Raw genomic sequence first — 130900 nt, forward strand, 5'->3', positions numbered from 1 at the left:
CTGAATTCTCTCCCTCTCTTGGTATACTGCCTGTTCTGTACCTACCTTTCAAAATATTTTTTCTTTTGCAATAAATACTCTATGCTGCACTTCTTTTGCTGTGTGTCTCGTGTTTAAATTCTTTTAAACTAAGAACTGAGGTTTCACACAGCCATCAACAGATATACACATTTTAAAATATCATTTATAATAGCATAAAAATGAGAGTGCCTGAATATAAATGCAGTAAAACTTCTGTGCAAGATCTTTGTGGATAAAATTATTTAAAGTTTTGTACAGGTATTAAGAAGATTTAAATAGATATGAGTCAACCTTGTCCACGGTTGGGAAGACTCAATCTCATAAAAATGTCAATCCTCCCAAGTAGATCTATAGATTCAATGCAATCCCCAACAGGGTGTGTGTGTGTGTGTGTGTGTGTGTGTGTGTGTGTGAAATTCAAAGAGCTGATTCTAAAATTTATATATATGAACAAGGATCCCAGAAAAGGAGCAATGGGCTCATACTCCCTAAATTAACTGGATCACCCACAGCAGGCTCAGTATAATACTAGCTGGGAGACAACACCCTATGAGGTTGGGGTGCTGTGCTATAGGATGTGGTACATGGCTTAATCCAGAGGTCACTGTGTGGGGCTGTCTTCCCCATAGGCAAGAAGCACAGGTCTGGGAATCAAGAGGTACAAATGAAAGTTTCCCTTCTTACTGGTAACCCTAATGCTCCCTGGAAGGAGTTTTACTTCAGGTCACCACAACCCGCCATGACACTCGGTAGGTTGGGAGATCCTAGTGCCTAAAGGATGAGTACTTCCACCAGCGAACTGGCAGTAAAGTGGAAGATTAAACTGTGTCGATTATTCTTTTTTTTTTTTTCTTTTTGAGACAGGGTCTTGCTCTGTCACCCAGGCTGGAGTGCAGTGGCGCAATCTTGGCTCACTGCAGCCTTGACCTCCTGGTCTCAATGCAATCCTCCCACCTTACTCTCCTGAGTAACTGGGACCACAGGAACACATCACTCTGCTCAGCTAATTTTTGTATTTTTTCATAGAGATGGGGTTTCACCAAGTTGCTCAGGCTGGTCATGAACTCCTGAGCTCAAGCAATCTGCCCACCTCGGCCTCCCAAAGCATTGGGATTACAGCTGGCCCCTGACTATTCTTGGCTCTCAAGTCATCAGTAAGCCAACAGGCAGAGGAAGTGGTCATTATATTGGACAGTGATTGGTCCTAGAAGCCAGCAAACAAAGGGCATAATCAGAGTAAGTGCTGGAAGTTAGAGGAAGGGTGGCAAGTTAGGGCAGAGGTCACAGAGGGTCAGTCCATCTTGACTAGGCTTGTCAGTCGAACTGAGGCATTACAGAGGCTCTCAGCAACATGAGGATCCTGAGAGGCTTTAATGGGAAGAGTTATCACACAGGAACTGCTGAAATATTTTCCAGAAATACCATCCTGCTCCTCTGCCAAGCTCAAGTAGAGGACTGGGAATACACTTTATTTGAGATCCTGTTGGGAGGGAGGAGCAAAAAAGAAGTCATGCCAGGCAAACTTTGGCCTGCTGGGACACACTGAGAAGTTGAGCCCTGCCCCATTCCTCTAGGCCAAATCAGTTCTTTCCCCTACCCACCTTCATGAAGAAGCTGACAAGCCAGAAGAAGAAGCAGTATGGCCGAGAGAAATGCCTCATAATCCCCATGTACAAAACACCGGGCTCCACAACATTCACAGTCATTCCTAAGAAGGTGAGACACAAGGAGAGCGTAAAGTGAAGAGAGAGGAGGATGACCGATAAAAGGGGTTAAGTAGGGCCGGGCGCAGTGGCTCAAGCCTGTAATCCCAGCACTTTGGGAGGCTGAGACGGGCGGATCACGAGGTCAGGAGATCGAGACCATCCTGGCTAACACGGTGAAACCCCGTCTCTACTAAAAATACAAAAAAAAAAAAAAAAATTAGCCGGGCATGGTGGTAGGCGTCTGTAGTTCCAGCTACTCGGGAGGCTGAGGCAGGAGAATGGTGCAAACCTGGAAGGCAGAGCTTGCAGTGAGCTGAGATCCGGCCACTGCACTCCAGCCTGGGCAACAGAGTGAGACTCCGTCTCAAAAAAAAAATAAAAAATAAAAAATAAAAAAAAGGGGTTAAGTGTAGTTCAGCAGCATGCAAATGAGGGAAGGGTCCTTCCAAGTCTGTTGGGTAGTGTTGATCAGCGACTTGAGGGTGGTGCAGGGGACACTGGTGCTCCATAGCTTACCTTAATGGTATCCAAGCCAGTAAGGAAGAATAGGTATTGGAAGTGTTGGGTGAACTGCAGGAGGAACACGATGGATGATGCTGGTATTGAAAACACCAGCAGGAAAGAAATACTGTGGGAGATGAAAGAATGGGAAAAGGTTGAAATGATGTGAATACAGGATTGAGAGAAATAGAGGGTACACAGATGATAGTTGGAGTGGAATAAAATCCTGGTTTGGGGGCACATTGGGAGTACTTTATGGCCAGGACATGTTGGAAGGAGATGCGAAAGGTTGGGAGGTGGTGCTGGGACTGGAGTAAGGGGTGTCAGAGGCAGTTACCTGTTCCTGGAAGTCTCTGGGCAAGCTCTCCAGTGAATGAAGTCAATAGCAGTTTGCTGCAGTCATAGTTTTGGTTAAAGGTCGAAGGGCCTCCAGCCTGTCAGGTGCCCCTCATCAATGTACCCATGTGCATACTGAACGGAAGACACATTCACCCCTGGGGCTGACTCTGCCAGTTGTAGGGCCCCTGGGTAGAGATGAGAGGGACCATACTCCTTCAATCCAAGTTCTAGAGTAAACTCCCATGCTCACTCCCCAACCTGCTTCTCCAGAAGATAGGAGAGCAGGGCTCTCTAAGAAGGGGCAGTGGGGCCCCTATCCAGAAATCTGGGCTAGGCATACGAGAGCTTAATATTAGCTGGGACCTCATTTTCATTATTAGCTGCCTTCCTAATGATCTTTTTCTTCTTTCATATTAGTGTTTAGAGTTTTGCCTTGCTTTTCTTGTACGTGCTAGTTGAAGCTAACTTAATTGATCCTCATTTATATGTTTTATTTCACTGATGGCTAAGAAGGGGAAGGAGAAGCTGGAAACACTGTGAAAGTTGCTTTCATGTATTTATACATTAATTCCTTCATTTAGCCATCCCACAAATGTTCATTAGGCACCTGGAATATGGCAGACACTAACCTAGGTGCTAAGGACATAAGGGTGCTAGGTTTGGGGGAAAAGAAATATGTGTGCAGAGATACTTGAGAAAATATTTTTAAAGAAACAAAGCTAGGGAAGGCCATCACTGGAAAACTATTGACAAGTTTAATATTAAAAAACAAAAACAAAAACAAAATTACAGTCTTAAAGTTAAATCTTAAAAAAATGTTTAAAATAGTACATAAGTTTTAGTCTGTTCTCACACCACTATTAAGATGCTACCTGAGACTGGGTAATTTATAAACAAAAAAAGTTTAATTGACTCACAACTCTGCATGGCTGGGGAGATCTCAGGAAACTTATAATCACGGCGGAAGACAAAGGGGAAGCAAGGCATGTCTTACATGGTCGCAGGTGAGACAGAGAGCAGGCAGGGGAAAATTGCCATTTTTAAAACCACCAGATCTTGTGAGATCTCTCTCAATATCACAAGAACAGCATGGGGGAAACTGCCCCCATGATCCAGTCACTTCCCACCAGGTCCCTCCCTCCACATGTGGGGATTACAGTTCAAGATGAGATTTGGGGGGGGACACAGAGCCAAACCATATCAGTAAGTATACAAAAAAATCTGGATTGGCCGGGTGTGGTGGCTCATGCCTGTAATCCCAGCACTTTGAGAGGCCAAGGCAGGTGGATCACCTGAGGTCAGCCTGCCCAACATGGTGAAACCCCGTCTCTAGCAAAAATACAAAAAATTAGCCGGGCGTGGTGTTGGGCGCCTATAATCCCAGGAGAGTGAGGCAGGAGAATCGCTTGAACCCAGGAGGTGGAGGTTGCAGTGAGCCAAAATCGCGTCATTGCACTCCAGCCTGGGAAACAAGAGCAAAACTCCGTCTCAAAAAAAAAAAAAAAAAAAAAGGCTGGATTATATTAAGTATAAAAAATAGTTGTCACATATCAGTTTACAGTATTGTTTTTAAAATGCTAAAACTATTTCAAGGCTTACACTGAAATTAAGAATCACTCAGCAGGAGGCCAGCCTGCTGCATGGGCTGCTTCCAACACCTGCGCCTTGTCTCCCCAGGAAAAAAAAAATTAATATAAAATAAAATTTAAAAATTACAAATTATAAATGAAAAACTGAGCAGGTGGTATTTAGCCAAAATTTGCTGGAAAGAAAATTATTCTTAAAGAAGACAATGGACTTTAAATTTGCAGACAGTGACATAGAGAGCAAAAGCACTCTCTGCTCAGTTGGAGAGACTGATCCTCACAGAGCAACATCAGTGCAGTCACAGAGATGTGTCCAAGGGGGCTAATGGAGCCCAGTAAATGGGGGTGACTGGGGGAGGTGAAGGTTGTGGAAAGATCCACAGCAGAGGTGATATCTGTGCTGCATCTTGGCAGGTGAACTAAAGTTAGCCAGGCCAACACAATGAGAAAGGATATCCCAGGTAGAAGGAACCATATGTGCAAAAACACAGCAAGAGGGTGAAAAAAAAACCAGACCATGGTCCAAGAGCTGCAGATTGCCTGGCTGGAGACTAGGAGGTGGGTTAAGGAAGGGCAAAAGGCAAGGCTCTCAGCCAGTGGAGGGTTTTTTTTTTTTTTTTTTTTTTTTGAGACAGAGTTTCACTCTTGTTGCCCAAGCTGGAGTGCAATGGCGCAGTCTCAGCTCACTGAAACCTCCACCTCTCAGGTTCAAGCAATTCTCCTGCCTCAGCCTCCCGAGTAGCTGGGATTACAGGCATGCACCACCATGCCCGGCTAATTTTGTATTTTCACTAGAGATGGGGTTTCTCCATGTTGGTCAGGCTGGTCTCGAACTCCCGACCTCAGGTGATTAGCCCACCTCAGCCTCTCAAAGTGCTGGGATTACAGGCATGAGCCACCACGCCCAGCCTAGCACAGGGCCTTCTAAGTGTAGAGAAGGGGCTTAGAGTTCATCCTACAAAGGAGAGGGGTACCTTCAAAGGATTTTAAGCAAGAAAGTGTCATGATGAAAAGTGATTACTAGATGTGGCAGTGGGGATAATAGATTAGAGAAGAGGAGACAGGAAAGAAGTTTAAGAAACTGTCACTAAGCAAGATGCAGATAATGTCATGACATGTTACAATTTGTGGAAAGGGACAAAAACAATCATACTTGCAGGTGCATAGAGTTTTGCCTTTGTTCACTTTCCAGTTCGGATTAATTTAGTTGACCACGAAAGGATACGTGAGACCCTGAGTTGCCTCTCGGCGGGGGAACAGGTGGTTGATGTACAAGAAGAGAAGAATAGTTTAAAAAAAAAACAAAACTCTCTATATCCTTTTGTACACTTTCAATTTTGTACTTTGGATATGTATTACCTGACCCCCCCAAAAAAAATTGCTTTTCTTTTAAAGAGGCTATCATTGCAAGGGGATGAGTAATTTTTTTTAAAAAAACAAACAAAAATAATAAAGGGGCTATTCTACAATCTAAGAGAAAGCATCCGGGAGAATGTGCCTGCCACCCACTCCCCGAACCTTTCCCCGGAGGAGCCAAACTTTCTCAATCAGAAAGGGCCTCTTCAAAGGACTTAGGCCCAAGGCAGTAATGCATCAACTGTATCACCTGTATGGCCTACACCTCTGGCCGACCCTGAGAAAATAAACTGGGTCTTCTTGCTTTCTCTGTTTCTGATGCCTAGTATCCCCCTCAAGAAGCCTTCGTTGCAAAAACTGACTGTACTGGTCTGGCTGGAACTAGGGGATGGGAGAAGGAGATCTGGGATCTCATATCCCCTTGCTGATTATATTTTGGGCTGAATGATTCTTCTACCAGCCTTCTAATACTGGCTTGTGCCAGCTGGGCCTCCCTGATGTGTAACACAAAAAGTGTGTTGGGTCACCACTCAGCAAGCAGTTGGGTGCCAAGAGGCAAGAGGTGGTCCTGGGAGACAGTCACTAGAATGCCAGGGGTACAGGGAAGAGGGGCAGCACAGAAGGTGCCCATCCTTCCTTACCTTGGAGTAGATTTGTGAGCAGAAAGGGCCCAACATAGTTAGTGACAAAGGTAAGATCCAGGCCCTCTGGGGTAAGTGTCTTGGGGAATCCTGGGAGGAAATGAAAACACTGGCATTGAGTGATAAAGGGACCACCTTGAGGGAGACAAGGTCTGGGAGGGACATATTACCTTCAGCAGAAATGCCACAGGGGCACGTACATGCAAAGATGGGGGCAATGAAGTTTAAGGCTATAACTCAATGTTGGCTTTTTAGGGGAGGGTATGGATTAGTGTGTTCTGGTAAGATTGCATACGTTAGGCTTTGAGGACACCTGTTTTAGGGTTCCTGAGCTAGAAAGGAGGCTGCAGAAAGGTGTTTGGAGAAGCAAGCCAAGGCACATACCAGCATTGTTTACCAGCAGATGTATCTCAGGATTCTCCTGTAGAAGCCTCCGGGCAAAGCTCCGAATAGAGGTCATGGAGCTAAGGTCCACCTCACCAAGCAGGAGGCCGTTACTGTTTGAGGCTGCTTGAATCTCAGCCAGGGCTTACTGTCCACATTCCCTGCTCTGACAGGTAAGGATCACTTGGGCCCCACACGGAGCTAGGTCCTGGCATACAACCTTCCTGATGCCTGTGGGAGGACAGCTTTGGCTGGGTGGTGACTACAGCGAATAAGGGACACTCTAGGGGAGGAACCAGGGTGTTGATAGTGGATGCTTCTCCCTGCCTTCCCTGTGAGAGTTGTTGTAGGCTGAGGACCACAGTGAGGATTCAGGGTGGCAGGAGCACTCATCACTGCTGGCCCCAGTCACTATGGCTGTTTTCCCAGTCAGATCTGTGGAGCAGCGCTGGAGGTCCCAGGGATGAGACTTCTGCCACAGCAGCACACATAGTTGAAGCAGGAGGACCAGAATAAGGAAGACAGAACCAGCGCCCCAGACTAGGATGCTGAGTGCAGCCCACAGCAACACAGCAGAAACTTCCTGGGCCTGCTGGGGAAATGCTGTAGGAGGAAGTGGGTGCAGGATAAATCTGGGCAGAGTGGAGACCAGCAACGAGGCAGGTGTGGAGCCTGAGATAAAATTTAAGGAGGCACTGACTCTGGAGTTTGTTCAATATACTGTTTGAATTTGAGAGTTCCTCCTTAACTCCAAAAGTGAAATTTGGATTTGCAGTCTAAGGTGAAGTGACCAAGCTCCAGGGACGGGGGAAGCAAGAAATCAAGTTCTTCATATCTCGAATCACTCTTTGCTTATGCAGGGCCATCTCCTTCCTCCCCTACTGAAAGGAGACTCCAAGTTCTCTCTACATAGCCAGACCTGCTGGCAGCCCTTCTTTGTACTCCTTTGGAGGACGGGGATTTCTCTATAATACCTCTGCGATGGGCCAGTTTTGGCCCTAAAGCAGGGTCTCCTAAGGGTGGCGAGAGGATTATTTCCTGAACCCTGGTTCTATCTTCTTCTAGGCCTGCAGGATAACTGCTCCCCTTGGAGTTCAGTGAGAGGGTAGACACCCTTGGAAGAAACTGACAAGAGACATCAGACTAGTTCCTAAGGCAACTCAGGTGTTTATTTCTGGCAAGCAGAGGGAGGGGCCTGTTACCACTGCCAGAGGCTAAGGGATCAGAGTGAGGCAGCGGGCTTAGAGGAGTGTGACCACACTTTGGGGGTTGAGTTCTTCATTAGCTGTGCTACGGTCACCTGGGGCTTTGGGGCACCTGTCTGGATGGGGTGTTGCTCAACAGGAGGAAAGGTGCTACCTTCTTTGTCCTCTTGTTCAGGCACAGCCGAGCTGAACAACATCTGGGTGCTCCGGTTCCACATGCTCACACCAGGGGCCAGCTTCAGTGCTTCTGGCAGCAACAGCGGCTTCCACATCACCTGGGAAGTGGCTTCAAGGACCGGGGGTGTGGTTCGAGGCCATCTGCCAGGATCCTGGCCCTCCCTGTCTGCCAGCTCCAGACCCTGTGGAGGCACACGGGTCCGGCCAGTCCACAGCTCGCCCAGCAGCTCGGCCTCCCCCTCCCAACCGCTGGGCCACCTGGCACTGGGCCACAGCTTGGGGCTAAGGCTGCGGGCCACATCAGGGAGCACCGAGTGTGTGGTGAGGAAGCGGATCCTGGAGTCGGGGAGTGACAGCTTTGACCTGAAGGATGGTGACGATAGGCCTAAATTTAAAGTGGGGAACTGGAGTGCGGGGCCCGAGTCCAAGGCACGGAAAGGAACGCCTGGCCGGAGAGGGAAGAACGCTGCCGGGGAGACACGGGTGCTGGGGCCGAGGGCTTGGAGTTCGGCCCGGGCCTTGGTCTTCTCGCCCCGCTGGCGTCCGCGGTAGGCTTCCAAGGGGCGTGTTTGAGAGTCTGGGACCAGGACCTCAGCCACAGGGCACACCCAGTGGCACGGGAGCCGCGCAGGGTCCAGGCGCTTCACGGCCGCCTTGCGGCGCATCCTGTGGTGCTGGGCGCTCAGCCGCACATCCGAGGATCCGGCCCGCTGCTGCTGGGAGGACGCCGAGGGGTCGGTGGCGCTGCCCACAGAGGGGCAGGACTCCGACACGCCCGAGGCAATGCGGGGCACCCCCTCCGACCTGGGTTCCAGCCGATCCCCAGCCGCGTCCAGTTGGGGCATGCAACAGTAGAGGTCCTCCAATGACAAATGGAAGTCTAGCGGCTGTCCCCTCTGGGTTAAGGCCTGGGAGCTGGCCACCAGGTACGGCTCCAGAGAAGGGTCGGCATCCTCCGCAGGCGCCTCCTCCACCGACAGTTGGAAGCTTGCGCTCAAGGACCCGGCCGAGGAGAGGCCTCTAGACTGGCCGTCCGTTTCCTCTACAGGACCGCCGGGCCCTGCCTCCTGAAACAGCTCTGACGTAGTAGGAGGGACAGAGGTGACTTTCAGCTCCGGAGAAGGCTCCCAAGATTCCATCTGCTCCTGGGAGCCTCGACCCATCCATGACCTTCCTAAAGGGATCTGGTCCACGCCCCCAGGGTCCTGGGGAAATGCACTCGGACAGTGAGATGTCGGAAAGGGGAGAGCAGGAGTAGGGGCAAAGGAGACCGGAGAGGTTCCTGAGGAGTGTACTTCACCTTGGAAGTTCTCCAGGCCCTCCGAGGTGGGCGCGTGCAGCACGGGCACTGAACCCTGAGCCCAGGAGTCTGTCGTGCATGCTGAAGGTTCCTCGTCCTCACCCCATGTAGGGTCCTCAGCCACTGCAGATTCTCCCTCGTCCCGGGCCAGGAAGCGCCACTCCGTGATCTGCAGCATGGCCTCTCGGGCCTGGCTGATGGTGAATGGAATGCACTGCGGAGGCGAGAGAGGGTCTCTCAGGTCGGCAGGGAGAGGCGGGAGAGGGAGGAAATGAGACTGAAGGACCCGAATCCCGGCCCACCTGCTGAGTCAGGTAGACTTTGAAAGCAGAGTCCATGACTCGAGCCAGCAAGTCGGCCAAGATGTCCCCTACCACGTCCTCGCCCTCCTCGAGGGCGGTAAGCGCCATCCACTCGGCCTCATTGAGCCGCCCAGGCACAATATCCACCTGCGGCACTGGCACAGTGGGCGGCCGTACTTTTTCCGCCTTGGACCGGGTCACCCCGCGGTCTCGGACCTGCCTCTCCTGCCTCTGTGAGAACAAAACAGGGCAGTCAGAGCAGGAAACCAAGAAGTGGAACGTAAGAGTAGCTGTAGGTTAGAAGGAAGCTTTCTCCAGTTGTCTAGTGGGAAGGAAAAGGGCGAATTGAGGAAGAGCCCATATGTGACTGATACTTAGTAGATGTTTCACCTAATAATTTTCATTAACAGCCCACTAACCACAATTGACAGATAAACTGAAGTGGGGAGGCTGAGGCAGGAGAATTGCTTGAACCCGGGAGATGGAGGTTGCAGTGAGCAGATTGCGCCACTGCACTCCAACCTGGCGACAGTGAGACTGCGTCTCAAAAAAAAAAAAGAAAAGAAAAAAAAAAGAAAAAGAAGAAAGAAACTGACAGAAGTTAACCATCCTTGCTTAGGAGCACACAGTGAGCAAACTCAGGCAATGTGAAGGTTTAACTTCATGGGCCTTATACCAGTGCAAAGTGTTCAAAATTCTTCAGTGTTCAAAGTACTTGAGAAAGACAATTCAGTAAACAGTCCTGGAATTATTGGTGCTATTTAGAGTCTTCTCCACATTTTGTTTTCCAGAAAAGGATTTTTTTTTTGTTTTTTTTTAAATTCAAGTAACTGCAAATAGGAAACCAGAGGGGGAGCCCCAGGCTGGGACAAATAATGGCTACCCCTCCCTGACAGACCAGGGGAAGGAGGTGGCCCCTACACCCTTTATGGTGGATTCGGGCCCCCTTGCTCTCTCTGGGGCAGCATCCTAGGGGCAGGACCCCGACTGGAGTAGTCGGTCACCCAGCCTGCCATGCCCCAGCCCCTCTTCCCCACGAAGAGTAACTTGGGGGAGGGGATCATGTGCAGAGCAGGAGGCAATGTGGATGAACAAATATTTAGCGCTGGTAGCAGCAGCAATGACGGATGTCAAAGAATGGAACGTTGTACCAAAAACAAAACAACTGTCTGGAGGTAGTTTGTGAACAAAGGAAAAATGGAACCAGAACCTTGGGGGGTGGCAGGAGCAGGAGGGTTGGGAGTGGGAAGGGTGGTTTCCTTGTTATTGGTGCCCCATCTGAGGAGGGGGAAATGGCCAAGTGGTAGAAGCAAAGTAGGGGTGGGGGAGCAGCCCCAGCCCATCTCAGGTGGCTGCCACAGGGCTCATGGGCCTCACCTGGACAATAGGTGACTGCATCTCCATCACTGCAATATGCACTCAGTACCCAGGCAGAGGGTAAGGGGGCTGGGGCCACTGCAAAGAGGGAGTAGGGGACTCACACCCCTCCTGCTTTCCTGTAGCCAATGGGGGCTGTCCAATCTAGTGCAGGGACTAGGGAAGGTGGTGAAGGATGAAAGGTGTGAGCCTCACATGGTGACAAAGACAGTTTGGCTGGGGGAATCCTGGGGGCCAGCACCCCCCTCCATTGGCCACACCTGCTGCTGCCAGGACAGTGGAGTGGGGTGTCCCAGAATGGGGGCTTGGGCCCCTTTTAAGGCCAGGGGAGCCCTCCTAGGCCCCTCTATGGGAAGCCAGAGGGAACAGTGGAGGAGCAGAGAGGTGGCCCCCAAACCAAAAGCGCAGAGAGCAATGTCCCCACCACCAAAGGAGTGGGGACGCAGCAGGTGCAGGGTGCGGCTAAGTGGGACATTAGCTTTGTCCAGGAGGGCACATATGTACGAGTGGGTGGGCGGGGGTTGGGGGTGGGAACAGGCCAGGGGAAAAGTCCTCCCCACTCAGCCCATAGGGACCCTGCAGCGGCTGGTGTGTTGTGTAGTGTGGTGGTGAGGGCCAGGTGGAAGATGGGGGTGGTGGCAGGAGGCAGTGGTGATGGTGGGTGTCGGGAGGGGGTGGAGGGTGTGGCGGGGTGGGAGTGGATCAAAGCTGTCCAGTCCCAGAAGGAAGCTGCTCCTTCGGTGAGGACTCCTGCGAGATGCCCTTCTCTTCCTCCTTCTCCAGTTTTTTTGGTCTTTCCCTTGGTTTCCTTCCTGGAGTTGTGGTGGTTTTCTGGGTCTTAGCAGCACCCTTGTTTTTGCTTCCCTTTGGTCGGCCCGAGGTCTCTTAGGTGTTGGCATTTCGCTGGGCTCCTTCTGACTCCATACCAGCGATGTCCCGGGACTCACCGGAGGCTGCTGGTGGGGCCTACCACGGCCCCGCTTCTCAGTGCCGTCCTTTTTCTGCTTGGAGGCCAAGGACTGGCTGGACTTTGAGCTTGACTTGCTCATCTTCCCTTCTCTAAGGAGCAGGTGTAAGAGTGATGGCTGGGATGGGCGAACTCGGCCGCCAGCCTGCGGTGCATGCTCCGGTTTGGCGGGAGCGGCGGTGCTGGGCGCTGAGGCCCGGCCAGGCTCCACCGCTGCCGCCGCTGGTCGCAAATGCGGATGCCTTCCTGGAGCCGCACCAGCGCCAGAAATAGCCCAGGCTCGGAGTCCCCCTTAGGACAGCGCAGCCCCGCCTCAGGGGAGCTAAAAAGTTCTCTACATTTTTTTTTTTTTTTTAAATCAACTATTCTTATCTCCATTTTATGGTAATTTACCCAGTATCACACAAGTAGGAGGTAGTGAAGTCAGAATGCATTCACATGCAAGTCTGACTCCAGAGCGTCTCAACCAAAGACATTTGCAACAAATATGAAAAAAAGATAAATATCCCGAGTAAATTAAAAGCTCATATTTAAAAAATGGCCGGGCACGGTGGTTCATGCCTGTAATCCCAGCACTTTGGGAGGCTGAGGTGGGTGGATCATTTGAGGTCAGCAGTTCGAGATCAGCCTAGCCAACATGGTGAAACCCCGTCTCTACTAATAATACAAAAATTAGCCAGGTATGGTGGTGGGCGCCTGTAATCTCAGCTACTAGGGAGGCCGAGGCATGAGAATTACTTGAACCCAGGAGGCAGAGTTTGCAGTGAGCTGAGATCATCCTGTCGAACTCCAGCCTGGGTGACAGAGCGAGACTCTGTCTCAAATAAATAAATAAATAAATACTAATAAAATAAAAAATAGAAGAAGAAAAATGGCCAGGCACAGTGGTGCACACCCATAGTACCAGCTGCTTGGGAGGCTGAGGCAGGGAGATTGCTTGAGCCCAGGAGTTCAAGTCCAGCTTGGGCTACATTGCAATAAAAATTTAAACTATAAGAAGAAAAACCATTTGAGATCCCAAAGATAAGCAAAGGACGTGACATTTCACAAAAGAGGGGCTGTAGATGACTAATAAATACAGTATTGAGATTCTGATTTCTAGTTCATCAAATTAGAAATTATTTTAAAAACAAGAATACTCAACATTGGCAAAGGTTTAGTGTGACATCATGCTGCAACAGTATGCATGAAGACATCAAAAAATGTTTTCACTTCTTCAACCCTGCAATTTCAGTTCTATAAATACAACCAAAAGGCATTTTCTGAAATGAATATAAAAATATATTCTCCAGGCCGGGCACGGTGGCTCAAGCCTGTAATCCCAGCACTTTGGGAGGCCAAGACGGGTGGATCACGAGGTCAGGAGATTGAGACCATCCTGGCTAACACGGTGAAACCCCGTCTCTACTAAAAAACACAAAAAACTAGCTGGGCGAGGTGGCGGGCGCCTGTAGTCCCAGGTACTGGGGAGGCTGAGGCAGGAGAATGGTGTAAACCTGGGAGGCAGAGCTTGCAGGGAGCTGAGATCCAGCCACTGCACTCCAGCCTGGGCAACAGAGCGAGACTCCATCTCAAAAAAATATATATATATTTTTTGGTTCTTAATATATATATATTCTCCAACAAATTCCCTGTGGTATTTTTATAATAGCAGAATATTGAAAATATGTCTTTAAAAAGAGAATAATTGACTATGCTATATATACTGAAATATTACGCAATGATTAAAGGTAATCTTTTCTGTTTGTTTTTGTTTTTGAGACGGAGTTTCGCTCTGTCACCCAGGCTGGAGTGCAGTGGCAAGATCTCAGCTCATTGTAACCTCTACCTCCCAGGTTCAAGCAATTCTCCTGCCTCAGCCTCCTGAGTAGCTGGGATTACAGTCGCCTGCCACAAGGCCCGGCTAATTTTTTTTCTATTTTTAGTAGAGATGGGGTTTCACCATGTTGGCCAGGCTTGTCTTGAACTGGCCTCAAGTGATCTGCTCACCTCGCAGGCGTGAGCCACTGACCCAGCCATTAAAGGTAATCTTTAGAAAGAATTTGCAATGGCATAAAGCAAATGTTTATGATGTAATATTAAGTGAAAGAAGCAGGATACAAAATTACATATCAATTATGATTTCGTATATGTAAACCACTATGTGTTCAACAAAAGGAAAACATCAAAATGATAACAGAGTACATTTCCTTCCTATGCTCTTTTCTATTTTGTAAGTTCTCTACAATGAGTTTGTTTCCTTTTGTAATCACTTAAAAAAAAAAAAAAAGACTAGTCCCCAAAACTCACTTTAGGGACATAAAAAGTTTACAAACAATCTCTTGGGAGCTCCCTCAATTCCCCACAACAGTCTCCCTGAACCTGGTTCCTTCCAAAATGCACCTCCAAATGTGATCTTCCCAAACCTTTGCTTATTGCCCTGTAAAACCTTGTCTCATATCTGTTTCCTAAAATTCATTATCTCCCCAAATCTGCTGTTTCCTAAGTCTTGCACTGAACTCAAAATCCCTTAAGTCTCATTACCCCATCCACCAGTGAGAAGAGCCCTGTGGCAAGCACCAGGAGTGGCCCACAGCCCAAGCCAAGCTTGACTAGAGCAGGGCTGACTGGACTGGGTAAAGAGAGTTGGTTCCTTAGACCTCCCCTCCCAGCTTCGCATCTGACACCCGTGATGGTGACCAGAGGGGACAGAGATATTTTTGCATAAAGGCTCTTCAAATCCGTTTTCTTTTTTCTTTTTCTTTTTTTTTTTTTTTTTTTTGGAGACAGTCTCTCTTTGTCACCCAGGCTACAGTGCAGCGGCGCCATCTCGGCTCACTGCAACCTCCGCCTCCCCGGTTCAAGCGATTCTCCTGCCTCAGCCTCCCCAGTAGCTGGGACTACAGGCACCGCGCCACCACACCCAGCTAATCTTTTGTATTTTAGTAGAGACGGGGTCTCACCATGTTGGCCTGGCTGGTTTTGAACTCCTGAGCTTAGGCAATCCGCCCGCCTCAGCCTCCCAAAGTGCTGGGATTACAGGCCTGAGCCATTGCAACCGGCCCCGTTTTCTTTATTTTAAAATTGATTGGTTCTTAAACAATTTAAAATTGATTGGTTCTTAAACAATTAAACAATTGATTGGTTCTTAAACAATTCAGAGGCTGACTTTCAAGTGCAGCCTCTGAATTATTTAATATATTTCTTCCTCTTGAAATTCTCGAGATAGATTTTTTGTTATCTTCTCTCTCTAAATGCTTATCCATTTAAATACGCACCACCATGTTAAGAGACTTACTACATTCATTAGCTGTTTCAAAATCCACTTCCCGTTCTCGGGCTCTACACCACCCACTGACCCTTTCCCTCATGGCCTGAGTGTGACAAAGCGTTTGAGTGGGCACCGTGCAGCTGTAGGTTTTCTGCCCGAGTACCGACGTGGCTTCCTAGGTCATCCAGAACTCCCGCGCGGTGGGCGGGGGCAAGTAGGCGCACTGGGCGGCCCAGAGCCAGCCCACTGTTCCCGACACCGTCCTTAACGGCCGACCCTGGCTCTGGTATATCCCCAGCTGAACTGAAGCTCACCGAGCCTTCGTGCGCCATAGCCAACGCGGTCGCAGCAACTCTGCCGTTTCTGCTGCGTCCCGGCCGCGCCGCGGCCCAACAGTCGCCTCGGCAACCACGCGCTCGGGGTCGCTCGCCCCGCCCACAGTTGCCCCGGCAACCGCGCCACGTTCCGGCCGCTCACCCCGCCCAAGGGCCGTGCGTACGTGCGTCGTCTCTATGGTGGCGGTGGATTTGGAGGGACCCTACGAACCAAGAGTCAGGCGAGCCGATCTGGGGGCTGCGGGTGTTACTTCTGACCTAGGCCGGGGGCTTCAGGGATCCGAGCCGAGGTAGAAAGCCTTGGGGTCTTCATCACACTTATTTGGCTCGCAGGCTTGGGGCCATCGGGTGGTCCTGTGTCATCACCATTCCTCCTCTGCGATTCCCCCGTCGCCCCAAAACAGCCCTGGGACTCCCCTGTCTTGCTCCTCGAGACCCTCCCCACGCCATGTGACCCTCCCCCATCACCGTCGTCAGGGCACCCCATCCTGTGACCCAGTATCAGGCATCTTCCGAAATGCTCGATGATAGCCTCCCTCGGACATCTCCGCTGCGTCTGTTTGTAGCGCGCCTGGTGATTCGGAGGCACCTCCCTACAGGATGTTCCGCTGGGAGCGCTCCATTCCCCTTCGAGGCTCGGCCGCCGCCCTGTGCAACAACCTCAGTGTGCTGCAGCTGCCGGCTCGCAACCTCACGTATTTTGGTGTGGTTCATGGACCAAGCGCCCAGCTTCTCAGCGCTGCTCCTGAGGGTGTGCCCTTGGCCCAGCGCCAGCTCCACGCTAAGGAGGGTGCTGGAGTGAGCCCACCACTTATCACTCAGGTGAGGCATGGAGTTAGCAGTGATGTTGCTGAACCCAGTCCTACCCCCAGCCTTTTCTCTCCAAACCTTCAGGAACAGGCATGTTCTAACCTCAGAATCTCCACCTTTCTGCCCGGCGCGGTGGCTCACGCCTGTAATCCCAACACTTTGGGAGGCTGAGACGGGCACTTGAGGCCAGGAGTTCGAGACCAGCCTGGCCAACATGGTGAAACCTCTTCTCTACTAAGAATACAAAAATATTAACGGGGTGTGGTGGTGTGCACCTGTAATCCCAGCTACTTGGGAGGCTGAGGCAGGAGAATCGCTTGAACCCAGGAGACTGAGGTTGCAGTGAGCCGAGATGGTGCCACTGCACTCCAGCCTGGGCAACACAGCAAGACTCCATTCCCCCCCACCCCCCGCCAAAAAAAAAGACTCATCTTCCCTGCTTTGATTTTCTCCCTACACTGATGCACCTCCCTCCAGGTCCACTGGTGTGTCCTCCCCTTTCGAGTGCTGCTGGTACTCACCTCACATCGAGGAATACAGGTAAGAAGAGGACTCTCCTGCTTGCCCCACCAGAGCCTTCTCAGCTCCCCTCCAGGCTTCCAGACTCTTCCCCACTTGCCTCTGAACACTTCCAAACTTTTCACATGCTTGGCCCACTCACTCTTTTTCTATTTCTTCAATCTTTCCATCTTTTCCAGTTCCCAAGTGTCACCTCCAGTATCTGCCCCTTTACTAGCTGTGTGTTCTTACACTATTAACTTCTCACTCTCACTGTTATCCTCTGAAAAAATTAGGATAAAAATAGTACCTACATCCCAGATTTGTTTTGAGGATTAAATGGGCTAAGGCTAACATGGATATGTGAAGTACTCAGCAGAGGTCAGTTGGGTTATGCCCCCTGGTTCTTGCCCTTGTCTTCCAGATGTACGAGTCCAATGGCTACACCATGGTCTACTGGCATGCACTGGACTCTGGAGATGCCTCCCCAGGTACCTGCAGGACCAAATGGGGTAGGGGCAGAGAGTGTTTGCTAGGGCTGCAGGAAGGGATATTTCTGATCATTCTTCCCTTTCATATTCAGTACAGGCTGTGTTTGCCCGGGGAATTGCTGCCAGTGGCCACTTCATCTGTGTGGGTGAGGGAGCCAAGGGTAGGGCATGGAGGGGTGCTGGAGCATGTGGGTTGTGGCCAGGAGGATAATGAGGGCCTGAGGAAACTGTGGAAAGTTAGAGGGAAGGGTGGAACTGGAGTGGAATCAGAGACTCCAGTAAACCATGGAAGGGTTCAGAGGATCAGGGTGGGATAGGATGAGGATGGTGAATGAAGGGGCATGGCTGTTGGAGCAGTGAGAGGGGGTTTTGTTACTATGGTTTCTGGGATGGAGTAAGTGTTGAGTATGGTGGCTGGAGACCCAGGTGGGTCAGGAAGTCATCACTGGGGTACTGGTTCTGGCTATAGGAACATGGTCAGGCCGGGTGCTGGTGTTTGACATCCCGGCCAAGGGTCCCAACATTGTACTGAGCGAGGAGCTGGCTGGGCACCAGACACCAATCACAGACATTGCCACTGAGCCTGCCCAGGGACAGGTGAGTGGAATTCCCCTACCCAGCTGGGAGCCTTCCCCAACCTGGGAGGGAGGGGACCTGGCTCTGAGTCTTGGCTCTGCCACTAAACAGGTGGATTGGCAAATCTGCATTTTCCTAGTCTTTAGCAATCAGGTTCGGTGATAAAGCCAGAGATACTTTACATTTATGTAGTATTTTATAGTTAACTAAGGCTTTATAATACTGATGTGAAATGAGGAGTTGGAACAAATGGTTTCTAAGATACTTTCCAGCTCTGAAATGTGCAGCCTCCTTCTCTAGGGCAAGTCCCACCTATTCAGGCCCAGCTCCAGTGCCATCCATCCTCTCCAGGAAGCCTTCCCCATATTCTAGCTCCCACTGATCTTAGCTGAAACCTGAATTGGCACTGCCCTCAAAAGACAACTCTTGTCTCCCCAATTAATTTGCAAACCTCTTGAGAGGAGGGTATTTTCTTATTCATATTCTCCATTGTACCTGGCATAGGGCTAGGCCCATGGGCTGTGTTGGCTGCCTGGTGTTGGGGGTGCAGGGGCCCAGGGTCTAGTCATGACTGTGACTGGTTCACTACAAGACCTCCAGAAGGTCATGACACTGTGGCCTCAGTTTTATCATCCATCCAGAGAGGCAATTATGCAGCCCCTCCTAACGTGTTACTGGGGGATGGGACTCCACGAAGAAATTCAAGGAAAGCAGTTCATGCTTCCTAAGGGAACGCTGGTGGTAGGGGTGGTTTCTGATGGGTCTAGCTAGTGAGACCCATCTTGCCCTTTGCCTGGAGAGGCAAAGATGCACACATTGCCTCCCTTCCCCTCCTGCCCTGTATACAGGACCATAGCAGGGGAGAAAGGGAAGGGCTGATCTTGCCTTTCCCTTCAGGATTGTGTGGCTGACATGGTGACGGCAGATGACTCAGGCTTGCTGTGTGTCTGGCGGTCAGGGCCAGAATTCACATTATTGACCCGCATTCCAGGATTTGGGTAGGTGAGGCAGAAGGGGTAGAGGGCTTCCTGAGGTAGCTTCAGGTTGGGGAGTACGATTTGATCTGGCAAAACAAAGTTGGGTGTCACCCTTGCAGAGTGCCGTGCCCCTCTGTGCAGTTGTGGCAGGGGATCATAGCAGCAGGCTATGGGAACGGACAAGTGCATCTGTATGAGGCCGCCACAGGAAATCTACATGTCCAGATCAATGCCCATGCCCGGGCCATCTGCGCCCTGGACCTGGCTCCTGAGGTGGGCAAGGTCAGTCTCCTCCTCTGTCCCTACATACCCTTTTTCCTGGCAGTGGAATGTTGAGAGAACACCACAGGCTTGTCTTCGCAACTCAGTATAGCCCCCTCCCCGGGGCACCTCGACTGCGGATTCCATCTTATACCTGTCCCCTGTCAGGGCATTCTGACTCCCCCCGCTTCCTCTTCCACAGCTACTCTCTGCAGGTGAGGACACCTTTGTGCATATCTGGAAGCTGAGCAGAAGCCCAGAGAGTGGCTACATTGAGGTATGTGTCATGGGGTGGGTGGAATGGGGGGGGGGCCCAAGCATGGGGCAGCAGGCCCTGACCAGCCCTCTGCTCTCCCAGGTGGAACACTGTCATGGTGAGTGTGTCTCTGACACCCAGCTGTGTGGTGCTCGATTTTGTGATTCCTCAGGCAGCTCCTTTGCCGTAACTGGCTATGACCTTGCGGAGATCCGGAGATTCAGCAGTGTGTGAGAAGAGCAGCCTTCCTTTGTCCCTGTGGTATTCATAAAGTACCCACTCCACCCAGCGTTAGTCTGATTACTCAGTATCACAGTCATATTTCACAGCTGGTAAACTACGCTCCAGGGATGAAGTGAGGCAGGTCTAGACCAGGCAGAGAGAGGCACCCTGTCCTCAGGAGCCAGGTGAAGGCTGCTGTTAAATAGCTTTAATGGTTGATGTGGGAGTCACAAGGGAGGTATGTTTCCTCCAAGGGTTCTTCAGTGCCATCCTCAAAGCTGGTTAGTGCAGGGAGGTAGGGCAGAGTTGGTTCCAGTTTTCTTCCAGGAAGGGTTTAGGGAGGTCCCAGCCAGCCCCAGGAATGAGTCCCTCAGTACCATGGCAACCACAATTTAAGAGGGGCTTCTGCCCACCCCTGCAGCCTACCCCAGGTCCAGCAGAGGAACAGGAGGCCAGACTGGCCAGCTTGCTATAGACAGCGCCGTATCCAGAGCCCGACTGTGCATGGGTCATTTTCTCTTCTGGGCAGATCCTATGCCAGCACCTTTCTCTCTCACACTGGTGACTGGAGCCAAGTGCGAGGTTGGCCTTTACTGCAGAGGCCTCTGGTCCGTGGGGATCGCTGAGGTGGGAGGGGGGCAACCGAGCGAGCCCTCGGGGAGTGGTCTGGGGGTACAGCATCCAGGGAAAAGGTTCGGGGTCTCCCCCAGGGCAGGGGGTGGGTCCAGGCTGGGGCTGGGGCCACTGAGGCAGGCGAGCAGGGGTTAGGCAGGGCAGGCTGGTCTGTAAACATTGCCAGCCAGGGTGGGGGTGTTTCCAGCCTTGCGCCCTCCCGCTGGGTCAGGATGTCTGTCACCGCTGCGATGTCATCCAGCGGCTCAATAGCTGTGGCACCAGGAAGGGATTGGGGGAGGGGTGGGCTAGTCAGAGCTCAGGCCCCAAGCCTACCCAGCCCTATCACCTGTCACTGTAATAGGAGGAAAGCAAAGCCCGGATCTCAGCCGAGATTGCGTTATCCTGCAGGAGCAGCCCCTCACCTAGGCCCCCTGGGGCTATAGGCTCTGATAAAACTGTGGGATGAGGGGCACAAGGTAGATGGGGATGGGAAGGGGACGGGTGGGGAGCAGAGGTGGGTGAAGAAACCAAGAAACAGGAGAAAACGAAAGCGGTGCCAGGCAAGTGAGGGGTCAGAGGAAGAGACAGGAATCCACATGCAGAAAGGGAAACAGAAAACAAGAAATTAGGAAAGAAATCAATGAAATGATCCTGGCTTATTGGGGTTTTGTTTTGAAATTTGATGGAGGTGGTTCTAAGAGTTGGAGAAGAGAAAAGAACACACAGGATTGGGTGAGAATTGGGTCCCCAGAGATCTGGTGTAGCCCAGAGTGTGCTTTCTCTGTTTCCATTATCTGGTTTCTCTTGAAGTCCCCAACCCTACTTCCCATTAGCTTCCTGGAGTGCACATTCCTCTCACTTACCCATCTCATGGTACAAGGACCCCTGCTTTGCCAGTGCTTGGGGTGGTTTCCGGGAAGCAGGAGTTTCAATTTTCATGATTTCATCACAACACTGCTTCCACTGGCCTGGAGGAAGAGCGCTGATTAGAAGAGAAGGCCAGGCTGCCCTTTATCCTGCTACATTCCCTTCCACACAATCTTGAAACAGAGACCTTTAGGAAAAATGACAAAACTCCAGTCCTTCCCAGAGGTTCAACCCAGCCCCCTTCTCTCTTACTCATGTCAAAGAAAAGCTGCCACAGAGCCTCCATCCAGCTCTGCAGGGCTTCCCGACTTTCTGTCTGAAGGGTGTGTGTCACCACATCATCCCCATACTGGTTACTGATGCTTAGCGTGAAGGGCCGTCCTAGAGCCTGGTCCAGCTCCCCTGCCCGGACTCGAGTCTCCTGCAGGAGAAAGAAGAGGTCTGCCTTGGTCACAGAAGTTGGCAGTGACAATCAGGCAGCCTTGATCACCCCTGCCTTAGAAGAATGAGCTTGCGGGGCTTTTCCTGAGCCCTCTCATTTGCCTCCTACTGACCAGAGTAGGAAGGAATGGCAAAAAAGGGCTGGAGATGAGACAGCCAGTCCTGAGTCAGGGGAGGAAGAGCAGCTTGAGACAGGGAAAGATGGATTGAGCAAGGCAGGGAAGACACAGAGGTAGGCAAGGATGCTCCAGCCAGAGGTCCCTCCGAATTGCCAAAAAGTAGGCAGGAAAGCCAATAAAAGGGATGGGGAGCAAAGAAGGGCAATTGGACCTGGAGAGAAAGGGGAAGTGGTAAAATAGATACAAGTTGGAATCTGAGGGAGAAGAGGGAGAGAGGATGAAAAGCCCTGAACTGGCAGGCGGGAAAACCCTCTCTGAGACTTGGCAGGGACTGAGGATGGCAAATGAATGGGACAGTCCTCTCCCAGTGATGCTGTGGTGGGGAGAATACGGGCCCCAGAAGCTGGATGTGGCACTGTCAGGAGCAGGAGGCCTGCTTCTATCTCTCTGAGGTACGTGCCCACCCTCCTGGGGCCTGAAGGAGAGGCTCCTGGGCCTGTGCCTTTGGTGGCCTTACCACAAGGGACCCATCACCTTGTTGATGGCAATAGTAAGCAGCGGCTCTTCCCCAGTGTCTGCATCCTCAGGTCGCCGGTAACAGAAGAGGTTTGTGCCTTTTAGAACTCCATGCACTTGTGCCCAGTTCTGCATCTCCCCAGCTGACTGCACAAATGACTCAACATTTTCTGGGGAAGTCACACCCCCCAGTATCCCTCTTCTCAGCCCCGCTTTTGTCCACCCTGCTGTCCATTCCTCCCCTCATCTGGTCATATCCCATTTCTTCCACCCAAATCTTGATTTTTCATTAGCTCTTCTATTCCTGGTTATCCTGCTCTCCTCTGCCTTCTCCCTGCTCCCTTCCACTCCTCAGGGCCCTCTCACCTCACCTGCACCCTGAGGGTACCACTTGCAGTAGGCTGAGTCATGCAGAGAGGCTGAGCTGCCAGACGGCAACACACACTACCATAAAGGGGTAGCCAGGCAGGGTTCTCCTCTGGGGGAGGAGGAAGTGCAGGGTGAGGTAGGGGAATGAGAAGGGGACCATCCCACAGCCCCTCTTCTCACCATCACATGTGTGTGTCCCCCATGCACATACATGCTTACCATGACTGGCAAGGGTGAGGTCATGTGTGCGGAATCCATCTTGCACTGCTGCCAGGGTGAGTGTGGTGTGAGCCAAGAGGTGGTAACGAGGACCACTAAGGGAGATAGGAGAGAGCATCAGCCGAGGGAGGGGCGTGTTGGCCAGCAGGAACTCTAAGGGCTGAGCAGATCTGCCCCATTGTTCAGGCTGCCCCACAGAAAACTCACTTGTCTCCCCAGAGGGTTAGGAATGAACATTTACTGAGCTCCAGCTAAGTGTCAGGACCTATGCTTTATATGTTTTATCCCACTGTATTCCTATGACAGCCCTGTGAGGTTGGTGGCATTCTTCAACTAGATGAGGCAACTTGAGGCTTAGAGAGGTTAAGAAACTTGCCCATAGTTTGTAACTGGAAAGTGGGGGAGTTTGAATTTGAACCCATATCTGTGTCCAAAATCAGTATTCTGTTGACTACCCAAAGGTTCTCAAACTGCTTCTCAGAGTCTCAGTGGTCCCATGAGGTGTCTCCGGGTGCATGTAGATACCACCACAGGTCCAGGGTACTCTGCTCCAACCAAGAAGCTCTGCTCTATCCACATAAAATGTATTTGCTAGGCTGAGTGCTGTGGCTCATGCCTGTAATCCTACCACTTTGGGAGGCTGAGGCGGGAGGATCACTTCAGCCCAGGAGTTTGAGACCCCATCTCTAAAAATAAAATGTATTTGCTGCTACTAAAAAGTTAAGACCCCAAGGCCTAAGTCTCCCTGCCTTCCTACTGGTATTCTGGACTGACTTCAGCCCAGCTCTGGGGCGTGGGCTAGAATGCCTCCCAGCTACGTGGCCACTGCTCATTCATGTCTGTCTGCACATCCTGGCAGCAATGCAAAATGGGTTCTGCACACTCAACACAGTTCAAAGGTCACCTGTGGGCCGAATATAGGCAGCTGAGGGTAGTGGCAGTGTGCAAGGCCTTACCCAACAGCTGGGGTGGGAAGCAAGATGGGACTGCTCCCTGAACCCCCAGCACTGTCCAGCGATGCCCGGACACGCCTCCCTGAGGAGCGGCCCAGGGAGCTGCTGAGTTTGGTGGCAAGCCTCTTGGGGGCACCAGTCAGGGCCCCCTCTTCTTCCACACAGGCCCCATACAGCTCTAACCGAAGTTCAAAGTCTGGCCCCGCCTCAGCGCTGGTGGGAGGAAGGAGGGTGATCACAGGAAAGTCCAGGGAGGCAGAGGGTGGGGGATGTGGGTGGGGCAAATGCAGGACAGCTCCACAGGGAAGGCCAGGTGCCCCCCACCCACAGCTTCCTCCCCTGGAACTTGCTCATCTAGAACTGGAGCAGAGTGGAGGAAGGGAGCCACAGTTTGAGGTACTCACAAGAGCACATTGCTCTGAAAGGAGATGTCTGTAAGGGTCCTGTCCACCAGGATCATCTCTGTGTCCTGGATGTGTTCCCCCAGCTGCAGTAGCAGGAACACAGCCCAGCGGTGCAAGTCTAGGAACAAAGAGGGCAAAACTCAAAAAACACGTCCCACAAGAGCCTCCTACTTCAGGGTCATTCCCCTGAATCTGTCCCAGGGTGTGTGGAACTCACCACCTTTGTTCTTGAAATATTCTGTGTCCTTCCACATGAGTGGAATCCGGAGGTCTAAGGGGCAGAGGGGTAGGAACAGATGTTGAGATGGGGCAAAAGGCCGTGTGCTTGGGCAAGGGGTGCCAGCAGCTGGGGTAGCTGTGCTTCTTACCGGAGATGCAGACCCGGCCGCGGCAGGGGGAGCGCTCAGCGGGCGGGCCACTGTCAGAAGGCCTGTGGATAAATCACAATGTCCTGGCCTGGCCTCTAGCCACTATTCCCCCTTGCTCTGGTCCCAAGGACTCTAGGATCCCCCTGGTCCCAGGGCTTCAGCCACCAGGTCCCCAGCCAGGCTGACAGGCAGGGCTGAGGGACTATAAAGGGAAAGTTGTCCATTGAACCCAGCAGTTTGCCAGGCTTGGGGACACCAGGGACACTCAAGCCACGTTAACTCACACATAAGGCACAAGCTCAGGGCTCCTCTCTCCAAGCACCCTCCCTGACCACCTCTCCAGACCCCTGCCAAGGACAGGTGTGGCCTTGAGGGGACAGGTGCCCACAGAGAGACTTCATTTCCAGGGCTCTCCATTAAACCCCTGCCTTAGAGGCATTTCCAGGCTTTTTTTTTTTTTCTTTCTGTTTTCTTTTTTTTTTAACAATAGGAAGGCTGCTTATTTCCCACTATCCCATCACTGCTTTGATATAGGAGGGTACTGGGTCAGAAAATAATTTGGCCAACGTTTGTTCAAAGGGAAATCACCAATAGGGAAGAGTTACATTCTATTCACTACAGACCCTTTTCCTTCCCTACCACTCCCCAACTTCGATTTCTCCTTTTTCCTCCTGGCCCTATATGCTGTACCCTACTAGTGCCCCAAGTTCTGCAGCCCCCTACCCACCCCACTGCAGGGCCCAACACCCCACCTTCCTTCCCTCCCCGCGCATCAGGACTCACCACATGTGTCTCTTTCCTGAAGCGACTGCCAGTTCATCTGTACTTATCCATAATGCCACTAAAGTAATTACTGACTTAGTAGAGCCTTAAGCTAAATGATGTGGCACTAATGGCAATGTGTTTAGCTGCCAGGCACTTGGGGTGTACCTCAAATCACCTGTGTGGGCTGTGTGAGGACTTAGGCAGGACAGAGTCTGTCCATGCTGCTTTTCAGGAGAGGCTGTCCCCCCGCCAGCTTGCCCTTCCTCTAGCTTCATGGGATAGCCATAGAGTGGGTTTTCTGCCTTCTGGTAGCTTCATGGGTGAGCTCCTGGCAACCTCCCCTTGTGTCAGCCTTCATGGGTGGAATGAGCACCACGCCTGTGAGGGGCTGGGACTAATTCCCCAAGCAGCCTCAGTGGAGTAAGTAGGCCACTTTCCTAAAAACCAGTTCTCCAAATGACCACTTTATCCAAATTGGCATATTCTTAGAATAATTTGCCAAATATTTTCCCCACTATTTTGGTTTTATCATGGCATCACTTAAGTCATTATAGACTTGTCAGATCAACAGTCTAATGTCAGTGTTGCTTACATTTTACGTCCAGAAGCTGCGCCCTTTTAGAATGCACAATCTAATTTGTTTGAATGGGTAGGCTTTCCTTAAGTGGTTTCTTTTTTTTCTTTTTTGAGACGGAGTCTCGCTGTGCTCCCAGGCTGGAGTGCAGTGGCGTGATCTCGGCTCACTGCAAGCTCCGCCTCCCGGGTTCACACCATTCTCCCGCCTCAGCCTCCCAAGTAGCTGAGACTACAGGCGCCCGCCACCACGCCCGGCTAGTTTTTTGTATTTTTAGTAGAGACGGGGTTTCACCATGTTAGCCAGGATAGTCTTGATCTCCTGACCTCGTGATCCACCCGCCTCGGCCTCCCAAAGTGCTGGGATTACAGGCTTGAGCCACCGTGCCCGGCCCTTAAGTGGTTTCTTATTTCCTTTCCCACTCCCTGCCTCTGATGGTGAACCCCGGAACAAACTATTGTCGGTATGTGGTAAATTGGCCATTTTGTGAACCAGCATTGAGGAAATTAATTTTCCAAAAGCCAGGTAGCCAGTCTTATTGGATCACAGACAGGGCTTAGCAAATTAGTGCTTTTGCATTACTTGCTACCCTTCAGATCAGCTACCTTTCACTAGACACACTGACTTTCCTAAGTCCTGCCCTGCCTACTCACAAATACGCCTCTGGGCAACACATAATGGTGGTAAAACACCAAGGTCTCTCCCAGGTCCCTGATAAGACTTCATGGGGAAGTCATCTTTAAGGTGGTCCACATGCCACACATGCACACACTGCACCATCACCACCCAGAAGGCCTCCTGCCTCCATCAAGGCCTCGCCTCCCCCTTGCTCACCGCCGGCCTGTCTTCCCCAGCACCTGCGCCTCCTTGCGCCGCTGCAGCTCGCCCATGTAGCTGAGGATGCGGCTGTTGCACACTAGCAGGCTCTTGGTGGCCTCCAGAGCCTGCTCTCGCTGGGAGCAGGCTGCCAGCAGCTTACAGGCCCCTTCCCTCATCCGGATCTCATGGTCTAGCTTCCTCTGCAACTCCGTGTCCTAGCCAGGGTTGGGGGAAGGGTGAGAAGGAAATGTCAGTCAGAGGACAGGCTAAAGCACTCCCCAGTCCCCAAGTGGGCTGTGGCCAGTAAAACTGACAAGAAACTAATGTTTTAGGCAGTTCAAGAGCAGGCATTGGGTGTCAATCTCAGCTGCCCACGAATATCCAGAGAAGCTTTGTAGCCAGGTGCAGTGGTGTGTGAGGGAGGCTGAGGCGGGAGGATCCCTTGAGCCTAGGAGATCAAAGGCCAGCCTGAGCAACATAGTGAGACCCCACCTCTAAAAAATATATATAACAAATAAGAAAAATAGAGATGCCCTCATGCATTTGATGGTTGGAAGTATAAATTCCTTCAGCCTCTTTTGAGTGCAATTTGGAAAAAAATCTATGAAAACTACAAATTCATATATCCTCTAATCCAGCTATCCAATATCTAGGAGTTTATCTTACACATATAGTTTCACATATAACTAGGTAAAGCCATACACACAAAAATATTCATTGCAGCATTGTTTTAAAAATCAAAATTAAGGCCGGGCGCGGTGGCTCAAGCCTGTAATCCCAGCACTTTGGGAGGCCGAGACGGGCGGATCACGAGGTCAGGAGATCGAGACCATCCTGGCTAACACGGTGAAACCCCGTCTCTACTAAAAAAAATACAAAAAACTAGCCGGACAAGGTGGCGGGCGCCTGTAGTCCCAGCTACTCGGGAGGCTGAGGCAGGAGAATGGCATAAACCCGGGAGGCGGAGCTTGTAGTGAGCCGAGATCCGGCCACTGCACTCCAGCCTGGGCGACAGAGTGAGACTCCGTCTCAAAAAAAAAAAAAAAATCAAAATTAAAACCCCCTCAGTAGGACATTGGTTAAGTAAGTAACAGCACATCTGTACCCTGTAGTATTGCAGACATTAAAGAGGTATGCATTTGTATACAGATATGAAACAATCTCCAAAATAAATTATGTGAGGAAAGAATGGTAGTATTACACATACATGTATGATATATATGTGTATGCATGCATATATATACATATATATAGATATGCATATTTATGCATAAAATATTAGTGATTGTAGGCCTGGGAGCCAGGAATGGAAAACATTTATACTTTTTTTTTTTTTGAGACTGAGTCTCACTCTGTCACCCAGGCTGGAGTGCAGTGGCGCGATCTCAACTCACTGCAACTTCTGCCTTCCAGGTTCAAGTGACTCTTGTGCCTCAGCCTCCTGAATAGCTGAGATTACAGGCATGCACCACCATGCCCAACTAAGTTTTGTATTTTTTTTTTTTTGAGACAGTCTCACTCTGTTGCCCAGGCTGGAGTGCAGTGGCATGATCTCGGCTCACTGAAACCTCCACCTCCCAGATTCAAGCAATTCTCCTGCCTCAGCCTCCGGAGTAGCTGGGATTACAGGTGTGAGCCATCACACCCAGATAATTTTTATATTTTTAGTAGAGACGGGGTTTCACCATGTTGGCCAGGCTGGTCTCGAAATCCTGACCTCAGGTGATCTACCCGCCTCAGCCTCCCAAAGTGCTGGGATTATAGGCATGAGACACCACGCCCGGCCGAACTTTTGTATTCTTAGTAAAGATGGGGTTTCCCCATGTTGGCCAGCCTACTCTCGAACTCCTGGCCTCAAGTGATCCTCCCGCCTCGGCCTCCCAGAGTGCTGGGATTACAGGCTTGAGTCACCGTACCCAGCCTAATGATACTTTATATATACTCTTTGTACTACTGGAAATTGTATTTCCTTTAAAAAATATTAGATCTTTGGAGTTTAAAAAAAAAAAGACCAGGCCCTACCTAAGATTTGCAGAATAAGAATCTCTAGGAGTAGGGCATATGTACTTTTGGAAAAGTCCCCAAGTGATTCTGAGGTACAGCCAGGTTGAGAACCACCAACTTATGGGAATGGATAGAAGGAAAGGCAAATGAGAGTTATCCCTCAGACTCAAGTGATGCTGGGGACATCTAGTTGGCAAGGGATCAGTGGACAAGGAGCATACCACCTACAGTGTTCATTGATGCTGCACAGAACCCTATACACCCCAAATTAGAAGACTAGAAGACCCAACACCTACTGGCCCTCTGAGCTTGGGAGATAAGGTCAGAGGCAAGGAATGGGGATGGGAAGGTAGGTGGTCCAGGAGTGAGAGACTGTGGATAAGGGCCAGCTGAGAGGCACTGGGAGAGACACCAGGATTCTCAGGAACATTCATTTAGAAAGGAGCCCTTCCTGCTTCTTAAAAAGCAATGGGCAGGCCGGGCGCGGTGGCTCAAGCCTGTAATCCCAGCACTTTGGGAGGCCGAGACGGGCGGATCACGAGGTCAGGAGATCGAGACCATCCTGGCTAACACGGTGAAACCCCGTCTCTACTAAAAAATACAAAAAACTAGCCGGGCGAAGTGGCGGGCGCCTGTAGTCCCAGCTACTCGGGAGGCTGAGGCAGGAGAATGGCGTGAACCCGGGAGGCGGAGCTTGCAGTGAGCTGAGATCCGGCCACCGCACTCCAGCCTGGGCGACAGAGCCAGACTCAGTCTCAAAAAAAAAAAAAAAAAAGCAATGGGCAATTAGCTCAACCTCCTTAAGCCTCAGTTTCCCCATCTGTAAAGCAGGAATGGAAATAGTCCCTAGATCCTAGGGCTGTGAGAATTCTGTGAGGCAGGAACTTAAAGCACTTAGCACAGTGCCCAGCATGCGGCATACATTAATGGCAGGGATGCTTATTTCATGATGCTATACTTTGGCAGTAGCAGCATTTACTCACTGGAGCATTCCTGTGCTCTGCAAGGCTGTACATTTAAAATCCAGCTGGGAGATGAGAGATGACAACTTTAATGGCTGCTCCATAAGTGCCATGTCATGGCACAATCATGCTCACAAGAAACAGACTCTGTTTGCTTCTGGCTGAGGTGATCAAGGAAAGCTTCAGAGAGGAGTTGGAAGACTAACTCCATCACAGTGTACAGATTGGTTCAGGAGACAAGTCGAGCCACCCATTTGAAACAGGGGAACTAATGTGACCACCCCAAACCTGTCTTTTTCCTCATACCAGCTCTCCTCCATACCCTGTGCCCTTGTATCTGTCCCTAGTGGCTCCAGCCTTCAAGTCTCTCAGACCTGAACACCCTAATTTCCCTCTCCTAAAACCCTTGTCCCGCCTGCCTACAGATGCTTCCTTGGCTATTTTCTGGGCCACCGTGCTAGGCCGGACTTTTATCACCTTCCCCCATCACCATCCACCTGTTTTCCTTCTGTAATAAGCCAACCCTTTCCCAAAGTCCCTCCACCAAGAAGCCCTTTCAGACTACATAGGTCCTCCCAGTCTAGTTTTGTCTGCACCAGGGTTCTACGCTGCCTGCCAACCCCCACCCTAGTCTGCACCCAGCTTCAGCCACAAACATCCCAAATGGGTGAGCCCGGCAGGAAGGGGACACAGAGGTGTCCTCAACCCCCATCTTGGCTAGTCTCATCCCAGTCCCAGCACTCACGGATCCTTCCCCAGCCCTGTCCATTGCGAGAGGCGCGCACAGGCGCGCGAAGTCCAGAGAGCTGCACTGGCCTGGGGAGCCCGCGGGGCCCGAGGGCCGCGGGAAATCGGAGGAGCCAGGGCGCCGGCGTAGCTGCACCGCCTCCAGCCACAGCGATCGGGGCGCCGGTGACATCAGCTCCCAATTGCCGCGAGAGCAACTGAAGGGTACCAGGGCGTTGGAGGTCCCTCCGGGCAACTGGTTGGGCTTGGCTCAAGGCGGTGCTTCCACCGAGACTCCGTCGCGGCAGGAAGGGACCTCCGGGAGTGCGCCCCACCGCCCTGGAAAAGCTCCTGGCCTTCACGACGTGCTCCAGCTCTGGGAGGCCCCTCCCGCGTAGCGTTTGCCCTCCAAGTTGACCCCTTGCCTGAGAGTATGGAGGGCGGATAGTGTATACATTAGGAGAGCTGGGGCCCTAGGGAGGTCGCTGGGCCTAGCATGGATGAGCGGGACCACAAGCCCAGACACCTCCTCTATTTCCTTACTGCTCTCCAGCCCCAAATCCACTCTCCCAAGGCCCAAGGCCGGGAGCGCCCTAGGAAACTGGCTCCCACCTTTTCACGCAGAGGAACTGGGAATCCTGGCTCAGGATCTGGACCCTTGTGCTTCCAGCGTTTCCCCACCCCAGGGATAGTTCTTTGTTGCCCCCTCCCCACCCAAACGCACCCTCTCCCCAAGTGGGCATCATTTGCCCCAGGCTCCCCTGGGAAAGAGCCCAGAGCTGGGTGTCAGCTGGACCTGGGTCAGATCCCAAGGGGCTAGAGAATGAGTCATGTGCCCCACACACATTAGGCCCCCTGTTGATATCCCTTCCACCCCTCCCACTCTCTTCTGTCTCTGACTTCCTGCTCTGCTTCTCACCACCCTCTGTTTCCTTCAGAATTTCCACCAGGGCTAAGTACAAATCCTGGCTTAGGGACTTGACAAGCCCAGAGAATTTGACCCCTGGAGCCTGAGTTTGTAAAATGGGGAGTATTCCACCTCCTTTGTAGCACTGTTTGAGAATTATATGGGAAAGTCTCATCTCTACCCGGGCCTAGCACATGTTTTAAAACAAGCTCCCTTTACTTGCAGCTTGAGTCACTTCCTCCAGAAAGTCTTCTGGGATTTACTCTTCCATGACTCTCTCTCTTAACATTCCCTGAAACATCAATGGGTCTCTCTTTTGAGGACCTGCTGAACTTGGTTGAGAAAGAACACAGCACCCTCAGCCACTCTCCTAAAGGAGAGTGACCAAAGTGAAACTGAGCCTCTCCTCTGCCCCAGAACTTGAACAGGCCTCCCACAGAGAAAAATTACATTTTTTGGAGGAGGGCAGGATGCAGAATTTAAATATTTACATACCTAGACCAGCTCTGTCCAATAAAACCTTCTGCGGTGATGGAAATGTTCAGTAACCATCTAGCACTTGAAATATGGCTACAGCAACTGTAACTGACATGGACACTGCAGAGGACTATGAATGGCAAATAGGTTTTATCTCATGTACTGATGGAGGATAATTAGGTAGAGTCCCAACGAGTTCACTGGACACCTTTCTACAAATTAGGAAAAGTTGACCCTCTCCAGGCAAAAAAAATAGATAAAGGTGCTCCCTCCTGATGCAGTTGAAACCAGACCAGGACTCTCACCTCTGGCTGGCACCTGTGTGAAGGACAGACACAACCTGCACAGTTTATGCCAAGATGGTCCTGAGAAAGATTCTGAGGCCAGGTCTGGGCTCATTGATAAAGAGTGCCAAAATTGACCAGTAACATGTACTATGATCCAGGGAGTAGGGGCAGGGCTTGAGCAGGGCAGCACATCCTGATCTAGACTCTTTGCAGTCCTGCCTCTGACCTCTCAGCAGCAGCCCCTGCCTGGTCCAGGCAGTCACTTCCACAGCTTCCTCCATCTTCCCCACCTCCGTAAACAGCCACACCACCCAGTTGCTTAGCCACATACCTGGGAATCATCCTGGAGTTCTCTTTCTTTGCCTTACCCCCCCCCCCCCAATTCAATCCATCAGCAAATCCTGTCAGACCTACCACTACCATTTTAAATCTACTCCCTTTCTCCACCATGAGCATTTTAATTCACACCACGAGGTTTACTACCCTATTACTGAAACAGCCTCCCACCTGGACATTTGCGACCTCTCTTGCCAACCCTCCACTCCCAACCCTACCATCAACTTCCCACCAGCCTATTCTCCATAGCAGCCATCATTTAAAAACATGACTCATGGGTCATTCCCTTGCTTAAAACCCTTCCATGGCCCAACATCACACTTAAGGTGAAATCCAGGTGCTTTATCATGGTCTTCAAGGCCCTGCATGATCTGGCCCCTGCCCATCAGCTCCACCCCAACTACTATATTCCAGCCACACTGGCTCTCTTTCCCACAAATATATTACCCTCATCCTCATCTCAGGGCCTTTGCCCTTCCTCCAATCTTCACGTATCTCCAAATCCTCCTGAGCTTAGCTCAAAGATCTCCCAACAGAGGCCTCCCCTGACCTCACATCTAACATTGCCTACCTCATCTGATTTTCATTACATCCCCATTTTCATCATAATTTCTTTACGTGATATTATTTATGTGTTTGTATGTATATTTCTGTTCTCCCACTACAATGGAACTTTCTTGTCTTGTTCACTGAGGTATCTTATGGTCTAGAAAGGAGCTTGGCACATAGTACATGTTCTATACATGTGTTTAAGAATACATAGGTAGGCCGGGCGCAGTGGCTCAAGCCTGTAATCCCAGCACTTTGGGAGGCCGAGACGGGCAGATCACGAGGTCAGGAGATCGAGACCATCCTGGCTAATCCGGTGAAACCCCGTCTCTACTAAAAAAATACAAAAAACTAGCCAGGCGAGGTGGCGAGCGCCTGTAGTCCCAGCTACTCCGGAGGCTGAGGCAGGAGAATGGCGTGAACCCGGGAGGCGGAGCTTGCAGTGAGCTGAGATCCGGGCACTGCACTCCAGCCTGGGCGACAGAGTGAGACTCCGTCTCAAAAAAAAAAAAAAAAGAATACATAGGGCAAGGTGCAGTGGCTCACACCTGTAATCTCGACATTTTGGGAGGTCGAGGTAGGGAGATCGCTTGAGCCAGGACCAGCCTGGGCAATATAGTGAGACCTCGTCTCTATAAATAATTGAAAAAAACAAATACATGAATAAACAGCACCTTGCCATCTCAAGGGCCAGCAGAATCCTTACTCATAGCCCAGAGTCCTTCTCTTCTCTAGTAAAGCTACATCCTTTCTGCAAACCTCGCTCACACTGAACTCCTCTCTTCTTCCCATACCTAAAAGGAACCCTTATCCCCAGAACAGACATCTACACTCACCCACAGAGCTTCCTCAAATAGGTGTAAAAACCCTGCTGCAAACATAAGACTACGATGGGCAGAACTGAGCCTGGGTCCACACACTGCACCCAACACAAGGCATAGGGAACCACCTGTCCCTCTCCCCACTTTAAGCAGGCCTGGCTCTCCCCACCATGCTCTAGCAGGAATGTGCAGGGCAGACATTGGGGCTGGGATACAAGTGAAGAAAGTGTATACTCCAAGGGTCGGGGGATTACCTCCAGGCTGAGTGCCATCTGCCGAATGTAGAGCATATTCAGGTCCTCCAGGATGTGCAATCTGTCCTGCATCTCTGTGCCCCCCGGTGCCCTTTCCTTTGTCAGCCCCTCCAGAGGGGGGACAGACAGGTACCACACTGTCCCACAGTTCCTCCTCCCACTGTTCCCTCAGTCTTTAAAGAGGTGGCCAGCTCTTGGGCAGAGGTCAGAGGCTGCCCTTATCCCTCTGCACTCCTGTTAAACCTCTCTGGCTGCTGTGACAAATTTTCCTTGCCCACTGCTGCTCCGGGGCCCTGCTGTGAGCCAGGCAGGGAAAAAAAGGAAAGCGAAGTGAGGATGAGTGGGGTCCCAGGAGGAAAGGCCAGCTGCAGAGGGGGCTCTAGGCACAGAGTGTCCAGTCTCGCTTTGGTGGCAGCTGTTCTCCCAGCTGTGGAAGAAAAAGGCCCTTTCATTCCGACTCTGGCCGCTCCCCAGCCCCCGCCCACATCCCTGGCCTGGTGGACAGAGAATCTATGTGTGGAGAGGGCAGTGAGGGGCAGGCACAACTGGAAGGGGGCAGGGAAACGACGCCTCATGCAGGTTCTAGAGCCATAGGGCTTGCAGGAGGTTGGAGCTTTCCGAGAGGGGTTCCGGCTTAGTTTGAGAAAGTTAGAAAAAAGAGCCACAGAGGTGAGGACCTCAGGGGAGAGTGAGCCCAGGGAGCCCAGGACAAAGGGGTGAGTTGGTAAAGCAGCCCAGCCCCAGGGCCACCCCTTCCAACTCAGGGCCCCCATCCAGCCCGCTCCACCCTGGACTCACAATTACCTCGCTTTTCCAGAGAAGGGAGGAGAGGGAGGGAGGAAAGCAGGGGTGTGCCTGTCTGCTGCTGTCCCGCTCCCTTCTGCAGGCCCCTTCCCTTCCAGACAGGAAACCAGCCCCGAATCCCAGCCAGCTGCAGCCTAGCGCCCCCGCCTCCACGCCAGGCCCACGGAGTCACACTCCACTCGGCGGCCGCCGGGCTCTGCGGCTCCGCCCCAGGTCCTCCGAGCTGTCCCCGAAGGCCAGGCTAATCCCAGGGGCGGCCCCAGCTCCCAGGCTCCTCCTCCTGGTCCCAGGCCGCGCCCCTTACTGCCCCACGCTGGCCCCACGCGGGTTCCTCGGGCCCAGTCGCTTGGGGGCAAGGGGACCCGACAAAGGCCCCCTCTCCGCAGGCCCACCAGCTTCTGAATCAGAGAAGGCACGGGACACCGGGACAAGGGTGTGAAAGAGCCTTTGTTCTGGGCAGGCTGGAGGGAAAGGGCAGAAGCCAGGCCTGGAATCCCAGCCGGGAGGGCGAGGGGGCGGGAGGAAGGCCCACCTCACTTAACCCTTTCCAGACCCGGAAGGGAAGGCTTGGAACTGGGCTCTCCTTGGGCGAGTGTGAGTCTGACCTTGGGGACAGAAGAGTCTTCGGGATAGCTATTCGCCCTGTTAGTCCCCGCTCAACCACACACCTTCAGCCCCGCCCTAGCCTCTAGGGCTTTACAGGTGGGGCTCCAACCGGTTAACGCGTGGACGGTGGACGGGGGAAACGCTCAGCCTAGGGGCTGGACTCCTCTTAGGCACCAGGAAAGGAGGCGGAAATTTTGCGTGTGGGAACTAACCCCAAAGAGTTAAAAGCCCTGCAGGGGCATAGAGGAGCCTTTGAATTGGGCTTCCGAGAAGCGAGCCACCCCGGCCTAAAGTCGGGATTGATGACAGGCTGGCCCAGATGGCTGCGACAGGTTGTGGGATGGGGCTGGCGGCAGGGGAACAAGCGGGAGCCCAGGCCAAGAGTCCGAGCGTTTGGGGCCCGCCTAGTTGCCCACTGCCCTTGGCCTGGGGATACCCAGGACATTTTGGGGTCCAGGCACATTTTGGGAGTCGAGCTGGGGCCCTACAAATGGAGACCAACCTGGCTTTTTCCAGGCTCAGGCAAATCATCCTAACCAGGCCGGGTAATGGGCAGCATGGATCCAATGAAAATGCAGACCGTCCACACCTTACTTTTCAAGTCAACAACTCCGTCGGGTTTGTACCCAGACAGTGCGCCCCCGTCCCTTGGCGTCCACGCGGGCGAGGGAAGGAGGCCGAGGTGGCTGGGGCTGCCCCCGGGATTCCGCGGAAGGGGAAGGCAGGGACGCGGGTCTCTCACCTCGGGCGGGTCGCTGAAGAGGCTGAGTCGGAAGCGGCCGCGTTTGAACTCCATCTCCAGGGCGGATCCCCTGGCCACGGTGACCCGGCTCCGGTGGTTTCGGGAGAACATGTTGGCGGCCCTGCGACTTCGCCTGCGCAGTGCGCTCCCCGCGCCGCTCGGCTTAGTCTCCTCTCCGCGGCTTCTGTCTCTCGACGCTCGCCCGCCAGTCCGGCCGGGAATCTCCCGCTGCGGGGCTCCAAACCCCGCCCCCGGAGACGACACCTGGGCCGGGCAGGGCGCGGCAACCTCCTCTTCCACCCCCGCCAAAGGCCCAGCCCGTCCGGCCAGTCCCTGGGCGCCAAGCCGACCTGGCCCGACGGCCCCGGAGCCAGAGGCGCCCTGCACCTCGCGAGCACTGCGGAGGCGCGTTCTCCCTGCCCGCGCGGGTCGCGAGCGCTTACCTGGACTTGGGGCAGGCTGAGAAGCCCTGCCCCGCCAGCCGCCCCCGCCTGGCAAGCCTGGCTTCACGGGCGCTGAAAACCCCGTGGCCAAGGGATCGCCGCGTAGCACGTTCCGGCTCTACTCGGGCCCTGGGACCTTGCCCAGTTTCAATCCCGGCAGCCTCTGAAGAGACCATTTCAACATCCCACAGTCCCGAATATTCCTTCTTCGTCCCCCTCCCCACTTAGGCTCCTCTGCGAGGCTATCCGCCCAAGCCTAGTGGCCACAACTGATGAGGCGGTGCTTAAACACGTCGTGAAACCCCAGCTCTGTCACTGACTCACCTTGCAGTCATTGACTTGGTCCAGTCATTGGCCTTTCTGAGCTTCAGTTTTCTCATCTGTTCAGTGGGAATACTGTAATTATCACCTCTCCTCAAGTTGCTATGAGGATTACCTAGAAGAATGAGGGTAAAATGCCCAGCATAGTGCCTGGCACAAGGCAAGTGCCCCATATTTGCAGCCATAAAGAGCAGCCGGGCGCGGTGCAATCCCAGCACTTTGGGAGGCTTAGGAGGGTGGATCACAGGTTCGAGACCAGCCTGACCAACATGGAGAAACCCCGTCTCTACTAAAAATACAAAATTTAGCCGGCCGTAGTGGCGCATGCCTGTAATCCCAGCTACTTGAGAGGCTGAGGCAGGAGAATTGCTTGAACCCGGGAAGCAGAGGTTGTGGTGAGCTGAGACTGTGCCACTGCACTCCAGTCTGGGAAACAAGAGCAAAACTACATCTCAAACAAACAAACAAACAAACAAACAAAAACAATGACTGGGCGCAGTGGCTCAAGTCTGTAATTCTAGCACTTTGGGAGGCCAAGGGGGACTGATTACTGGAGCTCAGGAGTTGGAGACCAGCCTGGGCAACATGGTGAAATCCTGTCTCAACAAAACACACACACACAGACACACACACAAATTAGCCTGGCCTGGTGGTGGTGCATACCTGTAGTCCCAGCTACTCGGGAGGCTAAGGTGGGAGGATGGCTTGAGCCCAAAAGCTCAAGTCCAGCCTGGGCAACATAGTGGGACCCCATCTCTTTTTTTTTTTTTTTTTTTTTTTTTTTTTTATGGAGTCTCGCTCTGTCGCCCAGGCTGGAGTGCAGTGGCCGGATCTCAGCTCACTGCAAGCTCCGCCTCCCGGGTTTACACCATTCTCCTGCCTCAGCCTCCCGAGTAGCTAGGACTACAGGTGCCCGCCACCTTGCCCGGCTAGTTTTTTGTATTTTTTTTTAGTAGAGACGGGGTTTCACTGTGTTAGCCAGGATGGTCTCGATCTCCTGACCTCGTGATCCGCCCGTCTCGGCCTCCCAAAGTGCTGGGATTACAGGCTTGAGCCACCGTGCCCGGCCAAGGACCCCATCTCTTAAAAAGCATTACAAATATATATTACTTTTTATTTTTTATTTTTTATTTTTTTGAGACAGAGTCTCACTCTGTCACCCAGGCTGGAGTGCAATGGCATGATCTTGGCTCACTGCAACCTCTGCCTCCTGGGTTCAATCGATTCTCCTGCCTCAGCCTCCCGAGTAGCTGGGATTACAGGTGTCTGCCACCACGTCTGGCTAATTTTTGTATTTTCAGTAGAGACGGGGTTACACCATGTTGGTAAGGCTGGTCTCCAACTCTTGACCTCAGGTGATACACCTGCCTCGGTCTCCCATAGTGCTGGGATTTCAGGCATGGCCCATGCCTGGCCAATATTATCTACCTATAGATATAGATATAGATACAGATATATCAGCTGCTTTGCTGGATGGCTGGACTTACCCAGCTGGACTTATCACTCCCTGCTTCCATAAAAACAGGGTTCCCTTCTTGCCCACTCCAGGGAAAGCCCAGTGGAAGAGAAGGAAATGGTAAAGAATTAGCTTGCTGACCACACATAAAGGGATCTCCTGAAGGTTTCAGAACACAGACAGAACTTGAGAAAGGGTGAGGCTCCTACATAGCAGGCTGGCTGGACCCAGAGACATACCAGTCTTGAGCTCTTAGAGAGTCCAGATTAGAAATTTCTGCTACAGCAAATCATTCAAGATTCTTTTGGAAAAGCTGACTGAAAACTACTAAAGCAAAAGGGGAAATGTATTGGCTCCTGGAACTGAGCCAATACAAACAAATGAGCCAGGGGTCAAGCTTTAGATGTGGCTTGACCCTCTCATTGAGTGTCAGGAAGATCCAGTCTCTTCCCAACACTTGGTTCTACTTTCCTCCATGTTGGCTTCACTCTCTACAGTGTAACGAAATTGCTGCCCAAAATTCTGGGTCTACATCTTTTCAGGCTTAAATTCATCTGAAAAGAGCATCTGTTTCCTGAGGCTCCTACACATGTCTGGGATTCACTGTGAGACATTTAGGATCATTCATCCATCCCAAACCAATCACTGGAGTCAGAGGGTGGCCAGATATGAACCAATTGCTGTGGCTAAGGAGGTTCTAGGTGCCAGCTGGCCAGGCCTGGGGTCACTTGCCCACTCCTGGAGACTAACCAGAACCCAGTGAACTGGGAGGGAGAAGGTGGGGGAGGGTTGTTTCCCAAAGAATGTTCCAACCACTACCACCAGAAGGTGAGAGAATGGAAAATGAACAGGAAAAACAACGAACATCCCCTACACACAAAATTTTATATGGAGAAGAGAGTTCTTCTGGTCAGTAGGAAAGGCAGATGAAAAGATTTATAAAGTCCATGGCATCTGAGATTAACCACAAAAGATGTGTGAGGGGAATGAAAGGGAAAGATATTGTTCCTTAATTTCTTCAAATATTCATCATCACTCATCTGAACTGTAAGCCTTCCAGGGAGGGGCAGTCTGTCTTGTCCCCAGTGCCTGGCACATAGCAAGTGATCAATTAACATCAGTTGAAGTAAATAAACAAAGGAGAAGCATGCAGATTTGCGAGTCCTTGATTGAGATGTGCCATCCTCTTGGACTAAGACAGTTCATTTCAAATGTTTGCTTTTAAGCAACAGAACCTTTTTTTTTTTTTTAATGAAATCTTACCTGAAATGTGTGAAATCAAATCAAAGCTGCTATGATGGGAATAGGTGCTGGAGCCTCATGCCTTGTCTACCCACAGGTGCTCAGCCACTCCCTGCTCCCCCAGTGAACACAAGCTCTATGGAAGAGTTTGAAAACCCCTGGCCTGGCCAGGTGCAGTGGCTCATGTCTGTAATCCCAGCACTTTGGGAGGCCGAGGCGGGCGGATCGCAAGGTCAGAAGATCAAGACCATCCTGGCTAACACGGTGAAACCCCGTCTCTACTAAAAATACAAAAAATTAGCCGGGCGTGGTGGCGGGCACCTGTAGTCCCAGCTACTTAAGAGGCTGAGGCAGGAGAATGGCATGAACCCGGGAGGCAGAGCTTGCAGTGAGCCGAGATTGCGCCACTGCATTCCAGCCTGGGTGACAGAGTGAGACTCTGTCTCAAGAAAAAAAAAAAGAAAAGAAAAAGAAAACCCCTGGCCTGAGACCCAGAAAGGAGGCAGAGGAATGGAGGATCTTCGAAAAGGAGGTTGAGCTCAAATCCTGCCTGAGAGTTTGTACTCAGTGTGGCTGAAGATTTTGGGGAAGGAGGGACATGATCAGGTTTATCTTATATTATATAATATATAATATAAGCTGCCTAGCTGGAGCAAAGTGATGCCATGATAATTCACTGCAGCCTCGAACTCCTGGGCTCAAGCAATCCTCCTGTCTCAGCCTCCTGAGTAGCTAGGACTAAAGGCATGCACCGCCATGCGAGGCTAATTTTTAAAATTTTTTTGTAGAGACAGTATTTTACAGGCTAGTCTTGAACTCCTGGCCTTAAGTGATCCTCCTGCCTCAGCCTCCCAAAGTTCTGGGATTACAGGCATGACCACTGTTCCTCAGCCCAGAATTAACTTTAGAGATTGTAATTTGGCAACCTTTTCCATAAATCAGTTGGAGGAGTTGTGACTGGAGTCAGGGAAGCCAACTAACACTGCACTCAACTGAGGGAGGAGAGATAAGGGTCAAAATTTCTATTTTTTTTTTTTTTTGAGATGGAGTCTTGCTCTGTCACCCAGGCTGGAGTGTAGTGGCGCGATCTTGGCTCACTGCCAGCTCCGCCTCCTGGGTTCATGCCATTCTCCTGCTTCAGCCTCCCGAGTAGCTGGGACTACAGGCGCCAGCCACCATGCCCGGCTCATTTTTTGCATTTTTAGTAGAGACGGGGTTTCACCGTGTTAGCTAGGATGGTCTCGATCTCCTAACCTTGTGATCCGCCAGCCTTGGCCTCCCAAAGCGCTGGGATTACAGGCGTGAGCCACTGCGCCTGGTTGGATTTATTTATTTATGTATTTATGTAGGTATGTATGTATGATTTTTATTTTTATTTTTGAGACGGAGTCTAGCTCTGTCCCCCAGGCTAGAGTGCAGTGGCGCAATCTCGGCTCACTGCAACCTCTGCCTCCCAGGTTCACACGAGTCTCCTGCCTCAGCCTCTTAAGTAGCTGGGATTACAGGCACGTACCACCACGCTCGGCTAATTTTTCTATTTTTAGTAGAGACGGGGTTTCACCTTGTTGGTCAGTCTGGTCTTGAACTCCTGACCTTGTGATCCACCCACCTCGGCCTCCCAAAGTGCTAGGATTACAGGCGTGAGCCACCGCGCTCGGCCAGATTTATTTTTTAAGTTAAATTTTCATTCGAAAAATATTTGAAAGTACATGTACAGTTTTTTAAACACTATAAATGCCACTGTTTTTTAAATAATGTAAATGATGAAAACAATGAATAAAAGTATGCCTTCCCCACCCTCAATTATTCCACTTCCAGAAGAAAACAGTGAGACAGTTTGGTGCATTCAAGTGCTGAAGCTCACACCAGCAGCTCGTGTTGCTGACTTTTCTGGAATTGGGCATGCCAGTTGCTAAACATTGCCTTAATTAAAAATTAAATTACCGGCTGGGCGCAGTGGCTCACGCCTGTAATTCCAGCACTTTGGGAGGCCAAGGCAGGCAGATCACAAGGTCAGGAGTTTGACACCAGCCTGACCAACAAAGTGAAACTCCATCTCTACTAAAAATACAAAAATTAGCTGGGCGCTACTTAGGAGGCTGAGGCAGGAGAATTGCTTGTACCTGGGAGGTGGAGGTTGCAGTAGGCTGAGATTGGGCCACTGCACTCCAGCCTGGGCAACAGAGCAAGGCTCTATCTCAAAAAAAAAAAAAAAAAAAAAAAATTAAATTAAATTACATTACATTACATAAACATATAGCTAAATAAATTTTATTAAAGCAAAGGTGATAAATATTCAAAATTCATCACTTCCTGAGTATTTTACTGCATTTCACTATGAGGTCTTGAGTAGTTTCCATCTGTAGTATCTGTATGGAGGGAATGCTATATATGCCAATGCACATCTCTTTCCAACTCTGTATTCAGTGATGTCTCATTTGAAATTGGCCATGGTGGGAGTACTTACACAACAGAAATAGGTGAACATAACAAATCCAGCTTGTTGTTTGTTTGTTTGTTTTCCCCAGGGAGCTTTTGTTGAACATTTACCAACATGCCACTGGTTTGGTGCACAGTCTTTCCAACTTTATCCTTTCGTTTATGTCTGTATCTGTATCTCCCCAGCTACGAAATAGATATGTGGGAAAGGGGCTGTGGGTCACCTAGGGTTCAAATCATCTTATATTTCTGCACAGTTCCCCACTGTGGACAGTATTGACAGAATGAGCTCTAGCCCCTTTATGGTAGTTGGAGAACATTTATTCTTCTTCCCACTTTTTCACAGCCTAAAGGTAGGTACTTGGCCTAACCCAACTAACTGGAATGTTTCCAACTGGACTTTGAATATTGAGGGAGTGCAGACAAGACCTAGCCAGAGTTCATGATATACACTCAGTGCACCTGCAGCACCTGAGAAGGGCGTAGCAATGCCAGTAGAAGATTCTCACAGCAAGTTCAAGTGGCCTGACTTCAGTGTGGCCTTGGCATAACCTTAGCCATAGGTTCGTGCTGCCTGGCCTCCTTTGAATCTTGCTTCTTATCCAGAGAAAGTATGAGACGAGCCCCAGAACATTTTATCCAGGGAAATTTGAGTCTCACTTCTTATCCAGGGAAAGTACGAGATTAGCCACCTGGCATGGTGGCTCATGCCTGTAATCCCAGCACTTTAGGAGGTTGAGGCAGGAGGATCACTTGAGCCTAGGAATTTGAGACCAGCCTGGGCAACATAGTGAGACTCTGTCTCTACAAAAAATAAAAAAGATTGGGCGTGGTGGCTCATGCCTGTAATCCCAGCACTTTGGGAAGCTGAGGCAGGTGGGTCACTTGAGGCCAGGAGTTCAAGACCAGCCTGGCCAACATGGTGAAACCCCATCCCTACTAACAACACAAAACAATTAGCCAGGTGTGGTGGCAGGCACCTGTAATCCCAGCTACTTGGGAGGCTGAAGCAGGAGAATTGCTTGAACCCAGGAGGCAGAGGTTGCAGTGAGCTGAGATCGCACCATTACACTCCAGCCTGAGCAACAGAATGAGACTGTGTTTCAAAAAAAATGAAAAAAAGGCTGGGAGCGGGACTCATGCCTGTAATCCCAGCACTTTGAGAGGCCGAGGCGGGCGGATCATGAGATCAAGATCACCTGGCCAACATGGTGAAACTCCATCTCTACTAAAAATATGACAATTAGCTGGGCATGGTGGTGCACACCTATAGTCTCAGCTACTCGGGAGGCTGATGCAGGACAATCGCTTGAACCCGGGAGGCAGAGGTTGCAGTGAACTGAGATCGCGCCACTGCACTCCAGTCTGGTGACAGAGCGAGACTCCGTCTAAAAAAAAAAAAAAATTAAATTAAAACAACAAAACAAAACAACAACAACAAAAAACTACAAATAAAAAAGTAGCCAGACATGATGGCACTAGCCAGTCATCCCAGCTACCTGGGAGGCTGACAAGGGAGGATCACTTGAGCTTGGGAGATTGAGGCTGCAATAAGCCAATAAGCCATGATCGTGCTACTGCACTCCAGCCTGGATGACAGAGCAAGACTTTTCCTTAAAAAAGAAAAAAAAAGGCCGGGTGCGGTGGCTCAAGCCTGTAATCCCAGCACTTTGGGAGGCCAAGACGGGCGGATCACGAGGTCAGGAGATCGAGACCATCCTGGCTAGCACGGTGAAACTCCGTTTCTACTAAAAAATACAAAAAACTAGCCAGGCAAGGTGGCGGGCGCCTGTAGTCCCAGCTACTCAGGAGGCTGAGGCAGGAGAATGGCGTGAACCCGGGAGGCGGAGCTTGCAGTGAGCTGAGATCTGGCCACTGCACTCCAGCCTGGGTGACAGAGCGAGACTCCGTCTCAAAAAAAAAAAAAAAAAGCTCAAAGAATGTTGGAGACATGTCAAAATGATACAGAAACCAGCTTAAAGGAATACTCACTGGCCAAACCTGTGAGAAATTTGAACATCAAGCCAGGCGTGGAGGCTCCTGCCTGTAATCCCAGCGCGTACGGAGGCCAAGGCAGGAGGACTGCTTTTGCCTAGGAGTTAGAGACCAGCCTGGGCAACATAACCTGAACCCTACAAGAAATTTAAAAAATTAGTTGGGCAGGGTGGCACATCCCTGTAATCGCAGCTACTCAGGAGGCTGAGGTGGGAGGATCAGTTGAGGCCAGCAATTCGAGGTTGCAGGGAGCTATGATTTGGCCACTACAATAGAGCTAGACTCTGTCCACCTCTAAAAATTGAGCATCATAATAAGTAATGACAGCAATGGATTACAACTCACTGCTAAAAATTGGAACCCATACTGAAACAAATAAATATATATGTAAATAAACGTAAGGAGAGAAAGCTCTTATAGTAAAATGCTAACTAATACATGTAACTGCAATAATGGAAATAGATCACCATTTGGCAATTATTATAGTAGAGTTGATTCATACACTAGTCATCAATGGATACAATGCCTGGTGGGTGAAGGTTTGATGGGGAATGGGATATTAGGGTAGTTGCAGAGTATTTCCCAGAAAATACTTATTAGTTGGAAAGGTAAAAATGGTGACATTACAGTGGAGGAAATAGGCAGACAGCATCTTGACCAGGTGATCAAGGTTAATATCATCAGTGGTGGGAAAGGCTGACATCATGGGCCTCCCAATATGACACACTGAGAAGAACACAGCATAATGTTTTTGTGGGCTGGGCACGGTGGCTCACGCCTGTAATCCCAACACTTTTTGAGGCTGAGGGAGGAGAATCACTTGAGCCCAGAAGTTCAAGACTAAACTGGGCTTGAACTTTTTGAGACCCTGTCTCAAAAAAAAAAAAAAAAAGAAATCAATTTTTTTTGTGTGTGGTGTTCTTGCCAAGAATTTATAAGTCTAGGCCAGCCATGGCGGCTCATAGTGTAATCCCAACACTTTGGGAGGCCGAAGTGGGCAGATCACTTGAAGCCAAGAGTTCAAGACCAGCCTGACCAACATGGTAAAACTCCATTTCTACCACAATATACAAAAATTAGCTGGGCATGGTGGTGCACACCTGTAGTCCCAGCTACTCAGGAGGCTGAGGCACGAGAATTGCTTGAACCCAGGCAGCAGAGATTGTAGTGAGCCGAGATCATACCACTGCACTCCAGCCTGGGTGACAGAGCAAGACTCTGTCTCAATCAACCAATCAATGTATAAATCTAGACCTGAGGAAACACCAGACAGACCCAAGTTGATGGCCATCCTATAGAATTAAAGACTTCTACCCTTTAAATTTGTCAAGGTCATGAAAGACAGGATAAGAGTGAGGAAATGTTCCAGATTAAAACAGATTAAAGGGACTTAATTTAAAAATGTAATACATGATCCTAAATTTGGATCCTGGATAAAAAGAAAAAGGAGGACCAGGCACAGTGGCTCATACCTATAATCCCAGCACTTTGGGAGGCTGAGGTGGGTAGATCACCTGAGACTGGGAGTTCGAGACCAACCTGACCAACAGGGAGAAACCCTATCTCTATTAAAAATACAAAATTAGCACATGCCTGTAATCCCAGCTACCCAGGAGGCTGAGGCAGGAGGATCACTTGAACTCGCGAGGCGGAAGTTGCAGTGAGCCGAGACTGAGCCATTTCACTCCAGCCTGGGCAACAAGAGCAAAACTCCATCTCAAAAAAAAAAAAAAAAAAAAAAAAGAGGCCAGGTATGGTGGCTCATCCCTGTAATCTCAGCACTTTGGGAGGCTGAAGCGGGTGGATCACAAGGTGAGGAGTTCAAGATCAGCCTAGTCAACACGGTGAAATCCCATCTCTACTAAAAATACAAAAATTAGCTAGGGATGGTAGCAGGCGCCTGTAATTCCAGTTACTTAGGAGGCCAAGGCAGAGAACTGCTTGAACCCAGGAGGTGGAGGTTGCAGTGAGCCGAGACTGTGCCACTGCACTCCAGCCTGGGCAACAGAGTGAGACTCTATCTCAAAAAAAAAAAAAAGGGAGGTATTTCACAGTTTCACAGTTGCTGAAATTTGAATGGTATCTGGATTAATGTTGTATCAAGTTAATTTCCTGATTGGGACAGCTGCACAAAGCTTATAGAAAACTGTGCTTGTTTGAGGGAAATACACACTGAATGATTTAGGAGTGATATGACATCATGTCTGCAACTTGCTCTCATATTGATCAGAAAAAGAATAATGATGTAAACCAAAAATAAAATTCTGAGTCCCCCAACCATGTTGGGCCATTCCATGTTAACCTGAAAAACTAGTATGGGCCATGATGGGAAAGCGGGGGCTGGACATGCCTTGTTATACCCTCCTCCCTTTTGTAAATACTGTTATAACAGACTCTTTAAGTCTGATAAGAAACATTTACAATGTATTCTCTCTGAAGTCGGCTACCTGGATGCTTCACTTGCATGATAAAATCTTGGTCTCCACAACCCCTTATGTCAACCCAGACATTCCTTTCTATTGATCCCAAGTTTCTAGACAATAATTTAACTCTTTTTTTTTCTTTTGAGATGGAGTTTCACTGTTGCTGCCCAGGCTGGAGTCCAATGGCTTGATGTCAGCTCACTGCAACCTCTGCCTCCTGGGTTCAAGCGATTCTCTTGCCTTAGCCTCCCCAGTAGCTGGGATTACAGGCATGTGCCACCATGTCCAGTTAATTTTTGTATTTTTAGTAGAGACGGGGTTTCAACACATTGGCCAGGCTGGTCTCAAACTCCTGGCCTCAGGCGATCCACCCGCCTTGGCCTCCCAAAGTGCTGGGATTAGAGGTGTGAGCCACCGCAGTCAGCCAATAATTTAATTCTTTCAACCAACTGCCAATCAGAAAACTGCATCTACACAATACCTGAAAGCCCCCACCTTCCAGTTGTCCTGCCTTTCCAGACCAAACCAATGTACATCTTACATGTATTGATTGATGTCTTATGTCTCCCTAAAATGTATAAAATCAAGTTGTAGTCAGATCACTTTGGGCACATGTTCTCAGGATCTCTTGAGGGGTGTGTCAAGGGCCATTAGTCACTCATATTTGGCTCTGAATAAATCTCTTCAAATATTTTAGAGTTTGACTTTTCATTGACAATGATAATGGGCATAAACACAGATAAATGTTAACAATTTCAGAATCTGCCCCGCCCCCCAACCATGTTGGGCATTCCATGTTAACCTGAAACACGTGGAATGTTTCAGGAGTTAAGAAAGTTTTGGCCCGGCACTGTCACTCACACCTGTAATCCCAGCACTTTGGGAGGCTGAGGCAGTAGGATCGCTTGAGCTCAGGAGTCTGAGACCAGCCTCGACAACATGGCCAAACCTTGTCCCTACAAAAAAAAAAAAAAAAAAATAGAAGAATTAGCTGAGCATGGTGGTGTGTACCTGTAGTCCCAACTACTTGGGAGGCTGAGATAGGAGGATCACTCAGGCCTGGGAGTTTGAGGCTGCAGTAAGCCATGTTTGCACCACTGCATTCCAGCCTGGGAGACAGAGCTAGACCCTGTCTCAAAAACAAAACAAAACTAAACTAAATAAAACAAAAACGTTATTAGAGAAAGTTATTTGTATTCATCTTGCAATTTTTCTGTTTGAAGTTACTTCAAAATAATTGTTTAAAATAAGACTAAGAAATCTTTCAGAAAGAAGAGTGCCTCTCAGCCTACAAACATGCTCAAATCTCTCTCACTCTAAACAAAGCAAAACTAAAAACAAACAAAATAATGAAGCCAGTTGTCACTTACTGTTGCCACTTCCTCCCTACTGGGCATCATGATGCACAGGAAACACCACTGGGCCAGGTGTCAGGAAGCCTCTGTTTGAGTCTGGCTCTGCCACTCCCTAACTTTGTGACTTTGGCAAAAACATTTCTTTTTCTAAGCCTCAGTTTCCTCATTTATAAGATGGAAACAATGGTATCTCCCTTATGGAGATGCTGTGGGGGCCAAGGGAGAGAAGGAATATAAAGGCAGGTTATAAACTTGAATGTATTCTACAAATACGAATTGCAAGTGATCCTTCACTGTAACTCCTGGTGAAAAGAGTATTGCCTTCACACCGTGATAAAAGCCATTCTCTTCTTGGAGCTCAGCCTGCCTCCTGAAGGACTGTACCCAGCTGATCACAGCCTTAGTCCCTTGATACTTTCTGCCTCTCCTGACCTTCTCAACCCTGTCTGGCCCCTCTGCTCAGCTGTGCAGGACAGGTGCTCACTTGTTTCTGTTCCTGGTTCTTTTCCTATTATCCACTTACTCTTTCTGGGTGTCTCATCTGCTTCCATCACTTGGGGACCTCCAGTATTACGCTGATGACATCCCCACTCATACTTTCATCCTTGGCTTCTCTCAGCTATTCCACCTCCACCCAGGCATTCCCACAGGCACTTCAAATTCACCTTGGGCAAAACTAAATAATTCCCTTCTTAACTTGCTTCTCTTCCTATGTTCTCTTCCTTACTGAAAATACCATCTTCCCACTAAATACTTGGGCTAGAAACCTATAAATCACTTATTATTATTTGCTTACTGAAGCATCTACTATGTGCCTGTGCCTGCTGATACCCTAGGTACCGTGCGTTCTTGATTTCCTCTATTCCTTGAAAGAGCCCTCATGGGGTGGATCCTACTGTATTCCATCTTACAGAGTTGGATTCTGAGGTTCAGAGAGCTTAAATAATTTTAAGCCCAAGGTTGCATAGCTAATAAATGGTGAAACTGGGATTTGATAATAGGCTTGTCTGACTCCAAAATCCCTTTTCATAATCACATACTACATGACTTCATCCTGGATTCCCCCAATATAATTGCTCATTGATTCTTGGTAATTTTATCACTGAAATGTAAGAGACAAGAGGAATAAGTTATTTCTTTTTTCACTGCTGTTACCTTGCTCAGACACTCATATATATTTAGATATATGTATATAGGTGTTTTTTTCCAATTATAAACGTGATATATATTGGCTGTAAGAAAATACATTACAGATCTAGATAGTGAAAGTTCCTAAACCCCAACTTCTACAGTTAACCAATATTAACAGGTATACATTCCTCATTTTTTTCTATGTATTTGCTAGTATATTATGCTTTTAAAAATCAGATCACATAATCCTGAAATTTACCTTTCTTTTCTCTTTTTTTTTTTTTTTTTTCTTTTTTTGAGACGGAGTCTCGCTCTGTCCACCAGGCTGGAGTGCAGTGGCGCGATCTCGGCTCACTGCAACCTCCACCTCCTGGGTTCAAGCGATTCTCCTGCCTCAGCCTCCAGAGTAGCTGGGTCTACAGGCGCGTGCCACCACGCCAGCTAATTTTTTTTTTTTTTTTTTTGTATTTTTAGTAGAGACGTGGTTTCACCATATTAGCCAGAATGGGGAATTCACTTTTCTTATTTCATGTATCAACACATACAAACCTACCTGTTTTTATATCTTTTTTAAAATGAGGTAAAATATACACGTTTTATACAAAATTCAAAAGACGCAAAAGGGTATAATAATAAAAAATAGGTGACCATCCACCCTTGTTCTCCATCTGCTCATCAGCAAATGACTCTTACCAATTTCCTAGGTAGCCTTCTGGCGCGCCTCATTTCTTTTCCAAGCTACTTGACATCCCACTGTATGGATATACCAAGTTCATTAGGACACTTAGACTGTTAAAATTCTGTGTCAATCTCATTAATTACTTATCACTCAACTTTTCTTAGCAATATGGTGTTCCACATTGTACAGCTGCACCGTAATTCATTTATTTATTCCCCTACTTATGAAAATTGAAGTCTAAATACCTAAGAGCATGTGCTTTGCTCTGCTCTTAGGGCACTTGTGCTGTTTAAGCATTTCGGCCATTTTGTCATCAGTATAGTTTATGTATTCCTCCACCCAATTGTGAGTTCCTCAAGGACAGGGGCAGTGTTCATATTCATCTTTGCATCCTCTTAGACTAGCTTCCTGCACTTGGTCTGGCGTATACATTCACCAAACTCGAGTTCAATAATTGATTCACCCGCGTTGAGTTCTGAAATCTAGTGTGGGGAGGCGGAGCCAGGGGAAAGCCCTGCCCATCTGGGCGGTCCCGACCGCAGAGGGACCGGAACGTTAGTTGGAAGGATTCTTGTTTCTCAGGGACGATTTTGGACGCGAAGCGTGCCCCGCACAAGGATGGTTGCTACGAACGGGAAGTAACTGGTTATTTTGCTGGCTCCAGTTTTTCCGCGGGGCGGAAAAGGCATGTCTGCGTGTGTCCCAACCATTTCTAGTCCCCTTTCCTTGCAGGACCTCATGAGTAAGCTGTGGCGGCGTGGAAGCACCTCTGGGGCTATGGAGGCCCCTGAGCCGGGTAAGCGCGGATAGATCAAGCAATTTAGGCCGTGTTAGAAAAGAAGTCCCGTTCTTTCTCCTCGGAGAGTTCAGGGTACTTCGACCACAGGTGGGAAGGAGAAAGGCGGTGCTGTTGTTATGGTAACAGAGAGTACTGCGGAAAGGGTGGGATCGGTAGGGGCTTAGGTTATTCAGGGCTTCCCCTGCCACCCTCCGGCCGAACACTGTCGACAGGCGTTCCTTCCGCAGGAGAAGCCCTGGAGTTGAGCCTGGCGGGTGCCCATGGCCATGGAGTGCACAAGAAAAAACACAAGAAGCACAAGAAGAAACACAAGAAGAAACACCATCAGGAAGAAGATGCCGGGCCCACGCAGCCGTCCCCTGCCAAGCCCCAGCTCAAACTCAAAATCAAGCTTGGGGGACAAGTCCTGGGGACCAAGAGGTGAGGCCAAGAGGGTCAAAGTTTTATAAGGGGAACTTTAGGAGCAGAGAAAGTAGTTAGAAGCCGACTGGGCTTTCTAGAAGACCGAATGGACACTGTGACTTCATGGTCCAGGTTTAGGCAGCAAGAGTCTTAAGAGGGTGGGGAAAGTTGGGTGGAGCTACTGCGTAGGAGGAGGAGACGCTTGCTCATTTTAAAGAGTAGTGTTGCTTCTCTGCAGTGTTCCTACCTTCACTGTGATCCCAGAGGGGCCTCGCTCACCCTCTCCCCTTATGGTTGTGGATAATGAAGAGGAACCTATGGAAGGAGTCCCCCTTGAGCAGTACCGTGCCTGGCTGGGTGAGAAGGATCTGGAGGTGGGGAAACTGGGTTTCTTATTATACCCGCCTAAGGAAAGAAGGTTGGTTCTGAAATGGGTTAGGATTTTCCATATCCCAGTATTAACTCAGCCAAATTAGGGTGCACCATCTGAACAATTCTATTTTTCTTTCTCCAACTTCCTTCCCAGATGAAGACAGTAATCTCTCTCCCTCTCCACTTCGGGACCTATCAGGAGGGTTAGGGGGTCAAGAGGAAGAGGAGGAACAGAGGTGGCTGGATGCCCTGGAGAAGGGGGAGCTGGATGATAATGGAGACCTCAAGAAGGAGATCAATGAGCGGCTGCTTACTGCTCGACAGGTATGTTGGTCATTGTTTATTCACTCACCAAAGTATACAGTATTGAGAACTCTCCACGACCCAAGCACTTTGCGTGGTAGTGGGGATATCGATAGTGGAGAAAAGACAGACAAAGTTTCTGTTCTCCTGGAGCTAGTATTCTAGTGTGTGTGTTGGGGGGCTGGGAAGTAAATAACTAAATAAATAATTTCAAAAAGCTATATGGTTTATGACAAAAAGAATAGGGTGATGAAATAGAAATGGCATAAACAAACAAATAGAAAATGACAGAAGAGAGACATTAGGGTAGTTAGAGAAGGCTTCTCTGAAGAGATAACATTTGCAATACCAGAGGAGCTTTTCCAGCAGAGACCAACAGGCGCACAGACCTTGAGACTGGAACATGTCTAGCAGAGTAAAGGAGAAGAAAAACTGCACAAGCCACTGAAGGGCTGTACGCAGAGAAGTGACAAACTTGGTTTACATTTCAATAGATTACTCTGGCATCCTTGTAGAGAATGAATCTCCGTGGAGACAAGAGATAGAAGTATGGAGACCAACTAGGAAGCTGTTGAAGTAATCAGCCGAGAGGCAGTGGTTGCTTTAACCAAGACCAAAGTGGTGGAGATGGAGAAAATCATATGAAATATGGCTATATTTTGGAAGTAGATACTTGTGGGGAGGGGAATGGAGAGAAAATATATCAAGGCTAAGCCTGGGATTTTGGCTTCAGCAGTTATCCAACTGATACTCTCTACTGAGATAAGATTAAAAACAACAGACCTCTGGGAAAGCTGGTACAGTTTTGGTGCACAGGTCAGGCAGGCAACATTATTGATGCTTCTCCCCTTGAGAGTTAAGGACCTAAAGCTGAATGTCAGGAGATCTGGGATGAGGCAGTATTTATGAAGAGGAACCTATGGAAGGTGTCCTGGAGAGGGTGCTTATTTATTAATATCCCGTCTCCCAAGGCCTGCGCTGCTCAAGACCCTGCCTTCCATGTCCCTGCTTTCCCCTCCGCCGATCTGACCGACCTCGCCTCTCCATCCTCCTCCGTTTTCAGACAGCACCCCGTCTCTGTCTCTCCCTAGCGAGCTCTGCTCCAGAAGGCGCGGAGTCAGCCTTCCCCGATGCTGCCGCTGCCTGTGGCTGAGGGCTGTCCAGCTCCTGCTCTCACAGAGGAGATGCTGCTGAAGCGCGAGGAGCGGGCGCGTAAGCGGCGGCTCCAGGCGGCGCGGCGGGCAGAAGAGCACAAGAACCAGACTATCGAGCGCCTCACCAAGACTGCGGCGACCAGTGGGCGGGGAGGCCGGGGAGCCGCACGGGGCGAGCGGCGGGGAGGGCGGGCTGCGGCTCCGGCCCCCATGGTGCGCTACTGCAGCGGAGCACAGGGTTCCACCCTTTCCTTCCCACCTGGCGTCCCCACCCCCACGGCGGTGTCTCAGCGGCCATCCCCCTTAGGCCCGCCTCCGCGCTGCTCTGTCCCCGGCTGTCCCCATCCGCGCCGCTACGCTTGCTCTCGCACCGGCCAGGCACTCTGCAGTCTTCAGTGCTACCGCATCAACCTGCAGATGCGGCTGGGGGGACCCGAGGGCCCTGGATCCCCCCTTTTGGCTACGTAAGGCCCTTACCTAACCTGGACTCTGCGCCCTGTCCCATGCCCGCTCTTGAGTGTCTTCCCCACCCTATTAAATTTCATCCGGTGCTTTGGCTTGTACAGAACTGGGGGAGTGGGATGTTGTGGGCAGACCAGTCTCCGGTATACACATATTTTGCCCCTGTCGGAGCTTACGTCGATGCCTGGGGCTTGGAAAGCACCGCAAGAAACTGGGCTGGTTTGCGGCCAGAGTCGGACCGACTTTGGGGACCCCGCCTCTTACAGGCGGGATTACCTGGCGGTCGCCGGCATTTGGCGTCATTCCGAAAACATGGCGCAAGCCAATCAGCGGTAACCTTGGTCTTCGGGGCGGCTGTTCGTTGGTTGATATGCCAGAGCCTGTTCTGCTGTCTTTATTGGCTATTGCTGCTGTCAGTAAGGGCCGTGGGTCGAACCTTCCCCTACTCTTTGTCTGTACAAGCTCATGTTGTCTGGGAGAGCGGCGACGGCGCTGCTGTGGATTGGTCACAGGGAGAAACCTCTTATCTGTTCCTATTGGCCTGTCCGTCAAGGGACGATGCTGATTGGTAGGGCAGAGCAATCTGAGTCCTAGTTGGTGGAGTTCTCCCCGGATGGAAGCTCAGGCCGCGTAGTGATGGTGGCGGCAGCGAAGATGGGCCAGGCAGGGACCATGGCGGTGGCAGCAGAGGTGGCAGGGGCGGGGCGGCTGGCGGTAGAGGAGGCTGTGGTCCTCAGGGGGCTGTAGGTGGAGGCATGGCTCGGGCCAGCAGCGGGAACGGCAGCGAGGAGGCCTGGGGGGCACTTCGGGCATCGCAACAGCAGGTATCCCAACAGCTCCAAAGCCTATCACGACAGCCGTTTGTCTCTTTCCCCTTTCCTTATCCCTTCCTTTTTGGGGGTGGGGGAGGAACTCACGGAGCCAAAGGTACTGTGAAGTTCCTAAACATGTCCCACTCTTTGTCTAAACTTTGTAACGTAGATGCAGCTGACTTTTCCTGTAGCCTCATAGACCCCATCCCATGGCTGCAGTGGAAGCTTGCGGTGGCTCGCCAGTGACCAGAGGCATAGTGAGGCAGGCCCCAGGGAGGCTCCCTCTGTCTTGCAACAGTTATTTGTGATCTTTTTCTATGTGCCTGTTGTCACAACAGAGTCCGGCAGCGTCTTCTCTTGAGGGAGCAATTTGGAGAAGAGCTGGAACCCAGACTCGCGCCCTGGATGCCATCCTTTATCATCCACAGCTTCCCATCTGGTTGGGAGCACTGCTCTGGGTCTCACACTGCCCCTCCTCTGTCCTAGGGAGCCTGAGGCCCAGGGGTGGAAAGATCCAGTTGGGGGTGGGGGTAGTGAACCGCGCAGGATAATGAAAGCAACTTGCTTTGGAAATGACCTTCCCCTACCCGTTGTCTGAGACTGAGATTATCTCAGACTGTCTTCTGGCTTCTGCCAAAACACTCCCATAACAGAAAGCACGGGGGGGAGGGGGGGGGGGGGGTGGGGGAGGGTGAGGCTTGAGTGTGAAGGAAGTCTTATATATGCAGACCTGAAATCTCCCTCTTTGTATGTCCACACTTTTGTCTTGTTCTCTAGACTGATTCTTGCTATTCCAAATCCTCTTCCACGTTGACAGCCCTTCAGATATTTCAACACTCCTCTCAGCATCCTCCACTTCCCCCATCTCTCCAAGCTGAACTTGGTTCACAGGGTGGGATTGTGTATGTGCATGCAGGAGGTGGGGGTGGACAGTGCCCTGCGCTGGAATCCCCCTTAGTTCTAAGTGCCTCCTTGCCCCCAGCTTCGAGAGCTGTGCCCAGGAGTGAACAACCAGCCCTACCTCTGTGAGAGTGGTCACTGCTGTGGGGAGACTGGCTGCTGCACCTACTACTATGAGCTCTGGTGTAAGTCTCCAAGAGGGCTGTTTCCAGGTCCCTGTGCCCACCCTCCCTTGGACCTCAGAATTTCGGCCTTCAGGGCCCCTTCTCTGCATGAAAGATGCCTGAGTCGCTCCCTCCTTGCCTCTTGCAGGGTTCTGGCTGCTCTGGACTGTCCTCATCCTCTTTAGCTGCTGTTGCGCCTTCCGCCACCGACGAGCTAAACTCCGGCTGCAACAACAGCAGCGGCAGCGTGAAATCAACTTGTTGGCCTACCATGGGGCATGCCATGGGGCTGGTCCTTTCCCTACCGGTTCACTGCTTGACCTTCGTGAGTGACTTGATGCTCTGGGTCAACTACCAGTGGCTCTCCCCGAACCAGGACCCCAAATCATCTGACATTCCTTTTTCTACACATTTCAAAGTATTTTTCCCTAATATAAAAGCTAGCACCCTATACCTGGTTGCCTTCAACGAATTATGCCAATTTTCTCCCCTGCAGGCCTCCTCAGCACCTTCAAGCCCCCAGCCTACGAGGATGTGGTTCACCGCCCAGGCACACCACCCCCCGCTTATACTGTGGCCCCAGGCCTCCCCTTGACTGCTTCCAGCGAACAAACCTGGTGTTCCTCCTCATCCAGCTGCCCTGCCCACTTCGAAGGAACAAATGTGGAAGGTGTTTCCTCCCACCAGAGTGCCCCCCCTCATCAGGAGGTTGAGCCTGCGGCAGGGGTGAGCCCTGCCCCCACACCCCCCTCCTGTCGCTATCGCCGTTTAACTGGTGACTCCGGTATTGAGCTCTGCCCTTGTCCTGCCTCCGGTGAGGGTGAGCCAGTCAAGGAGGTGAGGGCTAGTGCCACCCTGCCAGATCTGGAGGACTATTCCCCTTGTGCACTGCCCCCAGATTCTGTACCGCAGGTCTCTCCCATGGGGCTGTCCTCCAGTGAAGGGGACATCCCGTAAGTAAGTTTTGAGAGGGTGGGTGGGTTACTTGCCCACCAGAAACAGCCCTAGTCCCACCTCCTTGCGTTCCCTTTGGCCCCTTCCTGCCTACCTAGATCTGCCCGAAAGGGCTGGAGCCCTGAGGAGAGGGGCAGTATTTGGGGGATTGTGCTAGCTTTACCCCCGCAAGGCATCAAGACATATACACAGGAGCCTTTGATCTCATTAAAGAGATTTGAACCAGCCACTTGTGGATTTGGGTGGACTAAAGCTCAACTCACTGCATTGCACTTGACCTGACTGGGTTTGAAGGGGACAGGTTATGGCCACTTGACCCCACCTTCCCTGAGGACAGCAGACAATCCTGAGGCCTGGACTGACCTAAGGCCTCTTGGTGAGGCAAATCTGGCAAAAGCAATAGAGTTCAAAATGTTTTTTCCAATTTATTTAGAAAAATAGACTCTGAATTCACATTCACCCCAGGGCTATGTGGGATGACAGTAAGGAGACACCTGAGATGAAATGAGGAAGGTTTGAATTACTGGTATCCAAGGGACTGGGGGCAGAAGCCAGAAGCCTTTGTCCCTCTAGAGCCAGAATGGCATGAGTGGTCTGGCTCCCCTCCTCTCCCTCCCTTCAGTAGTCTTCAGCCATGGCCAGTAAGACAAGGCTGGTCCAGCCGTGGAAAGGGCGGCAGCCCATGCCTCGCCCATCTCGGTCACTATACTGCTCCCAGAGAAAGCCTGTAGCCTGGTACTGGCGCCATACATTGCCTACCACATTGGCACGGAGCTCACTGTGGAGTTTGGCAGCCCGAGCCTGGTGAGGACCCTCCAGATGCCCATAGTGGTGGAGTGCTCCCAAAGCCAGGTAGTTGACATTGAGCCACACAGCACCCCGCCAGTAGGGGGGATCATGCTCTGAATTGCGCTGGCCATAAAAGGAGCTGGAGGCTGCAAGGGAGCGTAAACCAAAGGGGCTCCAGAGATGGCGGCTGTCAGCTAGAATGTCCAGCAGGGGCCCAAGGCGGGATGAGTTGGGGTCCAGCAGTCGCAGCAGCAAGGGAAAAAGACTGACATAGCCAAGGGCATCTACATACTGCAGTCGAGGTTGGGGCCGGCCCACCACCCGAACCAGCCCCTGAGGGGGCCTGGGCTTCAGCTGTACTGCTTTTGTGTGGTTCCCAAAGTCTGCAAAGACTCCTAGCTCTGGGGCCCAGTGCAGCTCATCCAGGCTCTCTGCTGCCTCCAGTGAGGCAGCCAGTGGGCCCAGCTCAGCAGCTACCTCAGCCTCACCCAGATGCTCTGCCAGCTGCGTCAGCACACGGGCACCCAGTGCCACCCAACATCGCAGGTCCAGGTGCCGTTCGGTGACTGAAGGGTGTGAAGCCCGGGGGTAGTCATCCAGCCCAGAGGGTAGGGTCTTGGGGTTCAGTAAGGTTGGTAAGGCAGGGTCCCGTCCCCGCCAGCGGTAAGATAGTGGAACTGGGCCTGCCTGGCTCTGATGGAGCCAGGAGAACCAGGCATGCAGGCGGGGGAAGGCCTTTCGGAGGAAGGCCAAGTCGTCAGGGTCACCAACCTCTAGCATATGGGCTACAGGCAAAAGTAGGGTTGGGGGGTTGGCATGGACTGCTCGTTGCACTAGGAATTCTGGAGGTACCCGGGCTCGGGCCTCATCCCCCAGTATCTGCTCCCTCCCAATCCAGCCATCAGCATTTAGCAGCCCCAGCCAGTGGCCTAGGGCTTCCCGGGTGAGGGAGGGATCCCACCGCTGAACCACCAGCTGGTGAAAGCCCTCATCCCAAAGGAAGCCTCGTGGGAAGAATGACCGGGAAGGCACTGCTGTAAAAAGAGGTAGGGGTGGAAAGAGGGCTGGGTCCACCTTCTGCTCAGACCCTTCCACCCCCATGTCTGGCAATACCAGTCCTTGTCCGTAGAAGTAGCCAATTCCACCAAGGAGGCTGCTGAGGGCAGCCTGACCCAAAGCCTGCTCGCCAGGGCTCAGGCCCTTCTCCTTCAGCTGGAAGGTCTTCTCAAAGCGCTCTCTAAAGGCCTCAGCATGGCTCTCCAGGGCATGGGTCAGTAGACTGCCTGCCAGTCTTGGTAGGACTTGATTTCCTCCTGCCTGGGCACTGCCCGATTCAAACACAAACTCTATGGAAAAGGGAACTTTCAGGGTCACCTGCTGTATCAAGAACTGCCCCTGCCCTTGCCCACTTGGGCCTCTGTCCTCCCACTTCAGAGATCCTGGCAAGCCGAGGTAGCGTTCAGGGGAGGCCCCTGGGGGCCGATGCTGAAACCAGCTATTTAGGCGACTCTTTACCATCTCTGTCAGCAGGGGCAGTCCTGGGTTGGAGGTCCAGAAGACATTGTAGCTTGAAGGGGAGAAGATAAATAGGAAATATTATTCAAGAGAAGGCAGTGGGCATTATAAAGAGAAATACGAAATGTTCAGGAGTCAGGTTGGGAGGTCTCAGGCAGGGGATATGGAGACTGGTGAAAATGGGAATAACCACCCCTTCCATCCCTGAACATTCTCTTCCCCCAATTACCTGCCATACTTGGGGGCTGTATCCCCTGGACTAGTTGGTGGCAGAAGTGTAAAACGGAAGTCACCAAGTTCACTGGTGTGCCCACTGATGAACTTCAACTGCCCCTTGGACCCAACCTCCGGTATTAGGACTTCATTGCTATCTGTCACCACATAGAAGAACAGGGAGACCAAAGGGATGGCAGAGGTACCTGAGGCCTAAGTGACCAAGGAGGACAGAAAAGAACAGTGTTAGACTGGCATTCTCTCTTGAGAATCAGCCTTAGTGAGGGAAAGGAACAGCAGGCAGGGGTAATGTAAACAACATACATCTGGCAGTACTGAGGGTCACTGAGGGTAACCAGGTACACCCAAGTGGGATGAGATAAAGAGCCTTGCACTGGGTGCCCTGGAAGATAACAGTATACTTTTGTACTATGTCCTACACTAAGAAATCTACACAGTTTATTTCATTTAATTCTTTTTTTTTTTTTTTTTTTTTTTTTTTTGAGACACAGTTTCGCTCTTGTTGCCCAGGCTGGAGTGCAATGGCACGATGTTGGCTCAGTGCAACCTCCACCTCCTGGGTTCAAGCAATTCTCCTGCCTCAGCCTCCCGAGTAGCTTGGATTACAGGCATGCGCCACCATGCCCGGCTAATTTTGTATTTTTAGTAGAGAGGGGTTTCTCCATGTTGGCCAGGCTGGTCTGGAACTCCCGACCTCAGGTGATCTGACAGCCTCAGCCTCCCAGAGTACTGGGATTACAGGCGTGAGCCACCGCGCCCAGCCTCTTTTTCATTTAATTCTTACAGTCCTGTGAGTTAGGTGCTATTATTATCTACATTTTACATTTTACAAGCAAGGAAATCAAGGCTTAGAGATGCTCATAGAGGCAGCTGTTTAAGGCAAGATTTAAGCCAGGCAGCCAGAGCCCACTTCATGCTGCATTTGCTGGCAGCAAGGGAAGGATAGAGGGGGTCTGGGCTGAGAAAAGGGTGTCCTGAGGCCCTGACCTGAGGCTCTACAGTCACTCTCCAGCTCCAGTCCCCTCCGTGCTGACCCCCAGGCCTCTTGACGAACTCAGTGGTGAGCTTTAAGGCCCCATCCTGGATGTGCTGCCGCCCGAAGGAGAGGCCGTCGTGGAACTCCCAGCCATAGGGACCCACACCGTCCCCCTGCTCACACGTGTGCCTGAGCTTAGGAGTCCCCGGGGTGGTGCCCTGCTGCGCCCACATCAGTCCTGGGGGTAGAATGGCCACGTAAGTCAACGAGCAGGGGACCTGTCCCTCCGGGTCTCTGGGTCATCCCTCTTCATAACTCTCCTGATCCATTCCTCCCCACCCTTGATCTGGCTTCAAGCTGGGGCGCCCAGATTAGGAGTCCGCCTGCCTGCCCCCCCTGGGGCCCGGTTACCGGTGAGGAGTGGCTTCGGGCTGCGGGTCTTCATGCCGAAGTAGACGTGAGGGCGGTAAGTTCCCCAGAAGAGGTCCGGGGCCACTGCGGGGCTGGAGGAGTCGGCAGGCAACACAGGAGGCGCGGAGTGCAGCGTGACCGCCCGCCGCGCACGGTGCCACGCCAGCACCCAGCGCCCCGACATGCCCAGGGCCAAAGACAGGACCACGACGGCCAGAGCCACTCCTCCAGCCGTGCTACGCGGCCCGCCGCCCCGGCCGTCCCGTCGCCCGGGGCCTCCCCGAGCCGCCCTCTCGACGGTCCGCACTCCCTCTGCCGGCACTGCGCGGCGCCGCCGCTCGCCCCGAGCCATCCTGGCACTGAGGTCCGCGTCGCGAGAGCTCGGAGAGGCGGCAGTGGAGCCGGAGTCCTGCCTCGCCTCTCCGGCTCCAGCTTCTCGCCCCAGCGACCACCGTCCGGTCAGCGACACCTGCCAGCCCGCGCCTGCGCCTCCGCCGCCGCGTCAGCCTCCCGCCGGAAGTCCCGCCCCGCCACATTAGGTTAAGTCCCAGAGTCCGGAACCGCTGCCTGCGGCTTGGCATAGGGTTTGTCTACAGCATCCGTCCTGGGCGTTGGTCCACCGGGACTGCGCTTATCTGGCAACTCCATGGAGTTCACAGGCTCGGAAAAACCAATCTAGCGTTGGGCTGAGGCATGAGAATCATTTGAACCCGGGAGGCGGAGGTTACAGTGAGCCGAGATTGTGCCATTGCACTCCAACCTGGGCGACAGAACGAGACTTCATCTCAAAACAAAACAAAACAAAACAAAACACTGATGTGGCCAGGCTTGGAGGCTAACATCTGTAATCCCAGCACTTTGGGAGGCCAAAGCAGGTGGATCACCTGACATCAGTTCGAGACCAGCCTGGTCCACTTGGTAAAACCCTATCTCTACTAAAAATACAAAAATTAGCCGGGTGTGGTGGTGGGTGCCTGTAATCCCAGCTACTCGGGAGGCTGAGGCAGGAGAATTGCTTGAATCCAGGAGGTGGAGGTTGCAGTGAGCCAAGATCGGGCCATTGCACTCCAGCCTGGGCAACAAGAGTGAAACTCTGTCTCAAAAAAAGAAAGGAAAGAAAGAAGGAAGGAAAGGAGGAAAGAAAATACTGATGCTTTATGCAACACGACCACTTATATTTCACTATAATCTGACTTCTGGCCCCACTCTCCACTGGTGGTAGACTTTTTGCTTATTAAACAATCATCTGACCAAACCCAGTGGTCAGTCCTGTTTTTGTCTTTCTTGCTACCATTGCATTTGTCTACATCCTTATTGTAGCACTTATTACATACCTGTTTCATTATCCATCTTTGTATCACAGTACTAATCAATTATAGGCATAAGGTAGATGCTAAATATTTAGAAATTCAACAAATGTTTATTGTATACCCTATATTGCATTATGCAAGGTGCTGGGGACTCAGAGAAAATGGCCCCAACCTCAAGTTCACAATCTTGAAGCACAATGCCAGCGCTCAGTGCATGTGCAACCATCCCCATTTTTTTAAATTTTTTTTTTTTTTTTTTTTTTTTTTTTGAGACAGAGTCCCGCTCTGTCACCCAGGCTGGAGTGCAATGGCGTGATCTTGGTTCACTGCAACCTCTGCCTCCAGAGTTAAAGTGATTCTTCTTCCTCAGCCTCCCGAGTAGCTGGGATTACAGGCACCCACCACCATGCCCAGCTAATTTTTGTATTTTTAGTAGAGATGGAGTTTCACCAGGTTTGCCAGGCTGGTCTCGAACTCCTGACCTCAGGTGATCCAACCACCTCAGCCTCCCAAAGTGCTGGGATTACAGGTGTGAGCCAACACACCTGGCCAGGCCACCCCCATTTTTACAGATGAGGAGAGTAGTTAAGATTGACCCAAATAACAGCCAGTTAATTTTGGAGCTGGGGAACTCAAATCCAGGTTGTTCTTTTGACTTTAGAATAAGGCCTCTTAGGCCGGGTGCAGTGGCTCACGCCTGTAATCCCAGCACTTTGGGAGGCCAAGGCGGGCAGATCACCTGAGGTCGAGAGTTCGAGACCAGCCTGACCAACATGGAGAAACCCTGTCTCTACTGAAAATACAGAATTAGCTGGGCATGGTGGTGCATGCCTGTAATCCCAGCTACTCGTGAGGCAGAGGCAGGAGGATTACTTGAACCCAGGAAGCAGAGGTTTCAGTAAGCCGAGATCGTGCCATTGCAATCCAGCCTGGGTGACAAGAGCGAAACTCTGTCTAAAAAAAAAAAAAAAAAGAATAAATAAGGCCTCTTAGATATGCTCCCAGCAATGTTTTAGGCACTTTACAGATATTAATTCATTTAATCTCAACAGTCCAATGAGGAAAGTACTATTATTTTCATTTTACAAATGAAATAGGCACTGAGAGATTAAATAATTTGTCTAAAGTCATACAGCTACATAAGAACAAAGCTAGGATCTCAACCCCAAGCAGTCTGGCTCATTACAACAGTATACTGCCTCCTCCTAGCTTTCTTTTTTAAAGGGGGAGGGGAAAAACAGTCCTTTGAAGATAGCACCCTTTTAGACAGGGAAAAGGTATAGTAATGCTGCTGTAGGAGGGTTGTGGGAAATGTATCCAGCAAAGTACACAGCAGGCCACTGACTACAGATCTTTTGTTACCTAGCTGAGCATTCTGAAGGTGTCTAAAGCAGTGGCTTTCAACCATTTTCCTACAACCCACAATAAGAAATAATTCCATAGTGCAACCCAGTATGTGCAGATACACATGCACACACAACTTATATACAGGATTACAGACTTAAAACGAGTTTCCTAAAAGAATACTTCCAACTGGGTGTGGTGGCTCACGTCTGTAATCACAGCACTTTAGGACGCTAAGGCAGGAGAATCGCTTGAGTTCAGGGGTTCTAGGAGGAGACCCCCCCCATCTACAAAAAAATTAAAAATTAGGGTTGGCCAGGTGTGGTGGCTCACGCCTGTAATCCCGACACCTTGGAAGGCTGAGGCGGGTGGATCACCTGAGGTCAGGAGTTCGAGACCAGACTCGCAAACATGGTGAAACCCTGCCTCTACTAAAAACACAAAAAATAGACGGCCATGGTGGTGCGCACCTGTAATCCCAGCTACTTGGGAGGCTGAGGCAGGATAATTGCTTGAACCTGGGAGGCAGAGGTTGCAGTGAGCCGAGATGGCACCATCGCACTCCAGCCTGGGGTGACAGAGCAAGACTCCGTCTCAAAAAAAAAAATTTGGGAGGCCAAGACCAGTGGATTACTTGAGATCAGGGGTTCCTGACCAGCCTGGCCAACATGGTGAAACTCCGTCTCTACTGAAAATACAAAAATTTGCTGGAAATCGCTTGAACCCAGGAGATGGAGGTTGCAGTGAGCCAAGATTGTGCTCCAGTGCACTCCAGCCTGGGCAACAGAGCAAGACTCCATCTCAAAAAAAAAAAAAAAAATTAAGCCAGGCATAGTGGCTCACGCCTGTAATCCCAGCTACTTGGGAGGCTGAGGTGGGAGAACAATCCCAGCTACTTGGGAGGCTGAGGTGGGAGAACTGCTTGAGCCCAGGAGATGGAGGCTGCAGTGAGCTACAATTGTGCCACCGCACTCCAGCCTGGGTGACAAAGCATGACTTAATCTATTTAAACTTCCTATTCTAAGTGCCATGCAGTCTGATTTTTTTTTTTTTTGAGATGGAGCCTTGCTCTTGTCAACCAGGCTAGAGTGCAGTGGTGCCATCGGCTCACTGCAACCTCCACCTCCCGGGTTCAAGCAATTCTTCTGCCTCAGCCTCCCAAGTGGCTGGGATTACAGGTGCCAACCACCATGCCTGGCTAATTTTTTGTATTTTTAGTACAGATGAGGTTTCACCATATTGGTCAGGCTGGTCTCGAACTCCTGACCTCAGGTGATTTTGCCCACCTCGGCCTCTCAAAGTGATGGGATTACAGGCATGAGCCACTGAACTCAGCCTCAGTCTGAAAATTTTTATTCTATTCTTTTTTTTTTGACAAAGTCTCACTCCATCACCGGAGCTGGAGTGCAGTGGCGTGATCTTGGCTCACCGCAGCCTCTACCTCCTGGGTTCAAGCAATTTTCCTGTCTCAGCCTCCTGAGTAGGTGGGATTACAGGTGCCCGCCACCACACCCAGCTAATTTTTTTGTCTTTTTAGTAGAGTCAGGGTTTCATCATATTGGCCAGGCTGGTCTCTAACTCCCAACCTCAGGCAATCTGCCTGCCAAGGCCTCCCAAAGTGCTGGGATTACAGGCATGAGCCACCGCACCCAGCCTACTTTTTTTTTTTTTTAAGAATGGTTTAGGCTGGGTGCGGTGGCTCATGCCTGTAATACCAGCATTTTGGGAGGCCGAGGTGGGCAGATCACCTGAGGCCTGGAGTTTGAGACCAGCCTGACCAACATGGAGAAACCCCGTCTCTACTAAAAATATAAAATTAGGCATGGTGGTGCATGCCTGTTATCCCAGCTACTTGCAAGGTTGAGGCAGGAGAATTGCTTGAACCTGGGATGTGGAGGTTGCAGTGAGCCGAGATTGTGCCATTGCACTCCAGCCTGGGAAACAAGAGTGAAACCCTGTCTCCAAAAAAAAAAGAATGGTTGAACTCCCTAAATTGATTGCATGGTCCACGCTAATGAGTGTTGAGGAAGTATGAAAAACACTTTAGGAACTTTTTTCTTTTTGAGATGGAGTCTTGCTCTGTCACCCAGGCTGGAGTGCAGTGATGCAATATCGGCTCACTGTAACCTCCGCTTCTTGGGTTCAAGCGATTCTCCTGCCTCAGCCTCCTGAGTAGCTGGCATTACAGGCACCCACCACCACGCCTGGCTAATTTTTGTATTTTTAATAGAGATGAGATTTCACCATGTTGGTCGGGCTGGTCTTGAACTCCTGGCCTCATGATCCACCCACCTTGGTTTCCCAGAGTGCTGGGATTACAGGTGTGAGCCACTGCACCCAGCTGGCACTGTTTTCTTAAACAGGGAGTACTGAGAGATAAAACCAATCGCATGCTTTGGAATGATAAAATTAAGTGGCAGCAAAAATGTTTAGGAAATAGACTGGGTAGCAGAAGGCAATAATGATGAATAGAGTGAATGGGAATGGAGAGATCATTTCAGAAGTTTTTTTTTTTTTTTTTTCTTGAGACGGTGTCTTGCTCTGTCACCAGGCTAGAGTACAGTGGTGCAACCATAGCTCACTGTAGCCTTGAATTCTTGGGCTCAAAAAATCCTCCTGTCTCAGCCTTCTGAGTAGGTGGGACTACAAGTATGAGCTACCTTGCCTGACTTTCAGGCACGTTTTTAAAAGACAGAATATTCTGAACTAAGTGACCAGATATGCAGAGACAGAAAGGAGCAGAACTAGAGAACACTGTGGTTTCCAGCCAGGTGGCTGAGTAGATGAAGTGCCTGTTTTTAAAAAGGAATGGGTAAGTCAGGGAAGAGAGGCAAGTATATGTGTATGTAAGATTATCAATTCTATTTTAGACAAAGATAGTTGGTGGGATTTGGAGGGAATTGGTAGCAGGTAACCTGACTATGCACAGAAGTTGGGATTAGAACCAAAAGAAACAGTTTAACCCCAGAAGGTGTAATTCAAGTTGTGAAAGAGGATGAGATGCCCCAGAAAAAAAATAGAGAAAAAGAATGAAGGTAGAACACCTGTGTAGTTCTAAAGAAAAAGGACCCAAGAGGGAGAGAAGTTCCACAAATGCGTGAATTAAGAGTTGCAGGCCGAGCGCAGTGGCTCATGCCTGTAATCCCAGCACTTTGGGAAGCTGAGGGGGGCAGATCACCTGAGGTCAGGAGTTTGAGGCCAGCCTGGCTGACATGGCAAAATCCCATCTCTACTAAAAATACAAAAATCAGCCAGGAGTGGTGGCACATGCCTGTAATCTCAGCCACCCAGGAGGCTGAAACAGGAGAATCACTGGAACCCGGAAGGCGGAGGCTGCAGTGAGACAAGGTCATACCACTGCACTCCAGCCTGGGTGACACTGAGACTGTCTCAAAAACAAACAAAAGAGTTGTAGATGTGGCCAGGCATTGGTGGCACACGCCTGTAATCCTAGGGCTTTGGGAAGCCAAGGCAGGAGGGTCACTTGTGTCCAAGAGCTAGAGACCAGCCCATGGAACAGGACAAGACCCCCCCAAAACCAGTGACAGATGGAACTGGGAAAGACGAGAGCTGAAAAAACAACACTGTCAGTGTGTGTGTGTGTGTGTTCTGAGACAGAGTCTCACTCTGTTGTCCAGGCTGGAGTGCAGTGGTGTGACCTCAGCTCACTTCAACCTCCACCTCCTGGATTTGAGCGATTCTCTTGCCTCGCTCAGCCTCCCGAGTAGCTGGGATTACAGGCTTGTGCCACCACACCCAGATAATTTTTTTGTATTTTCTAGTAGAGGTGGGGTTTCTCCAAGCAGGTGATCTGCTGGCCTCAGCCTCCTAAAGTGCTGCGATTACAGATGTGAGCCACCGTGCTCAGCCTATCAGTGTTCTTTCACACTGGATTTGGTAAAAGTAAGAGGGCTGGGCACAGTGGCCCACGCCCAGCACTTTGGGAGGCCAAGGTGGGAGGATCACTTGAGTCCAGAACTTCAAGACCAGCCTGGGAAACATCGAAAATCCTTCTCTACAAAAAACTTAAAAATTAACTAAACCTGGTGGCACGTGCCTGTAGTCCCAGCTTCCCAGCTACTCGAGAGGCTCGACTAAGCCCAGGTTACAGTGAGCTATGATTATGCCACTGCACTCCAGCCTGAGTGACAGAAACAGACCTGTCTCAAAAACAAACAAACAAACAAAAAAAAGTACCTTGAGTGAGTGGTAGGAGAAGCCAGAAGCCAAATTCAAAAGGGTTAAGCAATAAGTGATGATAGTAAGAAAGTGAAATAAATCCAGGTTCATCCAGACACCTCCCTGATCTAGTCTTGTTCCAGAAACATTGTGGTAGCAGGGTTTTACATTTTATTTTGCGCTCCGCGGCCCTCCAGATAGTGATTTGAATGATTAAGTGAAACTCTTCTTAGGTTAAGTGTCCTAGTCCACGCTAAAATCATCTTGTTGGTCTCTCTGACGCTGTCAGCGACTAGTATCAGCACCCGGCTTGTCCGCGCTGCCCGCCGCGTCCCTGGCCCGGATATGGGAAGCGAAGGCAGTGAGCATTTCCACAGCGGTGAGATGAGCGCCGCGCATAATCAGGCGATGCCCGTCTCCTGGGGAAGAAACAAACGAGTCAGATAGGGAGGGACGGCAGTGCTGGGGCTTAGGGGCGCGCGGGCTGTTTGCTGTCCCCTCCTGCCCGTCTCTCCACCAAGCCCACCGAACAGCACGTCCACGCAGGGATCGGAGCCGTCGTGCCTCACGTCCGCAATCACTGAGCAGTTGAGATTGGTGGAGCGGACCTTCTCGCTGCTCACTGCTTGGAGGAAGGTCCTACGGTGGAAAAACAGAGTGAGCGCCAGGCTGAGGGCTTAAAGCCCCAGCTGAAGGAAGGCGCACCACTTCCCGCTTCTACCCACTTCCCCTTCGTACCTCGTCGATTCCACGTTTTTCTCGAAGGGGCAGAACTGAACCCGAACCTCCTTGACAGGCCGCAGACCAAGCCGAGCCAAGGCAGCTGCCATGGTGACCTCCACCCCGGAAGAGCTCGTGCAGGCGGAAGTGTCGCATTGCGTTAGGCCGTAAATGGCTGCGCTTCTGCGGGATAGAGACTTCCGGCCGTCGGCAGGCAAGTAGGCCTGCGAACCGCAGCTCAGGGCTCCCGAGCCCAGGCGGAGGAAGTCAGGAAGGAGAGAGGTGGTTTCGGCACAATGCATCGGGGAGCCTAAAGTAGGCGGTCAGCAAATACAACTTATCATTAATAGTCCTCTCATACAATGTTGAAAACCATAAATAAATGGCGCCAAAAACCTTTTGGCACGAATATACGCCTGTTTTCTGCAGCCTTTCCCCTTCTGTACCCTGCTGGGCCAGATCTAGGCTAACTCGAGCTGAAGTCCTGGCTCCTTCCAAAGAGAGAGCACTAACACAAGCCAGGATGATCCACAGCAGAAGGTAAACACCATTCAGGTAACTGAAGATTAAACACAGTGAGCTCTGAATAGCCAAAGCTTCAACGTGAAAATACTACAGCCTCATATTCGTAAATGACTGAAAATAGTAATAGGAAGGGCAGTACAGGGTAATACAGTCCTTGGGGCTGATCCAGTGTAGAAATGCCTATTACACCTCTGTAGTTCCCCATGAATTAGCGTGGCTCCGAGGACTTAAGTTGAAGTGCATTCTAGCCTGTTTTCTTTTTCTTTCTTTTTCATTTTTTTGAGACAAAGTTTCGCTCTTGTTGCCCAGGCTGGAATGCAATGGCGCGATCTCGGCTCACTGCAATCTCTGCCTCCAGGGTTCAAGCGATTCTCCTGCCTCAGCCTCCTGAGTAGCTGGGACTACAGGCGTGTGCCACCACGCCCGGCTAATTTTTTGTATTTTTAGTAGAGGCGGGGTTTCACCGCGTTAGCCAGGATGGTCTTGATCGGACCTCGTGATCGGCCTCCCAAAGTGCTGGGATTACAGGCATGAGCCACGGCGCGCGGCCGAGCACTCAACTCTTTATCCCTGAGATGTCTTCAGTGATGGAGAACTAGGCCTGAACCTCCCAAGGGTGCTGACCTTCAGGTTCCAGGCTGTGGTCTTGCGGTCTTGCTCTTTACTCTGGATTCCAGGTGCTGGAGTGATTTTTTTTTTTTTTTTTTGGAGACAGAGTTTCACCCTTGTTGCCCAGGCTGGAGTGCAATGGCACAATCTCAGCTCAGCGCAACCTCTGCCTCCCAGGTTCAAGCGATTCTCCTGCCTCAGCCTCCTGAGTAGCTGGGATTACAGGCATGTGCCACCACGCCTCGCTAATTTTGTATTTTCAGTAAAGACGGGGTTTCTCCACGTTGGTCAGGCTGGTCTCGAATTCCCGACCTCAGGTGATCCACCTGCCTCAGCCTCCCAAAGTGCTGGGATTACAGGCATGAGCCACGCATGTCCCTGCTCTGTCACCCAGGCTGGAGTGCAGTGGCTCAGTCTTGGCTCACTGCAAGCTCCATCTCCCAGGTTCACGTCATTGTCCTGCCTCAGCCTCCTGAGTAGCTGGGACTACAGGCGCCCACCACCACACCCGGCTACTTTTTTGTATTTTTAGTGGAGACTGGGTTTCACTGTGTTAGCCAGGATGGTCTTGATCTCCTGACCTCATGATCCGCCTGCCTTGGCCTCCCAAAGTGCTGGGATTACAGGTGTGAGCCACTGTGCCCAGCCCCTAATCTTGGATTCTTAAGCCCAGGCTCTTTGTAGCTTATTCTCCAGTATGCTTTCCTCCAAGCTTCCAGTTCTAGGCTTCCTTAATATGTAATTCCAAATGTCTGGATTTTTCCAGCTAGAGATGGGGAGCTCTTAACTTTCTGGCTCCTGGTCCCAGGCTCCTTAGGATTCAGGACTAGTTCGCAGGCAGGAAAAAAATGGCAGGTGCCAACGGGGTCGCTGGTGTTGCCTGAGGGCAAGCCAGGCCTGCTGATTTCCCACTAGGTAGCCCTCTGGGCTAGGTCCCCCTCCCTCTAGTGTGTTTTGCAGCTGAGCTGTCTGGGCTAGAGATGTTCCAGGCTGGAGAGGGGGCTCCAAGCTCTCCAGGCTATTGAGGCAGCTGCTGGGCAATTCCGTAGTCTGGACCTCCTGACAAGCACCTGGTAAGGCAGAAGCAGAAGGCAGGTGGCTGGTGGGGATATACTGAAGCCAGATCAATGGTGAGAATGGGGTTTGGGACACACAAAGCGGTGAGCGAAGGGGAGTGACTCACAGCAACAGGGGGGCCTCCTGCGGACTTGAGACTTGGGCAAGGGCTGCTGCAACAGACACAGCAGGGCTCCATCCAGCTGCTGGAAGATGCTGAGCATAAGCAGCGTCTGGCGGAGATCAGGGGTCAGGCTCCACTGCTCCTCTTCCAGCAACTCCCTGACCACTCCAAAGTCTTGTCTGAGCTGCAGCGCTCCCTGCAGGCTGAAGGCAGAGGTACAGTATGGCCACTTGACCCTCCTGCCTCTCCCACTTATCCCCTTCCTTTTCCCTGTTCCATTCACCCCCTGCCACTTCCGCCTTTACTCCTGACCTGAACCGAATCCCATGGGTGAGAATGTGGTTGAGCCAGGCACCCACGATGGCTGTCAGTGCCTGACCAAGGGCAGGGGCCTGGGCTTGGGGTGGCAACCCTTGCAATCCTTGTAACACAGGCTCCAGTACGGTACGGACCACTAAACCAGCATACTCACTAGGAGCACTGGGAAGTTCTGGAGTAGAGAAGACAGAATATAAGGCTGTGGAGATCCACTGAACCCCTAAATGGAGTGTTTGGGAGAAGAGGGTAGGATTTCAGGAGGGAAGGGAACAGAAGCTGAGGACAAGGATGGAGACAGTGGAGGGGAATTGGGATTTGGCAGGGCTGAGACACTATTACCCCCTTGGAACCCTGGAAGGAGAAGCTGGGATGAGGAGTTACCAGGACAGAGATGAAGCCGCCAGTACCGACCCCGTGGCATGTAGAGCTTGAAACCTTGCATGGCTTGTTTATGACATTCTTGAGAAAAGAGACTTAGTGACTCTTCAGGCAGGAGCTGTAGGGATAGGGAAAAAGTAAAAGGGGCTTGTCAAATTATGATGATCCTGTATATCTAAGGAGCTCTATGTCCAACTTGACATCCATGAAACCCCAGAATTGTTGCAGAGTTGTGTATGCCTGGCCATTTTTTGAGGAGCAATGCCATAGTTGTCATTGGGTTTTCCAAGAGGTCTGGACCCAAATTACGAACAATTGTCCTAGGGTTACCTTGCTCTCCCCAGCTTGGTTCAAAACATGGAAAATCCTTGAGGTTAATTTTATTATACAGGAGCTTTAAGGAAAAAGACATACCCTGCCCCCACCCCCACAACACACACACATAGTACATGCCAGAGAGAGGGATTGTATGATCTGCAATGGGCCAGAGTTTGAGGGAAGAAAGGGGAATTACAATGACCTTTTATTTTTGAGACAGAGTCTTGCTCTGTCACCCAGACTGGAGTGCAGTGGCGTGATCTCGGCTCATTGCAACCTCTGCCTCCCAGGTTCAAGTGATTCTCCTGCCTCAGGCTCCCAAGTAGGTGGGACTACAGGAGTGCACCACCACACCCAGCTAATTTTTGTATTTTTAGTAGAGACAAGGTTTTGCCATGTTGGTCAGGCTGGTCTTGAACTCCTGATCTCAGGTGATCTGCCTGCCTCTGCCTCCCAAAGTGCTGGGATTACAGATGTTAGCCACTACACCCAGCCTACAATGATCTTTTGGTTATCACCTACAAAAGGAAGACAATAACTGTATGTAGACCAGAAGCAATGACTATTTGAACGTTCTGAGACTCAGGAAGTTTTGGAATGTCCTTACATTGAAGGGCATTATTATTATATATTATTATTCTTGACAGCCCACTCCAGAGCAATATAGCAAGAAAAGGCCTATATGCTGGTTTTGTTTCTTTGGTTTGATAGATTGTTTTTGGAGGGAAAGAACACAGCAATAAAGCTGGTTTCTGCTCTACAACCCATCTTGAGGGAGAGGAACCCCAATAAATGTGGTTAATGGCAGCTGCTCTGTAAAGAAATGGTAGATACCAGGGAGCCTGAAGACAGGATAGACCTGGGTGGGGGGCAGACATGGAGTGGAGTCCATATGGCTCCTGGCACATCTGACAACCTGTCTAAATCCAAAATCTTCCTCTCTTCTCCAGTAAATGCAAACCCCCTTCTCTTTCCTTATTTATGTCAAGGAAATTACCCTTTTGTCAATGGACTTTTGTTAGGAGCCTCTGTACTCAACACTAAGGGAATACAAGGTGCAGAGTATGTGACAGTCTCTCCCCGAACCACTGGGATCTTACAGTCCAAACAGGGAGAAAACTCATAATGCCTCTTTTTTTATTGAGACAGAGTTTCACTCTTGTTGCCCAAGCTGGAGTGCAGTTGTGCAATCTCAGCTCGCTGCAACCTCTGCCTCCCAGGTTCAACTGCTTCTCATGCCTCAGCCTCTTGAGCAGCTGGGATTACAGGCACCCGTCACCAAGCCCGGCTAATTTTTGCATTTTTAGTAGAGATGGGGTTTCACCATGTTGGCCAGGCTGGTCACAAACTCCTCATCTCAAATGATCCGCCCATCTCGGCCTCCCAAAATGCTGGGATTACTGCCCTTCTGCTCTTACAATGTCACCCCATCACTCATGAGGTAAAGCCCAAATTCTTGGGGCTGGTGTTCATGCCCTCCACAATTTGATGCCAAATTGCTTACTACTTTACCCACACACCCAACCCCGGTGAACATACCCACAAAAGGAACCTCTGCTCTGGTAAGACCACCTCTCTGCTACTCCCCCAAGGATCGACAAACTGCCCACTTCCAGTAACCCCAGCCACTCCTCCGAGGCTTCCCAGCCACCATCTCCAGCAGTAGGCCATGTATGGAGCCTTCTGTAAACCACATGCCCACTATAGCCTTCCTTCCTCAGGGCTCTATGACCGTCACTGTGTGCAGTACTCATGATGAGCCAGCTCTGGGGCATGTTGAGTTTAAGTAGATAGCAGTAAATTGAGGTAGAAATGCCCAACAGGCAAATGCAGATGTTTGACTAGAACTCTGGGAGCCAGGCTGGGCGCGGTGGCTCATGCCTGTAATCCCAGCACTTTGGGAGGCCAAGGAGGTGGATTGCTTTGAGCTCAAGAGTTCAAGAACAGGGCACATGTTTTCAGGATCTCCTGAGGCTGTGTCACGAGCCAAACTTTTTTTTTTGAGACAGAGTCTCGCTCTGTCACCCAGGCTGGAGTGCAGTGGTGTGATCTCGGCTCACTGCAAGCTCCGCCTCCCGGTTTTACACCATTCTCCTGCCTCAGCCTCCCGAGTAGCTGGGACTATGGGCGCCCGCTACCGCGCCCGGCCCAAACTTTTAATTAAAACAAATATATATATACATATATATACACATATATGTATATATATATACACTCTGTTGCCCAGGCTGGAGTGCAATGGCATGCTCTCAGCTCACTGCAACCTCCACCTCCCAGATTCAAGTGATTCTCCTGCCTCAGCCTCCGAAGTAGCTGGGGTTACAGGCGTGCATCACAATGTCCAGCTAATTTTTGTATTTTTAGAAGAGACAGGTTTCACCATGTTGGCCACGCCGGTCTTGATCTCCTAACCTCAGATGATCTGCCTGCTTCGGCTTCCCAAAGTCCTGGGATTACAGGTGTGAGCCACTGCACCTGGCCAAAAAAGTTTCGTTTTTTGTTTTTTTTGAGACAGAGTTTTTGTTCTTGTTGCCCAGGCTGGAGTGCAATGGCGCTATCTCAGCTCACTGCAACCTCTGCCTCCTGGGTTCAGGCGATTCTCCTGCCTCAACCTCCCGAGTAGCTGGGATTACAGGCCCCCACCACCATACCAGTACTTTTTTGTATTTTTAGTAGAGACGGGGTTTCACCATGTTGGTCAGGCTGGTCTTAAACTCCTGACCTCAGGCGATCCACCCACCTCGGCCTCCCAAAAAAGTTTTTAAAAATATTTTTAAAAAGAGTTCAAGACCAGCCTGGGCAACACGGCAAAACCTTGTCTCTACAAAAAAAAAAAAAAAATTAAGTAGCTGGGCATTGGCCAGGCAGGGTGGCTCACACCTATAATCCCAGCACTTTGGGAGGCTGAGGCGGGTGGATCACCTGAGGCCAGGGGTTCGAGACCAGCTTGGCCAACATGGTGAAACCCATCTCTACTAAAAATACAAAAATTAGCCGGGCGTGGTGGTGGGCGCCTGTAATCTCAGCCACTCAGGAGGCTGAGGCAGGAGAATCACTTGAACCCAAGAGGTGAAGATTGCAGTGAGTGGTGATCATGCCACTGCACTCCAGCCTGGGTGACAGAGTGAGACTCCTACTCAAAAAAAAAAAAAAATGTAGCTAGGCATTGTGGCTTGCATCTGTGGTCCCAGCAACTCAGGAGGCTGAGGTGGGAGGATTGCTTGAGCCCAGGAGGTGGAGGTTGCACTGAGCCAAGATCACATAACTGCACTTCAGCCTGGGTGACAGTGAGACCCTGTCTTAGAAAAAAAAAAAAAAAAGAACTCTGGGACCCAAGACACTGTGGGTAAGCAGGACTACAGAGAGAAAAGCAGAGAGTTAAGGACTGAACCCTACAGCCATGCCCCTATTCAGGGCAAAGAGGAGAAAACTGAGCAGGGAAACAAAAACCAGACATCTTCGACATAGGAACAGATAAATGTACAAAATGGGGAAGAGAAAGTATAATGGCTTTATTCATAAATATATAAGAAAATGTTAGGAGAAACAGGCAAACATGGATGAAGGTTACTACTGTGAAACAGAAATCAGAGGTGGGTGAGGGCAAACAAAGTGCTATTTTTTCATTAGTTTTATAAAATAATATTCTATTTCACTTTTTTTTTTTTTTTTTGAGATGGAGTCTCGCTCTGTCGCCCAGGCGGGAGTGCAGTGGCCGGATCTCAGCTCACTGCAAGCTCCGCCTCCCGGGTTTACGCCATTCTCCTGCCTCAGCCTCCTGAGTAGCTGGGACTACAGGCGCCCGCCACCTCGCCCGGCTAGTTTTTTGTATTTTTTAGTAGAGACGGGGTTCCACCGTGCTAACCAGGATGGTCTCGATCTCCTGACCTTGTGATCCGCCCGTCTCGGCCTCCCAAAGTGCTGGGATTACAGGCTTGAGCCACCGCGACCGGCCTCTATTTCACTTTTTAAACTATAGACATGCATTATTTTATTTTTTGAGACAGGATCTCTCACTGTATTGCCTAGGCTGGCTGAAATGCAGTGGCTATCACAGCTTACTGCAGCCTCGGCCTCCTGGGCTCAAACGATCCTCTTGCCTCAGCCTCCCAAGTAGCTGGGACTACAGGCGCAGCCACCATGCTCAGCTAAATTTTTTAATTTTTGTAGAGACGGGGGTCTGTGTTGCTTAGGGTGGTCTCGCTATGTTGCCCCTGGTGGTCTCAAACTCCTGGCCTCAAGCAATCCTCTTGCCTTGGCCTCCCAAAGCATTAATAAAAATACAAATTAAACTTTTAAGAGAGGAGAAATGTGCCGATAACTGGTAAGTAAAGGGAAAGATGCAATCATGTATCCTGAATTTTCTCTTTAAAATATACCTAAGAGTAACCAAATCATTAATGAAGGCAAGTTTTTCTTCATAGGAGTAATCCAACTCATAAATGAAGTAGGAATGATGAGAATTGAAATGTTACCCCTTTACAACCTCTAATGAAATAATGAATCAAGGCAATGATCCGCTGGTGCCATCACAAAACGAGAGTCTGGCATTACTGGGGAGAGGATGGGGGATACACAGATGAAATTGACCATGAGTTGATAATTGTTAAATGCTTGGTGATAGACATATGGGAGTCCATTATATACCTCTCTCTACATTTGTACATGTTTGAAATTTTCCATAGTAAAATGTTAAAGGGGCCAGGCATGGTGGCACATGCCTGTAATCCCAGCGCTTTGGGAGACCAAGGTAGGTGGATCACTTGAGCTCAGGGGTCCAAGACCAGATTGGGCAACATAGTGAAACCCTATCTCTACCAAAAAAAATACAAAAGTTAGCCAGGTGTGGTGGCACAAGCCTGTAGTCTCAGCTACTAGGGAGGCTGAGGTGGGAGGACCGTTTGAGCCCAGAAGGTAGAGGCTGCAGTGAGCTGAGATTGTGCCACTGCACTCCAGCCTGGGTGACAAAGTGAGACCCTGTCTCAGAGAGAAAAAAAAAAAAGTTAAAGAGAACAAAAAATAAAAAATGAACAGAGCAAAAAAAGATAAATTTAGCAGAGACTCCAAGGAGATTCCAAGTTACTGAGATGCTCTACTCTTCCCACCACTGATACTTGGCACAGAACACAGGGTCTTAAACTGCCACTGTTAAGGCCCCTGTTCTCACCTGGATCTGTGCAGTCAGCTTCTGGATCTCCAGGCCCAGCTGCTGCTCCACTTCCAGAGCTAAGCTTTCCTCTGAGGCCAGGCTAGACAAAGCTTCTGCCTCATGCAATAGAGGCTTTGGGTGGAAACAGGAAGTGAGGGCTCAGCCTAGCTCAGGCTGCTCCCCTCCCTACTCCCCAGCCACTCACAGGTAAGTCCTTTTGGATCAGGAGCAGGAAGGAAGCTGGGTCCCATGCTGCCAAGTACTGCTGAGCTCTGCCCAGGAACCAAAGCAAGGTGGTCTGCAGGGTACAGAGACCTAGGGCGACAGGCGCAGGATCTGGGGATTTGAGCAGTAGAGTGAGTATCTTAGGGGTCATGGAGTACCTTTGGGAAGAGGCAGACTTCAGAACAAAGAAAAGAGATATCCTCAACTGCTTTGTCTCCCCAGACCCAGCCCCTTGTCTCACCTGCAGGCTGGCAGAAAATCAGTCGTAACCTGGGCTCTCGAAGGGCATCCAAGAGAGGAGGAAAGAGCTGCTGCAAAAGTTCAGCAGTGCGAGAGGATGTGGGAAGGCTGCTCTGACCCCCAAGAGCTGATCCCAAGGCCTGGCAGAAACCTGAGGATGAGAGACTATAGTGTGGTGGGGAAGCGGTAACCTGGGATTTATGTCACCCCCAGGGCCCCTTCCTTCTCACCTTGGTCCCAGTTCCAGATAAGCGACTGATGAAGTAAGCTGTGACACAAAGAAGCCAGCTCCTTCTCACACTCCTGAGGCAGGGATGCTAGTGGGAGAAATGACACTGGAGCCTGAAAACAAGGTCTCACTTTCCACAACCCCTGCCCACTCAATGATGAGGGAAGAAGGCATGCTTCCTCCAAGACTCAGGACTGGGGTGGAAAGCAAGACTTCGCCTTGAAAGTTCAGAAGATATAGTCTGAACCCAGGGATGTTCATTCTAAAGGGCCTGCCTTTGCCTTCAGGATGGAAGGTGAGTGAGTTTGCCAGGGGGAAGAGACCCCAGCCTTCCCAAACGCCCACCCAAGCCCATCACTCACCCTGACCCAGTGCCTGACTCAGCTGTTGCGCTGTTGCCCTGAGGTCCCTCCAGGGTCCCAGATTTAGGTCCAGACTCTGAGCACAGGCTGCCCACAGCAGGGTCCAATATTGGCTCCACAAGGCTCCAGCCCCTCCAAGCCGTAGTCCACAGCTGGCTGAACCCGCCACGCCCCCTACCAGGCCCAGCAGCCCTGGTAGCAGATCCCGCTCCTCATGGCACCGCCTGCGGAGCTGGTCTCTCAATCCCGATCCCCGGAGCGCCTCGTCCAGCCGACTTGCCACCTGACAACCCCGCTCCCCCGTCAAGAGGCGGAGCACACGGGACGTGGGGAAAGGACGTGCAGCCCCCGGGACGTGGCTCAAGGTTTTTCCCTGTAGCGTGTGATAGGCGGGAAGTGCCAGGAGAAGTTCGGCAAGTTGGGATGACAGGCCTGGGCTGGCAGGCTCCCGGCCGAGAGCGCGAAGCTGCATCTCAATGACAGCCTCCAGGCACTGGGCGGCTAGTCCGATGGGGCGCGCTAGCAGCAACGGCTCGAGAGTCTCCCCAAGGCCGATTCGCAGGACTGCCCCTTGGGAAGGGTGCAGCTGCAGGTCGCGGCACCACTGGGGCAAGGGGCTAGGGCCGCCGGATGGCGAGCCAGGACTCAGGGTCTTCATGAGGCGCACAGCCGCCTGTAGGTGGCAGGCGCAGTTTCGGGCCTGGAGGAGCTGCTCCCGCTCGCGATGCAGCCGCAGCAACACGGCCCGGAGACGCTGCAGCGCGGGAGGGATCGGGCCGCCACCTGCGGGCCCTCGCCTCCAGGCCGCAGCATCAGCCTCATAGTCCTCGCTCACACCCGCCGGCGTCGGCCACCACGGCGTCCCTCCAGAAGTTCCGCCCGGCCAACCGTGAACCTCCCCGCGAAGAGCGCCCGTTCGCCTTCTCTCCCACTGCTCCTCCCCAGTGCCCCCGGGTTGCGCCCTCAGCGGGGGCACGATAACAAGTGGAGGCAGGCTACCAGAGCGAGACGCCTGAGCCATGAGCGGCGGGTCCGGAACGAACCTAGCGATTCCCACTTCCCCGCACGGACCAACGCCCACCGTAGCTCGGACTTCGCCCCATTCCAAGAGCCGTTTTCTCCAGTCCAGGAGTCGCGGGGACCTTCATGGACCCTCTCGTACTCCGTAATGGGAGGCCTCTGCCCCTAACAAAGATGGCCGCCTTCTCTGTCCCACCCCGCCCTTTGGCTGGTATCAAATACTAGACTACCTTTCACTTCCGGGTCACTGTAGACGCGATGGCGCCGATTCCGAAGGCTGTGGAGAGGATCAAGCTAGGTGAGCAGTATGACAAGACCAGAGAGGGTCTAGGAGGGCAGAGGCAGCCCCTCTTGGGTCCACCTGTGGTCTGAACGTTTCGAGTAGGATTTTATGCAGAGGGCAGAGGGTGGAGAGTCGAAGGTGGAGTAGGGAGGACTCAAGCCCATCTATCCCAAGCCCGCTGACGAGGCTCCGCGTTCCTTTCCTGTAGACTGCCCTCTGCGGCCCAGCTGCCCACTGGAGGTCGCTGCTGTACCCAAACTTTGCAAGGAATTCGGTCCAGAGGATTACGGCGAAGAGGTAAAAGCGACCCCCAGTTTCCCCCAGTCCTGCTTATTTTGGTCACGCCTCTTTTAAATCAGCTGTGCAGAAACCGGCGACGGGTGAGCGCCAGACGGGGCCCTGGAGGCTTTGGGGAGTTGTAGTCTCCGGCCATGCCCTTGAGGATCGTAGGCAAGTGAGGGGCAGGGGACCAGGAGGATGATCCTGCTGTAACAGATGCTCCAAGTGGATAGAATTGAGCAGACAAGGGCCTCTGAGGTGAGGATTAGGGAGTGGGTACGAGTTCCTTGGGGAAAGATGTTATGGAGGCCGGGCGCGGTGGCTTGTGCGTGTAATCTCAACACTTTGGGAGACTGAGACGGGAGGATTGCTTGAACCCACGAGTTCGAGACCAGCCTGGGCAACATAGTGAGACCCCCATCTCTACAAAAATGTTTTTAAAAAATTTAGCCGCATGGTGGGTGGGGGATATCTGGAGCACGAGAGGTCGAGGTTGCAGTGAACCATGATCATGCCACTGCACTCCAGCCTGGGGAACAGTGAGACTCTGTCTAAAAAAATTTTTAAAAAGCCAGGCCCAGTGACTCACACCTGTAATCCCAGCACTTTGGGAGGCTTAGGCGGGCGGATCACTTGAGGTCCGTGGTTTGAGACCATCCCGGCCAACATGGTGAAACCCCATCTCTACCAAAAATACAAAAAACTAGCTGGGCGTGGTGGTGTGCACCTGTAATCCCAGCCCCTCAGGTGACTGAGGCAGGAGGATCGCTTGAACCTGGGAGGCAGAGGTTGCAGTGAGCTGAGATCACACCACTGCACTCCAGCCTGGGCAACAGAGGGAGACTCCATCTCAAAAAAAAGAAAAAATATTTTTTTATAGATGGAGGGGACGGTGTGAGCAAAGACAGTAAAACAAGGAAAAGTTGAGAGAACTTTACTAAAGTGAGACCAGAGTGGAGAATTTGGTTGGAACAGTAAAAGATGGGGCGGGAGAGAAGGCAGCAGATGGTTTGAAAGGCTTTGACTTAGCACAGGGATTTGGATGTTCTCAGTAGGCAACAGGGTTTTTTTGTTTTTTGGTTTTTTTGAGATGGAGTCTCACTCTGTCACCCAGGCTGGAGTGCAGTGGTGTGACCTTGGCTCACTGCAACCTCCACCTCCCTGGTTCAAGCAATTCTTCTGCCTCAGCCTCCTGAGTAGCTGGGACTACAGGCACATGCCACCACTCCCAGCTAATTTTTGTATTTTTAGTAGAGACCGGGTTTCACTATGTTGGCCAGCATAGTCTCGATCTCTTGACCTCGTGATCCGCCCGCCTTGGCCTCCCAAAGTGCTGGGATTACAGGCGTGAGCCACCACGCCCGGCCTTTTTTTTTTTTTTTTTTTTTTTTTTGAGACTGAGTCTCCCTCTGTCACCCAGACTGGAGTGCAGTGGTGCCATCTCCACTCACTGCAACCTCCACCTCCTGGATTCAGGCAATTCTCCTGCCTCAGCCTACTGAGTAGCTGAGATGACAGATGCCTCCCACCACGCCCAGCTAATTTTTGTATTTTTAGTAGAGAGGGGTTTCACCATATTGGCCAGGCTGGTCTCAAACTCCTGACCTTGTGATCCACCCGTCTCGGCCTCCCAGAGTGCTGGGATTACAGGCATGAGCCATCGTGCCAGCCACTAAAATCTACTTCTGAAATGTCTCTTGACAGAAGCCCCTCATTTCCGTTCCTGGTCTCACTGCCACTCCTTTAGATCAAGACTCCTTGTATCTGGCCTGAACTAAACATTACATCCATAGCCTCATCTTCCCTCAGCAGTATTTCTTTTTCTTTTTCTTTTCTTTTTTCTTTTTTTTTTTTTTGAGACGGAGTTTCGCTCTTCTTGTCCAGGCTGGAGTGCAGTGATGCAATCTTGGCTCACCGCAACCTCCGCCTCCCGGGTTCAAGCAATTCTCCTGCCTCAGCCTTCCGAGTAGCTGGGATTACAGGCATGCGCCACCATGCCTGGATAATTCTGTATTTTTGTAGAGACTGCGTTTCTCCATGTTGGTCATGCTGATCTCAAACTCCAGACCTCAGGTGATCCACCTGCCTTGACTTCCCAAAGTGCTGGGATTACAGGCTTGAGCCACCACGCCCGGCCACTGCGCCCGGCTGTCTCAACACTATTTCATTTGATGGTTTCATTCCCCAGATCAAGTCCACTGCTATCACTGACAAGATAAAGTCCATACTCACGGCCAGGCGCGGTGGCTCACACCTGTAATCCCAGCACTTTGGGAGGTTGGTGCAGGCAGATCATGAGGTCAGGAGACGGAGACCATCCTGGCCAACATGGTGAAACACCGTCTCTACTAAAATACAAAAAATTAGCCGAGGCCGGGCGCCGTGGCTCAAGCCTGTAATCCCAGCACTTTAGAGGCCGGTGACGGGCTGGATCACGAGGTCAGAGATCGACTATCCTGGCTAACACGGTGAACCCCGCCTCTACTAAAAAATAAAAAAATAAAAAATTAGCCGGGCGAGGTGGCGGGCGCCTGTAGTCCCAGCTACTCGGGAGGCTGAGGCAGGAGAATGGCGGAACTCCGGGAGGCTGGAGCTTGCAGTGAGCTGAGATCCGCCACTGCACTCCAGCTGGCTTTTACAGAGCCAGACTGGGCCTCAAAAAAAAAAAAAAAAAAAAAAAATTAGCCGAAAGTGTGGTGGTGGGTGCCTGTGCTCCAGCTTACTCTCGGGAGGCTGGAGACAAGAGAATCAAGCCAAACCCAGGAGACAGAGGTTGCAGTGAGTTGAGATTGTGCCATTGCACTCCAGCCTGGCGACAGGGTGAGAATGTGTCTCAAAAAAACAAAAAAAATTTACACTCACTGTGTCACACATGTTTTTTCACACACGGTTCCTGGCTATGTCTCTACTGGAATAGCCTCCTCACCAATCTCTTTGTTTACTCAGCACACACTTACAGAATACCACCTATGTACTGGACACTGTTGTAGGTACTGGGAGATAGCAGTAAACCAAACAGACAAAAATCTTTGTATTCAACAAATTAGGAGCATCTAATGAGGGCAGCCAGTGAACAAATAAATAAGCAACATAGTATGTTAAATATGAGAAGTACAAAGAAAAAGCAAGAAGGAGGATAGGGAATGCTAGTGGAGTTGGGAAGTTTCTCCTTCTAAAAGGAGTGGTCAGACCAAATGTGGTGGCTCACGCCTGTAATCCCAGCACTTTGGGAGGCTGAGGCAGGCGGATCACCTGAGGTCAGGAGTTCGAGACCAGTCTGACCAACATGGAGAAACTCCCTCTCTACTAAAAAATACAAAATTAGCTGGGCATTGGTGGTGCATGCCTGTAACCCCAGCTACTCCAGAGGCTGAGGCAGGAGAATCACTTGAACCCTGGAGGCGGAGGTTGCAGTGAGCTGAGTTCATACCATTCATTCCAGCCTGGGCAACAAGGGCAAAACTCCACCTCAAAAAAAAAAAAAAAGGAGTGGTCAGAGAAGTCCTCTCTGAGAAAGTGACATTTACGTAGAGATCTAAAAAGGATGAAGGGGTGAGCTGTTCACTGGGGAAAGAGCATTCCAGGCAAAGTAAAGTACAAAGCCCTAAGATGGGAGCACAGCTGGTGTGTTGTGGGAACTTCCAAGGACACTACTGTGGCTGGAGGAGAGTGACAAGATAGCAGAAGATTCACAGTGATATTGAGGGACCAGATCATATGTAGGGGCCATGTAGTGAATTCAAAGAGTAGCACAGACTGTGGTTTGGGGACAGGTAGTAGAAGGTCAAGGAAATACCTGTTTGTTTTTTTTGAGACGGAGTCTCGCTCTGTTGCCCAGGCTGGAGTGCAGTGGCACGATCTCGGCTCACCACAACCTCCACCTCCCAGTTTCCAGCAATTCTCCTACCTCAGCCTCCCAAGTAGCTGGGATTACAGATGCGTGCCACCACGCCTGGCTGATTTTTGTATTTTTAGCAGAGACGGGTTTCACCATGTTGGTCAGGTTGGTCTCAAACTCCTGACCTCAAGTGATCCGCTCGCCTCAGCCTCCCAAAGTGCTGAGATTACAAGCGTGAGCCACTGCACCCAGCTTTTTTTTTATTTTTATTTTTTATTTTTAATGATGATTACACTGGTTTGAGGAGGAAAAGAGAGGAAATACAGTATATATTTGAGTGGCACATCCTGAGGAGGCTGCCTAACATGGGGCAGAGAGCATGCTTTATTGATTTATTATTTATTTATTTATTTATGTTTATGAGACAGAGTCTCGCTCTCTCACCCAGGCTGGTGTGCAGTGGTGTGATCTTGGCTACTGCAACATCTGCCTCCCAGGTTCAAGCAATTCTCATGCCTAAGCCTCCTGAGTAGCTGGGACTACAGGCGTGTGCCACCCATGCCCGGCTCATTTTTGTATCTTTAGTATAGGTGGGGTTTTGCCATGTTGGCCAGGCTGGTCTAAAACTCTTGACCTCAAGTGATCCACCCGTCTTGGCCTCTCAAAGTGCTGGGATTACAGGCGTGAGCCACCGTGCCCAGCCATATTTATTTATCGAGACAGGGTCTCCCTCTGTTATCCAGGCTTCAGTGCAGTGGCATGATCATAGTTCACTGCAGTCTTGAACTCCTGGGCTCAAACAGTCCTTCGACTTCAGCCTCCCAAGTAGCTGGGACTATAGGCATGCGCCACCACACCTGGCTCATTATTTATGCTTATGTTGCAGTTAGGAAGGTGAAACAAACCCACCAGGAAATTGAATTTAAGTATAGGACTGATGAAGGTGCCTAGCAGTATAAGTGGAGATGCTGTTAAGCCAGGACTGTCTTCAGAGGGAAGCCTTGGATCGAAGATTGTTTAGAAAATTGAGTATACCTCAATCATCTGAAGTCCTGCCTACAGCTTTTTTTTAGCATGCTGGAGTTTCTAAGTTTGTGGCTTCTAAATCAATAAATCCAAAAGATCATTGACTTCTAAGCTTCTCAGTCAGTCTTGCTCTGTTTAGGCCTGATTAGGCAAATAGGAATGTAATCATTCCTGTCTTTGAAGCTTATACTCCCTGAGGAAATGACTCTCATCAGAACCACAGAATGTGTGAGCCAGGTCTTAAAGAGTCTTGCCTTATTTTGTGAATGAGGGAGAGGTCCAAAGAAGTTAAATGACATCTCCAGAATCAAACAGCCAGGAAGTGGCAGAGTGAAAACTTGGACAAGCTGCGCATGATGGTGCACACCTGAAATCCCATCTACTCAGGAGGCACAGGCAGGAGGATCACTTGAGCCTAGGTGTTTCGGTCTAGCCTGGGCAACACAGCAAGACGTTGCCTCAGAAACAAACAAAAAATAGTTGGCCGGGCACAGTGGCTCACGCCTGCAATCCCAGCACTTTGGGAGGCCGAGGCAGGTGGGTCACTTGAGGTCAGGAGTTCAAGACAACCTGGCCAATGTGGTGAAACCCCATCTCTACTAAAAATACAAATGGCATTGTGGCATGTGTCTGTCATCCCAGCTACTTGGGAGGGTGAAGCAGGAGAATCGCTTGAACACGGGAGGTAGAGGTTGCAGTGAGCTGAGATTGTGCCATTGCACTCCAGCCTGGGTGACAGAGCAAGACTCCTGCCTCAAAAGAAAAAATAACCTCAGATGCAAGTGGCTCCACTCCAGCACAATGCCCTTTGCAATTCCATGCTGCCTGGCCAATGAGGAGAGCAATAGAAAGCAATCAATAACAAGGTTCTAAATTGTGTAACACAGACCACGTGGGTGCAGATTAGTTGGAGGGGGCAGAGATAATTGGAGATGAAAGGGTCTGGGAAGGTTTGAAGGGAGATAGAATTTGAACTGGACCTTGCAGATAAGGCACGATGTGGTGAGAAAGAAGCTCAGAGTTAGGAGGGATTGGAGAGCAGCTGGGGGAAGGCCCCAAGGCTGGAGGGAGCCTGGTGGTGAGAGGGAGGACAGCAGTGAAGCAGGGGAGGATTAAAAGGAGGGCTAGAAAAGTCAGTCTGGGAGCCTTTTGGAAGGCTCTGAATCCTAGGCTGAGGAACTGGGTTCAACGCTGCCTATGGCCTTGGCAGTGGGGGATTATTGGATGTCCCTGAGTAGGGAAGTAATTTCTCAGAGCTTAGCTTTGTGGAGAAACAGATGAGGTTCAGAGGAGCAGCCAGCCAGGAGCTGCTGTACTTGTTTAGGTGTGAGCTAACCTCAGGGTGGGTTATGTGGGGCTGTTCATACTGCAGATATGACAGGGGGCCTAGCTGAAAGAGCAGGTGAGAGAGCTTCATTCCAGGGGCTTCAGTGTGGCTAACTCGGGTTGAGGAGAGAAGATCCTGGATGGTGGAGAAGGCTAGGCTGAATACCATACTCAACCCTTGGGAAGGCAGGAGAGCAGCAAGGGGAGGTGATTCACTACAAAAGCCGGGGGCAGCAGATTTTGTGGTGCTGAGGAGGGAGAGGTCAGAGCCAGTGAGAGTCTTGGGCTGGATGGCTGGTTGGTGGCTGCCATGGTGGAGAGATCAAGCCAGCGAAGCCCTCGCTGTCTCCAGGAACTGCCCCCAACACCAGCCTCCCCTCCCCTCCCCCTCCCAGGACATAGTGGATTTTCTTCGACGGCTTGTGGAGAGTGATCCCCAGGGCCTGCACCGGATCCATGTGGATGGGAGCAGCGGGCGGCTGCAGCTGTGGCACCATGGTGGGGAGTGCAGGGGCTGGGCCCAGGGATCGAGGCTGGTACCCTGGGAGGGCTGACCCTCAGATGCACCCCTGTCTCATGTTCTTTCTTTCCTGTCTGTTTCTCCCTCCTGACAGATTACCTCCTGGGCCACTTGGATGATGAAGGGAAATCAACTCGACAGAGTGATGGGGGCAAGGGGGCTGAGGGACTGGGTACCTACTGTGGTCTCCGCAAGTCCTTCCTGTATCCTCCCCAAGAGTCTGAGCCCTGCCCTCAAAGCCCTTCTGCCTCTGCCACCTTCCCCAGTGTCTCAGACAGCCTGCTTCAGGTGGCCATGCCCCAGAAGCTCCTGGTGACAGAAGAGGTGAGATTCTCAGGAGAGGGCTTTGCCGTCCCCCGGGGTTCTTTCAATCCCCATATTCCCATCCCTATATTCTCCCCTAATTGGTACCTTTCAAGATCCTTCTGCACTGCCTGCCCCCTTTCATGTTTGCTCTCCATTTCCCTGTTTCTCCCTTTTTCTGTCACCTGCCCTTCGTCCTTCAGGAAGCCAACCGCCTGGCTGAGGAGCTAGTGGCTGAGGAGGAGCGCATGAAACAGAAAGCAGAGAAGAAACGACTTAAGAAGAAGGTGGCTAGAGCATAGCTGGAGGGTGCAGGGGAGCCAAAGGGATTTGGGAGAGGGAAAGAGGAAGCTTTGTGGGAACAGGAGAGAGCTCAAGATGGCCTGCAGTGGACTGTCTTGCCAGGAGGACACAAGGGGCCCGGGGACTGGGGGGTCTCTCACAGGCTGTCTGATGCAGTGGTTCTGGAATCCTACTGTGCTGCCTAGGTAGGAATCTGCCTCCTTACATGAGGCCTCTGGCTGGTGCCTCTCTTGTCTGCTTTTTCATCTGCAAAATGAGGATAATAATGATGCCTGTCTCATAGAGCTGCAAAGATGGAATGAGAAATCTTAGCCCAACAGATAACATACAGTAAGTATTCAAAATACATCATTATTACCATTACTATTGCAGCGTCAAAAGGAACGAAAGCGACAGGAGCGTTTGGAGCAGTACTGTGGGGAGCCCAAGGTGAGTATCTACGGCCGGTACTAAGAGCACCAAGTGCCAGGAAGGTGAGGGCCAAGAAAGCAGACAGCTCCAGGTGATCCCAGCTGTGTACCTGTCAACCTTTCTTCCAGGCCAGCGCTATCTCAGATGGGGATGAGAGCCCCCCATCCAGCCCTGGAAACCCAGTTCAGGGACAGTGTGGTGAAGAAGAGGTAAGAACCCCTTTTTTCTCTTCTTGGTCTTTGCTCATTTTCCTCCTCTTCCTCCAGAATGTACTTTATCCCCACCCCCTCCCTAACTTTCCATTTTGTTCACAGGACTCACTGGATCTGTCTAGCACTTTTGTGTCTCTGGCTTTGCGCAAGGTTGGCGATTGGCCCCTCAGTGCCCGCAGAGAGAAGGGACTGAATCAGGAGCCCCAAGGCAGGGGCCTGCCCCTCCAGAAGATGGGTCAAAAGGAAGAGAGCCCTTCAAGAAAGGAGAGGCCCCAGCAGAGTCCAAAGGCACAGGTGAGGTGGCTGAAGAACCTTTTTCAGCTGGACCCGTGGAAGGGGCACAAGGATCTGCTGGGGAGGCACAGGATCTAAGGACTGACGCAGGGTCCAGTGGGAGTTCTCTGGCCCTAGGGTCAAGAGATGTGGAGTCAGGCCGTGTCACTGTCACCATGACCCCGGGTGGTTTCCTCTCTAGGAAGATAGGGCTGATACCATCTTGTAGGGCTGTCATGAGGATTACATGAGTTGGGTAATACTAATTATAGTGTTATCTGTTTAAACAAAGGAGAAGGATTTGGGGAGGCTGAGACCTCAAGGCCTGCTTGACTTTGCACCCTATCCCCAGGCATCTCCGGGACTGCTGGCAGCTGCCTTACAACGGAGCCAGGAACTGGCAAGTGAGATCCTTTCTCTCTCCCTCCTTACCCTACCCTCCCTGGGGTAGCCCCTTCTGAACCTTCTCACCCTCTTTCCTTTCCAGAGTTGGGTACCAGCTTTGCTCAAAATGGTTTCTACCATGAGGCCGTGGTCCTCTTCACCCAGGCCTTGAAGCTCAACCCCCAGGACCACCGGTAGGTGGGGGCTTGGCCAGGGCAGGGCAGTGTTGAGGACTCAGACATTTGGCCACCTTCTGTCTTTATCAGGTTATTTGGAAATCGTTCCTTCTGCCATGAGCGGCTGGGTCAGCCAGTGTGGGCCCTGGCTGATGCCCAAGTGGCCCTTACCCTACGGCCTGGCTGGCCCCGGGGCCTCTTCCGCCTGGGCAAGGCCTTGATGGGACTACAGGTAATAGGTCTGGGACTGGAAACAGGAGAGATTTGGGTGGGATGGAGTGGGGAGAGGGTCTATGTTGACTTTCTAGATAAGCTTCTAGTACCAAAATGTCACAATGGTGTGGTACTAGGAGCAGGGGCCAGTTTTGGAAAAGGTACTTTTAAGCTCCTTGACACCCTGACACCTAATCTTTTCTTTCTGATCCCTCTGGGACCAAAGCGCTTCAGAGAGGCAGCTGCTGTGTTTCAGGAGACTCTGAAAGGTGGGTCCCAGCCTGATGCAGCCCGAGAGCTCCGCTCTTGCCTTCTCCAACTCACACTGGTAAGGGGGCCAGGCCCACTGTCATGCTGAGGCGGGTATCGGGGAGAATTGGCTGGGATTGCAATACCAAACCTCAGGTGGCTAAGGAGGGGGTGGGGAAGGATGGGTGGAATGAGAGGCATGGGCTGTCCTGCTTAGAAGAAGGATCTGGTGCCCTTCTCTCTCCCTTCTCAGCAGGGTCAGCGAAGAGGAATCTGTGTACCACCTCTGTCACCTGGGGCCCTCCAGCCACTTCCCCATGCTGAGCTGGGAGCCTCAGGCCTACCTTCCCTCAGGTGCCCTCGAAGCACTGCTCCGAGGTCCCCTGGCCTGTGTCCACTCTTGCATTATCCTCCGTGTCACCGAAGCCACCCCAGCCAGCCCCTCTCCCAGACTCAGAGTAGAAGGCCCCATCCTCTCCAGCCCCAGGATTCCTCAAAGGGCTGGGACATCCTGGGACTTGGGCTCCAGCATCTACCTCAGGCCAGATGAGGGGGCACCAGTCCCTGTATACATCCCATGGCGGGGGACATAGTGTGGTGACACTTCACTGCGTATTTTGAGACCTTATTCTCTAGATCCATAGTTAATGATGTCCCTAGCAGTCATTCCTCTTGCCATGGGGAAGTTTCTGATGAGAGAAAGGAGCCCCACATCCATTGAAACATCCTTTGGTTCTCAAGCAGAAGGCTTCTTCTGGGGGCAGTAAGGAAAAATAAAACCCAACAAGGCTCAAGAAGGGAACTATAGGAAAGTTCAGGTTTTTAGGCTATAACAGAGACAGTGAGAAAGCATCTGGGCCTTGCTCTTCCTCTTGGTCCTGGGGGCCTCATTGACCAACTAGAGCTTGGTGTGCAGGAACAGGGTCACAATGCTGAGGGGTCTTGAGTCCCACCTTTCAGCTTAATAGATGCTCACCTCTTCCTAGCCCCAGCTCATGCCCTGTTTTTCTAGCCACAGCCCCCAGATTGCTCACAGCTCCTCATGCCATTTCCTGTCCAGATAGCTGTGTATGACTCTGACCTCTCTTGTTCAGTGGTCTGGTGCTCACCTCCTCTCACTGCTAGAATATTCACCAAGGGTTGCATTTGGGAAGTCTCTTACCAGCTCCTGCTTAGAGCTCGTAGGGCCATACATGTCCACACTCCCGACTGGTGGCTCTCCTGCTGAATGGGGCCTCAGCAGGTGCCCAGGCTGCTACAACCTTGGCCACTCTATTTCTCTACCCCACCATTGGGCATTGTAATTAGCCTTTCCCCATGTTAATTTATTCAGTTTTTCCAAGGGTCAACTGAATTCACCACTTCCTGTGTAAGAATCATGATCTCCTTTTAATTTCACCACTAAGATCCTGGCAGCTTCCCCTAGCTGGTTCCTCCGTAGTCCTACTGGGACTGTCAGCTCATTTAAATGTGGGTCTGCAGGAGGCTTTAGCTCTCCCCCAAGCCCCTTGCCTTTCACAGAGGAACCATTCATCAGGATAAATGATTATTGCTGCCCTATGGGTCTTGCTCAATACTGTTCATACCTGGAGAGAGGAGGTATTGAAACATCTCCTTTATGTGTGACTTTCGCAAATTTTAAAAAATTGTTTATGGTTTAGGCCCCTTAAATACTGTGTAGCAGGATGAAGTCTACCATTACCAACTGAGTCACCTTGGACGGGTCTGTCAACATCTAAGCCTCAGTTCCCTCGTCTATAAAAATGAGGGTAGTCCCTACCTCATAAGAGATATTGTGAGGATGGAAAGCGAAAGTGTGAGAAAATACCTCCCAAGTGCCTGGTACCTAGTGGGTGCTAAATAAACCAGTTTTTGTCTGCAACTGTCCTACATAGTCATGCTTCCCACAGTAGGAAGAGAGGAGTATGGGTGAATTGGTACTGAAATTCACAAAATCTATAGTTCTGGGACTGTGATTCTCAAAGTGTGGTTTCTAAGCTAGCAGCATCAGCATCATCCAGGAACTTATTAGAAATGCAATTTCTCAGGCTGGGCACGGTGGCTCACGTCTGTAATCCCAGCAGGGGAGATTACAGGGAGATTACTTGGGAGGCCAAGATGGGTGGATCAGGTCAGGAGTTTGAGACCAGCCTGACCAACATGGAGAAATGCCTCCTCTACTAAAAATACAAAATTAACCAGGCGTGGTGTCACGTGCCTGTAATCCCAGCTACTCGGGGGGCTGAGGCAGGAGAACCACTTGAACCCGGGAGGCGGAGGTTGCGGTGAGCCAAGATCGTGCCATTGCACTCCAGCCTGGGTAACGAGCAAAACTCCTCTCAAAAAAAAAAGAAAGAAATGCAATTTTTCAGGCCCCATCCTAGACCTTCTATGTCAGAAACCATGGGAGCAGAGCCCAGCAATTTGTGTTTCAATAAACCTACCAAGTGATCCTGATACACACTATTCGAGGGCTTAGCTGAGCAGACCTTGATCCAGAGGCCATTTTGGTGGGACAGGTTTGAGTTTTGTTGTCCAAGGCTTGAGTGTAAGAGGTGGCAGTGCTAGCTGGGCGAGAATTTGGGAAACCTTAACGGGGAGAGAGGTTATGACTCAAAGCCAGTTAACTTGACTGGACCCTACCTTCCTAACTAGAAGGATTTGCCGTGAGAGTTCTTTGCTCACCCCTGGTTGGGGAGCAGGATGGGCATAGGTGGTTGTGTTTGTTCAAGGGGTGATTATATTACAGTGGTTCCATAAGAGGTCTGCTCATCTGGCTTTCCGTTTTTGAGCAGGGACCTGCACGCTTTTGGGACTTCTGTGGGGCTCCTGGCCTCTCAAACAATGGCCGCCCACCACTACTCAATGGTATTTTTGCCTTCCAGCTGAACTGGCTCCTTGTTCTAGCTTCTCAAGTAAATGTTCCCTCCCCGGTACCTTAGCCTGTCCTGGACTTCTAGGTTTTCCAAGAGTCATGTGACTCCTGACACTTTGCCCCACTTTCACCCTCCTAATTAATAGGGGTCTGACCCAATAGCCTGAGTTCTGAGTTCCCAGGACTGGAAAGTTGGGTGACCAACCATCCTGGTTTTCCTGGAACTGAGGGATGTCCTGGAATGAGGGACTTTCCGTGCCCAAACTTGGAAAATGCTGGGCAGATGGAAAAGAGTTGATCACTCTACTGGAAATGTTCCAGAGAGGCATTATTTAGAAGGTATGAAGGGAGTACTGAGGGGGCAATGCAGTTGCAAAGAGGTTTTTTTTGCATATGCATAATGGCTGACAGATTCTTAGCTCTACACCAGTGGTCACTGTCTGTTTCCATGTTGCCATTTTTCTTCCAGTTGCCGACATTTGCTAGGTTGTCATTGACTCATGTAATCCTTAATCCCTGGGGCAATCGCAGATTCCTCTTCTGTGACCACCTCCCAGCCCCACCTCAAGTCTGGCCCTGAGTTCTCTGTTGTTACCTTCTGCAGTGGCCAGAGATATACTCCCTTCCTCAGGTCTCTATCAGTCTCTGATCCACCCTGCGCCCACAGCCAGATTGGCCTACCCTAAACAATGGTCTCATGTCTCTCTCTAAAACCTCCAGGGACCATGCTCTAAAGTACAATGCCTAAGTTCCTACCTGTGGCCCTTTCTCCTCCCCTCTCTCTGTAAATCCTTTGCTTCTTTCCTTTAGAATCAGTCACCTTTATAGAGACCAAGAGCATGGGCTCCTGAATCAGACAAGCAAACAACTCAGTCCCTGTGCTACCACTTGCAAACTGTCACGTGGCCAAGTTTCCTCAGGGTTCTGTGATTCAGTCTCCTTATCCTTAAAATGGGAAGAAAATTCTCTGTCCTGTTGGGTTATTTTAAGGATTAATACCTGCAAAGCACTTGGAACTGCTTAATAAATGGTAGTTAATTGTCTGAAAATGCCAGGTTCCCTTCTACCTTCCAGCCTTGTTCACTCCCCAAGGCATATCCTCTCTTGGGCCCTCCACCTGCAACTAAGGCCCTAGCTGACCCCCCTTGAACCCATGGAGCTTCCTTGAAAGTGGGGTTGTCACACTTAGGCAGAGGCAGGAGAAAGTCTGAAGAGAGCTGGAGGACTGACAGGAGAGAAGGGAAGCAGGAAAGACACCTGAGCTTGGTCTGGGACCACTGGGGAGGGGAAGGCTTGCAACTACTGAGCGTTCCCCCTCCTCTCCCCTCATACTGCAGGAGGGTGATTATCACCAGTGGAATAAATGAATGTCAGAAATGTCCACTGGCTGAGTTAGGCTGGAATCCCTACCAGGCAAGGCCACTACTCCAAGCTTCACCCCAGCGGGCCAGGCCTTTCTACCCTCTGGCTGCTGGCACCATCGTAGTGGGAACATTTCCAGCCCAGGGGCCTGGCAGAGGGCTTCCAAGTAGGGGTGTGGCCTCTCTGGGCACCCATCTCTTTGCCTGTGTCCCAGCGGAGGGTTCTTTTGGCAGGATGGGGAAAGGGTCAGGCACCCATTAACAAATGACCTATGGGTAGGGAAGCAATGTCATCACCCTGGGGCCAACCTAGGGATTAGAATCAAGGTCTCCCAGGCACAGAGTAGGTGGGCCAAGACCCCACTGTCTTTCACTTAGGCCCGGTGACTTCCCCTTGGTAGACTGGTAAGCATCAGCCCTGATGGCTTGCTGGATGCTGGGTCCAAAACTTGACCTTAGGGTTCTTACTTTGTAAAAATGGCGTAATTATTACCTACCTTAAGGGTTGCTATAAGGGCTAAAGGAAACATTGCATTGAAAGTCCTGGCACAGTGCCAAGTGCAGACTCCATAGCACTTTACAGATTTTACTGTTCTTTGCTCATGACGGGAGTCTGAATAGAGGCATGGTGCGGCAGAGTCTCGACTTTATTCTAAAATATTGGGAAAGGTAGCCTGGACAACATAGCGGGACCTCCTCTCTAAAAAAAAGTTTTTAAAATTAGCCTGAGGTGGGGCTGCACGTCTGTAATCCCAGCTAGTCAGGAGATTGAAGCAGGAGGATTGCTTGAGCCAAGGAGGTCGAGGCTGCAGTGAGTGGTGATCGCTCCACGGCACTCCAGCCTGGGCGACAGAGCGAGGCCCTGTCTCAAACAACAAAACAAACTTACAAAAAAAAAAAAAAAACCGGGAAAGGTGAGCGTCTGGACTGTGGGCCGGAAGAGGCCCAAGTGGACCTCCTTCCTCCACCCTGGAACTCGGGCAGGAGGCAGAGCACGAGGTGAGGAGTCCCGGACCCCAGAGCCCAGGGTTGGCGGCGGCTTTGTCTTCAATCGTCCACCTGTATCTCCTCGTCTGACTGGTGGGGCCGGGAGTCAGGGCCGGCGGGTCCGAGGCGGAGGCTGGGATCTGGAGCGCCGTCGGGCAGTGCTAAGCTGCACAGGACTTCGGGGGACAGCGCACGTAGCGAGGCGACGTCGGCGCGCATCTCCTCCACGTCGCGCTTGAGCTTGGCTCGTCGGTTCTGGAACCAAGTGACCACTTGCGCGTTGGCCAGGCCTAGTCGCGTAGCTAGCCCGTCTCGCTCGGACGGCGCCAGGTACTTCTGGAAGACGAAGCGCCGCTCCAGCTCCAGCACCTGTTGCGCGGTGAACGCCGTGCGTGACTTGCGCCGTTTGCGGCCGGCAGGGCCAGGGCCCAGCGCGTTCGCGGCTGCCCGCCCTGCGGGGATAGGGAGGGGGTCAGTTTCCAGCCTCCGGGAATCAGGCTGCGGCCTGGAAAGAAAAATTGGGGGTGGGGTTGGGCCGGTGGCGGTGGGGAAAGTAGAGGGAGAGCCAGGAAGGCGGATGGGGACCCGAACTGTGATCCCTTACCGGGAGTCAGGCCCAGGTGGGGATAGGGGGCGCAAAGCGGGCTGGCCACAAGGATACGAAAGGCAGCAGGCTGAGGGCGTATTGTAGGGGCAAGGAAGTGAAGGAAGGGAGGGATGATTCAGAGGGGACCGGGTGCAGGGTCAAACCTTCTGGGGTGGAGCCTTTGAGGCTTTTAGGAGCCTCAGGCTGAGCAGGCTATAGGTTGAGGGTGACACCAGAGGCGAGTAAGAGTCAGGGCAGCCGACCCAGCGTGGCGGTGTTAACAGGACTTAGATCATGCCCTTCCATGGATCGGGTCGGGCATTCGGCTTACAGTTCCTTAGTGACACCAGAGCCCGCTCCTCGAGCCCAAAAGGGAAGATAATGAGGTACAGAGAGCGAGGAAAGGCAGAGTGCGCAGTCCCGCGCCCAGTGCTGCGCCAAGGACTTTCTGCTCCTTGACTCCTCTGGAGAAGAGAGTGCCTAGGAGCGGAGCTTGGTCACCCGGAGAGACTCGACCCTCTTTCCAGCGCTTTCTGTGCCTCCCTTGCAGGCTCAGTCGTTTACCGCCTGCGGCTCAAGCCTTTTGTCTCTTTCTCTCCTGCCTTTCTCTATCGCGACTGCCCTGCCTACAGGGAACAGAGCAACTGGTAGCTCAGTTGGCGACAGTCTGCCCTTTCCCTGCGGTACTGGCGGCCTTCCGGAGCCGCCGCGGAAACTTGGGACTAACGGAAGAGAGGTGAGAAGTCGCAGGTGCGAGTCCTGGCATGTGGGCTGAGGACAGGGGACGGATTAGGGTGGGTGGCCTGGGGTGGGACAAAGGTTTGAGACGGGGAACCAGGAGGAGAGAGGTGGGGAAAAGGCCAAGTCAGAGTCCGCGACCTTGCCGGCTCTATACCTTCAGAGGGCTGCGGAGCGCGCGCGTCAAGTCCGCGGAAAGTTTTACTAGTCAGCTCCTCCAGCGCGCACAGCGGCGACGTTGGACCCGGACCCGACTCTGGAAGCTGCGGCGCAGAGGGTGCTCGGGGGACCATGCCCGGGGCTAGGATGTCTGCGATGCTTAAGAGTGTCCGGGGTGTTCGGGGCTCGCGTCCCGAGTTCATGGTCGGCCGGGCTGGGGCGGTCCCGCTGCCCGCTGCGCTCGGCTCCGCAGCCGCCTGGGCCCCAGCGCTTGGCTCCCGATCCGGGCCCCTAGCCTCGGACCCGCCCCCGGCTCTGGGCCCGAGTCCCGTGTGCCCCTCCTTCTGCGTCCCCACCTCTCCACCCTGGGCCCTGGTGGGTTTGGAGCTCCTAGATGTCCGGGGAGGGTAATTCTGCAGGCTGGGGCAGGCGCGGAGAGCAGAAGCCGACCAAACTACCCTTCAGAGCAGGGCCGCGGGGCTGCTCCGCGCTGCGGGGTGCTGCACTGTGCACAGTCAGGCCGGGCCATACCTCCAGACGCTGTATGCCGCCGACTCCCCGCCTAGCAGCCGCTCTGGCTCATAAACTCGTAGACGATAAAATTGCCTTCTCTGGCCCCAGCGGCTGGGGATTTGCAAAGTTCTAAGGAAGGCTATCAGGGCTGACTGTGCTGGGATATCTGATCCCAGCTAGGACCTCAGTCTCCTAACCTGGCTCCCTCTTCCCCACCCCACCCCTGAGAAACGTTGTTTAAAAGGTCCTGGCGGCTGGAAGTGATTAGTGCTGCGTGGGTCGGGGGCGCAACACTTGAGAGGACCTGGCCTGGCAGAGCGACTGCAACTGGGAGTAGTGGGGATGCCACGAAGAAGCAAGCACAGGTGAACGGATTCTAGGCTGCCCCACCTGACGAGGTCAGAACACACAGAGAAGCTGCCAGGAGACCCGGGCCGCAGGAGAGAAGACCCAGGGAACTCCAAACTGGTGCAACTGCCCAGGAGGGGTCTTTGTCAGTGAGGACTGGCAAAATCAGTCGATTTTGTCTGTCTTTGTCTTCTTCTTCTTAAGCTCCCATAGTTCAGGTATGTATGGTTTCCCCAGCCTGCGGAGGCTCAGAAACTGCCAAGGGGAGCAAGGTGCCCTGGCCAGAGAGGGGTCACTCCCCATAGAAGAGAGACTTGAAGGGCAGACTTTACGAACCCAACTGGATTTTGGGACAGGCATCCTGACAACCCAGGTGCTAACTGTGAGGCCTGGTGTATTCATTCCTCTTTAATCTGGGTTTTATCTGCCACACTTATACTGGTTCTGGGCTCATACCTGGGTAAGCACCTGCAGCCCTCCTTTGTAGGAAGAAGGCAGCTCAGGGACAGCGGTGCCTCAGCAGTGGAGACCCAGCAAGGTATGGGTTTTGTTCCTACATTCCACCCCAAACAGTTGGATGATTGACAGCCCAGAGGCAGGGAAGCCCTGCCACTCCTGAGGAGCTTGCAGCTTTGCTGCCCAGGGAAGTTAGAAACTGATGTGCTTCTAGCTTTTTAAAACAGTGCCACGAAGAACCAGGCCAGTCCCTCCTGGACTGTCCATTATGTCACTTTCCTTGTAGACTGCTGCGTCTCCCACCATCTGTGCAGTGTCCACCTGTCTATTCCCTGGGGCAACTGCAGCATGCAATTGGGGTTCCCTAAACAGGGCTTAGGAGATCCAAGGCACCTGGGCCAAAGACTCTTTGACAAAGATGGGAAGGCACCTTCATAGGGTCTTCTTGGTAAAGGGCTCACTCCAACAACCCCCCTCCCCCACCCGCAACATTCACACAATGCCCTCCTGGAAAGCTGAGCAACACACTTAAAGCCTGATAGGCCACTGCTGGATCAAAGAGCAGAGCCAGGCCATGGTGGAAAGCTGAGCTGCCTCAGGACCTTGTTAAATGGTTGTTAATGGTGAGGGGCAGAGGAGGTCCTGGAGAGATCTTCAGGCTACAGGCCTCAGCCCTGGAAACCATCCCAGTGGTTTCACTTAATGTGCAATAAAGCAGCTCTCTGGAGGCAGCAGGAAGTGCCCCACTGCATCCCAGGCATGTCACCAAGCAGACGCTGCAATCTTCACTCATACATCCTCTATGTGGCTTTTGTGTCTGTCTCTACCTCTGCTCTCAATTACTTGCGTGTGTCTGTGAGGAGTGCGGAGCTCCTTATGGGCCTGTGCCTTGCAGCCCCTTCCATCTCTCCCGCCTGGTTCTCCCCTCTGCAGCTGGGCTCAGGTACCGGGATTGGACAGCTCCCAAACATGAGTTTGGGGGAGGAGATGGAAGTGGAGACTAGCAAAGGGAGGAGGCCCAGGACAGCAGAGGCCCCTCTAAGGTCATCATAGCGGCCTAGTCCAGGGGATCGTGGGGCCACAGAAGGGGACTTTTCCCAGTACTGGAACTCGAGCTGGGGAGAAACCGGATCCACAGAGAGGGGTAGGAGGAGGGTGAGTGATTAATGAGGAAGATTAAGAGATTAAACCTTGTTCTAGGTTGGGGAGGGGACACTTACTCGGCTGTCCTATAGGCTACCCCCAACCCCAGCTTGGAAGCGCAGAAAATCCCGGGTGCTCGCCTCTTCCCGCCCACGGGTGGAACCCTCCCTGTTCAAGATCCTTTTCAAGAGATGCAGGGAGGCCAGCCTTCACCACTGGCCCCGCGGGGCGGACGGTTTTCCTTCCCCGTCATCCTCAGGCAATCTCTTGTGTTTCCCACCTTCTCAGATTCCTTTTATTGTCCCTTCAGACATTTCAGGGCCCTGCACTCCCTCCCCTTGTAGAGATCCCCACATTCCAAATTCGGTCTCTTGGGAAGGCACCCCATTCCCACTTAAGGATGCTTTCTCACACCTCCCCTTTCAGATTTCCCATTCTCATCCCCCAGCCCTACCCCCACCTTATCTTGCATACCCCATCGGCGGGTTCCTCCACCCCGGGCCGCCCCTGCTCAACCCAGTTCCCCACTGGTGGCACGGAGTCCTGCTCAATAAACGACCTTTAGTCTCTGATTGCCTGGCCCGGACATTCCACTGAATTCTGTGAATGTGTAGGACGGTTGGAGTAACCCCTCAGAATAACCCCTTGGGGAGGTGGACAAGGACAATCTCAGAGAAGAGCTTGCCCTCCTCCTCCCCACCCTTAGGGAACATCCGTGAACGGGAGTGAGAGGGAAGTGGGAGTTCAGGGAGGAAAGTCCAGGCAGAGGAGCGTGAGAAGGGGCGTCCGTCCGTCCCGCACACTTCTGGGATTGTTTTCTCTTTCAAAAAGAGCTACTGCGGAGTGAACCGATCCTTATATTTTAGTTTCATGACTTGGGGCGCGGCAGGCCTGTGAGTTGTTTTGCGCCCTGGACGTTGTTTTGCAAAGATCTCTGCGCGCCCACCGCCACCCTCCCGGGTGTGCGGGTGGGGAAGCAGCCAGCGGTGGGAAACTCGGACGCCCTCCCCGACACTTTTCTCCCCCCAACTCCGCAATAATCACTTCTAGGGAAGTCCTTTTTCCCATCAAGCCCTGGGAATGATTGGCCAGGCTGAGAGAGGGACCCGTCCTCCTCTGTGCCAAAGGCTGGAGCAAATCCTGGTGCTGTCGCCTTTGCGTGTGAGTCCTGGAAATGGCGGGGTTGAGGAAGGTGGGCAGAGGCAAGGTTTGGCCCCCGAGGGGAGAACGGACGCCTTGTCCCGAAAGTGCAGCACGGCCGAGAGCGTCCGGGGGTGCAGACAGCGCCCTGGGGTGGTCCTGCCGCCGCCTCTCCTTTGACTCCGGAGCGCCGCGCCGCGTCCAGGCGCGTTCTCAGTTGCTCGAAGCCAGAGAGGACCCTGGGCGTGATTCTCCCTCCCTGGCACAGACGGAGACCCGAGTGACCCTGGGGTCCGGGTGGGAGTGGGGAATGGACCCATAGGCCCGGGACGAGCGGCGCGGAGTCCGCAGCTGGCCAGCTTCAGCCACCTTGGGAGACGCAGTGCAGCTGCCGCTGCTGACAGACTAGACCAAGGCTCGGCCGGGCCCCACCCCAGATCCGGCCAGAGCGCCTTCCGCGCTGCTTGGCCTCAAGGCGTGAGTCACCAAGGGCCTCAAGTCCCGTGACTTGGTTCTCAGGGTCTCCGGCCTCGGGCCCATTAATCTTCAGACCTGGCTTTTTCGACGCCGAGCTGCCGCCCAGCCCCAACGGGAGGGCCTTCCAGGGAGACCAAGTCGGACTGCTCCCCAACTCCCGCAGCTGCTCGGCCCCTGCAAAGCCCCCGGGAGCGTTTCTACTCTCCCTTGAGCCCATGCCACTCCCCTGTCACTCCTAGGAAACTCGTTTTTGCGCAGAAACTCCTGGAGAACAGCCCTGGCCGCCACGTACTTGCCCGGACTGCAAAGCCCACAGAGCTTCAATTCGGAGGAAGAGGAGTGGGGAGCCCTGAGCTGGGGTGTTCCTGGAGGAGGTCGAGGAGGGGGCTAGTGGGGGAGAGGCATTCCCTGGAAACGTTTGGAAGCTTTGGTAATCTTGGAGACCATGTCAGGAAAGAAGTGTACCCATGCCGTCCGCGGTGTGCCCACCCGGGTCCCCATCAGTGCCCCACGCACTCGAGCTCTTCCTCGGCGTCTGCAGCCTCTTCATCCGCGCGGAGAGGCGGAGGTCTCCCGGAAAGCCAGTCCGACTGTGGCACCCCAGAGCGTCCAATGCGAGCTCAGGCCTTTCCCACAAGTCTGGAGTTTTCTTACCCAGTTGAGGCCACCTTTGCTGTACTCACTCCCTACCCTCTCGCCCCATCCTCTGCCACCCTACCTCCATCTTTGATGGCTAGCGCCTTCTGCCCTCAACAGCTTCGCACAACCAATCCCCTAGAAGCTGTGAAGTCAGACCAGCCAGGGTGGGACCTAGGTTTTAACTCGGGTTCTGGCTACATATGCTGCGCCTCCATACAGTTTGTCCCAGATTTGGCAGCAGGCCGGAACTCTGCTTTGGCCTCTGTCTGTTCCTGTCGCAGTTGGGCAAGTTTCTAGCTACCCCACTGAGAGGACCATAGAACAAGGACCCTGGCATGGCATACAGACAAGGAATGTTTGCTCAATTAATGAAGCTGGTGCCTTGCAGCTTCCCTCTTGTTCCTTGAAGTTGCCCTTGCTGTCCTCCACATCAGCTCCCTCTCCTCCTCAGCTACTTATTCCCCATCCTGACTTCTAGTCTTGGTCCCCAAGTACTTGTTGAATTCTGTATGGACAGCCAAGCATCCACTTTTGACAATCCCTGTGGCCCCACCCCATTTGTTTTTTAGACTTCTCCCTCCTTTTTGTCCCCATCCCCCAAGTTATAAAACTATAACACAATTCTTTGGATTTTTCTTTAAAATATCTCACTTGTTCAATCCTGCAGCAGCCACTGTCCAACTCCAGCCTTCTCACCACCGCTGAATTAGGACATCTCCTAAGAGGCCCGCACCCACACTGTATGCTGCAGCATACAAGGACAGCTGAGAGCTCCCCTCGAGGAAGGCTTCCCATCACCAAAAAGAGTGGTGTGGGAGGCCTGGTTTCACACATATAGGGATCCTCTACCCTTCTCCTTTGGCAAGACATTGAGGACCCATGGCCATAGAGCACAGGTCCTTCTTCACAATGAAACTCAGGATTTTTGAAGAAGGCAGGACACAGCATGAGTGTGAGGCAGGAAGAATAAGGAAGAGAGGTGCTTTTTAAAAGTTTTTATTTCAAAAAATAAAGCTGCAGTTCATTTCACATAAATATCTGGGGAGGGAAGGGGAGTGGGATGGGGTGGGGGCTTGGCCCCTACCTCCTCTTCTCTTTCACACTGTATTGTAAAAGCAAAGGGGATGGCTAAGGAGAGAATGAGGAAGTAGTAGTCAGTGGGGAGTATTATTATATTATCCAAAGGGCCCCTCAGCCCACCCTTCCCCTGCGGACTGTGGGTTGGTTGGGGGGAGTCTGAAGGGGGGTGAAGCCAGGGAGGGTGGCCTGGCTTACCTTGCCGAACCAGCGGGAGAGCCATATCTGCTTCATTGTCATGTGATCAGGGAGAACTTCATTGTCAAAAAGGAGCTGCACCTAGGAGGGAGATGGGGGTATAATTTTAGGAACTTTCTGGCAGGTCAAAAACTACCCTGGTCCACCCTAGACTTTGTCCCTCCTTTCTTAGCCCCTTCTCCCCTCCAAGAAACCAACTGTGAGACTACTCACATGCTGAGGGTTTAGCATCAAGCGGTGACACAGGACCCTCCGGAGATGGCGTACCTCAGCTCTAACAGAACATCGGACATACTTGTTCTGGGAGCAGGGAGGGGAGGGAAGAGGGCAAGGTGTGTGAGGGAAGGGCCATGGGAGGTGAGTCTCCTTAGAGAGGCCCTCCCCTCAGCCCTTCTCACCTGCAGGACGCTTTTATTCTTGTCTTTGCCAGAACTGGGGGGAAATAGACATAGGTTAGGGAACCCTATCTTTCCTCCTCTCCCCCACCCAGAGCCATGATATACTCTCTTCAAGGGGATAGGTACTCACTCACTGCTTGGCCTCTCCCCCATACCCTCCCTGGCTCTGGGTCATTGGCACTGTCACCTTCTGCAACCCCTGACCTTCTCCTACCTCAGCCGCTCCAGGCACAGGTTCAGCTGCTCATCATAGCGATAGTAGTGGGCTTTAGAGTGGTCAAAGCTGCTGAAGGGGAGGCCAAGGTTGCTCAGTGCTGGCTCTGAGAAAGATAGGGTAGTGAGGTGGCTGGTGGCACACATTCCATACTCCTCTTTCCCCAGAGAGCAAAACTGGGCAAGAAGAATGCTCTGGGGGCTTTACTCTCCCGCGGCCAAGGACATACCTTCCCCACTGGGCTGGGTGACCCGGTCCAAACCTCGGGACTGGTAGAATTCCCGAATCCGTTTCTCTTCACCTAGAAGGTGAAATATGAGAATAAAGTATTAGCCCCTCCTCACTCTTTGTCCTTCCCTCATCTTTGGCCTTCTGCCTACATGATTCCTACCAAAGCCCCTGTCACCTCAAGCTGCCACACAGCAATTAGTCCTCAAGAAGCCCCTCAAAGTCAGGTTGGTCACTCACTGTCTTGCAAGCCAGGCACCAGCTTGTACACGATGTCCTGCATGACCCGGTCCAGTTTGAGGTTGAGCAGTGGCTGTGTCTCGTGGATCTTAATGTTGCACATGGGGCAGTACTTGCTAGTTTGGAGGTACTTCACAATACAACTCTTGCAGACTGCAGGAAAAGAAAAGTAGATTCTCAGGCCCTCTGGAAACTGGATTCATGGGCTGGGTGGGGTGCCTGGATTCGTGGGGCAGGCCGCACAGAAGCTGGCAGTCGGCTTGGTGAAGACTAGGGACTGGAAGAACTAGGCAGTCTCCAAGGCACTCACAAGTATGAAGACACTCTGTGATGGTGGTGGCATCCACGAAGTAGCCGGCGCATAGGCAGCAAACAATGTGTTCATTCAAGTCTTTGATCTTCACTCGAACTTCCTCCTGAATATACACCCTCCGTCACCAACCATCCACCCTCAGCCCCCAACCCGTGCGCCTTCCCACTCTGGGGGTCGCCTCCTTCATCACACTCCACAGCCAAGCCCCGTGTCCTGCGCCATCAGCCGGGGATGAGCTCCAGGGGGCTGGCACTCCCCCTCCGCCCAGCAGAGGGCTCCGCGCACAGCGGGGGCTTCCCTCACGTGGACTCGCCTGACCCTCCTTTCCCAGGGGAGACTACACAACGTCGGCGACACAATGCGCAGGCGTCCTAAGCGGAGTTTGGCAACCCGATCGCAATCACGCAGGCGCACTGGGTACTCTGTCTCTGCGCAGGCGCACTGGGCGCCCGGCCAGCCACCGCCCGTCCTTTAGCCCGCCCCAGTTCGCACCGCTGGCCGACCACAGCAGTAACCCTGCCGCCCTTGCACCTCGTTCCGTAGCGGGTCCATCTTGTACACTGACTGGAGCTGGTTCCGAAGCCTCATCGCGATCGCAATCTGGCCCCCCTGAGGAGACGCCATCTTAAAGGCTGATCCCAGCCTGCCACTTCCGGTGCCGCCTGCAGGGCGGGACTTGTCTCCCAGCAACGAGGTTCTAGGTCTTTTCGGATTCGCTCACCCTCTGTAAGGCCCCGCCCACGTTCCTTTCTCCCCGTGTGCTCACCTGAGCCCCACCGGCCCCTCCCCTCCTCAATCCGTAATTAAGGAGTGGTGGGGGGGCATAGGGAAGGGTCCTATCTCTTCAGCCTCCTGTAGAACTCATCATAGTAGACCCTAAGCGACCTCAAGACTAACTTTTGGAGCCTGCGAAAGACTGCCCCCTCCTACCCCCAAAGGCCCGGCAGTCTTGTGCCTGCTACCCGCTCAGGGTCGTCGGTCTTCTGTGACGACTACCCTGCTGAAGAAGCCCCTCCTGGGTCCTCTCCTCGTAATGCCGCCCTGTCGGCGTCCGCGGAGCGGAGCTTCATCCAGATGGCGGGCCTTCTCCCCGCTCCACGGAGGGAGTTTCTCGGGCTTTGCAGAGTCTCAGAGAGGGTGCCGGGGGATGGGGAGGGAGAGACCCCCAGGGACTTGGTAGTGATCTTATCCCCCCATTCTCCCCCTGCTGCCGGGGATGGGGGGGCAGGCCCTGGTTAATGATGATGATTTAATCATCGGCGCCTGCGGAGGCCTGGGACAGACTAATGCAGAGCAGATGCCGAAGGAGGAGGGGAGGACGACTAGGACACTGCCACACACAGACAGGCTTAGGCAGCGAGCGCCTGTAGTAGCATAGGCCCAGCCTCGCACTTGGGGATTACGCGGGATGCTCGAGAGCTCTACACCGCCAGCCCTGGGTACTTAAAAAAGGATAAATTTCCTTTGAGGTATTAACATCAAATGTAACTGGAGATTCGAGAAGGGAGAGATTCTAATGGAGACCTCAAAAAGGCTTTCTGGAGAAAGTGGGACTTTGGGCACAATTTAGACTTGGGGGAGGGGGTGGAAGTGTGCTGAAATAGAAAGGACGTGGAGGGGAATGACCAGAGGACAGGAAGGTCAAGATGTAGATTTGAGAGTGGTAATAGAAAAAGCAGGGCCTTAAAGAGTTGCAATTTTTAGCCTGAGGGCAATTGGGAGCTAGCGGACTTTTTTGAAGGGAGGAGGTTATCCTGTGAAAGCGACATTTTTATTCATTTCTCTTCAGAGGGAATTGGAGTGAATATGCAGCAAGAAGTTATGAGATTAGTGATTAATCAACTATTCATTACAGCCACTGTTTACCTACTTCCCTGGTCCAAGTCACTATCCTCTGTAGTGGCTTCTTGACTGTTTTCCTTGAGTCCCCCTTCGCGTGTTCTCAACATAACAGCTCAGTGCTATGTTTCTCAGAGCTAGTGATTCTGATAAAATATGAAACACAAAGGACAAAGGACAATTTTTGAGATGTGGATGTGTTTATTATTTTTATGGTGATGTTGGTTTCATGGGTATATACATATGTCAAAACTTATCAAACTGTACACTTCAAATATATGCAGTTTATATGTCCATTATACCTCAAGAAAGCTATTAAAAATAAAGTTGAAAAATTAGGTTGTTTCTTTTTTACTGTTTAAAACCTGTTGAGAGCTTCCCTTTTCAATCAGAATAAAAGTCAAAGTCTTACAGTGGTGTGCAAGGGCCTGCATAGTCTCTTCAGATACACCAGGATATCCTTCCACTGTGTCCCCAACTTGAAATGCTTAGGCATCCAAAATGGCTCCCCCCTTCTTTCAGGTCTTTACTCATGAGGCTTCTGTAATCACTCTAGATGAATAACAACTCACCCACCCTTTCACTTCCTTGCTTTTTTTTGTGTGTGTGTGTGTTAGCATTTATTAGCATTCTTAGCATTTATTATTATTTAATATACATTTCTAATATATATTATAAATATTTTCTAGTTATTTTCAGAAAATATTTTCTAGAAAACATATTTCCTAGTTTTTCATCTGCCCTTTCCACTAGACTATAAGCTTCTCAGTGGCAGGGATTTTTTTCCTCCTTTGTGTTCACAGATACAGCTCCAGTGCCAGCTGCATAGTTGGTGTTCAATAAAAATTTTCTGGATGAATACATGAATGAATCCAAGTGGTGGTGATGACAGCCTCAATTAGGGTTTTAGCAATGGCAATGGAAAGGAAGGGCTGTATCTGAAACATTTCAAAGGAAAGTATAATAGGAGGAAGTAGCCAGGAACCTGGCTTGGTAGGCCTGCGTAAGAGGGTGAAAGAAGAGCTTTGGAGGGAAGCATGTCCTCCAGCCTGCTGGACTTATGTGGCTGCAGAGAAGCAGGGGGAGCTTGTTAGAAGGCTAGAAGAGTGGGCCGGGCGCGGTGGCTCAAGCCTGTAATCCCAGCACTTTGGGAGGCCGAGACGGGCGGATCACGAGGTCAGGAGATCGAGACCATCCTGGCTAACACGGTGAAACCCCGTCTCTACTAAAAAATACAAAAAACTAGCCGGGCGAGGTGGCGGGCGCCTGTAGTCCCAGCTACTGGGGAGGCTGAGGCAGGAGAATGGCGTAAACCCGGGAGGCGGAGCTTGCAGTGAGCTGAGATCTGGCCACTGCACTCCAGCCTGGGCGACAGAGCGAGACTCCGTCTCAAAAAAAAAAAAAAAAAAAGAAGGCTAGAAGAGTGAGTGGTGGGGCTGAAGTGTCAGAACGAACCAGGGATGGAGATCTCAGAGTTATCTGGCTGGATATGAGAGTTGGGACTTTTGGAATGGGTGGAACTTGAGCAGATGTAGAGATAAAGAAAGTTTAAGGCCTGGCGCAGTGGCTCACGCCTGTAATTCCAGCACTTTGGGAGGCTGAGGTGGGTGTATACTTGAGCCCAGGAGTTGGAGACCAGCCTGGGCAACATGGTGGGACTCCGTCTCTACAAAAAGTACAAAAATTAGCCTGGCATGGTGGCGCATACCTGTAGTCTCAGCTACTTGGGAGGCTGAGGTGGGAAGATTGCTCGAGCCTGGGATGTTGAGGCAGCAGTGAACTATGATCGTGCTACTGCACTCCAGCCTGAGCAACAGAGTGAGATCCCGTGTCTTAAAAAAAAAGAAAAAAGAAAGCTTAAGTGTGAGCTCTGAAGAATCCTCACAGTCTTCAGTGGAAAGAGCCAAATCAGTGGAAGAAAAACATAAGCAGTGACTACGAAAGTCCAAAGATGTGGAATAAGATATTACAGAAGCAAAAAGAAGGGACACTTCAAAAAATAATTGATGACCAACAAAGTAAAACATGTCAGGGAAGTCCTGGAGGAGGGATACTGAACACTGCAGCTCTCTGAGAAAGGGTTACTATAATGAAGGCAGCTTGCACTGAGTTAAGAATAAATTATGATGAAATGGAGGCAGTACGCATGAAGTAAAAAGGAAAGGAAAAGCATGATCTCTTTTGAAGACTCAGGCCAAGATTTTGTCCAGATAATAAAGATCTGAGACAGTTGAGGCACAGGAAAGACTAAGTTGATGAGAGCCACGGACACACAGGACATGCTGAGACAGATCCAAAGCAGTGTGTTTGAGGGGGCACTCATTCCAGCACCTCTATCTTCAACATAAACCAGCAGGAACAATCCTTTCCCTGTGAATCAGATTCAAGGAGGCAAGAGAGGACATTTCAAGCCAGGTTGGGATGGTGCCACACACCTGTAACTCTAGATACTCAGGAGGTCAAGGTGGGAGGATTGTTTGAGCCCAGGAGTTTGAGGCCAGTCAGCCAGCCTGGGCATCACAGTGAGATGTCTCTTAAAAAAAGAGAAAGTCCTAGGACTGTGGTCTGAGTGACATAACTGGATACCATCTGTTCTTGAAGTGGGGCACTAAAATATTTTTAAAACTCCCCAGAAGACTTGTATGAACTACTGAGTTTGTGACCATTCTTAAACGATTAGTTGGACAGTCTCTGGGTGGCAGTACCATCTGTGCTGAACTCAAAAGGCAGGGGTGTGTGTACGGGTCTGCATGATGTTGCCTTTTTTTTCATTTGTTGATTCACTCACTGACTCATTCAAGGATTTATTTAGGTTGGCTGGAGACACACTGGTTACCCTGCCCCCCTGCCCCCAGACTCACCCTTCAGAGCAGAGAAAGGGACTAGCAAACTCCTAACCTGCACACCAGCCCCCCATTCAGAGATTATATTTCTTTGCTGTCTCCCTAGGTTCCCTGTTCCCATCTGGGGGAATCCAGCCCTTGCTATCAAGGAAGATTTTTTTTTTTTTTGAGATGGAGTCTTGCTCTGTCACCCCAGACTGGAATGCAGTAGTGATCTCGGCTCACTGAAACCTCTGCCTCCCGGATTCAAGTGATTCTCAGCCTCCCCAGTAGCTGGGATTACAGGTGCCTGCCACCATGCCCAGCTAATTTTTTTGTATTTTTAGTAGAGACAGGGTTTCACCATGTTGGCCAGGCTGGTCTGTCTTGAACTCCTGACATCAGGTGATCTGCCCCCTCTTGGCCTTCCAAAGTGCTGGGATTACAGGTGTGAGTCACTGCTCCCGGCCTGAAGATTTGGACTAAACAGGTTCATGCTTCCTTGTAGCCCTCTCAACTGCTGAGAAAAGTGCATGGGTTTCTGTAAAGGGATGGGAGGTGATAATGTTGTTTGTCTTCTCCATCAAGATGAAAATACATCTGGTAAATTGGTAGGAGCCCCCATCCTCTTTCAGAACAGGCTGTGAGCAGGGCTGAGGAGGGGCTGGACAAATTGGATAGTAGAGGTGGTCAAGATGGGGGAGGTTGACACTTTTTGAGACAGAGTCTTGCTCTGTCACCCAGGCTGGAGTGCAGCGGCACGATCTCGCCTCACTGCAAGCTCCACCTCCTGGGTTCATGCCATTCTCCTGCCTCAGCCTCCCAAGTAGCTGGGACTACAGGCACCTACCACCACGCCCGGCTAATTTTTGTATTTTTAGTAGAGACGGGGTTTCACCGTGTTAACCAGGAAGGTCTCAATCTCCTGACCTCGTGATCCCCTCCCACCCCCCGGCCGCCTCGGCCCCCCAAAGTGCTGGGGTTACAGGCGTGAGCCACTGCGCCCGCCAGGTTGACACTGTTCCCCCTACTGCCCTCTGTCCAATTTATGGTTCACCTCCTCTAGACATAAGGCTTTGGAGAACACTGGAGGGCTGGTAGGGCTGGTGGACAGAGCTCACTCTTCTTTCTCTTCATCTTCCTGCCCAGATGCCCAAATATCATTCCTGGTTCCCAGGGGAGAAAAGACCCCCTCACCCTGCCCCAGGCACCAGGCTGCCGGCCCATCTGCTGGGGAGAAAGGAGGGGGCAGAGTCTTTCCCAGGGGATCCTGAAGAATCGGTTTGAAGATCAGTGCTCCCAGGGAGATCCAGCTACTAGACTTCCAAGGCATTTCGGTTCACACGGGAAACCAGCAGGATGGAGCTGAACAGCGGGGTGGGCTGGGGACGAGGGTAGAGAGCTGGCACAGCAGAGTAAGGTCCTTTGGCTACCACGTGTCAGAGGTAGGCTGAGCTGCTCATTGGTGCCCACCCGCCATCGCCACCGCAGGATGGTAGAAGCGCCCCCCTCTCTGAGCCCAGTCTCACCGGCTCAGAGGCGCCAGGGCCCCCCCGGGGGCCGGGGCGGGCCGGGGAAGGTAATGTAATTCCGGCCCAGCTAACCCGATTACGGCGGCCTGCACCGGGCAGGGCGGCGGCGGGGGCGGGTCTAAGGCTCAGGGGCCCGTCCGGCGGGGGTCCCATCCCCGGGAAGGACGCAGAGTTCACACACTCCCAGCTCCTGGATCCACGGCCAGAGGTCACAGGGTCACCAAGCGGCTTGGGTCTTTCCCCACCTCCCTTCTCTGACAGCTCCAGGCCATTTTCTGATTTTGGGTGGGGTAAAATGTTTATGGGAAACAAGGCGGCCAGGATCCAACCAAGGCCTCAGTGAGGTCCCACGTGTCCCTTGTGGCGAGATTTCGCCCTCCCGCCGTTGAGGAGGAAGAGTGTGAGAACAGACTTCCTAGGCACAGAATGGAAGGGCGGAGTCCTACACTGGGGACTCCCTGCACTTGGGGTCCGGGGTAGAGCGCCAGCCCCAAGAACCCACCGGCCTGATTTGGCCGGGGTTGAGCCATGGTCCAGTTTACACGGATTTCGGAAAATCGAAATTCTAAGAAACACGGGACATCAATTACCGGTGCGCATGAACAGGGCTGGGGGGGACCTGCAGGAGAGGCCGGAAGGCGCACCACGGTCGCCGGCCCAAAGCGGCCGTTCCCCGCCCTTAGCCCCTGCCGTCCCCTTCCCACACCTGTTCTCTTCCTGGGCCTGCAGCTCACCGGGCGCCGTTCCCCAGCCGCTTCTTACGCAGCCGGGAAACCACAACGAGATTTGGTCTTCGAGGGCACTTAGGCGGGGACCACAACGAATCCAGGAGTTGGCCAGCAGGATCCATCGAGAGGCGAAGAGTGGGGGCTGGGGGAGGAGGCACCTGCGGAGGAAGCCGGTGAGGCGGAGGCAACCCAAAGGCGGAGGCCAGCAAGGATGGAGGCGCGGTGAGCATCTCCGCTGACTCAGCGGCCCATGCTCGGGCCCCTCCCGCGCTGAGCCTGGTTCCTAACACCCTGGCCCCCTGTCCCCCGCCCCGCACATCTCCACCAGCCAGCCTTCCCCCTGCGCTTGGCGCAAACAGGCGTCCCTTCCCCTTTAACTGCTGGGCCCCGCCCCTGCCCTACCCCCAGCCCCCACTACCCACCCGGGCCGATCCGTCAGTCACTGCCCCAGCCGGAGCTGGCCAACCCTCTCCACCCGGGACTTGGGCAGCGGCGCCGGCAGCCCAGCGTCTATTTGCGCTTGAGAGCCAGCAAGAAAGCTCCAGGGGCCCCAGCCGGCCGTGCTCCCCCGGGATGCAAGTCCCTGCGCGGACGCCCGGCAGCGGCTGGCACGGGCGCGGCTGCTCCGGGTGCACAGGGATGCTGCTGTTCTGGGGACCCCGGCGCCCTGCCTTGGCCAGCCCCGCGGGCCCCTGAGGCCACTGTCCGGGGCGCGCCGCCGCCGGGCTTCTGGAGCTGCCTGAGGCATCCTCCCCAACCACCGAACCTCCGGCGGTTCTTCTCGGCCCGGGCCGATGGAGCCGGGGATGCTGGGTCCACACAACCTCCCACACCACGAGCCAATCAGCTTCGGCATCGATCAGATCCTGAGCGGCCCCGAAACCCCTGGGGGCGGCCTAGGTCCGGGTCGCGGGGGCCAGGGTCATGGGGAGAGTGGGGCGTTCTCGGGTGGATACCACGGAGCCTCGGGCTACGGTCCCGCTGGCTCACTGGCCCCGCTGCCCGGCAGCTCCGGAGTGGGCCCGGGCGGCGTGATCCGCGTCCCTGCGCACCGCCCGCTGCCTGTGCCGCCGCCCGCGGCGGGGGCGCCTGCAGTGCCTGGGCCCTCGGGTTTGGGCGGCGCCGGAGGCCTAGCGGGACTCACCTTCCCCTGGATGGACAGCGGCCGCCGCTTTGCCAAGGACCGGCTCACGGGTGAGGTTGTCTGACCCCTCCAGTGTCACGCCCGACTCTGACCCCTCATCTCTTAGCTTTCTGCTCCAACTCAAGGACCCCTTTCACACCTCCCACTAGATCCTCCCAGGGGATCCTCCCCCAACTCGAATCTCTGGGTCCTGCCTCCGAGAGGCGATGGGGAGGGAGCTGCCGTCGGTGCCCGCGCCCTCCTTTGCAGTCCCACTGTCCAGGCGCGGGGAGGGTAGGGTGAAGTTACAGGGGACGCCTCCCTAGCATCCCAGGGGAAGGGCCTTTCTTGGCTATAGGGCTCGGCTGATGCTTAGGATCCGGGTAAGGGCAGGGCGCGGGAGCTCTGCGGCCTGGACAGCGGCGCGGCCTTCTTAGTGGCACCTAGGGCTACCCTGCAAACCCTGCCCTGCTCTTTCTTCCTCCCGGTAGCTGCGCTCTCGCCCTTCTCTGGGACGCGCCGCATAGGCCACCCCTACCAAAACCGGACCCCTCCGAAAAGGAAGAAGCCGCGCACGTCCTTCTCCCGCTCACAGGTGCTGGAGCTGGAGCGGCGCTTCCTGCGCCAGAAGTACCTGGCCTCTGCGGAGAGGGCGGCATTGGCCAAGGCCTTGCGCATGACCGACGCACAGGTCAAAACGTGGTTCCAGAACCGACGCACCAAGTGGCGGTGAGGCGCGGCGCGGGCGAGGGCGGACGGTGTCCCCGGGCCGGGCCTGGTGAGAAGCGAGGCGGCGAGCAACCCCGCTGACCCCGCGTCTCCCTTCCCCAGGCGCCAGACGGCGGAGGAACGCGAGGCCGAGCGGCACCGCGCGGGCCGGCTGCTCCTGCACCTGCAGCAGGACGCGTTGCCACGGCCGCTGCGGCCGCCGCTGCCCCCGGACCCTCTCTGCCTGCACAACTCGTCGCTCTTCGCGCTGCAGAACCTGCAGCCCTGGGCCGAGGACAACAAAGTGGCTTCCGTGTCCGGGCTCGCCTCGGTGGTGTGAGCGACGCCCGTCCGATCGGCGTGGAACGCCGGGCCCGGAGCGGTGGAGCGCGCGGCTGCCTGAGCACATGGTCTGGTGGCAGCCGGGCGCGTGAGGAGCGGCAGGCCTTGAGGCTGTCGTCGAGGGCTCCCCCACCACCGGCCGACTCCCAAGCCAGCGTTGCGCAGATGCACGGTCCGCTCAGAGGCGGCCCTTCCCGCCATTTTTCACTTCACCGCAGTTAAGCCGCCGCTGGAACCTGAGGCGCCAAGAGGGCGGGACCTGCAGGACAGTAGCCAATGAGGTGCGGGGAGGGGGCCGGGCTGGCCAATGGGAGCTGCTTTCCTGAGGGACTCGGAATTCTCCGGCGGGTGGTCGGGAGCTGGGGCTCTGCGGGGCGCTAGCGGCATTGCGCGCGGTGCACGCTGGGTCCGTACCAAAGGTGTGAAGGAAGGAAGACATCTACCACTGCGAAGTCATGGAGGGGGTGCCGGAGCGCGAGAGGCTGGCTGATTGTGACCGGAACCAGAGGGTTGTCCACCCCGGGCATCATCCCTCAACTGTAAAATAATCGCTAAGGATTCCTTCCTGACTTTGAGCCTCACGTTGTCATGTGTGTTCAGCCTGCTGGCAACATCCTCCGGCAACCCGCCTGGGCAGGAGGCGAGTAGGATACTTACACACCCAACGAAAGAGAAAATCTAGAAAGAAAATCTGGCTCTGGTGTCACATAGGGACAGAGAAGGGAGAGGAGGAAACAGTGGACAAAGTTAATGGGCCCAGTGGAGTTAGGGTGAAGAGAATTTTGAAAATAATTTGGAAGTGAGAAGCTTAAGAAGAATCAAAGGTAATTCCAAGACTGGAAATGTGCAGCATCAGGAAATCAGTGGTGCTGTGGATGATGAAAGGGAAATTGGGAAGATTGGAGCAAGATTAACTATACAGGCAAAACTAAATGTTTTACCTAGAGAAAATAAATCCTGGAGAAGTGCCTTTGAGGGAGATCAACTGACATCCACATAGAGGTGGACCTAGATAGAATGAATGAGAACAGATAGAATCTCTGAGGGAGGGCACTCTGAGGAGAAAAGCCGAGTTCTAAGGACTAAACCTTTCCACCAAATTCGACAACCACGTTTGCAATGTGCAAGATGATGGAGAATACCTAAGTCAATAGTCCAAGGGCAGGCCGGGCATGGTGGCTCACGCCTATAATTCCAGCACTTTGGGCTGACGTGGGAGGATCACGAGGTCAGGAGATCAAGACCATCCTGGCCAACATGGTGAAATCCCCTCTCTACTAAAAATACAAAAATTAGCCGGGCATGGTGGCATGTGCCTGTAGTCCCAGCTACTCGGGCAGCTGAGGCAGGAGAATCGCTTGAACCTGGGAGGTGGAGGTTGCAGTAAGCCGAGATCACACTACTGCACTCCAGCCTGGGTGACAAAGCGAGACTTCATCTAAAAAAGAAAAAAAAAAAAAAAAAAAAAAAAATTCGAGGGCAGAAAAGAGGAAGGGAAGGAGGAGAACCTAGGAAGAAAGAAAGGAAAGCATGATGTCTCTGAAGTTGTTAGAAAGACTTCAGCTTGTCGGTGTGTCTGGGCTGCTGGGAAGCTTGTTAATAGAAAGTCTAGTTAGGGGATGGTTGCATTAGCCTTAAGGGTTAAAAAGGAATTGGATTTAAGTTGTATGAGGAAGGGAAGAATTTATCTGATTCCTCTAGCACCCCCATCCTTTGTCCCCTGGAGACTGGTGCACTGTGACAGAGGGAAGAGAGGCCAGGCTAGAGACCAACCGTAGTCAGACAACTCATGCCTGTGCTAGTGACAACTATGTTGATCATAGAATGAAGGCCTGACTGGAGATGAGAAGAGGCTGCAAACTATAGTTGGAGGAGCTGGCCCTGGTTCTTTACTGTAGTATCATCGCTGATTTATGGATGTTGTATATGGCACTGCAGGACCAAACTAAAAACTGGCACCATAGAAAAATCTTTTATAGACCACAAGGGAGTACAAGAATGGGTTTGGCAAAGTTGAGAGAATGGGGAGCATGTCAGTCCCTCTCCAATCAATAAGAGAAGGCTAAGGAAAGAGTCCTTCCCTATGTAGACTGTGGTTTACCCCATTCTCTCCATTCCCAGCCTACCATTTCTTGGGACTCCCTTTCCAGGGTTTATATTTAACCCTAAACTTTGGGCTTCTAAATCTGTCTGGGTGCTTTGGTGCCACCCTGAGGGAGAATCTAATGTGATGACATGAACCCAGCTCCATTCCATAGGCAGGCAGGTCACTGCAGGACACAGGGATCTCTGAACTCCTGGACTGAGGATGATTCGCTCCCTGCTGAAGAATCTGCCATTCCTTCCCTTAGCTGGTTCAGGAGGTCTCTGCTCTCACTGGGAGGCAAGTTACTCAGGAAGTATGGAGGGGCCAATTCCACCAGCCTAATAGAGAGAGTCATAATTAGATGATCTGCATCTTCTCTTTCTCTGTCTCTTTTTAGAGACAGGGTCTTGCTCTGTTGCCTGGGCTGGAGTTCAGTGGCATCATCATAACTCACTGTAGCCTTAGACTCCTGAGCTCAAGTAATCCTCCCACCTCAATCTCCGAAGTAGCTGGGACTACAGGTGCACACCACCACACCCAGCTAATCTTTTTAAAATAATTTTTGTAGAGACAGGGTCTCAGTATGTTGCACAGGGTGGTTTCAAACTCTTAGCCTCAAGCACTCCTCCTGCCTAGGTCTCCAAAAGTGCATCTTCTCTTATGATGCAGACTTTTAAACTTCTCACCAGCCCTTCCACAATTCCTTTCTCTTCAGATCATGTTTTTACTAACCACTAAGATCCCTTCTTCTGTCTCTCTAACTCCCCAGCCATAATTTTGGCCCCAGGGAGAGGAATAGGCAGTGTAGGAGGATGTCAGGGAACTCACATCTGTGGTTCAATCTCAGAAACAATGGAAAGGCAGTTGTCTTTGGATATGGTGAAATTGTGGTAGAGCACCCACGGTGGGGGTCTGGCAGGAGCTCTACGACTTCGGTAGCAGCAGTATGAGGAGAGCTGGGCCACATGCTTATGGGTTAGGAGTAGGTAATTTCCAGTCCCGTCTGTGTCTCTGGCCACCTTATTGAAAGGCAAAAATATTGATGGAATAAATAAAAGGGAAGAGGCAGACAGTAGAAAAAAAGAAAAGGGGACTGAGAAAGAGTAAGGGTGGTGAGAGTATTAAAAGTAAAGCATTACCTCTAGGTGTTGTCTGGTCTCTACTATACCTCATGGCATTTTCCATAGCCCCTTGTGCCCCAAATCCTCAAGGGAAAAGTCCTTTCTGGATCTAAAGAATCTTTTGAATGGCCACCTGGACCCTGATTTCAAAGTGGCTTACCAATATTTGTTCTCTTTGCCTTTTGCTCCTTTGATCATCCTCACCCCCACCCTTTCCTCTAACCTTGAGAAAGTATCCTGACACCAGTGCTTTCTGAAGGTCTCTGCGATTCTGCTCAGAGCCAAAGGCTGGTAGGGACAAGGGAAGTTCAATTCGTTGCATGAGTTCTAGGAGCTCTCTCCGAAGTTTATGGGCTTGGCACAATGCTGCCCAATTCAGACCTCGAGCCTGGCACCAAGCCTCATCTGCTCCACCTAGGAGAAGAAAGGGACCAGCTAAACTAAAGTCCTTGAGACCCCTGAAATAACCCAACCCTTAGCCAAAGGTCCTCCTCTTTCTGAGCATAGAGATCTGTCAGCTGGCTGCATAACATTTCCCCTCTTTGGACAATCTGGGATTCTATAAGAGGATGCAGAGCTCACTTTGTATAAAGGCTTCATACACCTGGATCAGAGAACTGTGGTCACCATCTGTGTGTTCCAGGGCCCGACGCAGGGCAGCTTCTTCTGCACTGAGTGGAGGACGGGTAAACCCAGGGGCAGCTGGAGGCAGAAGAGCGGAAGGTAGAATCTGCCATTTGGGAAATGGGAAGGGATAGTAGTAAAGGTGGAATGCTGAAAAGGCCGAAGTGTCCCTTTGGGAACTTTATTCAAAAGACATAGATAACTTCTAGGTGTTATGCACTTTATTAAACGTTGAGGATAAACAAATGAAATACAATCTGCCATCAAGGAGCTTCAAGTCTGATGGGAGAGACCAACAGGTAAGCAGACTTGATAAGCATGATAGGTGTTTGTATATGGTACTGTGGAAACAAAGAGGAGGATAACTAATCAAGGCTTTAGGTGGTGAGGATGTGAGTGATGTAACAGAAAAGGATGAGGACCCTTGGGTTAGTATTTGAAATTTGAGTAGGAATTAGCAGAGTGGAGAAGGGGCAGGGAGTATGTTTTAGACTGTGGCAACAGCATAGCACCTAAGTTAATAACATAGCATATTTGGGGAACTGCAAGCCATCTGGGATGAGTGGAGGGAATGAAATGACATGTTGCAGAATGGCAGGAGATAAAGCTGAAGAGGTAGGTATAGGTAAGGTCATGAGACCCTGGAGTACTGAGGAAAGGAACTATCTTCAAGGTAAAGAGTAGCTGTAGAGGACGAGTTGTGTTTTTTTGTTGTTGTTTTTTGTTTGAGACAGGGTCTCACTATCTTGCCCAGGCTAGAGTGAAATGGCGTGATCATGGCCCACTGCAGCCTCAACCTCCCAGGCTTAAATGATCCTCCTACCTCAGTCTCTTCAATAGCTGAGACTATAGGTACATGCCACCACACCCGACTAATTTTTTGTTTTTATAGAGACAGGGTCTCACTATGTTGCCCAGGTTGGTCTCAAACTCCTCACCTCATGTGATCCTCCCATCTCAGCCTCCCAAAGTGCTGAGATTACAGGCACAAGCCACCATGCCTGGCTGAAGAAGAGTTTTTAAGTAAGAGAGTCCATGTGTCTGAAAAAGTTCACATTAGTAGTTAGGAGGTTACTGAGGAAATCCAGCTGAGCAATGAGGAGGACCTACCATTGGCAGATCCTGCCTACCATGTTCACTGGAAGTGAATATGGAGAAGGGCAGATGAATATATATTTACTTTTACAAGATAAAAGTGAAATAACCTGGAGAAAGACTGGTCTAGAGTGATGGTAGCAGAGCAGCAGGATAATAGTATTATCTGAATCTGAGACTCTAGAGAGAGGAAAAGATTTTGTGGTGATAGTGGCGAGGGAGTGGTTTAATAGAGCATTCGAGTTCAGTTCTGAGCTGAGGTACTGTTAACTATTCTGGTAGAAATGTCCATCGGGGCTGGGCGCCGAGGCTCAGGGCTGTAATCCCAGCAGTTTGGGAGGCTGAGGTGGGTGGATCACCTGAGGTCAGGACTTTGAGACCAGCCTGGCCAACATGGTGAAACCCCGACTCTACTAAAAATACAAGAATCAGCTGGGTGTGGTGGCGCATGCCTGTAGTCCCAGCTACTTGGGAGGCTGAGGCACGAGAATTGCTTGAACCTGGCAGACAAAGGTTGCAGTGAGCCGAGATCATGCCATTGCACTCCAGCCTGGGTGACAGAGTGAGATTTTGTCTCAAAAAAAAAAAAAAGGAAAGAAAAGGAAAAAAAGAAACGTCCATCAGGAGTTGGGGTATGCTCTCTCTCTGTCTCTCCCTCTCTCCCCCTCTCCCCATCCCTCTCTCCGTCTCTCTCTTTCTCTCTGTCTCTCAGATTCAGAAGAATGGTATTGGGTGAGAGATACAAGGCACAAGGTTTGGAAATGTTAAGGCTAAAGGTAGAACTTCAAACCGTGGTTGTGGATAAACTTGCTCAGAGAGTTCAGGGAATAGAAGACAAAAGAGGCAAGAATAGAACCCTAAGGACCAATTTACAATGGATAACAAGAGGACAAAGAGCTCGAGGAAAAGATAAAGGGGATGGCCAGAGATGTAGGATGAAAACCATGAGGAGCAGCATTACAGAGGCCTAGGGAGGAGGCAGTTTCAAGGTGAAGTGGTCAGCAATTTCAAGTATAAAAGAAGGTCATGAATAAGGGCTCAAAAGTATCCACTGGATTAGGTACCTGGGAGGTCACTGGTGAGTTGAAAGCTGTTTCACTGGCATGGTAGACCTGAAGCTGGAGTGCAGTAGGTGAGCAATACACCAGTTAGAATAGGATAGAAATCATGCTGCACAGCTGAAGGGGAGGATAGGGTTGAGGAAGAGGAGTGTGTGAGTTTTAGCAATAACAGATTAGGAGAGATTTAAGCATGCTGGGGGCAAGAACCAGCAGAGAAAAAAGGCTAAAGAGACAAGAGGGAGATAGGTGACTAAGCCTGGTTCTTTAGGCATTGTGAGGGGTGGCAACTGGAGCAGAGAGGAAAGGGCTAGCCTCAGGAGCACCAAAACCCAAGGGGAAGGGCTGAAGTGGCTGCAAGAGCTACAGATTTACAGCAGGGATTTATACCTGTGAGCATGGCAGCCAGGGTGAGCATCTCGTCCACACAGTCAAACTCGCATGAGGCCAGCAGGGCTTTGGCCAGCTCAGGGGCCAGAGGGAATTCTGATAGTATGATGCCCAGATCTGACAGGTCCCCATCATCATCCAGGGCTGCCAGATAGTCTAAATCTTCCAGGGCTTGCATCAATGCTTCTGGAGCTGGTGAGGAAACAGGGCTTACAGGATGTGAAATTTCGGAACTGGGTGGTCAGATGGCAATACTTGGGCAGGAGAGGTACTCACCAGGCTGGTCCAGGAAGTGACACTCCCCTGGCTCTGCAATCTGTCTCCTTTTTAGTAGTAACACCAGGGAGCTCAGATTCTCCTCACACACCCTGGGTTGGGGCAATGGTGGAGCTTCTAGTTCTAAGAAGGACTTAGGATACAGGCAGAGGCAGGATCCTGAGGGGAAAAAGACCTGGGAAAGACCACTGTAGATTTCTCAGGGCTTGCATGTTGGTGACTCTTGGGTTTTTTATTTCAGTGAGGGCAAAGGCTCTTACCTGGTGGGAACCCTCTTGCTCGCAGTCGTCTTGCCTCTGCCTGACACTTGCTGATTGGCCTCAACACTTGGAATTCTGCTCGGATCCTAGGATTGTAAACCTGTTGCCCGTGCCCCAACCAAGGCCAAGACAGATCAGAGTGGGCCATTTCTGTCTTTACTACCCCACCGCCATCTCTCTCTCACTCACACTTCGGAGCTCCAGTCCTGAGTCGATGACATGTTGGATGGAAGGGAGGGAGAAGGAGAAGTCAGCCAGCCAGTGAGTGACCACAACCTTTCGGGCATCCATGTCCTCATATACAGCCTGAACGGCTTGTCCACAGTCTGGGTGAAGGGGCAGTACTCGTGGTGGAAGCCTTTGGAGAGGCAGGGACTCTACCTCCCTGGACAAGGATTCACAGCAGAGGGAAATTTCCTGAGGAGAAGGGTGGGACATTAGGGCAGTTCTCACCTTTTTGGGGTTACAGATCCCTTTGAAAGACTGTTGAAAGTTATGGCCCTTCACTCTGAGAAAATGCAAATACTCATAAAGTTGAAGATTTTATAATTTCAGGGGTTCACTGAATCACAAATCTCTGCATTAAAGGGAATAAAAAAGTGAGTGGTAAACCTCTTTACTCTGAAATCCTCAAGTTTTTCTCTGGGACCCCAGGGGAGAGTAAATACTGCAACTCTACTGTTCCTAACAGGCATTGCTCCCATTCCCATTCCCTAGGACTAGAAGATGATGAGTACCTCCTTTTGCAGGCTTTTTTTTTTTTTACCTCCTCACTGGGCAGGTACACTAGCACATCTCCTGGAGCCTCCTTCCGACACAACTCAAGCACTGCTTGGCAGGCAGCTTCCACTCGATCAGGGGGGATGGTGTCCCGGTAGATGGGGGAAGGTCTCTCACCAGCCTCTCTGGGTATATGCACAATAGGAGGATTGCCCCAGAAAGCTCGGAGCTTAGGTTCAAGGGCTGGGTCAGTAACCACAACCACTCTGAGGTCCCCCGGAAGGTTTTCCAGCCTGGCATCTTGCAGTAGCCCCTGGAGTGAATCTGATGCCACCGACCGCTCCTGAGCCTCATCTAGTACCAGCACGCCCCAGACTCCAGTGCCCCGGGTCGAGGCCACCTCCTGCAGAAGCAGCCTGTCCCAGCAGAACCTGTTGACATTGGTAGTGGGCAGAGGAATCAGTGTGGACACTGACCAGCCACACAAGCTCAGGGGAACTTCTCCCCAAGGGACGTAGATTTTGATATTGAAGGTCAGAAAAATATGCTGTGACTTCCTGAGCCTGTGGACCCGTAACTGTGACCCCACAACCCCACTGAGAACACTTTGTTCACAAGGTGTACTCCAACTGGGAAGTGACATTTTTCTGATGAGAGTTAGGCTGAATGTCTGAGGCCCTGGCTGGGATTCAAGGGCTTAATTTAGCCATTGTACCACACACAATTTAGAGTGAGTGGGAGTCAGGCGCGGTGGCTCATGCTTTATACTTTGGGAGACCGAGGTGGGCGGATCACTTGAGCCCAGGAGTTTGAGACCAGCCTGGGCAACATGGCAAAAAATATAAAAATTAGCCAGGCGTGGTGGTATGTGCCTGTCATCCCAGTTACTTGGGAGGCTGAGGTGGGAGGATCACTTGAGCCCGGGAGGTTGAGGCTGCAGTGAGTTGTGATTGTACCACTGCACTCCAGCCTGGGTGACAGAGTGAGACCCTGTCTCCAAAATAAATAAAATAAAAAAGAGTGAGTTGGGCTGAGGGAGGGTATGGTGAGATGCCAGAGGAATGGGTTTGTTTCTACGGAGTGAGGGGAATTAGATTTGGGTAAGGCCTGCAGAGGCCCCCACCTGAGCAGGGTGTTGGGCCCTGTGCAGTCCTCCTGGGGGATGCTGTATCCAACTTCATGACCCAGGGTCAGGTCCATCTCATCAGCAACCCGCAGAGCCAGGCTCCGGGCTGCAAGAGGGTAGGGCTGCGTGACAGTAACCTGTCCTTTCTGGAACCCTCTGGCCAGCACAAACTCTGCACACCACTGAGGGATCTGGGATAGAAGTAGGGAAGGACAACCAGTGAGGAAGTTGTAGGACTTCAGTCAGAAGTGCTCAGGAAACTATGGCCACTTTAATCTTTCTATATTTGGGGAGTCCCCTGGTCTTTCACCAGCCTCCTGGGCCAGCCTAACCCATCCCATCTCTCTTTGTTCACCTTCCTCATGACCCCACGAAGTCCAGTACCCCCCGTGCCCAGGGAAAGGCCAATTCCCTAGCTCCTCCCTCTGTACACTCCCAGAATCAGCCTGCCCCTACAACCCCCACCACACCTGGGTGCTCTTGCCAGAACCAGGCTCCCCAGACACCAGCACCACCCCAGTGGGGTTACTCTCCAACTGCTCCAAGAAGGTAAAGCGAGCAGCCCAGATGGGCAAGGTGTGGCGCTGCTCCAGCAGCTCATAGTAGCGGGAAGAGAAGGGAAGCCCATCAAAGGGGTTCACAGCCAGTTCAGATTCCCCAGGACTTGGGCCATACTCTTCTGCCAGCCTGAGAGGCTGAGAGGCCATGGTGGCTCTCTGGCAGGACCTGCAGAAGGCAGAGCAGTCAGTAAGGTCATATTTGGTGACTGACACCATCTTCCCACCTCAGCCCTGATCCTTAACCTCTACCTTCAGTTGATCATGCTCTGGGGCCCACCCTTCCCAGCATTTCCTGCCAGGAAACAGTGCTAGGTATTTTGATAAGGGGCTACTGAGAGTTAGTCGACAGTCCCTATAGTCAGGTAGTAGAAACCTGCCTGATACTAGTACTGTCGGCAGGTAGTAGAAATCTTACTTAGGCAGGGGTCCTCAAGGGCTGTAGAAATTATGTGAGACCTAGTAACCTGTGGGAAAGTCCTGAAGGGAAAAGGATAAAGAATATAGGGGGTGGGGAGAGGAACAGCAGTCCAAGTGATCCTGGATTCAAACCTGCTTGCAGCTCTAGGACGTGTCAGGACGGCAGCCAGCTCCAGACCCACGTAGTCACCACCAACCCTGACCGTGTAAGTACAAAGGTAAATTCCGGCTCTACCTCAGGGATAGGCTCAAACTTCAAATCCTGAAGCCTGCTTTTGGGGTGGGGCTATTTGCTCCACCTTATTTAACCTAGTCAGGAACCTATGGAAAACAGGCTCCAGCCACCACACTGAGCATGTGTGAATTCTACAGATGATGTGTAGTGTGCTTGTGAAAGGCATGCTGGGACTTGTAGTTTTGCAGCAGCTTCGTCCAAAACCTGGGCTGATCACCCAAGCTGGGTCTTCAGTTCAGTTACACTTCCTTAATTTATCACTCATCGCTTGGCATGAGGAGTTGATTTTAGACAGTTGCAGTCTGACTACCCCCTTCAAATGTACAAGAAGACTCTCACCCCCATCCCCCCAAGCCAAGGAATAAGGAACCCACTCACAGGGCTTTTGAGACCCAGAGAGACAACATACACCTTGAATGAAAACCATGAATTTAATGTGATATTGGGGGAGACTCATCCTTCCCTTTTACCACCCACCCATCCAGCCTGTTGTGAGTTGGGTGAGGGCTGCCCCCAGTCTCCGTCCTGCGGCTCTGGGTGCCATCCTGTTCCTTTGAGCTCAGTCAGCCTCCTGGGCTCGTCTCTCTGTGAATCTCCTGTGGGACATAGGGAGAGACATTATTCAGGCTTTGCCATAGTAGCTCCATAATTCCATTCTCCAATTTGCCCCAACCTATTCATTACCCTCTAACCCCCTCACCTTCTTGCGTATTCATATAGTGCTTGCTTGCGCTCCTGCAGGCTCTCCTGCCGGGCCCAGGAAGACTTGGCAAATGTTAGGGCTGTTGGCTGAGGGGTCACCGGGCCAGAGCTGGGGAACTGAGGTGATCACAATGTCAGAGGGCTTGCGGAGTCATCATCATTAAACACGCATCGAATGCCTACTTTGCAAGAGAGGCACTATGCTAGGGTCTCAGGATCAAAAAAGAAAGGTCAGGGATAAGGGAGTATGTAGCCTGCCCCCAACTCACCGCAAGACTTGGATCTGACCATTTCCTGGGTCTCACCTTGGGGGCAGAGGCTGTGGGTAGGGACTGAGTTCCCTTGGTGATGTCTTCAGGCATGAAAGCTACGGCTCCCTCAAGCAGATTAGTGATAGTCAAGTCTACACAGCCAGTCTTGGCTGAGGAGAAAAGAGAAGGGAGTCCACTCCTTGCTCACTTTCTTCCTTCACAACCCACTTTTCCTCCCTGTGCCCAATCTCCCGGTGTGGGGCCACCCTTTCCCATACCCAGGTCTCTCTGGATGACACCCAATGGCACATGGGGCAAAACTTCCTTAACTCTCTGAGCCAGAGTTGCCAGTTGCACATCAGGAGAAGGACCAGGGGAGGGAGGGAAAGAAGACTGGGCTGTGGAAAAAGAAAAAAAAAGAAATTCTGGTAAGTAGAGAACTAGGAGAGGCTAACTAGCACAGGAAAAGGGGAGGAATCACAGTAGGGTGAAAAACAAAAAACTCCAAAGCTGTAATGTATAGAGACCACATACCTGACTGGGGGCGCAATCTGGGGTGTCTTTGTCGCTTCATGTGTTCTGCTTTGTCAGCTGGAGTGAGCCGTGTCCCTGTCTGGCCCAATTCCTTCGCCACCAGCTAGGGAGAATTGGAAGACTGGAAGTGTCAAGATCTCAAGCTTTCCTCCCTCTCCTCCTAAGTAGGGACCCCACCTCCACCCTGCCTGTGCACCCGACCACCTGTTGTACACGGAGCGCAAACTCCTCATTCGCTTCCCCTAGTTGGCGATGAACAGGACGAAGCCACCTGCAAAAAGAAACAATCCAGGGCTATGTTGTGGGCACCCAGGGTAGAGGCTGTCACCATTCCCTGCTTTGGTACCTCTTTGCATGGTGAGGGTGGGAAAATAGTAAATACTGTAAATACTTTGTGTTGCTTCTGTGGTAGAACTCTGATATAAAGATCTACAAATGGACAGGGCAGAGACCACTAATTCCTTGACCTTGAGGTGAGCCTCTCCCCAGCGACCAAAATGTGAGGGCAGTTAATAATACCTTACTTGATACACCGTGAAAGGGACGAAAAGTGACCACAGCAGTTCTGAGACCCAGGAGGCGTCTGACACCGTCTGAGGGGAGGGCATGAAGTGAGGCCTAAGCCAGGGCCAGGGATGGGAAACTTCCCCTCCAAGCCCCAGAGATTCCTTGTTCAACACACACTCACCACAGAGACCAGGGGTCTCTGAACTTGCAGGGTAAGAGGCTGTACCACATCTTGGATAGAAAATGGCCAGGAACTAGAAGAGGAAGGAGAAAGTAGGATGGGAATCCAGCCAGGCTAGTCAGCAGATCATAGGTGCCTTAAAACAGGCAACTGTCAAACTCTACAAGCACACAATTGAAGAAAGAAGGCATTCAGGAGAAAGAACTAAAAGTGGACAGAAAGGAAATGAACTAGAGATGTTGGGGGCTAAGGGCCGAAGAAGGTTGTAAAAACTCAAGGGCCCACAAGCTTGACCACCTACCCAGTTGGCACCCGATACCTGTGCTAAACCCACCTGAAGCGCAGGAGCCCCTCCCGGCCATTGGTGGCCTCTTCCTCAGGGAATAGCAGCAGAGGAGTGGGGGGAAGCCTCGTGGAAGCACAGAATCTCTTGAGTGACTCCACCAACTCCCCCCGCCCATCCATCTCCATGAAGCCCCGAGACCAGCACACAAAGCTGGGGGGACTATTAAGTAGAGGCTGGGAACCAGGAGAAGAGAAAGCAAGAAGAAAAAAATTGAGGAAAATGAAAAAAAATGACATGTGGGGTAGAGGATCGGGGTTCGGGGTAAGGCTCAGTATCCTCCATGGGGAACGCGAGTGGGACAGGGGGGCCTTCAGCTGGGCCCCAGGGAACCGCCCCGTGGCGCTCTCGGCCTCGCTCTCACTCACGGTGCTACAGGTGGTGAGCAAATTGACTATGTTGTGGTCGAAAGGTGTCACGTGGTTGGAAATGAGGACCCTGACACCGTGATCCCGGAGTCCGGAGTCCTCCTGCCGGGCCACGAGCCCCAGCACCGCACACATGGTCCGCACTACGAACCTGGGGACACAGGCGGTGGTGACTGTGTGGCCTCGGGCCAGGCCCAGCTTTGACACTCCCCAAACGCCCGCGTCGGAACCTGCGAAGGACGCTGTCTGGCAGCGCGCAGCTGACCAGGAAGACGTGAATCCCGAGAAAGAGGCGCAGGACGAGGAGGCAGAACCCGACCGGCGCGTAGAGCAGCAGCGCGAGCAGCAGGAAGCAGTCACCCGGGAGCCTGGGGGCGAGAGGCGAAGTGGTCGGGCGCCGAAGGCCGAGAGGACGCAGGGGTAGGTCTCTTCCCGCCGGGTCTCTTACCGGTGAGAGTCAAAGAGCCGCTCCGGCCCCGGCCCTGAGGGAAGCTCCATAACTGCTGCTTCAGGAGCGCCCAGCCGTCGCCGCCGCCATCTTCGCGCCCGGCCGCAGGGGCTCCTGGGAAGGCGGAGTCTTTGGGCATCCGCCCGGGGTGACAGGACCCGAAGTCTTGAGGCGCGCCGGAAGGGCTAGCGGTCCCAGCATACCCTGCGGCCCCTTGGGCCGTCTCACAACTCGCGTCCCACGGAGACCACAATTCCCGGCATTCGCGGGACGGGGAGGAGTCGGCCTCCCGGAATCCTGGTCCCGACGTGCACTTCTGGAGGACTTCAGGTACCGGCGTGCCCCGCGTCCTACTGTCCGCCTGCTCGCGTCCTGGGTGCCGCCTCTGAGTAGGGCGGGCGAGGAGGCAGCCGAGGCGGAGCTGATGGCTGCGCCGAGGGCGGGGCGGGGTGCAGGCTGGAGCCTTCGGGCATGGCGGGCTTTGGGGGGCATTCGCTGGGGGAGGAGACCCCGGTTGACCCCTGACCTCCGGGCCCTGCTGACGTCAGGAACTTCTGACCCCCGGGCCCGAGTGACTTATGGGACCCCCAGTCTCTGGGCCCGGTTGTGTGTTGGGGTCCCTGAACCCCGAGCATGTCTGACGTCTGGGACCCCGGGTCCCCGGGCACAACTGACTGCGGTGACCCCAGATACCAGGACCCGGGAGGCCTCAGAGAACTCTGGAAGCCGTTCGCGCGCGTGGCTGGCTGTGGCACTGGGCGCTGGGGGGGCAGTGCTGTTGTTGTTGTGGGGCGGGGGTCGGGGTCCTCCGGCCGTCCTCGCCGCCGTCCCTGGCCCGCCGCCCGCTTCTCCCCGGAGTCAGTACAACTTCATCGCAGATGTGGTGGAGAAGACAGCACCTGCCGTGGTCTATATCGAGATCCTGGACCGGTAATGGGAGTAGACCGGGAGGCACTGAAGCCACGGGCCGGAGGGCGGGCGGGTAGGAGGGGTCAGAGCCTCCTCTTATCCGTGCTTTCCCTCCATTCCAGGCACCCTTTCTTGGGCCGTGAAGTCCCTATCTCGAACGGCTCAGGATTCGTGGTGGCTGCCGATGGGCTCATTGTCACCAACGCCCATGTGGTGGCTGATCGGCGCAGAGTCCGTGTGAGACTGCTTAGCGGCGACACGTATGAGGCCGTGGTCACAGCTGTGGATCCCGTGGCAGACATCGCAACGCTGAGGATTCAGACTAAGGTGGGGGCTGGGGTAGGCCAGGTCTGGTTGGAGCTGCTTGTTTGCTCGCATCTCCAGATGACAGGTCTCTTATACCCATTCTCCCTTAGGAGCCTCTCCCCACGCTGCCTCTGGGACGCTCAGCTGATGTCCGGCAAGGGGAGTTTGTTGTTGCCATGGGAAGTCCCTTTGCACTGCAGAACACGATCACATCCGGCATTGTTAGCTCTGCTCAGCGTCCAGCCAGAGACCTGGGACTCCCCCAAACCAATGTGGAATACATTCAGACGGATGCAGCTATTGATGTGCGTCCTGATAGGAGAGAAATGACACATGATGGGGGAGTGGGGAGAGGCTGTGTGGTACAAGCACCAACTGATACATGGTGGATGAGCCTATATACAGAGCTTAGGCTGCAAAAATGTGGCCACTCATTCATGGGCTGAGAAAGAAGAGAATTTGGAGAAAGTACCTACATCCTGGTATGCCCCCAGACTTAGAATCCTCAGATCTCTTTCATGTTTTCTCCTTGTCCTGCAGTTTGGGAACTCTGGAGGTCCCCTGGTTAACCTGGTGAGTGAGACATCCTTCCTTCCAAGAATCCCAGCCCCAGGTCTGTGTGGGAAGGGTAGGTTTTCCCTAATTCAAGGATGTTTGGTCAAGTTTCTGAGCAGTTCTTTGTTGGCTATCTCTCAACATCCAACTGGATCTCCCCAACACTTGCTGCTACTTTTGTTCGGGTGCCCCCATCCCCTACTATTTGTTTGGGCTAGGGAACTGGGGGATGTATCCCTGCAGGATGGAGAGGTGATTGGAGTGAACACCATGAAGGTCACAGCTGGAATCTCCTTTGCCATCCCTTCTGATCGCCTTCGAGAGTTTCTGCATCGTGGGGAAAAGAAGAGTGAGCCTGGCTTATGGGGAAATACGGGAGGGGCATTCATTGGGACTTCCTGGAGGGTGGTCTATTGGGAGAAGAGGGCAGGGAAGGAAGGATGTAGCTGGGTGGGGCTTATTTGTCCCTCTGTCACAGATTCCTCCTCTGGAATCAGTGGGTCCCAGCGGCGCTACATTGGGGTGATGATGCTGACCCTGAGTCCCAGGTATGAGCTTTAGGGATAGTGACATGTAATGTGACCAGTGTAATCAGAGGTGGGCACCTCTATTGAGCTTTGTTCTCATTTCTGCCTTTATCTAAAATGAACTGTGTCACACTTGAAATAATCACAAGAGCTGTCTCCCTTCATCATCTTGACTTTCTTATCCCACTCCACTTTGTACACCTGTCAGACTGATTTCATCCTGTTACTGCTTTGATTTCAAGCCTTCAATCCATTAACTTGGCATTTAAGGGCATTTTCCATCTATCTGTAAATCAACTTTCTAGACCTGGCTGTAATACCTTCCTATATGAATACTCAGCCAACCTGATTTCCTACTCCCATGTTTTTTATTTATGCTGTTCTTGTTTTATATGGTTAATATCGGACCCATCCTTTTAGGCTCAGCTTAAGTTTTTTCCCCTTAAAGCTTCTTTTAGTACTCTAGAATGACATTAGTGCTATTGATTTAATACTGTTTGTCATTTGGTGCCCTCATGTGGTGTACATCTTTTATGTACATGTTGCACTTTATTGCTAGAAGACAGAAAGTGAGTTGCCGTTGTATTTTGTAGTACCTAGCGCATGTCCTGTCCATCTATTTGCCAATGTGTTGATGAGAGACTTGAGGTGGAACTCAGGATGGGGAGAATGCCTGGGTTTGGCTAATAGGGTGATCTGTGTACTTTCAGCATCCTTGCTGAACTACAGCTTCGAGAACCAAGCTTTCCCGATGTTCAGCATGGTGTACTCATCCATAAAGTCATCCTGGGCTCCCCTGCACACCGGTGAGGGAGAGGCTGCAGTGTGATATGGGGATGGGTGAGGTGTGCATGTGTCCTTGAACTAGGCTTTGTACTCCTTCTTTTCTCTCTGTCCATTTTTCTCTGTAGGGCTGGTCTGCGGCCTGGTGATGTGATTTTGGCCATTGGGGGGCAGATGGTACACAATGCTGAAGATGTTTATGAAGCTGTTCGAACCCAATCCCAGCTGGCAGTGCAGATCCGGCGGGGACGAGAAACACTGACCTTATATGTGACCCCTGAGGTCACAGAATGAATAGATCACCAAGAGTATGAGGCTCCTGCTCTGATTTCCTCCTTGCCTTCCTGGCTGAGGCTCTGAGGGCGACGGGACAGAGGGTTACATGAACCAGTGGGGGCAGGTCCCTCGAACCACCAGCACTGATTCCAGGGCTCTAAAGAATCACAGAAACACTTTTTATATAAAATAAAATTATACCTAGCAACATATTATAGTCAAAAATGAGGTGGGAGGGCTGGATCTTTTCCCCCACCAAAAGGCTAGAGGTAAAGCTGTATCTCCCTAAGGTTAGGGGAGATACTGGAGCTGACCATCCTGACCTCCTATTAAAGAAAATGAGCTGCTGCCATCTTTTGTTGTGGGCAGTTAGTCAGGTGCTGCTCTTTGTGGTGTGGTGGGCTCTGCTCTGTTCTGCTCGGTGCTGGGCCTGGGAGAAAAGATTCCCATGCTTGGCTACAGGTACTGACAGCTGGCCTCTGAAGGAGGGTGAGAACTTCTGCTTGACAGTTCCACATCCATAGTACATGGTCTGATGAGTGCGGTTGCTGACATGGGTTTCTTGGTAAGCTCCTGAGGTAATGGCAGCCTCAGACCCCTGCCATTAGGGGCCAGTGGTGGTTTGCAGAGGGCGATGGCACTTAGATAATCTGGTTGCTGGTCTGGCCAGGGTAGCGTTCAAACCTCCTGTTGGCCTCTTCACTGAAGGCATCACCTGCAGAGTGGACAGGCAATTTGGGAGGCGCCCTGCACAGAGGGAGGAAGACAGACCCACTGTGGAGAAAGATGGGTACAAGTGGAGGGACTGAGAGCTCCAGAGGAGGGTGGGAAGATGCAGAAACAAGTTACAGAAAAGAGAATGAACGTCTTTCCCTCCCATCCCCTAATCTTCCTGGGTTGCTCTTCCCATCAAATACCAATGTGGCAGTTGTGCACCCAGATTCGATGTCCATCATATTTGCAGTTACATTTCATTGCATTGTTGGTAAAGTCACTCTCTGCTACTTCAAAATTTGGGTTGATGACAACCTGTGAGTGAGAAAAAGGCCACTTAACCCAGCAACAATCCTCAAATTCAAAGGTGTCTTTAACGCTCCCCCTAGTCACCCATCTGGAAGCCCCAGACTCCAGGTACCTGGAGAATGTAGTTTCCTGGCTTCACGTCTGTGATATCAATCCACTGACAGTCAATGTCATGCCGGTAGAGATCCCAGCAACCCACGGTGATGCCTTGCTCTCCAAAGTTGGCACACTCATATCTCTTGGAGACATCTGGAGGGATTGGCATATGTCAGTGTAAGGAAAGGCTGTGTGATGGATACCATGTGGTCCACTTCAGGCCCCAACTCACCCTCCTGACACTCAGTGTCTTCGAGACAGAAACTAGCTTTGTGGCCCTCAGCTATCTTGGTGCCATTTGGGGTGAGGATATCATAGTGAGTGAAGATGTCCATGCTGTGGTAATGCCTGTGGGGAGAAGGGAACTTCTGTTTCCTTCTCTGCCCCCAGAAGGTTTGCCCCATCCCCGTGCCTTGCCTTTCTACTTGACTCCCTACCCTCTCACCCATGGCACTCGTGCCACACCCAGGAGTGGCGCCCAGCCTTGGGCCTGAAGTCAGCTCGTCCCAGGTTGTGGATCTGGGAGGAGAATCGGAGTAGACGCCGGTGACCATAGGGCCAGTTGGCTGAGCGGGCTGAGCTGGCCAGGCAGTTCTCTTCCGCAGCACAGTACAACATATGCAGGGGCCGGTCTTCGATATAGGCGGTTTCCTGCACCAATGCTGAGTGCAGCAGCAGATCCGATGCAGCTGCACCGATAAAGGAAGAGGGTGTTAGAAGTCACTGCTGACTTCACAGAGAGGGGTGCTTCCATCCCTCCCTAGTGTGTGAGACTGTTTTTTTGGTTGTGGTTTTTTTTTTTTTTTTTTTTTTTTTTTTTTGAGAAAGAGTCTCACTCTGTCGCCCAGGATGGAGTGCAGTGGCGTGATCTTGGCTCACTGCAACCTCTGCCGCCCGGGTTCAAGTGATTCTCCTGCCTCAGCCTCCCAAGTAGCTGGGATTACAGGCGCCTGCCACCGCACCTGGTTAATTTTTGTAGTTTTAGTAGAGACAGGGTTTCACCATGTTGGCCAGGCTGGTCTTGAACTCCTGACCTCGTGATCCATCTGCCTTGGCTTCCTAAAGTGCTGGGATTACAGGTGTGAGCCACCACGCCTGCCTGGTGAAACTGGTTCTTTTATGGGGAACGAGTGCCCCTCCAGATTACAGCCCCCGTTCCCAGCAAAGGGGTGGCCCAGACCCTCCCTTCCCTGGCATGCATCACCCCCTCCTTCACTCACTCTCAGAACAGATGACTCCAGCAGTGAAGCGGGTCCCTGTCCTCTTGCAGGTAGTGTGGGTGCCATGATGGGCACACTGATCCAGGGACAGCTCAGTCCCCGTGCAGCGCACTCCACTCATCACCACCTCTGTTATATTCCCAGAGTCCCAGTACCAGGTCTCCTGGGGATATATGCAGATGTTTCTGTAAGGCCCAGGATCCAGCATCTTGGGCCAAGGGACTCATTCCTCAGCCCTCTGCCCAAAACACAGGCTTTGAGACAACAGCCTCGGCTCCCCTCTCCTTCCCACTCACCTGCAGGCCGTGGTTGGCGTAGCCCAGACCCAGTTGCCTACAGGCCACCATGGCCTCCAGGGTCCCCCAGTCATCCCCACAGATGAGGCCCCAGCGAAGGGGCCCAGGTCCCCCTATTTGCACCTCGACTCGCCCTTCATGTTGGCTGCGGCCCCCACTGAGTCGGATCTGTAGTGACACAGAATGGAAGCGCTGGAGGAAGCTTTGAGGTGAGGTAGTGGGAGTCTGTAACACAGATGTAGCTGAAGCATGACTCAGAGGCACATAATGGGCTAGCAAGTGATGGGTCAGGTGGGAGCTGCAGGATGGCAGGGGCCAGTCCACGGGCTGGGGGCCATTGGACTGTAGATTGGAGGCCAGGCCTGGATAGGATGAAAGAGACCTCAACCAAGGTGGAGAGGATGACTGACCCTGGTCTCTGCCCCAGTGTAAGGTAGGTTGCACCGGACCCCGGCATCCTGGCTATGCGAACAATCCTCAGCTGTGATGTTCTTGTGGGGGCACTTCCAGAGGGAGAGCTCCTGTCCAGAGCAGCGAACTTCACTCAGGTGGATAGCACCCATGCCTAGGACCGGATGGCAAAGATCAGGAAGTTGTAACTAAGCATATACTGTCTGCCCAGGGGACACCTAACCTTCCGAAGGAATGTGCCCCCCAGGAGCATGTACCTCCTTCCCTCTCCCTCCCACCTCCATGCTGCCTCACCCTGCCCCATGCGAGCGCCACTCAGAGCTTCTCGAGCACTCCC

General features: G+C 51.9%; 15 protein-coding genes, 1 long non-coding RNA gene and 1 pseudogene across 53 annotated transcripts in view; 7 read left to right on the top strand and 10 right to left on the bottom strand.

The window, feature by feature from the left end:
* Positions 1–1052: 1052 nt before the first annotated feature.
* On the bottom strand, positions 1053–3389 carry LOC103877064. Its single transcript, XR_002516750.1, has 4 exons — positions 2566–3389; positions 2244–2355; positions 1623–1729; positions 1053–1501 (listed from the first exon to the last, which is right to left on the bottom strand). It is a non-coding gene; the product is annotated as an uncharacterized LOC103877064 (long non-coding RNA).
* A 4288-nt stretch (positions 3390–7677) lies between these two features.
* On the bottom strand, positions 7678–15529 carry C14H2orf81 (chromosome 14 C2orf81 homolog). Of its 3 annotated transcripts, XM_021924986.2 has the most exons (4): positions 15427–15529; positions 9519–9749; positions 9217–9430; positions 7678–8994 (listed from the first exon to the last, which is right to left on the bottom strand). In XM_021924986.2, the coding sequence occupies exons 1-4, from the start codon at positions 15442–15444 to the stop codon at positions 7757–7759; spliced, it is 1701 nt and encodes a 566-aa protein (XP_021780678.1). In that variant the 5' UTR covers positions 15445–15529; the 3' UTR covers positions 7678–7756. The 3 variants fall into 3 exon arrangements, with proteins under 3 accessions (XP_021780678.1, XP_009182730.1, XP_009182731.1); XM_009184466.3 differs by having other exon boundaries at positions 7678–9430; XM_009184467.3 differs by having other exon boundaries at positions 7678–9430; positions 15140–15472.
* LOC110741081 lies at positions 9894–12430 on the bottom strand (annotated as a pseudogene). The gene has a single exon (XR_002516749.2). The product of XR_002516749.2 is annotated as a high mobility group protein HMG-I/HMG-Y-like (transcript).
* A 52-nt stretch (positions 15530–15581) lies between the features above and the next one.
* WDR54 (WD repeat domain 54) lies at positions 15582–19604 on the top strand. 7 transcript variants are annotated; one of them, XM_017947652.2, is made up of 10 exons: positions 15582–15737; positions 16014–16269; positions 16735–16797; positions 17180–17246; positions 17339–17407; positions 17716–17843; positions 18720–18820; positions 18919–19072; positions 19263–19337; positions 19419–19604. In XM_017947652.2, the coding sequence occupies exons 1-10, from the start codon at positions 15625–15627 to the stop codon at positions 19548–19550; spliced, it is 1158 nt and encodes a 385-aa protein (XP_017803141.1). In that variant the 5' UTR covers positions 15582–15624; the 3' UTR covers positions 19551–19604. The 7 variants fall into 7 exon arrangements, with proteins under 7 accessions (XP_017803141.1, XP_017803140.1, XP_017803144.1 ...); XM_017947651.2 differs by having other exon boundaries at positions 15583–15737; positions 18919–19081; XM_017947655.2 differs by having other exon boundaries at positions 15583–15737; positions 18919–19081; positions 19489–19604.
* Positions 19605–19712: 108 nt separating this feature from the next.
* Positions 19713–36751, bottom strand: RTKN (rhotekin). Of its 7 annotated transcripts, none has more exons than XM_003908834.5 (13): positions 34695–35960; positions 33891–34317; positions 26583–26782; positions 24410–24471; positions 24259–24312; positions 24042–24159; positions 23641–23850; positions 22685–22779; positions 22468–22574; positions 22115–22243; positions 21273–21441; positions 21017–21121; positions 19713–20423 (listed from the first exon to the last, which is right to left on the bottom strand). In XM_003908834.5, exons 2-13 carry the CDS (start codon positions 33960–33962, stop codon positions 20092–20094), a joined length of 1653 nt encoding a protein of 550 aa, XP_003908883.1. In that variant the 5' UTR covers positions 33963–34317; positions 34695–35960; the 3' UTR covers positions 19713–20091. The 7 variants fall into 7 exon arrangements, with proteins under 7 accessions (XP_003908883.1, XP_003908885.1, XP_003908884.1 ...); XM_017947649.3 differs by lacking the exon at positions 34695–35960 and adding an exon at positions 36043–36111 and having other exon boundaries at positions 19732–20423; XM_009184469.4 differs by lacking the exon at positions 34695–35960 and adding an exon at positions 29555–29598 and having other exon boundaries at positions 19732–20423; positions 33891–33930.
* Positions 36752–50089: 13338 nt separating this feature from the next.
* INO80B (INO80 complex subunit B) lies at positions 50090–53109 on the top strand. The gene is made up of 5 exons (XM_003908839.5): positions 50090–50322; positions 50553–50745; positions 50966–51084; positions 51254–51423; positions 52494–53109. Exons 1-5 carry the CDS (start codon positions 50214–50216, stop codon positions 53022–53024), a joined length of 1122 nt encoding a protein of 373 aa, XP_003908888.1. The 5' UTR covers positions 50090–50213; the 3' UTR covers positions 53025–53109.
* WBP1 (WW domain binding protein 1) lies at positions 53090–56077 on the top strand. Of its 5 annotated transcripts, none has more exons than XM_021924988.2 (6): positions 53222–53842; positions 54000–54288; positions 54648–54722; positions 54813–54915; positions 55043–55219; positions 55391–56077. In XM_021924988.2, exons 2-6 carry the CDS (start codon positions 54148–54150, stop codon positions 55849–55851), a joined length of 957 nt encoding a protein of 318 aa, XP_021780680.1. In that variant the 5' UTR covers positions 53222–53842; positions 54000–54147; the 3' UTR covers positions 55852–56077. The 5 variants fall into 5 exon arrangements, with proteins under 5 accessions (XP_021780682.1, XP_021780683.1, XP_021780680.1 ...); XM_021924987.2 differs by having other exon boundaries at positions 54169–54288; XM_021924990.2 differs by lacking the exon at positions 54000–54288 and having other exon boundaries at positions 53090–53842.
* Positions 56078–56253: 176 nt separating this feature from the next.
* On the bottom strand, positions 56254–60563 carry MOGS (mannosyl-oligosaccharide glucosidase). The gene is made up of 4 exons (XM_003908842.5): positions 59774–60563; positions 59374–59600; positions 58382–58578; positions 56254–58204 (listed from the first exon to the last, which is right to left on the bottom strand). The coding sequence occupies exons 1-4, from the start codon at positions 60123–60125 to the stop codon at positions 56467–56469; spliced, it is 2514 nt and encodes an 837-aa protein (XP_003908891.1). The 5' UTR covers positions 60126–60563; the 3' UTR covers positions 56254–56466.
* A 6167-nt stretch (positions 60564–66730) lies between these two features.
* CCDC142 (coiled-coil domain containing 142) lies at positions 66731–78080 on the bottom strand. 7 transcript variants are annotated; one of them, XM_009184472.4, is made up of 11 exons: positions 76860–78080; positions 76499–76585; positions 76270–76419; positions 76009–76139; positions 75822–75935; positions 70340–70454; positions 69953–70130; positions 69644–69843; positions 67345–67636; positions 67133–67245; positions 66731–67025 (listed from the first exon to the last, which is right to left on the bottom strand). In XM_009184472.4, exons 1-11 carry the CDS (start codon positions 77878–77880, stop codon positions 66892–66894), a joined length of 2535 nt encoding a protein of 844 aa, XP_009182736.2. In that variant the 5' UTR covers positions 77881–78080; the 3' UTR covers positions 66731–66891. The 7 variants fall into 7 exon arrangements, with proteins under 7 accessions (XP_009182736.2, XP_009182737.2, XP_009182739.2 ...); XM_009184473.4 differs by having other exon boundaries at positions 66755–67025; positions 76009–76118; positions 76860–78043; XM_009184475.4 differs by lacking the exon at positions 75822–75935 and having other exon boundaries at positions 66755–67025; positions 76860–78043.
* Positions 78030–89557, top strand: TTC31 (tetratricopeptide repeat domain 31). Of its 3 annotated transcripts, none has more exons than XM_021924993.2 (13): positions 78030–78177; positions 78371–78459; positions 85027–85129; positions 85246–85475; positions 85658–85741; positions 86130–86186; positions 86297–86377; positions 86483–86674; positions 86946–87057; positions 87141–87231; positions 87304–87445; positions 87653–87754; positions 87929–89557. In XM_021924993.2, exons 1-13 carry the CDS (start codon positions 78138–78140, stop codon positions 88223–88225), a joined length of 1620 nt encoding a protein of 539 aa, XP_021780685.2. In that variant the 5' UTR covers positions 78030–78137; the 3' UTR covers positions 88226–89557. The 3 variants fall into 3 exon arrangements, with proteins under 3 accessions (XP_021780685.2, XP_021780686.2, XP_017803151.3); XM_021924994.2 differs by having other exon boundaries at positions 87006–87057; XM_017947662.3 differs by lacking the exon at positions 85658–85741.
* A 2983-nt stretch (positions 89558–92540) lies between these two features.
* Positions 92541–97909, bottom strand: LBX2 (ladybird homeobox 2). Of its 2 annotated transcripts, none has more exons than XM_031655294.1 (2): positions 97717–97909; positions 92541–93350 (listed from the first exon to the last, which is right to left on the bottom strand). In XM_031655294.1, the coding sequence occupies exons 1-2, from the start codon at positions 97907–97909 to the stop codon at positions 92959–92961; spliced, it is 585 nt and encodes a 194-aa protein (XP_031511154.1). In that variant the 3' UTR covers positions 92541–92958. The 2 variants fall into 2 exon arrangements, with proteins under 2 accessions (XP_031511154.1, XP_003908900.2); XM_003908851.4 differs by lacking the exon at positions 97717–97909 and adding an exon at positions 94380–94754.
* A 106-nt stretch (positions 97910–98015) lies between these two features.
* LOC110741018 lies at positions 98016–100094 on the top strand. The gene is made up of 2 exons (XM_031655502.1): positions 98016–98226; positions 98532–100094. The coding sequence occupies exons 1-2, from the start codon at positions 98016–98018 to the stop codon at positions 99392–99394; spliced, it is 1074 nt and encodes a 357-aa protein (XP_031511362.1). The 3' UTR covers positions 99395–100094.
* On the bottom strand, positions 100078–102478 carry PCGF1 (polycomb group ring finger 1). The gene is made up of 9 exons (XM_003908848.5): positions 102297–102478; positions 101763–101868; positions 101453–101605; positions 101214–101285; positions 100985–101090; positions 100771–100804; positions 100586–100672; positions 100373–100453; positions 100078–100225 (listed from the first exon to the last, which is right to left on the bottom strand). Exons 1-9 carry the CDS (start codon positions 102387–102389, stop codon positions 100178–100180), a joined length of 780 nt encoding a protein of 259 aa, XP_003908897.1. The 5' UTR covers positions 102390–102478; the 3' UTR covers positions 100078–100177.
* Positions 102479–109389: 6911 nt separating this feature from the next.
* Positions 109390–112305, top strand: TLX2 (T cell leukemia homeobox 2). The gene is made up of 3 exons (XM_003908849.3): positions 109390–109880; positions 110301–110538; positions 110641–112305. Exons 1-3 carry the CDS (start codon positions 109481–109483, stop codon positions 110855–110857), a joined length of 855 nt encoding a protein of 284 aa, XP_003908898.1. The 5' UTR covers positions 109390–109480; the 3' UTR covers positions 110858–112305.
* A 507-nt stretch (positions 112306–112812) lies between these two features.
* LOC101021431 (ancient ubiquitous protein 1) lies at positions 112813–124342 on the bottom strand. 4 transcript variants are annotated; one of them, XM_003908846.5, is made up of 20 exons: positions 123944–124059; positions 123003–123864; positions 122834–122907; positions 122519–122585; positions 122315–122417; positions 122059–122178; positions 121835–121950; positions 121528–121646; positions 120725–121423; positions 120086–120341; positions 119613–119806; positions 118536–118920; positions 117959–118186; positions 117770–117869; positions 117510–117668; positions 117234–117425; positions 114649–114768; positions 114290–114480; positions 113774–113964; positions 112813–113283 (listed from the first exon to the last, which is right to left on the bottom strand). In XM_003908846.5, exons 10-20 carry the CDS (start codon positions 120320–120322, stop codon positions 113127–113129), a joined length of 2154 nt encoding a protein of 717 aa, XP_003908895.1. In that variant the 5' UTR covers positions 120323–120341; positions 120725–121423; positions 121528–121646; positions 121835–121950; positions 122059–122178; positions 122315–122417; positions 122519–122585; positions 122834–122907; positions 123003–123864; positions 123944–124059; the 3' UTR covers positions 112813–113126. The 4 variants fall into 4 exon arrangements, with proteins under 4 accessions (XP_003908895.1, XP_017803153.1, XP_009182753.2 ...); XM_017947664.3 differs by having other exon boundaries at positions 120086–121423; XM_009184489.3 differs by lacking the exons at positions 112813–113283; positions 113774–113964; positions 114290–114480; ... (6 more) ...; positions 119613–119806; positions 120086–120341 and adding an exon at positions 124162–124335 and having other exon boundaries at positions 121240–121423; positions 123003–123075; positions 123337–123521; positions 123714–123864; positions 123944–124081.
* On the top strand, positions 123992–127869 carry HTRA2 (HtrA serine peptidase 2). Of its 3 annotated transcripts, XM_021924998.2 has the most exons (8): positions 123992–125091; positions 125193–125397; positions 125487–125681; positions 125917–125949; positions 126175–126280; positions 126410–126479; positions 127169–127264; positions 127370–127869. In XM_021924998.2, exons 1-8 carry the CDS (start codon positions 124586–124588, stop codon positions 127533–127535), a joined length of 1377 nt encoding a protein of 458 aa, XP_021780690.2. In that variant the 5' UTR covers positions 123992–124585; the 3' UTR covers positions 127536–127869. The 3 variants fall into 3 exon arrangements, with proteins under 3 accessions (XP_021780690.2, XP_021780691.2, XP_021780692.2); XM_021924999.2 differs by lacking the exon at positions 127169–127264; XM_021925000.2 differs by lacking the exon at positions 126410–126479 and having other exon boundaries at positions 124424–125091; positions 127370–127727.
* LOXL3 (lysyl oxidase like 3) overlaps positions 127674–130900 on the bottom strand; it is a 21764-nt gene continuing 18537 nt past the window's right edge. For 2 of the 5 annotated variants that reach the window (XM_009184480.4, XM_009184482.3), the window contains 9 exons: positions 130858–130900; positions 130563–130717; positions 130153–130320; positions 129857–130019; positions 129082–129325; positions 128869–128984; positions 128653–128789; positions 128435–128546; positions 127674–128232 (listed from right to left, as the gene is read on the bottom strand). The exon at positions 130858–130900 is cut by the window's right edge and continues 138 nt beyond it. In XM_009184480.4, the coding sequence (XP_009182744.1) occupies positions 128159–128232; positions 128435–128546; positions 128653–128789; positions 128869–128984; positions 129082–129325; positions 129857–130019; positions 130153–130320; positions 130563–130717; positions 130858–130900 (1212 nt within the window). In that variant the 3' untranslated portion in view covers positions 127674–128158. Of the gene's footprint in view, positions 128233–128434; positions 128547–128652; positions 128790–128868; positions 128985–129073; positions 129326–129856; positions 130020–130152; positions 130321–130562; positions 130718–130857 lie in introns of those variants that run through there. The other 3 variants (XM_031655295.1, XM_031655296.1, XM_031655297.1) reach the window with 2 other exon arrangements.

The sequence above is a fragment of the Papio anubis genome, chromosome 14 (assembly GCF_008728515.1).
Source record: "Papio anubis isolate 15944 chromosome 14, Panubis1.0, whole genome shotgun sequence".
In the NCBI taxonomy this organism is placed as follows: domain Eukaryota; kingdom Metazoa; phylum Chordata; class Mammalia; order Primates; family Cercopithecidae; genus Papio; species Papio anubis.

What these genes read in the sequence shown, in the direction of transcription:
- RTKN (XM_003908835.5), bottom strand. Translation starts at nt 36,153, where the DNA reads ATGTTCTCCCGAAACCACCGGAGCCGGGTCACCGTGGCCAGGGGATCC. An exon ending in TTTCAGAGCAATGTGCTCTT is followed by an intron (nt 23,851 to 24,041) that starts GTGAGTACCTCA and finishes TCCTCCCACCAG; the next exon opens with CGCTGAGGCGGGGCCAGACT. An exon ending in CCTCACCCTTGCCAGTCATG is followed by an intron (nt 22,575 to 22,684) that starts GTAAGCATGTAT and finishes CTCCTCCCCCAG; the next exon opens with AGGAGAACCCTGCCTGGCTA.
- TTC31 (XM_021924993.2), top strand. Translation starts at nt 78,138, where the DNA reads ATGGCGCCGATTCCGAAGGCTGTGGAGAGGATCAAGCTAG. An exon ending in AGAAACGACTTAAGAAGAAG is followed by an intron (nt 85,742 to 86,129) that starts GTGGCTAGAGCA and finishes TTACTATTGCAG; the next exon opens with CGTCAAAAGGAACGAAAGCG. An exon ending in GCCTTCTCCAACTCACACTG is followed by an intron (nt 87,755 to 87,928) that starts GTAAGGGGGCCA and finishes CTCCCTTCTCAG; the next exon opens with CAGGGTCAGCGAAGAGGAAT.
- TLX2 (XM_003908849.3), top strand. Translation starts at nt 109,481, where the DNA reads ATGGAGCCGGGGATGCTGGGTCCACACAACCTCCCACACCACGAGCCA. An exon ending in TGCCAAGGACCGGCTCACGG is followed by an intron (nt 109,881 to 110,300) that starts GTGAGGTTGTCT and finishes TCCTCCCGGTAG; the next exon opens with CTGCGCTCTCGCCCTTCTCT. An exon ending in AACCGACGCACCAAGTGGCG is followed by an intron (nt 110,539 to 110,640) that starts GTGAGGCGCGGC and finishes TCCCTTCCCCAG; the next exon opens with GCGCCAGACGGCGGAGGAAC.
- LOC101021431 (XM_017947664.3), bottom strand. Translation starts at nt 120,391, where the DNA reads ATGGTGTCAGTCACCAAATATGACCTTACTGACTGCTCTGCCTTCTGC. An exon ending in AGCAAGAGGGTTCCCACCAG is followed by an intron (nt 117,669 to 117,769) that starts GTAAGAGCCTTT and finishes TTTTCCCCTCAG; the next exon opens with GATCCTGCCTCTGCCTGTAT. An exon ending in TCTGAGATTGAACCACAGAT is followed by an intron (nt 113,284 to 113,773) that starts GTGAGTTCCCTG and finishes TCTCTCTATTAG; the next exon opens with GCTGGTGGAATTGGCCCCTC.
- LBX2 (XM_003908851.4), bottom strand. Translation starts at nt 94,584, where the DNA reads ATGAACTCGGGACGCGAGCCCCGAACACCCCGGACACTCTTAAGCATC. An exon ending in CGCTCCGCAGCCCTCTGAAG is followed by an intron (nt 93,351 to 94,379) that starts GTATAGAGCCGG and finishes CTATCCCCGCAG; the next exon opens with GGCGGGCAGCCGCGAACGCG.
- PCGF1 (XM_003908848.5), bottom strand. Translation starts at nt 102,389, where the DNA reads ATGGCGTCTCCTCAGGGGGGCCAGATTGCGATCGCGATGAGGCTTCGG. An exon ending in CACCCAGCCCAGTGGGGAAG is followed by an intron (nt 101,091 to 101,213) that starts GTATGTCCTTGG and finishes TATCTTTCTCAG; the next exon opens with AGCCAGCACTGAGCAACCTT. An exon ending in AGAATAAAAGCGTCCTGCAG is followed by an intron (nt 100,673 to 100,770) that starts GTGAGAAGGGCT and finishes CCCTGCTCCCAG; the next exon opens with AACAAGTATGTCCGATGTTC.
- CCDC142 (XM_009184472.4), bottom strand. Translation starts at nt 77,880, where the DNA reads ATGGCTCAGGCGTCTCGCTCTGGTAGCCTGCCTCCACTTGTTATCGTG. An exon ending in GCGGCTTCATCTCTGTCCTG is followed by an intron (nt 70,131 to 70,339) that starts GTAACTCCTCAT and finishes TCTCTACTCCAG; the next exon opens with AACTTCCCAGTGCTCCTAGT. An exon ending in CAGGAGGCCCCCCTGTTGCT is followed by an intron (nt 67,637 to 69,643) that starts GTGAGTCACTCC and finishes CGCCTACTTTAG; the next exon opens with GCTCCCCGATGCATTGTGCC.
- C14H2orf81 (XM_009184466.3), bottom strand. An exon ending in AAGTCTACCTGACTCAGCAG is followed by an intron (nt 9,431 to 9,518) that starts GTGGGCCGGGAT and finishes TCGCCTCCGCAG; the next exon opens with TGCATTCCATTCACCATCAG.
- WDR54 (XM_017947651.2), top strand. Translation starts at nt 15,625, where the DNA reads ATGGTGGCGGTGGATTTGGAGGGACCCTACGAACCAAGAGTCAGGCGA. An exon ending in CTGAGCCTGCCCAGGGACAG is followed by an intron (nt 17,844 to 18,719) that starts GTGAGTGGAATT and finishes CTTTCCCTTCAG; the next exon opens with GATTGTGTGGCTGACATGGT. An exon ending in CAGAGAGTGGCTACATTGAG is followed by an intron (nt 19,338 to 19,418) that starts GTATGTGTCATG and finishes CTGCTCTCCCAG; the next exon opens with GTGGAACACTGTCATGGTGA.
- INO80B (XM_003908839.5), top strand. Translation starts at nt 50,214, where the DNA reads ATGTCTGCGTGTGTCCCAACCATTTCTAGTCCCCTTTCCTTGCAGGAC. An exon ending in CAAGTCCTGGGGACCAAGAG is followed by an intron (nt 50,746 to 50,965) that starts GTGAGGCCAAGA and finishes GCTTCTCTGCAG; the next exon opens with TGTTCCTACCTTCACTGTGA. An exon ending in GGCTGCTTACTGCTCGACAG is followed by an intron (nt 51,424 to 52,493) that starts GTATGTTGGTCA and finishes GTCTCTCCCTAG; the next exon opens with CGAGCTCTGCTCCAGAAGGC.
- MOGS (XM_003908842.5), bottom strand. Translation starts at nt 60,125, where the DNA reads ATGGCTCGGGGCGAGCGGCGGCGCCGCGCAGTGCCGGCAGAGGGAGTG. An exon ending in GAGTGACTGTAGAGCCTCAG is followed by an intron (nt 58,579 to 59,373) that starts GTCAGGGCCTCA and finishes TTGGTCACTTAG; the next exon opens with GCCTCAGGTACCTCTGCCAT. An exon ending in ACAGCCCCCAAGTATGGCAG is followed by an intron (nt 58,205 to 58,381) that starts GTAATTGGGGGA and finishes CTCCCCTTCAAG; the next exon opens with CTACAATGTCTTCTGGACCT.
- LOC110741018 (XM_031655502.1), top strand. Translation starts at nt 98,016, where the DNA reads ATGGCGGGGTTGAGGAAGGTGGGCAGAGGCAAGGTTTGGCCCCCGAGG. An exon ending in AGCCAGAGAGGACCCTGGGC is followed by an intron (nt 98,227 to 98,531) that starts GTGATTCTCCCT and finishes ATTAATCTTCAG; the next exon opens with ACCTGGCTTTTTCGACGCCG.
- HTRA2 (XM_021924998.2), top strand. Translation starts at nt 124,586, where the DNA reads ATGGCTGCGCCGAGGGCGGGGCGGGGTGCAGGCTGGAGCCTTCGGGCA. An exon ending in TATATCGAGATCCTGGACCG is followed by an intron (nt 125,092 to 125,192) that starts GTAATGGGAGTA and finishes CCTCCATTCCAG; the next exon opens with GCACCCTTTCTTGGGCCGTG. An exon ending in GCATCGTGGGGAAAAGAAGA is followed by an intron (nt 126,281 to 126,409) that starts GTGAGCCTGGCT and finishes CCTCTGTCACAG; the next exon opens with ATTCCTCCTCTGGAATCAGT.
- WBP1 (XM_021924987.2), top strand. Translation starts at nt 53,774, where the DNA reads ATGGCTCGGGCCAGCAGCGGGAACGGCAGCGAGGAGGCCTGGGGGGCA. An exon ending in TTCGGGCATCGCAACAGCAG is followed by an intron (nt 53,843 to 54,168) that starts GTATCCCAACAG and finishes TTGTCACAACAG; the next exon opens with AGTCCGGCAGCGTCTTCTCT. An exon ending in AGCTGAACTTGGTTCACAGG is followed by an intron (nt 54,723 to 54,812) that starts GTGGGATTGTGT and finishes CCTTGCCCCCAG; the next exon opens with CTTCGAGAGCTGTGCCCAGG.